The sequence below is a fragment of the Pseudorca crassidens genome, chromosome 21 (assembly GCF_039906515.1).
Source record: "Pseudorca crassidens isolate mPseCra1 chromosome 21, mPseCra1.hap1, whole genome shotgun sequence".
Classification (NCBI taxonomy): Eukaryota; Metazoa; Chordata; class Mammalia; order Artiodactyla; family Delphinidae; genus Pseudorca; species Pseudorca crassidens.
The window spans coordinates 5,868,359-6,012,537 of record NC_090316.1 but is presented as its reverse complement, the minus strand read 5'-3'; the positions used below and the strand labels follow the sequence as shown (position 1 = coordinate 6,012,537).

Genomic DNA, 144,179 nt, shown 5'->3' with positions numbered 1-144,179 from the left:
GGCCGCTGAGCCTGCGCGTCCGGAGCCTGTGCTCCGCAACGGGAGAGGCCACAACAGTGAGAGGCCCGCGTACAACAAAAAAAATAAAATAAAATAAATAAGATAGCAGGACACAGTGGCATAAAGTCACAAAGACCTGGATCTAAATTATTGTTTTACTGCTTATTTGTTTTGTAACCTTGGGCAAGTTAGCTAATCTCCCTGAACTGAAATTTCTTTTTCTATAACATGATTAGGATAATACCTACCTCACAGGGTTATTAGCAGAGCTAAGACTAGAGTGAGGTGAGCAGCACACTTGTCTCAGGCACAAAATTTAAAGGGGCACCAAAAAGCTCAATAATCAGGTAAATAATATTTTAATGCAATATTTTTATAAATCAAAATTAATGCAAAGAGATGCACAATGAAAAAATAGGGGCAGGATTACTGATGTTTCCTTTTGCTTTACATTCCAGCACAGTTCAGCACAGTCATGCGTGTAAGTAAATTCATAATAAGCTGAATGAGGTACTAGAATAAACACCTAGAATAAGGCATGTCACCTAGTAAGGACTCCAGGAATTTTTGATGCAGGAAGAAATGAATGAATGAACGATTATGTCATGTCTCTGAGCTTCAGAATTGCTACAAGAGCAAGAATGATGAACATAAAGCCCACGTTATAGAGTGAGAGATTTAATAACGTAGAGAGTTTTGTTTTATCTGTGAAACACTTCCACACACTCCCGTCTTTCCAGCCTCGTAATGAGGTACCGATGAGGTACCTCGTAATGTACCTCACGTGTGCATTTCACACATGAGGAACTGAGTAGGTTAAGTGAGGCCAGCGATGAGCCAGAACGCACATCCTCTTACTCCTAATGTCGTGCTCCTTCCACCACGCTCCACTTTGCCTGTTTAGATGTCACGGGCCCTGTAAAATTGTGGCTCTGGTTGACAAGACTAAGGATGCTGAGTTTGACCTCTGGCCATGCCCTCTGGCCTCCCATTGTCCACAGCTCAGTGTCTGGACAGGCAATTCCACAGGCCTTCTTCCTGTGTCCTCACTTGACTCCAGTTGTGGCATCCTGCCTGGGCTGAAAAAACGTATGGAGAATGGGAGATGTGGGACAAGGTTGCAGTTACTCTTTCTGGGGAAGGAGTAAGAACTGGTAGTAGGTTAAACAAACAGGGGGCTCCTGGGGAGAGGGGCTGTCACCTTGTGAGAAGATGCTGTGATTCGTGGACCCTGGAGGGAAGCTGACACTGATAGGGTAACAAGAACACCGACTACTTCGTGTGGGACTGCCAAGCTCAGGTTTACTGTGAACCGCCTATGATAAAACAGAGTGAGGACTCTTCTTCTTATCAAAATATGTGCTCATGGGTCACAGTAAATGGCACGGAAAAGCTTATGACCAGAAATCACATGGCTCCTTCCAGCCCACGCCACCCGTTGTGCCTCTTCCTGGGACAATCACTTTTAAAGTTCCTGGTTTCTTCTGTTTTTTTCTTATAAAGCTAAAGAGAATGCTTCATTAAGACCATGATATCTCACTGTATCAACTGTTAACTATTGAAGACCCATTGGACCCACGTGAATGAGGAGGCTTTCACTCTTGTACTCAATGTGGGATATGTACACTATGATTTTTATTCTTATTGGTTTCCTTTGTGTCCGTAAATAATATAAACATCTGTTTCTTATTCCATCAACTCTCACGGTATCCCTTGCCTTGATGCTTGTGACGTGAGGGCATGAGTACCCACCCTCCCCAGGCTCGTCCACGTCTCACCTTCGGTCAGATAACTCTGTCTCGAATTGACAGACAGGGCTGCCCCATCTGCCCAGAAGCCACACCCTCATCTACCATGCTTCGTTAACTCAAAAATCTGAAAACCAGCAGCATTTACGTCAATATTGCTAGGTACATAGTGTTCAATCATGGACCAATAAATATGCCACCTGCAGAGGAATATAAAGACGAAAAAGACAGTCCCTGTTCTCCAGGTGATCACAATCTGGTGATGAGGACAGAGCCTTTCTGCTACATCATAAGGTCCCCAGCTGCAAGAAAAATACATTGCAGTGTCCACCTGAGACACTCAGGAAGCTATCTTGATTTTTAGCTAAATTTGTTGCCCCTCCCTATGCACGCATGTCAGAATTTGGAATCGTATTCACGTGTGTAACAAATATCAGTTGAGTACATATCATGGGTCAGGCACTCAACCAGGTGCTGGGGCTGCAGAGCCTACAGAAGGAAAACAAAAACAAACATGGCTCTGTTCTTACTTAGTGCAGGAGACATATATAAACAAATAATTACACAACAAATCTCTAAATATAATACATAGTACATCGTACAGAATGGTATAGTGTAGTATGTGGACATCTTAAATAAAGTTATAAATCATGATAAAAGGTCATGAAGGAAAGGAACAGACCTTACAAGAAAGTCTTGCTGAATAGGAGTTTCATAAAACTAGTGGATAAATTTTTCTAAGCTCTGGGGACTACATATCATGGGAATTTTCTGTTCCTTGAAAGTTTGCAAGAACTCACCCTTCTGAAGCATTAACAGATTTATACTTCTACCAGCCTGTCTCCATGCACTGCCCCAACTCTGAATATTGTGATTTTTTTTTTTTTTTTTTTTGAAGTATGCGGGCCTCTCACTGTTGTGCCTCTCCCATTGCGGAGCACAGGCTCCGGACGCGCAGGCTCAGTGGCCATGGCTCACGGGCACAGCTGCTCCGCGGCATGTGGGATCCTCCTGGACCGGGACACGAACCCGTGTCCCCTGCATCGGCAGACGGACTCTCAACCACTGCGCCACCAGGGAAGCCCCAATATTGTGCTTTTTAATCATTACCAACTAAGGGGCAAAAATAATGGTAATCACAATTTTATTTTTTATTTTATTCGACAACATTCATTCAACAAATATAGAATGCTACAGATGCATTATGCTACATTTGGGGGGATAAAATGATCATCAAAATTGGTCTGGTACCTGCTTTTATGGATCATACCATCTGGTGGCCTTTGTATGTCTTTAAAAGTTATGACATTTTCTTCATAAGTTTCTAGGCTATTCATTGCACTTTGTTTCTTGGAGGAGCATTTCCTTTTTTTTTTTTACATACATACACATAGGAAACTCATGCATATAAGAACCATGTTCTCACTTCGATATGTTGCCATGGAAGCTTAGATGATTTTACAAAATTAGGAAAATAATACACGCCAGTTTTCCTTCACCTTTCCCTCCCCCACCTTCTCAGCATCTTGTGTCCCATTCTCTATACGCCCCAGAGAAGCCAAGTTCAAAAACTTACGGGTATTCTTCCATATTTCTCTCCATAATCAGATAATCCTACACAAACACACACACACACGCCCACAAGCACATACATACACGCAGGACTTTTATCTGGTATCATTTGTTTATATGCACTTTTCTCCATCTTGCATTACTCACTCAGAAATTTCCTCAGGGAAATCACTCCAAGTCATTTGGTGTGGCTCTCGCTCTCTTTTTTTTTAATGGTTGCACAATATTTCATGGTGTGGGTATATCATTATTTACTCAACCATTTTCCTATTGACAGGGAATTCACATTTTTTTCCAATTCTTGGCCACTACAAACAATGCTGCAATAAACATGTATGTGCTCATAAATTGTGTCCATTTGTTTTCATGCAATAAATTCCTGGAAGCATAATGCTGATTCTCAAAGGGTATAAGATATTTTAAATTTTAATAGTTGTTCCCAGTTGCTTTCCAAAAAAGATGTAAAACTTCGCATTTTATAAGCATGAGTGTCTTTCACACACACCCCTGAGAACAGGAAGTTTGAGTTCGTTTTAATTTTGCTAGTCTAATAGGTGTTAACTGATACTTTATTGTTGCTTTACTTTGCATTTCCCTGATTAGTAATGAATCAAAGCATCTTTTCATACAGACTTTTACTATTTGTTTTGTAAATTGTCTATTCAAATATACTGCCTGGTTTTCTCTTGTTTGGTATGTCTTTCATCAATTTGTCAGAGTTCTTTGTATGTTATAGAAACTAACTCTTTGACATCTGCATTACAAATATTATTAACCTATGGACTTTGTATAGGGAAGTGTGTTCTATACAAAAACTTTAAATTATTATGTAGCCAAATAAGTCTTATTTTATTACTTCTGGGTTTCCGATCTTGGTTGGTAGAATCTCCCTAAATCCTGTAGTCTATGTTTTTTTTTGCAAAATTTAAATTTGTTCTTTTACATTTGTCTTACATTTTTTTTTTATCCATCTGGAATTATTTTTGTGTTTGATACAAGAACGGGGTCCATTTTTTTCTTCCAAATGGATATCCAGTTATGCCAGCACCAACTATTAAAGAGCTCATTATTTTCCCTCTGAATTGAACCAGCACCAAACTTATCTTATGTTAAATTGTCATTTGTTCTGACGTCTAATTCTGGATTGTTAATTCTGTTCCAATGACCCACTTGTCTATCCCTATATATACACTATATTGGTTTATTACAGAGGTTTTATTGTGTATGTTACATATGAAGCAAGTTCTCATTGGTCTCCTTTCTCATAATATTCTTAATTATTCTTGAACATTCTACCATGTGAAATTTAAGATTTTTTCATCCAGTTCTAAAAAAAAAAATCAAAAATTGAAATTGCAATAATTAACATATCAATTTGGGAGGATTATCATTTTCATTATAGTATCCTCATATCCAAGAACATAATGTGTTTATTCAGATCTAATGTCTTTTAGTAAGAAATTTTTACATAGACTCTGGTCTTACTGTTACATAAATTTGTCACTATTTTAAAGTATATAATCTTTCTACTTTCATTACTGTGTGCTTATTGTTAAGTAATGAAAAATCTAGTTCTTCATAAAGTTATTTTTCACCCAAATTCACTTACTAAATCCAGTAGGTTTTTACCCAATATTCCTTGGATTTTCACAGTGTAAAATTTTATTAGTAGCAAGAAGAGATGGTTTTATCTATTCTATTCTAATACTTGTGCCTGTTATTTAATTTTCTTGCCTTATTACATTTGCTAAAATCTCCAAAATAACATTAAATAATAATACTGATTGAAGGCATCCTTCTCTCTAGTTTTTTATTGTTCTTGAAATTGTCTCAGTGTCTTCACTTTAGGGTAATATTTGCTGTTGGATTTTAGTAGTCTTAAGATTTAAGAGTTTCCTCTTAAATAGGAATACTATTTTTATTAATAATGATGATAAATTTAATCCAATACCTTTTTGGCATTTACTGATATATTCAGATGGTTTTTGTCTTTTAATTTGATATGAGTTAATTTGCTGTTCTGCCTTTTTTGTTGTTAGTTTTCTGTTTTAGTAATTCTCCTTTTCTTTGTTTCTAGATAGTAATTTCTTTTTAAATTTTCTCTTTGATCCTGGTGTTATCTAGGACTGTTTCTTGTTTCCAAATAGTTAACATTTGTTAGTCTCCTTTAACTTGTTTGTTTCTAATTTTATTGGCTTGTGACTAGAAAATAAAAGTGTCCTATAAGGGAGCACCATTCTGCTATCTAGATGGGATGCTATCCTACTCATGAATTGTTAATAAAGCCAATTAGATCTTCAAAGAAAAAAGGGTCCTATAAAAGTTCTACTGTTTTTATTTTGGTCAATTTTTATGTAGGTTTTATGACATGTAAAAAGTAATGTATGGGAAACAACATGTGTCCATTGATGGATGAATGGATAAAGAATAAATATATATGTATAATAGAATATTATTCAGTCATAGAAATGGAAATCCTGCCATGTGCCACAACATGAATGGACCTTGAAGGCATTATGGTAAGTGGAATAAGGCAGATAGATAAAAATAAATACTATATGATCTCACTTATATAATCTAAAAAAGAAAAATCAAACTCATAAAGAACAGATTGGTGGTTGCCAGGTATGGGTGGTGAGGAATGTGCAAAATGGGTGAAGGAGGTCAAAAGATACAAACATCCAGTTATGAAAGAAATAAGTCCTGGGGATATAGCGTACAGCATACTTACTATAGTTAATACTGTATTGTATATTTGAAACTTACTAAGAGAGTAAATCTTAAAGTTCTCACCACAGGAAAAAAATTGTAACTATGTGTGTTGATGGATACTAACTAGACTTACTGTAGTGATCACTTCACGGTATATATGTATATCAAATCATTACGTGTACACCTGAAACTGTTGTATGTCATTATATCTGAGTAAAAAATATTGCAGCAACATAATGGACCAAGAGATTATTATATTAAGTGAAGTAAGTCATACAGAGAAAGATAAATATCATATAATATCACTTATATGTGGAATCTAAAAAAAAAATGATATAAATGAACTTAGTTACAGAATAGAAACAGACTCACAGACATAGAAAACAAACTTAGGTTACCAAAGCGAAAAAGAGGGGGGAGGGATAAATCAGGAGTTAAGATTAACAGATACACACTACTATGTATAAAATAGGTAAGCAACAAGGACCTACTGTATAGCACAGGGAACTATATTCAATATCTTGTAATAACCTATAATGGAAAAGAATCCGAAAAAGAATAAACATATATATATATATATATATGAATTACTTTTCTGTACACCTGAAACTAACACATTGTAAATCTACTATACTTCAATTTAATATATATATAATGTATGTTCTTTATTTAAAAAATTCAAGGTTCTGTGTTGATCGTATCAAGGTGATTAATGTTATTATTCAGTTCCTCTATGTTCTTTTAAAATCTACTACTTAGATTTGAATTCATGAGAGACAAATATGGATGCCCTGCAGGCTCATTTTCTTCTCCCTCAAAAGGGCTGCCTCAACTGGGCTGAGCTAGTCTGCTGAGAGACAGGTGACTGTCATTATTCCTGGCAGGAGAGATTGTGCCCAGAGCCCTCCCTGTGTAGACCCCTAACACTGATCTCCGTCCCAGAAGATCCCTAGATGCAGTTCTAGTTACTTGGAAAAACCAGGTTCCCTAGCCTCTCTTCGGCTAACCCATAAATATATAATGTGGTATGAAGGTGTGCTTGTTCTTTCCTGGAGTGCTCTGGGATGGCCCACTGATGATGCTGCACCAGCTATCTGGACCCAGCCTATGCTGTGGAATAATGAGAATTCAGGGCAGCCCTCTCTCTGCTACTTTCCAACTTGTAAGTTTTTTCCCAGTTAACCCTACGTCATCTGCAGCATATGGCACTGGTGATGTGGGCTCACGTCTTGAGCTGGTCCAGCTGCACTGTTGCAATGGCTCTCTAAAGCATAGACTGGACTATGGTCAAGGGGGCAGAGGTGCTGGGACTACCTTGGCAGAATATTGAGGATAGAGCCAGAAGGCCCGTGGAGATGGGCATGTCAGGATGGATTTCTTACGTGACACCAAAGAACTTACCTCTTGACTGCATTCCCTGGGAAGACCCAGAGGATACTCTCTTTCTACGAAAACGTTCAATTAAATAACATTTCTTCAGTTAAAAAAAAAAAAATCACTGGTGAGGTCTTCCCTGGTGGCGCAGTGGTTAAGAATCCGCCTGCTGGGCTTCCCTGGTGGCACAGGGGTTGAGAGTCCGCCGGCCGATGCAGGGGACACGGGTTCGTGCCCCGGTCCGGGAGGATTCCACATGCTGTGGAGCGGTTGGGCCCGTGAGCCACGGCCGCTGGGCCTGCGCGTCCGGAGCCTGTGCTCCGCAACGGGAGACACCACAACAGTGAGAGGCCCACGTACCGCTAAAAAAAAAAAAAAAAAAAAAAAAGAATCCGCCTGCCAGTGCAGGGGACAGGGGTTCAAGCCCTGGTCCAGGAAGATCCCACATGCTGCGGAGCAACTAAGCCCCTGCGCCACAACTACAGAGCATGTGCTCTAGAGCCCACAAGGCACAACTACTGAGCCCACGTACCACATCACTGAAGCCCCTGTGCTCTAGAGCCTGTGTCCCGGGGCAAGAGAAGCCACCACAGTGAGAAGCCCACGCACCGCAATGAAGACCCAACACAGCTAAAAATAATGAATAAATAAAAATTAAATTAATTTTTAAAAAAATCACTGGTGAAAAGAACAATGGCCTCTTTTGTAGACCTAGATCCACAGTAGATAATGCCTCCATGGAACTAGGGTCCCTGGTAAAAATAGAGATGGTGGGATCCTGAAATGACAGAGGCCAGATGGTGGACATGATGGTCAACAAGGCTGGAGTGGCAACAAGGTGGCTTGACCCAAAGGAATCTATGGCAAAAGCAAAGAGACCATGGTGTTCCTGGGGCAAGAAATATGAGTAGTCAACTTGAGTGTTACTTGACTTGTATAAGCAAGCAAACAAACAGACAGACAGACAAAAACCCAGGAGTTGACACCAGCTGCCACAGTGTAAAACTTCAATCCCATACCAGTTCTCATATCCAAGCCAGTTAATTGACACAGAGACCAGCGAGTCAAGGAAGTACCTGCCGTGGCATCCCAATGCATTTCCCCAATCTCTACTCCCAAGGACCTGTGGCCACTTATGAGAGTATCTGGATATTGAGGAAAGGATAACCAAATCTTTAGCGGGCAAGGAAACACAGCATCTGAGCCAACTCTGACACCAGGGACCCGAAATACCGTCACGGCCTCCCATTTAGAATGTGAGCTTCTGCAGGTCAGATGACAAAGGGAACCCCAACCCGGGGTCATATCACAGGGACTCATGGTTATTTCCTCAGCCGCTGAGTGCATAAATGGGAAGAGTTTATTCAAAGCTGGCAAGGCCCTCACGCTCCTTATGTCTCCAGTGGTGTAAGAGCCATTTTGGTAAGAAGGACCAATGAGAAGTTCCTGAAACTGCTCCCATTCCCACCAGGAATGTAAATCAGAGGCAAAAGTTCATGTCAGGAGGAACTGCAGAGATTGGCATCACCACCAAAGACTTCTGCAGAAAGGTGGTTGCCTTCCTGCTCTGTTTCAGTTATTCATATGGCCTCTAAGGAAATCAGATGGGGCTTCCCTGGTAGCACAGTGGTTAAGAATCCACCTGCCAATGCAGGAGACGCAGGTTCGATCCCTGGTCCGGGAAGATCCCACATGCTGCAGAGCAACTAAGCCCGCGAGCCACAACTACTGAACCCGTGTGCCACAACTACTGAGCTCTTGTGCCACAACTACTGAAGCCCACGCTCCTACAGCCCATGCTCTGCAACAAGAGAAGCCACCAAAATGAGAAGCCCGCACACCGCAACGAAGAGTACCCCCTGCTCGATGCAACTAGAGAAAGCCGGTGTGCAGCAACGAAGACACAATGTAGCCAAATAAAGAAAGAAAGAGAGAAATCAGATGGATTAAGGCAGGTGACAAAGCACTGCTGTAAACTTAATCAAGTAATAGACTCAACTAAACCTTCTGGTGTGATATCTTTATTGGAACAGATTAATACAACCTCTGGCACTTGACTTAGCAAATGCAATCTTTTAAACCCTAGCCGTAAAACAGATCAAAAGTGATTTGCTTTCACATCGGGACGATGGCAACATACATGCGCTATCATTGCCCAAAGGATCATTAACTCTGTGGCTTTCTGTCATAGTAATGTTGCAGAGCAAGCCAGAATGAGCTTCCATAGGAGGCAACATTTTGTCCTAAAGCATCCCTCAGGAAATAGGAGGTTGCCTTACATTCAGCTCCTTACAAATTCCCAAATATTACCTGGTGTGTCTCAGTGACTTTATTTTGAATAACAAAATACTGCTTAGGGACAGCACGTGAGCCAGAAGAGACCCATTAATGCTGGGTTTGGATGTCTAGAGGTCAATTGATAGGATCAGTTAGAAAGAAAGAAACAAACAAAAAATTAGCACCCTTTTAGTAATTATAATTACATTATAATAATTACATACATGTGTGTGTTTGTTCTGTCATTCTTCACTAAAATATAAGCTCCAAGAAGACAGGACATTTGATCACCTGCATATCCCTGCCCTTAGAACAGTGCCTGGCACATAGAAAATTAAAAATATTTGTGGAATAAATAAATAAATTTCTGGGACATGAACTCACAGTTGTAAATTTTGGAAGTTGATAAGCTTCTAAAGATCAGTTTTAAAGCGAGAGAAATAGAACCTTTTTTTAGACAAAAACTGTTCGTGGAAGTTCATAGGAGATTTATTTATAAAAGCTAAAAATGAGAAACCCAGATGTCCTACAATGCGTGAATGGCTAAATGAACTGTGATTAATCCATACTACAGAATACAGCTCAACAGTAAAAAGGAATAAACTACGGATACAGATAATAATTTGGATGAATCGCAAAGGAATTATGCTGAGTGAACAAAATGTCAATCCCAAAAGCTTACATACTGTATGGTTCCATTTGTATAACATTCTTGGAATGACCAAATTATAGAAATCGAGACCAGGTGAATGGTTGCCAAAGTTAGGGACAGGCGAGGGTGGGATGTGTGGTGGATGTGGCTCTGAAAGAGCGACAGAAGAGACACGTATGTGATGCAACTGTTCTGTAGCTTGACTGTGATGATGGACACACAAACCGACATATGAAATAAAATTGCACAGAGCTAAACACACACATACACGTAAGAGTACGTGCAAAACTGTGGAGGTCAGAATAATATTAGTAGATGTGTCAGTGTCAATTTTCTGACTGTAATACTGTTGTAGTTTTGCAAAATGCTACCCTTGGAGGAAACTGGGTAAAGGGACATAGGACCCCTATCACTTCTTAAAACTTCATGTGACTGTACAATTATCTCAAATATTAAAAATTTAATACAAAAAAATATAACGAATAGTTAGGCGGTGGTGATCACAAATATATGTGTCAAGGACGTCTGCTATACAATTTTATTTTAACATCTTTATTGGGGTATAATTGCTTTACAATGGTGTGTTAGTTTCTTCTCTATAACAAAGTGAATCAGCTATACATATACATATATCCCCATATCTCGTCCCTCTTGCGTCTCCCTCCCACCCTCCCTATCCTACCCCTCTAGGTGGTCACAAAGCACTGAGCTGATCTCCCTGTGTTATGCGACTGCTCCCCACTAACTATCTATTTTACGTTTGGTAGTGTATATATGTCCATGCCACTCTCTCACTTCGTCCCAGCTTACCCTTCCCCCTCCCTTTGTTCCTCAAGTCCATTTTCTACATCTGCATCTTTATTCCCGTCCTGCCCCTAGGTTCTTCAGAACCATTTATTTTTTTTTAGATTCCATATATATGTGTTAGCGTATGGTATTTGTTTTTCTCTTTCTGACTTACTTCACTCTGTATGACAGTCTCTAGGTCCATCCACCTCACTATAAATAACTCAATTTCGTTTCTTTTTATGACTGAGTAACATTCCATTGTATATATGTGCCACATCTTCTTTATCCATTCATCTGTCAGTGGACACTTAGGTTGCTTCCATGTCCTGGCTATTGTAAACAGAGCTTCAGTGAACATTGTGGCACACATCTGCTATACTATTATGTGGATGGGAAACTGTAGCCTGGATAAAATTTCCAGGAACAGCTTCAAACAAAGGTACAATATTTCAAACAACATAATGAAAGTAAGGTGATGTGCTCCTATAAACTGTGTTATATAATCACTCTGGTTGATGACAATGCCATTAAATTAAATATACTTGTAAAACTTTATAAAATTATTTCTTACAATGTGAAAATTGAATAAGGTACTACTTTTGAATTAATGTGTTAGCTAATATGTAAGATTGCAAATGTGTAAAACTAAATAAACTGTTACAGGTAGACATGTGACTATTTCATTTACTCCTAGAGTATTCAAGTGTTTCGAGATCTTTTTATTGATCAAATGAGAATATTGCCTTCTGTTCCAGATGACCTATATACTTAAATATATAGAATCTTGTTGCTGTGAAAAATTAGGTTCAGAGGAATTGTGTTTTATACCACAAGGTATTATAGTGGCAAAGCCAGGACTGGAACCCAGATCAGCTTGACTCTAGACATGGAAGGATTCTTATGGGTCTTTAAGTTCTAAACCTCCAAAACCTGATCATGACACTCCTTCAGTGACATCATCCCTCAGTGACATCATCCCTCAGTGACATCATCCTTCAGTGACATCATCCCTCAATGACATCATCCCTCAGACCTCATCCCTCAGTGACAACCCAGACTTGCTCCCTCCTCTTCATTTATCAACCAACAATACAGTCAGATTTCAATTTTCTTAGTGTACTATGTGGGGTTGTGAGCTGCTTTTCCATAGTGTCAAACGTAACTCTTTCATGTTTCCCATGCATACTTCATAGTAGGCTACAGGACCTTTGAATACAGGTAGAAGTTTTGAAATATATGTGAATTGTATATATATATATCAATCACACATAAGAACCTGAACAGAGTCATTAGTGTCTGGCTGGACTCAAAGCCAAACCAAACCCTAACTGAAGGCCCTCCCCAGAGTCTTCCCCCTAGAGTCACAATAAAGAATATGAAGTTTTGGCTTCTCTGAGCAAAGATAACGTGTGACATAGGAAAAGAGTCCACAACTTCTCTGTACCTGGTCAGATAATAAATATCTTAGGATCTTTGGGCCATACGATTCTGTCATGATTACTCAGCTGTGCCACGGCAGCACAAAAGCAGCCGTAGACAACACGTAAGCGAACGAGTGTAGCTGTGAGACTTTATTTATGGATGCTGAAATTTAACTTCCATATACTTTTGACATGTCATGAAATATTATTCTGATTCTGATTTTTTTCTGATCACTTAAAAATGTGAAAACCATTTTTAGCTCACAGGCCATACAAAGACAAGTGGCAAAGCAAATTGGCCTCTGGCCATAGTTTATTGACGCTTAATATAGGAAAGAGAACACTGGGTTTAGAGTCAGAAGCCCTGAGCTGGGGAACTGCTGCTTTCACTTGCATGGTGTGAGACATCAGGCAAATAAAATGAGTTCAAACAAACTCTCAGAAGCTTGACTGACTAATCTATACAGTAAAAGCACTGGATTAGATTAAACTCAATAGTCTTTTCAACTCTAAAAACCCTATGGTGCCTTCTGTTTCTGCTGTATGGTAGACTAGATGGACTAAAAATGCCTCCCAATGCAAAAATACATAAAAATACTGGATAAAATATTTTTTAAAATTATGGTTGGGCTAGCAAGAGCATAACAGAATTCCTTAGAGGTCAAAAATGACCCAAAAGAGCAAAAATCCAAAGAGACTTCAAAAAATGCTCAAACTCAATGTTTTCCTAGGTACACCTGTCAATCTCTGTGTCCCTAGAAGTCCAAATGTAACAGGCCTTACATGGAGGCAGGAATCAGGGTCTGTACCAAATGGCAAGTTAAACATGAGACCTTCATACAAAGCAAGAAGCCTAAAGTTCAGCTTTGAGCACCAATGAGCAGGGAAAAGAACCCAACCATTAGAAAACTGGGTGGGAAAGGAAGGGAACTTCCTCAAACCTATAAAGGACACCCATGAAAAACCTACAGCTAACATTACGCCTAATGAGAGAACATTAAATGTTTTGTCCCTAAGATCAGATATGAGACGAGGACACTTATTCTTGCCACCTTTATTTGACATTGTACCTGAGGCCCTGGCCAGTGCGGTAAGCCAAGAAAAAGGAGGTGGTGACATTAGCAAGACGGTGGAGGAATAGGAAGTTCCAGCCCTTGTCCCCCCAACAGAAACACTGATATAACAACACACAAGAAATAAAAAGACCTTTATAAGAAGTCCAGAATCCAGTTAAGAAGTTGAGGCACCCAGATGTGCAAAAATCGAAATTAGCCATGCTGACACTGGTAAGCAGAGCACTTTCACCCCAGGTTAGCCCCTCTCCCAAGCCAGTACAGCTTGGCACCAAGAGAGAACACACGCCTCCCCTGGAAGGGCTAAGAGAGAGTAGGGTGAACGTCCAAGGCCCCTAGCCTTCCAATGTACTCCCTGACTTTCAGTGCACTCCCCAAGAGCCAGTTTCTGTCTCACCTCACATGAGAGCTGAAAGAACTGTCATAGTGCAGACACCTGGGGCTGCTAGGACCAGATGGCTTCAGTGGTGAATTCTATCAAACACTTAAAGAAGGGTTAATGCTAATATTTCTTCAACTCTTCCAAAATTTAAAGAGGAAACACTTCCAAAATTAATTTTACAAGGTCAGCATCACCCTGACATGAAAGTCAGACAGACGCTCCAAGAAAAGAAAACTATAGGCCAATATCTCTGATAAATATAGATGCAAAACTCTTCAACAAAATACTAGCAGACCAAAATCAGCCACATATTAAAAGGATCGTACACCATGACCAAGTTAGATTTATCTCTGGCCTGCAAGAATGGTTGAACATACAAAACTCAGTTACATTTCTATATACTAACAATGAACTATCTAAAAAGGAAATTAAGGAAACAATGCCATTTTCAGTAGTATCAAAAAGAATAAAATATTTAGGAATAAACTTAACCAAGGAAGTGAAAGACTTGTACACTAAAATTACAAGATGTTAATGAAAGGAATTAAAGAGACACAAATGAAAAGACATCTCATGTTTGTGATTTCAAAGACTTTATACTGAAGGTGATCTACAGATTTAATACTATCCCCATCAAAATTCCAGTGCTATTTTTTACAGAAATAGGAAAAACAATCCTAAAGTTCATATGGATGTACAAATGGTAGAGAATAGCCAAAGTGATCTTGAGAAAGAAGAACAAATCTGGAGACTTCCTGATCTCAAAATATATTACAAAGCTACAGTATTTAAAATAGTATGGTACTCATATAAAGATGGACACATAGACTGATGGAACAGAACAGAGAGCCCAGATAAACCCACACATATACAGTTGACTGATCTTCAACAAGGGTGCTAAGAATACTCAATGGGGAAAAGATAGTCCTTTCAACAAATGGTTTTGGGAAAACTGAATATCTACAGGCAAAGAAAATGAAATTGGACCCCTATCTTATAGTATACACAAAAAAAAGTTAAAATGGATTAAAGGCTTAAATGTAAAAGCCTATACTGTAAAACTCCTAGAAGAAAACAGGGAAAAGTCTTCTTGACATTGTTCTTGGCAGTGATTTATTGGATATGACACCAAAAACATAAAAATAGACAAAAGCAAAAATAAACAAGTAGGACTACATCAAATGCAAAGGAAGCAGTCAACAGAATGAAAAGGCAAACTATGGAACAGGAGAAGATATTTTCAAACCATATATCTGATAAAGGGTTAAAATCCAAAATATATAAGGAACTCCTACAACTCAATAGCAAAAAAACAAATAACCTGATTTTAAAATACACAAAGGATTTGAATAGGCATTTCTCCAAAGATGGCGTACATACAGCCAACCTTACATGAAAAGATGCTCACCAGCACTAATCATCAGGGAAATTCAAATCAAAACTGGTGCAAGATATCACCTCACACCAGTTAGGAAGGCTACTATCAAAAAACCAAAAGAGGGGGCTTCCCTGGTGGCGCAGTGGTTAAGAGTCCGCCTGCCGATGCAGGGGACATGGGTTTGTGCCCCAGTCTGGGAGGATCCCACATGCCGCGGAGCGGCTGGGCCTGTGAGCCATGGCTGCTGAGCCTGTGCATCCAGAGCCTGTGCTCTGCAATGGGAGAGGCCACAACAGTGAGAGGCCTGCGTACCGCAAAACAAACAAACAAACAAACAAAAAACCCGAAAGATAACAAATGTTAGCCAGGATGTGGAGAAATTGGAACACTTCTAACTGTTGGTGAGAATGTAAAACTATGCAGCCACTCTGGAAAACAGCATGGAGGTTCCTCAAGAAATTAAAAATGGAGCTACCATATAATCCAGCAAGTTCACTTCTGGGTATGTACATACACACACATGTATACACCGGACCCAAGGAAACCTTTGGAGGTGATGGCGCTCTATTACCTTGATTATGGTGATGGGTGTACGCATATGTCCAAACTCACCCAACTGTATACGTTAAATATGTACAGTTTTTTGTACATCAATTCTACCTCAATAAAGCTGTTTAACAAAAACATACAGATTGGAAAGGAAGAAGTAAAATTGTCTTTATTTGCAGATGAAGTGATTGTTTATGTAGAAAATCCTAAGGAATCTATAAAAGAAAAACTACTAGAACTAATAAGTGAATTTAATAATATCATAGTGTGCCTATTATCAATTTATTGCCTCTGAGCTCCAAATGTATCCTTTTAGCCTGCTCAGTGAAAATAGATCTGGGCCTGTTGAAATATTTTTTCCTGCAACAATTGGTACTGAAGTTTTGTCAGTAGAGGGCGCTAGAGAGACATTACAAGAGAAGCTTTTGCTTCCTGCTTCCAGCATGCTTGCTCCTCAGGCTCTTGGCTGGAGGGCAGCTTCTCCAGAGCCAGGCTTCTGATGCACTCACACCTGGTCTCGTGCCTTCCCCCCGCAGTGCACAGCAGCCAGCAGCTTCCTCTGCAACTCCATTCCCACCCCCTTCTGACAGTTTGTAACAAAATGCCTCTAGCTCCTGAAGTGCTCACAGCTTCTCCAGAGCCCCTGGGGGCTTCTGGTGTTTCACATGGTTTCTGGTGTTTTGCGGACAGCTTTCCTGGCTCCCTAGACAGTGGATATCCAGCAAGTCTTTCCAGCACTACACCTCAGCAACTTCTCTGCCCTCCAGTGAGCTGCAGCTGTGCCCTATCCCGCAAGTTCTGTACCTCTGCCTGGAGTGGGAGGGTCTCTTCTATGGGCACTTTGTATCCAACTGAGGATTAGTGACTGCATCTTATAACTTCTTTTTTAAAATAAATTTATTTATTTAATTAGTTAGTTTTGGCTGCATTGGGTCTTCTTTGCTGCATGTGGGCTTTCTCTAGTTGTGGCGAGCGGGGGCTACTCTACTCTTCATGGTGGTACGCGGGCTTCTCATTGCAGTGGCTTCTCTTGTTGCGGAGCACGGGCTCTAGGCGCACAGGCTCAGTAGCTGTGGCTCGCAGGCTCTAGAGTGCAGGCTCAGTAGCTGTGGCGCATGGGCTTAGTTGCTCCGCGGCACGTGGGATCTTCCTGGACCAGGGCTCGAACCCGTGTCCCCTGCATTGGCAGGCGGATTCCCAACCACTGAGCCACCAGGGAAACTCCATCTTATAACTCTTATTTCTATATTCTTCAGAATTCTTTTCACTTCTTACTAGCCAATCCCTCATCATTCAAACCCCTTGTTAATAATTCTTAATATTAAACTTTCCTTATTCAAATTAGTGTGTAGTTACTTTCTCCTGTTTGGACCCAGCCTATATACTCTGGATATACTTTTATATTATGCTGACTAACCATTATATTATTTTACTAGCATCAGTCAGTGGGAAGCTTTTTAAATTTTAAATTCCATTTACACCCACACCAAGAAACATAAAATATTCAGGAATAAATTTAACAAAAGATGGGCAAGCCCTCTTCATTGAAAACTATACATTGCTAGAGAAATTAAAGAAGACTTAAACAAATGAAGAAAAATGCTGCATTTATAGATTAAAAATTCCAATACTTTGAGATGTCAATTTTCCCCAATTGTATCCATGTATTTAATGCAAGTCTAATCATAATTCCAGCAGGATTTTTTTTTTAGAAATTAACAAGATAATACATAAATTTATATGGAAATACAGATGTCTAGGATAGCCAGAGCAATCTTTAAAAAAAAAAGGTCTTACACAACCTGACTTCAAGACTTTAATTATAGAGTTACAATAATCAAGACAGGGTAGGGACTTCCCTGGTGGCACAGTGGTTAAGAATCCACCTGCCAATGCGGGTTCAGCCTGTTCCGCCCCTGCCACGTGCCGGAGAAGCCACCTCTTTCCCCCCTGCCCCGAGGTCTGCCCAGCGAGCTCCTGTCTGTCCACCCCAGCAAGGTAGCATTCCCTTCCCCGGGAGCACTATTTTCATGAGAACCTGGAGGGACCCAGCAGTCTCTGCAACCCAGGAAATCTCCAGGGACTCTCTCTCCCCGATCCAGGCATCTCTCTGAGTTCTCTCCTCTGTGACAGGAGCCAGCCAGTCCCTGCTTTCTCTGCTGCACGGCCTCTGCCACTCACACCATCGCTGGACGCTGCCTCCCCACCACTGCTTCTGGGTGGGACACAGTCTCTCCCCTTCCTCGCTATCTGTGAATGTGAGCACTTAAGGACCATATGCTGGTCATTCCTGGGGAACAGAGAATAGCAAAAGTAACGATGGGGAGATGGGGTCCTAAACATTTCAGAGCTGTACCGTTCTTCTCACACCTGCAGCCCCTGATCTTCTTCATTTTTCCATCACAAAGTGAAGACAGATGAGCTCTTCCTGGCCTGAAGCTTGATTCGTTTTGTTTCACTCATCTATAGTAAGTTTCTTTAAGTAGTTGCCAGGATCTAGAAAGTGAGAGATTGCACATTAAAAAAATCTGGATTTCAAGCTTCTCTTGAAAAACTGTAAACTCTGGCCAGGCTAGGCCCGCATTTCCACGCAGCAGCGATTAGCAGGGGAAGCAGCTCTCCCCTTTAGAAGTGGAAGTGTCACTCTGAGACAGGTTGAGATCTGGGACCTGGGACCCTTTGCTGCAGGGCTTGCACCTGGACAAACATCTCCTTGAGCAACAAAATACAAAGAAACTATAAGGGACTAAAAATAACTGTGTACATGCAGCTGGGGCAAATTATGGACAACAAGATACAAAAAGACCAAAAACCCAGCTGCCACTTCTGAGGAGGCAGGAGCAGAAGCAGGGTCCTGCGCATGCCCCCTGCTCTCAACACCACCTAAGGGGTGGGCAGACCACCTAAGCCCCCCTTCTGGCCTGACCCCTGGACCCGTCCCTACCCTCACCCCATGTAAAGAACAAGCTCTCCCCAGCTTGGGGAGTGAGCAAGGGAAACTGTTATTTGTTCTCGCTCCCCTTTGCTGCATCAGGGGCCCCAATAAAGCCTTGCCTGAATTTCTTGTCTGGCCTCTGATCAATTCCTATTGATTAAGGAGGCCAAGAACCCTGGTTGGTGACTGAGTGACAGATTAACTGAGGTTCTCCAGCCGTCAGGGCAGAGCCCAGAGCCTGGGAGCAGGACAGACCTCAACCCAACCTGAGAAAGAGGATTTTGATGATCACAGAGGCCTGCAGGAAAGTGAATTCTTTTCTCAGCAGAGATTTCCAGGCTCAGGGCGGGTGTTACTAAGTCCCTTCTGACTTTGAAGTGTCCATTGCCATCAGACAAATGCTCCAGGAGATAGAGACAACACCGAGGGCTGGAAGACCCCACAGAGTGGGGAGAACCCCTTCCAGGTCTACAATAGCCGGTGATAGTTTCTATTTGATTGTGGAATCGACTAAGGAAGGGTTTGGTTTAACTGAATTCTCACAGCCAGCGTGCTCCCCTAACTCACTCTGCTGATGCCAAGTCAGCGCTGCCCAGGGAGGGGGGACCCAACCCTCTCAGTACCCCCAACACCCCCCATCCTCCTCGGAGCAGTAAACCTAGAGTTAACTCCCTTCCTGCCCCCTACTACAACTGAAGAGCTGGAGGTGCCCTTTGCAAACAGCAGAATCAAAGTGGAAAAAATTACAAGGCAACTTTCCTGGTTTCAACTTGTCCCCTACAGAAAGGAAATAGATTTTAATATAAGATCTGAGAGGCAACATGTTTAATAAACGGCAAAAAAAATGTACTCGGCTGGATGCTAGCATGATGAGCTTTGGGATAAAAGGAGATTTTTTTTCTTTAAAAAAAAAAGTTAGACATGGATCCAAAAGGGGGCTGCAATCCACCTCCCACTGTCCCACCAAAATGCTCTCTCAGCGGTTGGGAGCAGTGACCCCAGCCCCATCCCAGATACCATGTAAAAGGCAAGATTAAAGGCTTTTCCTGCTCCCTTTTCACCCAAATGGAAAAGTTTATTGCAAAAACCCTTTGTGCAAGCCAAGCTGTCTCTAGTCTTCTTGTGATGGGCCATCACTGAGACACTGACAAATCCCATTTCCCCATGTTGTGGGACCTCTAGCCGACTGTGAGGGAGCCGGCCCCAGAGGTCAGGAACAGGGATACTTCATCATGCCCACCCCACCCCCAAGTGAAGAAATATTTCATTCTCATTTGCCTCAGCCCAGTTGGAATCTACAGGCTAGACAGTTTTCAGATAACAACCATTAGAGACAGCAGAGGGGAGTGCCTATGATAAGGGATTCTGGGCTTCTCCCGTAAGTTTTCTGGAAAGCTCTGATGAGCAAGTTAGGGACGAGCGTCTGGTAATACATCCTCAGATGCTGGGACACATTTTACTCATCCCTGGAACCCTCACCCGGTTCCCAGAGACATGGCAGAAAAGGTCATCCTCTCCCCAGAGCTTGTTCAGAAGTGACTGCAAAGGCACGGGAGTGTCCACCTGTGTCCACCTCAGTCTCTCTCCAATCCCTTCACGGAGCAAATGTTTATCACGCGTCTGCCGCTCCTCAGGCATTTCACTGGACACAAAAGACATACCTGCGAATAAGCCCAATAGAGACCTTCATCTCCTGAAATTGAAATTCCTGCTAGAAAGTCTGGCAAACCTTCGTTCAGAGATGGGACCATATCTAGGGTGTGCCAACTTAGAATAAAACTTAGAATATTGTGGATCTCACTTTACTGCTTGTGTTACCGTACACAAGTCATGTGCCCAACTCACAGCAAGGCCAAACAAACCGAAACATCAGAGTTGGAGCGGAGAAAGGTTTATTACAGGGCCATGCAAGCAGATGGGTGGCTTGTGCCCCAGACCTCAAACTCCCTGAAGGGCTTCAGCAAAGCATTTTTAAAGGCAAAGTGAGGGAGGAGTGTGGTTAGTTGTTACAAACTTCTTGGTGTCCGAATCCTTTGTTCTCAGCTGCCCTCCACCTAGGTCAGGTCACAGTGTTCCTGTAAACCTCCAACAAGACAAATATTTTTCTCTGTTCTGCAACTTTTTATCTTTATATGAATGGAAAAGTGTTACACCCTTAGAGGTCAGAGCCTTGGGAATGGGCTATTCTGTATATTTCAGGCTATAGGCAACATTCTTAACTTGTAGCAAAAGCATTAGAATACAAAGGTTAAAATAAAAGGAACATATCTACTATGGAGTCAGATTTGTTCTTCCCTTATTACACTGGTACCCTCAAGCAATCAAATCCCCTCCCTTCTTTCCCACATCCACAGTGGTCTGGGGTTCACAGTCTCTCAGTGTCTCCTTCCAGACAGCAGAGACGTTCCGTTCCACTAAACCATGGGACCTCTGACAGCAGAGGCCACATCCCGCATCATTCTCCAGTCTTCCTTAGTACCAAGCATGGTCCCAGGCACAAAATGGGTGCCCAGTAACTGCGTGTACAGTTATTGATTAAGCAAAGGTGCTTACACACGATGAAAGGGGTACCCGTGCCTGTCAAGAGCTGTTGTAATGCAGACTGTATCTCTCTGCCTTTGGGGAGAGGGCCATTCATGCTGGTCTAGCTCTGTTCCCTTTACCATGGGCCACTTTGGGCTGAGGCACTCACCATCTTTGTGTCACATCAACTCCTGGAAAAGCCACAGCAGGGCCCCCAGTCTAAGTCAGACTCTGAGGCAGCTTTTTTTGGGCGTTTTTTTTTTTTTTTTTAATTGAAGTGTAGTTGATTTACAATATTGTGTTAGTTTCAGGGGTACAGCAAGTGATTCAATTATACGTACATATATATTCTTTTTTTATTCTTTTCCATTGTAGTTTATTACAAAAGATTGAATACAGTTCTCTGTGCAGTAAATCCTTGTTAGTTACCTGTTTTATGTATGGTAGTGTGCATCTGTTAATTCCATACTCCCAATTTATCCCTCCCCCCCTTCCCCTTTGGTCACCACAAATTTGTTTTCTATGTCTGGGAGTCTGTTTCTGTTTTATAAATAAGTTCACTTGGACTATTTTTTAGATTCCACATATGAGCCATATCATATGGTATTTGTCTGACTTCACTTAGTAGGATCATTTTTAGGTCCATCCGTGTTGCTCTCCCACAGCTTTTAAGATGGCTGCATCGATGCCACTTTTCTCACAGGAGGAGCTGGAAGCTCTATCAAGCCTCTGATCTGATACCAGAGTCTAGTTCTGCGGCTTCCCTGGGCCAGCAGCCAGGGCGCACAGGAGCCCTGGGAAAAGGAAAGAACAGCTATTGTGGCCGCCTCATTCTTCCCCGAAGCTGGAAAGAATTATGTGCCTTATATGCCTTGACCCCAGGGCTTCTGTGCCTCTGATGAAAAGACTCGACCCCAAGTCCCAGAGCACAAGCTCCAGTAGGATTTCACCTCTCCTCATGCCAAGGTGTGGCTTCTAGAGCCTGGGCTGCTGACAAAATGTCAATGTTGACATGAAGAGGGGAAGTCTCGCTCCACCCGCCCAGAGCCTCGGCATTCTGATACAACATTGGTGGTCACTGGGCAGAGAAAGGACACTCTTCCCTTCCCCGACCTAGAGGTCCGGTGCGGTGACTAAGTGTGCCTGCTCTGAGGGCTGCCTGAGGAGTGGAAGTGGAGGCTGGTGTGCCCTCCGCCTCCTCCAGGGGTCCTTACAGGGGCAGCTGGTCTCCATCCCATGTTCCAAAAGCTGGTCTCTGTTCCATGTTCCAAGTCTCTCCTGCAGCAACGGACACTTGGGATCCAGGTTTGGAAACTGACCCCCTTCTAAGATCTCCACAAGCACTTGCAAATTGAACTTGGTTCCAAAGGGCAACAACTGGACCAATCCCAGATGCCAAAGATCCAAATGATGGCAGAATTCACTAGAGGGAGGTTCACGTCCCCGTGGGTCTAGCTCACTCTAAGCCCAAGACTCACACATTAAAATATGAAAGAATGATTTGGAGCTAAAGGACCTGGTTGCCAGGTCTTGATTAAGAATGAGCTCACGGGACTGGGTTACGGAAGGTGATGGAATAGCCGAGGGAGGACGGGACTTGTTTGTCTCAACTAAGGTGTCCACTTTCTTATAAACGTTGCTACCAAAGGAGGAAAAAAAGTGTTAAGAAGTGTCAGTGATGCAATAGCTGGCTTTGCGGTGACTCTGAAAAAGGAGCAGACGTTTGTCACAGACTTAGCTGTTCTTCCACAGGATTGTAGAATTCTCCAGTTGACGGGTTTCCAAACCATTGTGAGGAGGAGAAAGAGTTCCTGAGAACTCTCCAGCTCCACCTACCAGCCCTGCTTTACTGACGTAGCCCCTCATGAATACCATTCAGTTCTGAGTAAGATTTTGTTTGACGAAGTGGTTTTGCTGTTTCTATTGATATGACTCTTTTAATTGAAAAGATAGAGACCCTGATTTATAGAAAAATAGGTATAGGCCAGAATGGTGATGCACGTAACCAAAAAGTTAAGGGCTACGGGTTTCAGGCACAGCGATACAGTGGTTTAGACAGTGTCAGCAGGACACTGCATTCTGTTTCTTACCCTGCTTTCTTCTATGTTGGCTTCACTCAGGCAACCCTTCCCATGCAGTGGCAAGTTTCTATCATCTTGCAAGTCCAGTGTTCTTTTCCCTGATAGCTCTCTGTCAGTTAGGATCAGGTTAGTCTGCCAAGTAAAAGACAATTCAAAATGACAATGGTTTGAACAAGAAGTTCATTCTCTCTTTTATAAAGAAGAGTTATTCCACAATCATCAGGAATCCAGGCTTCTTTTTTGTTGCTTTCCTGTCACAGGTGGCTTCCAATTCATAGTCCAATATGGCTGCATGGGTTCCGGCCATCTTGTCTGTATTCCAACCAGCATGAAAGAGGAAGGGAAGAAAAAGGGTTTGCCCCCCTTCCCTTAAGGAAACTTGGGGAAAGTAATATATAATACTTCCTCTTATATCCCATCAGCCAAATTTAATCATATGCCCACAACTGACTCTAAGAAAGGCTGGAAATGTCATCTTTATTCCTTGCACTTATAAGCACAGCTAAAAATTAGGAATTCTACCACTAAAGAAGATGGAAAAAATGAACATTGGATGAAAACTAACAATATCTGCCTGGTTGGGACTAATAGTTCCAACAAAATGAGTCTTACAGGTTGGGCTTTAGTCCTGTGTCCATACCTGAACCAATGTCTTTGGCTGGATAGAGGGAATGCACTGATGGACCAGGAGTGATTCTCATGGCCATGCCTGATCCTAGAGACAAAGGAAGCAGGAGAAGATGCTGGGCCGACAGAGATGACAGTACACGTCACGCTGCCAAAATAAATGCTGACAACAGCAGAACCCCAGCACTCTAGCACAATCTCTCAATCTTTTTATTCCTCAGGTGCAGAAACTGAGGTCCTGAGTGGTGAGATGACTTGCAACGGTGTATAGGTATTATTACTTAAGTGCAGGTGAAGACTCTCTGTCCAGTGCTCTTCCTACTTCTGTTTGATTGCTCTCTGCTATCAGTCAGATATATTTCAGAGAAATGTGAAGTTTGAAATGAAGGGTCCATATTTGTCTGAACACAATGAGTTTCAATAAATTACCCCTCAATTTTCTCAACCTTTGTGACCAAGATTGGAGGATTAGTGGCCCCATGGACATAATGACATAAATTCAGAAGAACTTTTTTTTTTTCTTGTGGTATGCGGGCCTCTCACTGTTGTAGCCTCTCCCGCTGTGGAACACAGGCTCCGGATGCGCAGGCTCAGCGGCCATGGCTCACGGGCCCAGCCGCTCCGCGGCATGTGGGATCTTCCCGGACCGGGGCACGAACCCGCGTCCCCTGCATCAGCAGGCGGACTCTCAACCACTGCGCCACCAGGGAAGCCCCAGAAGAACTTTTTTTTGGCTTTCCCCTCTGATGCCTTCTAGGAGCAAATACTTAGTGGTTTTCCACCACCATGAGCAATCTGTCTTCTCATCACCTGAGAATGCTGTCTCTCATCTATCTATACATCCATCCATCCATCCATCCTCTCCTGAAGCTGCTTGCCAAGCACAAGTCAGCAAAGATGTAAAACGGTCCTTTCCCCCAAGTCTTACGGGGAAAACAAACAGGTAGATGGATAAATGAGATAAAATGGGAGAAATAGGTTTGTATGCTTAGGGTGTCAAGGGAAACAGAAAGAGAAGGGCCTTGTTGTCCAACTTCACAGGGAGAAGCCAGCCAGGCAGGAAAGTGCTCAGGTGCACAGAGCAGGATGTGCAAATAGACATTTGCCTAAGAGGACACGTCACAGATTTCCACAGGGCTGGAGCCCCATTGTGAAGGGCCTGGAGGAAGACAAGGCAAGACAGGTGACAGTGTCAGATCTCATCTCAAAGGTCCTCCTTTGCCTTGTAAGTAGGCAGCTGGATGGCATCATCGCTTACCTAGACCCGAGGCCAGAGAATGGTTTAAATCATTCATCAATTCAAAATTATAATTAAACTTGAGGCAGGGACTTCCCTGGTGGCACAGTGGTCAAGAATCTGCCTGCCAATGCAGGAGACACGGGTTCGATCCCTGGTGCTAGAAGATCCCACCTGCTGCAGAGCAACTGAGCCTGTGCACCACAACCACTGAGCCCGTGCGCCTACAGCCCATGCTCCGCAACAAGAGAAGCCACCGCAGTGAGAAGCCCACAAGCTGCAACGAAGAGTAGCCCCCGCTTGCCGCAACTAGAAGAAGCCCACGCACAGCAACGAAGACCCAACGCAGCCAAAAATTAATTAATTAATTAAAAAAAAAAACTTGAGGCAAATCAGTGCTAAGTCACCAACCAATTTCCAAAGTGAAAGAATCCTAGTTAGTTATTATCTTTCATAAGACCCGGGCTCTGCGAGAAGCATTGGGAGGTGTCCAGAAGAGGTAAGGTGGAAGGAAAGTACAGTTGATCCTCATGATTCAGATTCCACGTTTGCAAGTTTGCTTACTCACTAAAATTTATTCATAACTCCCAAATCAGTAGCGCCGTGCTTCCACGATCATTCGAGGACACATCACAGGGGTGAAAAATCTGAGCACCAGCGCCCAGATGATGTTGAACAAGACAACGCCCTGCCTTCTTGCTACAGATCGTAAACAAATGTCCTTTGTGTGGTCTTTCTGGTGCCACGTTTTTGTGCCTTTTGTTGGTGATTTCACCATGGCCCCCAACCATAGTGCCATCCCATGTTCCTAAGTGCAGGACGGCTGCAATGTGACTTATGCAAGAAAGGACTTGTGTGAGATATGCTTCTTTCAAGTGTGAGTTACAGCTCTGTGGATTGTGAGTTCAGTGCCACTGAATCAACAATATAGAATAAGTAAGGTGTTTTTGAACAGAAACACACAGAAACATTTAAAATAGATACCCAACAAGGACCCACTGTGTAGCACAGGGAACTCTGTTCAGTATCCTGTAATAACCGAAATGGGAAAAGAATTTGAAAAAGAATAGACGTATGTATATGTATAACTGAATGACTTTGCTGTACACCTGAAACTAACACAACATTGTCAATCAACTATAGTCCAATATAAAATAAAAATGAAAAAAAAGAAAATTCATTGGATGCACTGAGAAAAGCTTATCTAATCTTTAATGTAGATAAAAGACAAAAGCTTATTTTAAGAAATCTTTTCTTAAAATAAATCTCCTTTGTTTCGTTATAAAAAAAAAAGAAGAAGCGCACATACTACAAGGTGCTATAATGATTGGTTGATGAAAATGAGTTTATCAGAGGCTTAAATGAACCTAGCCCTGTATTTCCCCACCACCATCACATTGACCTCCTTCATGCCACCCGACCCGACCCGGGCAATGTGGATCCCACTCACAGAGAGACACGCTGAGTACCTGCCACTTCCCTGTTCTCAGCTGGAGTGATGCCGGCTTGTCTGAAGAGCCCCCCTCCGGGTCCCTACGTCATAGGACACTACAGGCATCCCTTCATTGTGCTTCAGAGCAACACACAGCAGCAGAGATTATGCTGTCACCTGAGCCCCCCTGGTCCTCCATCACAGCCTCTGCAACTCCCTCGCCCAGAGGCTCACGTCTGGCCCTGTAGACAAGAGAAACATGCAGAAATTCTGTCTTGGCAGCCTTGCCAATGGTCACCCCCATTTCAGGGACAGCCACCAGGCAGTACTGAACTGCAGGAGCAGACAGCAGGCAGGAAGGAGACATGAAGCAGGATGGAAGAACAGGCTTTGCGCGATGCCAGGGCCCTCAGTGTATCAGATGTCATGTAATCCCTACCTGGGGATGATCCCTGCCGTACAGGGCAGGACATTGAGTTGTAGAAGAGTTAACAACTTACCCAAGGTCACAGCTATTCAATCTAGAAGGAAGACTCAAACCCATGCCCGTTTCATGCCAATCCCTGGGCTATTTCTGCCTCTTCGTGTTGCCTCTGCTTTGTTCCCACGGAAAAGTCAAGGGATAAGGACTGTGAAAGCGCTCTGTGAATTAAGTTCTGCACAAACATAGCAGGACATTACTGTGAGAAACCCCAAGGGATGGTCCATATTTTCCCAGCGCTCTGGCATCTGGTTGTAGCAAATGCTGCTGCCTGCTGGCTTGACCTTGTTCTTGGTGCTCCAAGGATCCAGCTCCCAGATGTCACTTCATTTGGAGGCAGAATGTGTGAAAAGCCCCGGAGACCAGCACCTTCCTTTCCATCTGTGCTTAGTACAGGTTCACAGGACTTGCAGAAAGGAGGCCCAAGCCCCAGTCACCAACGGCATTCTAACCAAGACCTCAGTAGGCTCCCAGCCACCAGGGACCAGGCCTGGTGCCTGGTCCTGGCGTGAGTGCCGGGCACCTGTGCCTCCTCTGGAAGAAGGGCCTTTTCCTAACCTCCGGTGTGCATCCAGAGACTGCAACGGAGTTTTAGCCTGGCTTTCCTGCTTTGACTCCCGATTCCCCTCACCCAGACAAGATTCCTGCTTTAATTCCTTCAGTCAGGAAGCTTAGAATTGAGCCCGGTACAGAACAGATTCATGGATCCACAGATCCCCGCAAGAGCAACTTTCCCAAAGCCAAAAGGAGGAGCCTTGTTTGGAATGAAATGTAATCATCAGAGTGACCGCAGGCTGTCTGAAAACCAGGACCACAGTCCTCAAGATTTAGAAGGCAATCCTGGGTTAGGATTCCCAGCTTCACTGTTCAATAGCTGTGTGACCCTGTAGCACTTTGTCAGTTCCTCATTTCCATCCTTTATCGCGTCCTGGTCTGTATTTGTGTTATCTGTATAATTACTTAATAATGAAGCGATCACTCGTTGTACCCCTATATCATATACACATACATTACTTCTTATTTCCTAATATCTAGTTGAAGACACAGATCAGAGAAGTTAAGGGGTAAGTTAATTTGCCCTAAGACACAAGGTCATAAGTGGGCGCTTGACTGAGACTCAAGTATTCTGACTCCAAAGCTTGTGGTTTTTCCATTAGCTGTGCTGTGGTGTCTTTTCTTTGCTTTTATTTATTTACTTACTTACTTATTTCCTTATTTATTTATTTATTAAACATCTTTATTGGAGTATAATTGCTTTAAAATGGAGTGTTAGTTTCTGCTTTATAACAAAGTGAATCAGTTATACATATACATATGTCCCCATACCTCTTCCCTCTTGCGTCTTCCTCCCTCCCACCCTCCCTATCCCACCCCTCTAGGTGGTCACAAAGCACCGAGCTGATCTCCCTGTGCTATGCGGCTGCTTTTAGAACACGAGTTCCTTAAGGACAGGGTACTTGTTCTTTGTTTTGCACCCAAAGCCAGTGTAAGCTTCTGAGGGAGGAGACAAAGGAGGGAGGGAAGGCTTACTAGGAAGACCGCACTTCCTGGGTGCACCATGGCTTCACTGGCCCTTCTTACTAAGGGCCCCCAAGCAGAAGATTCACCCAGACGAGGTCTGGCAGTTGGGAGACGTGGGAAAGGAACCGCAGGTTCCCTCCTTCCAGCAACCTCCACCGGCCTCCTTCTATTCCTCCCTGCATCCTTCCTTCATCCCCCAACGCCTGGCATCTTTGTTGTATATATTTAATGAGCTTGATGCAAACTTTGATGTTCAGAGCTGTGGGGACAGCTCTAGGGCTAAAGCAGGTTTTCTATAAGAGTTTTGACTGATTTGCCAGGGGGTCTTAGACCCCTTCACTCCTTCTCTGCTGCTGCCTACCTACCCAGGTCTTCCCTTAGAGACTAGCACCCAGCTGACTCTTACCAGGTGGCACTGTGGAAACAGGGCTCCAATCAGTCTGGGTCTTTGCGGGTAAGATGAGATGAATCTCCTCACTCAGATGTCAGGGCTAGGAAAAGCACCCCTGAAGGAGATGGGTGACCCCACCAAGGAATGTGTCCAGAGCTCTGGATGCAGTCCAGGTACTTGGGGAGATTAGCCATTAGTCCCACTGTCTGATCTCTGTCTCTCTGCCTGGCCCTGGTGTCGGCAGAGATTGATTGAGCCCATGCCCTGAGGATGGGGCAGGGGCATGGGAGTAGGGAGGGAAGGGTGAGTCAGACAGATGGGGCGTCTTGGGACTGGCAGACTGGCCTTCACCGAGAGGGAATATGGAGGGGGAGGGAGCCACGGAGAAGGAAGCTGCTCTGCTGACTGCTCCCACCGCAATCACCAGAGGCGGCATGATGCCTCTGACCCCCATGCAGTTAAACAGATGCTACTGTGGCCGGCGCACTGGACCACTCTCTTCTGCCAGTGATCTCATGCGCCCTAATGGGATCCCAGCTTTTCAGCTGCCAAAGGGAGGCATCCGCCAGTATCTCAGGCTGTCCCAAGACAAAGAGAGGAGAATGAAAAATGGGGATATTTTGGAGCGATCTCCACGTTTCTGAAGCAAACCAGAGAGAAAAAGGCAAAGTTCATAACCAAAAAGCTGTCAAAGAAAGCTTTGGAGGCACATTCGGTGCAAAAGAATATAAGCACACAGGCTCAACATGCCGGCAGCAGTTAATCAACAGCCCGCCTGCTGAGCGCTTCCTCTGGGCCCCGAGAAGAGCCAGATTCATAGTTCTCAGCCAGGAGAGGGATTTTTTTTTTTTTTTTTTTTTAAATTCTAGAAAGTAGGAGGTAGCTTGAAAACATTCCTGCTCATCATCCCATACTCAACTGCAATCGAAAACTACTGTTAGGGACTTCCCTGGTGGTCCAGTGTTTAAGACTCCCCGCTTCCACTGCAGGCGTCCCGGGTTTGATCTCTGGTCCAGGAACTAAGATCCCGCAAGCCGCGTGACTAAGCCAAAAAAAAAAAAGAAAGAAAAGAAAACTACTGTTAGATTTTGTAGAAGGGGAGATTCTTAACAAATAATTTAGTATCCCTAACCTTGAAGGAGCTCACACTCTTAGAGACCAGACTGTCTCATCCTAAATCACAACCATGGAGGGCAGAAAAAAACCCAGAGGTCTCCACTCCCTTGTTTTAAAGGCAAGAAACTTGAAGTCCAGAGAAGGGAAGAGACTTGCTGGTGAACCTAGGTCCGTCTTTGCTTATGAGAAAAAATACAGGTTTATTATAAAACGGAAGAGAACCTAGCCCCGAACTGGTGGCCTCTAGAGGGTGTGCAGACGTGTGTGTGCTCCGTGCAGCACAGTGGTTCCAGGTCAGTAGTCTATGACATGGTGGTGTGTGGCCAACTTTCGGGCCATTTTGGTTCAACATGGAAATGTATTTTTGCAGCACTGCTCCCCACTGGATGGGACGTGGAGCTGAGAAGGTGGTGAAACATGGCCTGGAGCCAGGGACAGCCTGCTGTTGAGAAAGTCTGCTGACTGGACCTTCCCAGAGCTTCATCTCATCCAAGGGCACAATCCAGGCAGGAAACAGTTCTGTTCAAAGAGCAACATGGTACCAAAGGCTGTCCAAAAGGATATGGCAATAAGAGTGAATGCAATTTAATCCCTCCAAGAGGGCTGCAAAAATTCTAGAATTCACAAGTGAGCCAAAAACATGAAAAACTTACTGGCCAACAAGGGACACTCAAGACAGACTGAGGCACTGGACTTCATTCCAAAGGGCATGAGACCTGGCCAGAGCAGAGGCTGAGAGTGGAAATTACCCTGACGGCCGCCCCTAGCTGAGTTGCGGGGCCTGCCTGGCCTCCTTCCACCCAGCTCCCTGGCATACCCCCGGCTGTCATCTGCCCTGGCAGGCTCCCTCCCAGCTGTCTTCTCCTTCCCTGTCCAAACACATGCTTCCCAGCTGTCAATCAGAAAGAGCTCACGTTTGGATTTACACTAAGATGTTTATTAGACTACTTACACTTCATGTTTACAATCTAAAGAAAAAACTCCTGATACTGGCATGTAATAACGGAATTTCAGACCTAAGTTCTAGGTCTTCCCAAGTGCCCCTCAAATCATCACTTTGGAGGTCACTTTCTCCGACCCGTGTGTGGACACGGATCCCCAGCTGTAGAACAGTTGTGATGTCATGTGATTTTGTAACCACTCCCACCCTCCCGACATCATTCACTTAATTTGTGGACTGAGTTTATGCCCTTAGTGTCTGCCTAAATTGGAACCATATTCCAAGATCTGGCTTTCTGTCCTCCTTTTTAAAAAATAACAGCTTGGGGAGGAATAAATTAGGAGTATGAGATTAACAGATACACACTACTATGCATATAACAGATAAGCAACAAGGATTTACTGTAGAACACAGGGAAAAATATTCAATATCTTGTAATAACCTATCATAGAAAATAATCCAAAAATATATATGTATATATATATTTATATAACTGAATCACTTTGCTGTACAGCTGAAACTAACACAATATTCTAAATCAACTATACTTAAATTAAAAATATTAAAATAACAACTTTACTGAGATATAATTCACATACTATAAAGATCACTCATTTAAAGTAGAAAATTCAATAGATTTTAGTGTATTCACAGAGCTGTGCAACCAGCACCACAATCACTTTTAGAACATTTTCTTTACCGTGAAAAAAAATCCTATAACCGTTAGCAGACATCACCCATTTCTCTCCAACATCCTCAACCATCAATTTATTCTCTGTCTCCAAGAATTTGCCTATTCTGGACATTTCATTGAATGAAATCATATGATACATGATCCTTCACGACTGGCTCCTTTCACTTAGCCCAGTGTCTGCAAGGCTCATGCACGTTGCAGCGCGTGTCAGTATTTAATTTCTTTTTACTGTCCAGTAATGTTTCATTGTATGGCTGTGACACATTTTATTTGCTCATTCATCAGTTAATGGGCATTTGGATTATTTCTACTTCTTGGCTATCATGAACAATGCTGCTATGAACATTCTCATACAAGGTTTTGTGTGGACATCTGTTTTCATTTCTCTTGGGTTTATACCCAGGAGTGGAATCGCTGGGTCATGTGGTAACCCTATGGTTAACTTTTAAAGGAACTGCCAGGTTGTTTTCCAAAGTAACGGCACCATTTTACACTCCCGCCAGCAGTGTGTAAGTATTCCAAGTTCACTACATCCTCTCCAACACAACACTTGTTATTACCTGTCTTTTTGACTCCTACCTGTCCTAATGGATGTGAATTGGTATCTCACTGTGGATTTGATGTGCATTTCCCTGATGGCTAGTGATGGTGAGCAGCTTCCCATGTTCTTATTGGTCATTTGTGAATCTCCTTTGGATAAATGTCTTTTCAGATCCTTTGCGTCTGACTTACTTTTTAGAAAATATTTAGAAGTAGCAGGAAATATGTTTCTGGATTGAATCCATTTCACATGGCATAAAAATCAAGAGATTCCTCTGGAGTTGGATGACAAACTTACTGGCTTATTTAGCTCCGTTCCACAAACCCTTATTGAACTTCCACGCTGTATGGTCTTTTCAACCCTGTGGTGAAAAAGAAGGAACAGTCACAGATTCTGCAAAGAAGAAGCCTAGGCTTTCATGAGACAGACATTGGTTTTCCTGGTTTGAAGTAAAGTTTAACTGCTTTCAGTATCTACACATCAGACTTTTCATTAGTTCAGATGCGCTATCTCTGAATTAATGCAGGTAGTGGGGCGGGTTCCTACTGAATATTGTTTTAATTTCTTCAAAGCCCTTCTCTTTCCCCTACACTCAGTGTTTTAATTTTCTTTCCTAAATTATAATTTAGGTAGCTGCTGACTCATGTAAAAAAAATACATTTCTCATAGATACTTCTCTAACATAGTAAAGAATATCTATATCAAGCCAAGACTGATGACATAACAGCGAAACACTAGAAACATTCTAATTTAATTAGAATCAAACCTCACTCCCTTCAGTACAGGCTGGACTTAGTGACTTGCTTCCCAAGAAAAAGCAACGAAAGGGAATAAAAGTAACTTTGCAAGATAGAAATCCAGCAAACACAACCTTGGCCGGGGGTCACGTTTCTCATTGCCAGGGATGTCCTGTTGATAACACCCCCACCCCCAGCATGATGTGATGAGAAGGAAATGCACCCTCTCTAGTCTTCTTCCCCACAAACAATCATCACAGTCTAATATGAGAAAACATCAGACAGATCCAAACCGAGGAGCATTCAAGACAACACTTGATTAATACACCATCAAGAACAGGAAAGACTAAGAAATTGTCACAGATCACGCGAGACTAATGAGACATGACAACTAAATGCAACGTGCTATCCTGGACTGGATGCTGAAATAGAAAAGGGATATTAGTGGAAAACAGAGTGAAATTCAAATAAAGTCTAGACTTTAGTTAATGTTCATGTGCCAGTGTTGGTTTCTCGGTTTTGGCGGTTGTGTGAGACGTTAACAACAGAGGAGACTGGGTGTAGGATATACAGGAACTCTCTGTACTATCTTTGCCGCTTCTGTAAATCGAACATTATTCCAAACTAAAAAGTTCTTTTTTTTTCCAGAAAATGCAGCTTTATGGAACAATCCAGTGTTTTTCATGTCCCCAACTGGGAAAAGAAATAGAATCAAAACAAATATGCCCATTTAGCCACTATTATTTCAGATTGTTCCAGAGTTTTAATCTTTGTAATAAGAAAAGGAAAAGAAATAAAACCTTGTTATTTCTGTGTAGGAGGTACATTACTATTCGTTATAACTTGTATTTTCCACACAAAAATAATATCAATATAGCTATCAGAAAGAAAAACAATAATTTATACAGATCATATGATTCTATAAAACACAAGAGAAATAGCTAAAATTTTTATAAGTACAAATAGAATTGAGTAATGTGGCTAATCATGAAATAAATAGACAAGAAAGTAGTGGTTTACCTATTTGCCAAAGATAACTAGTTAGAAAATATAACAGGAAATAATATCATTCTAAAATCTAATAAAAGATGAAATAAAACCCCAAGGAATAAATTTAACAAACTTGTGAAAGCTCTATTTGAAAAGACTTATAAAATTTTACTGAGGTACATAAAAAATATTCACCTAAATGGAAGGATGTGGTTTGTTCTTGGATGGACAGATTCAAAAATAATACAGATGGCAATCCTATAAATTATTTTATAAAGTTAATGCAATTCCAATTTTTTAAATAGGAAAAATGATCTAAAGTTCAGCAGGAAATAAATGAACAATTATTTGTGCTAATAAAACACTGAAAGTGATCTAAACAGTCTTCAAACAAGGACTAGCCAAACTCATTATATTATATCCACTCTATGGATTGTCATAAAGCAGGTAAAATGAATGATTTAGAGCTTTGTGTACTGATATGGAAAGATGTTCAGATGTATATTTCAGTGAAAAAGCTCTGCATAACATGAGTCGACATATGTAAATATCCAAATACACATGTAATTTTTAATACATACTTTCAAAAGACACAATAAACTATTAACAGTTTTTGCCTGTTGGGAGTGGAACTGGAGAGCTGAAAAGAAAGGGAAAGAGGGCTTTTACTTTTCATTTTATACACTTTATTATTGAAGCTATTGAACACAAGCATGTATGGCTTTTTTAAAATTATGAAATATTTATATATTGGCTTTTAGATTAAAAACTACTTAAGATATACAAAATTAAGAAAAATTAAAACAATATTGGCATATCAGTTATTAAAATATGTCATGAAATTAAAATCATCAAAAAGTTATAATAATTAGCACATTAATGTGAGGCACTATGTATACACTATATATAACAGATCAATGTTACAGACTAGAGAGACCCAAACAAATCCAAATACATGTTAAGTGTTTGGTATAAGATAAAGGTAGCATCTGGGAAAGTAATAGATGACCAATAAAATCAGGATGTCTGAATAAATCATGATGGAAAAAAATCAAGTTAGAGCTCTGCCCCATAACTTACCCAAAATTCCAAGTATATTAAAAAGTTAAATGTAAAAGTGACTGAAAGAAAATAGACTTAGGTAATCTATTATAAGATAGATTTACATGATCTTAAGATAAAGGGAGATTTTCTAAGCTTAACACCAAAAGCAAAAAGCACAAAGAAGACCCATAGATTTGACTAAATAAACTGTTCACACTTCTGTTTTTAAAAAGCCAAGAAATAAAATTGAAAGGTAAACAAATAAATGCAAATAACATTTGCAACATGTATAACAATAAAGAGCACTTAGAAATCAACATCAAAATATTAACGCTCCAGGGCTTCTCTGGTGGCGCAGTGGTTGAGAGTCCGCCTGCCGATGCAGCGGACGCGGGTTCGTGCCCCGGTCCCGGAAGATCCCACATGCTGCGGGGCGGCTGGGCCCGTGAGCCATGGCCGCTGAGCCTGCGCGTCCGGAGCCTGTGCTCCGCAACGGGAGAAGCCACAACAGTGAGAGGCCCGCGTACCGCAAAAATAAAATAAAATAAAATAACGTTTCAACACAAAAATGAGCAAAGGAGGTAAGCTGTCAATTCACAAAATACTTTCAAGGGTCCACAAATATATGATTAGATTTTCAACTTCCTTAGTAATTAATAATATGCAAATGAGAACTACAATAGAGTAATATTTTATATCTATCCTACTGTAGAAAAAATTTTAAAGATAGCAAACACCCAGTGTTGGCAAGAACACAAGAAAGAGGCACTCATACATTTCAGGTGGCCAGTGTGACAACTTGTAGGAAAATCCTTTAAAATATGCTTAGTCTGGGGAGGGGGAAGGGTGAGCTGTGACAGGGCGAGAGAGAGGCATGGACATATATACACTACCAAACGTAAGGTAGATAGCTAGTGGGAAGCAGCCGCATGGCACAGGGAGATCAGCTCCGTGCTTTGTGACAGCCTGGAGGGGTGGGATAGGGAGGGTGGGAGGGAGGGAGACGCAAGAGGGAAGAGATATGGGAACATATGTATATGTATAACTGATTCACTTTGTTATAAAGCAGAAACTGACACACCATTGTAAAGCAATTATACCCCAATAAAGATGTTTAAAAATATATATATGCTTAGTCATTTTTTTAAATTTTTAAATTTTATATTTAAATTTTGGTAGCATTTTAAGCATAAAACAATTTGAAATCTTCAATTAAAACATCAGTGACTATAACACCAAAACAACTCAAGTTTTAAAGTTTTAGAAAATTACAATCAAGCTTGAAAACAAAGCTTGTAAACAGAAACTTTGAAAGTTATCCCTATAAATGCTGGAGGATCTTTAAAAATCAATTGAGAGTTTTAACTGATATTTTCTAATTGTGAGAAGAATTTCTTTTTAATCGTGGTAAAATACATGTAACATAATATTTACCATCTTAACCGTTTTAAAATATACAGTTCGGTAATGTTAAGTATATTCACATTGTTTTGAAAAGAATCCTCAGAAATTTTTATCTTGCAAAACTGAAACTCTATATCCATAAACAACTACCCACTTTCTCCCTACGCCTAACCCCTGGAAAATATGCTTAATCAGGGACTCAGCAAACCATTTCTTAGCATTTTATACTAAGAAAGAAAATAAGAATGTGCCTAAATATTTATGCACAAAATATTATCAAAGCATGACTCACAATAGTGAAATATTGAGGGAAATGTCCAAAAACGGAGGTTAGTTTTACAAGTCATAGGACAACTTTATTCTATAATTTATATGAAAATGAAAGTGCCTAGAATAGTCAAGACAGTCAAGAACAGCAGTCATACTTAGAACTCTTTATTTCTCTTTTTAAAGAGATTTCTAGAACAAATAGAACACTAACATTTGGTAAATACACATGGTAGGACATGGGTGTCACATTATTTTCTGCATTTTAGTACGTTTGAAATAGTTCACAATTTTTCAAATCTCTGAGGAAAGCGGACTTTTGCTCTCAGAGTAACCACTTGGAGGACCAAAAATGGTACCAGCCACTGCACCAGGTGATGGACATCCAGCCATTCGACCATCACCAGCTGGTTGCTGCAGAAGGAATGAGGGCCTGATGACAACCAAAGTCCCTTTCAACACTAACAATCCTGATTTCTGTGCCTGTAAAACTGGAATTCCTGAAGTTGGAAAAAGATTTAAGGTAACAAATCTAAGGGACTCCCATCCAAGTGCTAAGCAGGCCTCACACTGGGTAGCTTCCAAGATCAGACAACATCAGATGTGTTCAGGGTGGTATGACCATAGACAATAGTGAACCTCTGTTCGTGGTCTTACAAACACTTCAAGTGATACTCGAGCTCCATCTAGAAGGACAAGAAGGATTGAGGAGGGGGAGGGCAAAGGGGAGACTAGAGCCAGAAGAACATGAGCAAAGCCACCCTGGACTCTCCGGACCCAGAGCAGATACGGGGAAGAAGTGAGCATTAACCACGGGATAGGTCCAGGCTATGAGAAGCTCCACTGTAAAGCATGCTGTTTCCCTTGTTGTTTTGCTTTGGCCGAAATATTCTCAGCAACCAAAGTTCTACAGATCAACTGGCCTTGCTTAACTGAAGTGTCCCCAAGGCCACCTCACACACTGCTGATGGGAAGTTAAATCTGTTCCATCCGTCTGGAAGGCAATGTAGCAATATGTGTAAGAAACTTCTAAATTGTACACAGCCTTTGACCCAGTTATTCCGTCCACAAATTTTCTTCCTGAAGAAATGATCAAAAATGTCCTCAAAGATTTATACATCAGGATGTTCATTGCCGAGAACAATGGCCATTTAGAAAAATCAGAGAAAACAAATACCCAGTAATAGATTGACTGATTGGATTAGGATATATCCAAATAACAGACTACTAAGCAGTCATTTTAAAAAATCACCTTTTTTTTTTTTTTTTTTTGCGGTACGCGGGCCTCTCACTGCTGTGGTCTCTCCCGTTGCGGAGCACAGGCTCCGGACGTGCAGGCTCAGCGGCCATGGCTCACGGGCCCAGCCGCTCCGCGGCATGTGGGATCTTCCCGGACCGGGGCACAAACCGGTGTCCCCTGCATCGGCAGGCGGAGTCTCAACCACTGCACCACCAGAGAAGCCCTAAAAAAATCACCTTCTTGAAGAATATTTAAGAATGTGAATAAAACAATGAGACATTGTGTCACATGAATAAGGCAGGTTATTAAACAGTACACACACTCATATTCAATTTTGTAAAAAAGAAAGACAAGCAAGAGAAAGGAAGTAAGAAAAGAAAGAAGGGAGGGAGGGAGAAAAAGAGTCCCCACTCACCCCATAACCTTGGGCAAGTGGATTCACTTCTCTAAATCTAACAAAAATTAAATGAAGAATGTGTAGGTGAGGGCCCCTAGTAAATTTCAGTGATAGGATAAAGGTGGCCCGCGATGGTAAAGAAAGAAAAACGGTTAGAAACAATTAGAAGGTACATGTCCTCTGCCTGGAGGAGTCTTCTTGGGAAAGAGTGAATGTAAACACTTTCAAAGACATCGAGGCAATTACAAACGAGCGGACACCAAATACCCCACGTGGCCCCGGCCCCTCGCCGCTCCTCTCGTCCTCATGCTCCTCCCTTTTCCAGACTCCGGCACACGCTGCTCCCTCGACCTGGGACATTCTCCCCCAGCTTCTTGTCCTAGACAATTTCAACTTCCAGAACTCTGTTCAGATATCACTGCGTCAAGGATGCCCTCTTCGACTGGGTTGGTTCCCATAATATGTAGCATCCTGCATTTCACCTTTATAGCTCTAGATCACAAGGGAAACTTATAAATCCATAACTTGTTGTTTTCCACCTGCCCTTCCAGCTAGAACAGAAGCCTCTTGCTCTCTGTCAAATGCCCTGCGTTGAGCAAAGGGCCTCACGTATGGTAAGGACTATAAACACGTGTCTAGTAAGTTAGATAGCCTTCTACCACCCAGGTATCCAGAAAACCTATGAAGCACCCCTAGGACACACTGAAATCATCTGAACAGATTCAAAACATACCCCTGCCCAAGACTCACCCCAGAAAGACTGTTCTTAACGGGCCCGGGGAGTGTCTGGGTGTGAGTACTGTCTGACTCCCCAGGCGATTGTAACACAGTGCCGCTGTAGGGGAGAATGACTGCTGAGAATCCAGGACACATCCCAGAGCAGGTGAGCACCTGGCAGGTGTGACCGTGGACTCAGGGCAGAGCAGAAAGCCTTGGACCTTGCATGCATCTCTCCTTCCGTCCCCACCTGCTCTGTGTGACCTGTGTAAATGCCTAGTGACAAATCTAACACAGCCCGGGCCCCAGGGGGTAGTTGTGACAGTACCAGCACTTGACAGATTAAAATCTGACTTCCCTGGTGGCGCAGTGGTTAAGAATCCACCTGCAAATGCAGGGCACACGGGTTCGAGCCCCGGTCCGGGAAGATCCCACATGCCGCGGAGCGGCTGGGCCCGTGAGCCATGGCCACTGAGCCTGCGCGTCCGGAGCCTGTGCTACACAACAGGAGAAGCCCACGTACGCAAAAAAAAAAAAAAAAAAAAAAAAAAGAAGAGGAGAAGACAGAGACATAGTCCATGTGGAGATGGAGGCCGACATGGAGTAATACGTCTACAAGCCAAGGAACGCCTAGGATGGCCGGCGCCCACCAGCAGCTCCGGAGAGAGGCGTGGGGCGGTTTCTCCCTCAGTGCCTCCAGCGGGTACCAATCTTGACACAGCTTGATTTCAGGGTCCTGGCCTCCTGAACTGTGAGAATAAAGCTCTATCGCTTTAAAGCCACTCTGTTTATGGTGATTTTTTCCAACAGCCCCCCTAAAGCTTGCCAACACACCTGCTACCAATCTGGGCGCTCCAAAACATTGTGTCTGCATCCATCCCCCAACCAAACAGCTCTAGACGAGCATGGCAACCCGAGAAGCCCCACTGCTCAAAAACATCCCAGGGCCCCATGCACAGCGAGGCGAAGGAAGGCTGAGCTTCCCGGCCTGTCACTGGCACAGACGCCTGCAAGGAGCCCCAGCAAGTCTGTTTTCATAACTGTGGATTCTTTGCCTTCGACTGAGAACTCCAAATTTCATACACTTCGAAACACGCAAAACCTGACTCTGCCCCTGCCTTTAGGGTAAAATGGAACGTTCTTAGCCGGCGATCAAAGCATTCTGCTCCGTCCCCGCTCCGCCTCCGCCTCAAGCCCTCTCTCCAGACTCATCGCCCACCAGTCACCCACCCAAGTCCTCCCCTCAGCTCCGCCAGACTGTCTCTGTGATGCTTGCCTTCCATCACCAATTGGCAGCTCAGACTAGCCCTCTGCTTCTCGGCTTATCTAAATTAGATACGTGTGCTTTCCACAAGACCTGGTTCAGCCCAGGTCTGCTTGGCAAGCATTTCCTGACTCCCTAGCTGATGGAAATTGGCTTTCTCCTGCAAAACTCTCTGCTCTGTATTGCTCTTACCTTCTTCGGTATTCATCTCCCCGCAGATTGGCCAGTTTGCTTCTCTGAATCTCCAAGCATCTGGGGAAAAAAGGGCCTCGTAAGCCCACCCGTCCCCACACCTCCCTCCGCTGCTCTTTTCTGCCTTTGCCCAACTCTGTGTGATTCCAAAATCCCATCCGAAACACAATCCCCAGCCCCCGCCGCAAGTCAGGCCAGTCAATTTCTTATTCTTTCCACCATTGCTTTCTCGGTAAAGTTTCCATTCTGGGCTGCGGGGAAACCTCCCTATCCATCTGCATATCCCAGGGCTACCTAGAACCTCCCCAAAGCATGGGGTCTAGGCGTCCGAAATGGGAGCTTACATGGAGACTGAGCCTCTCCCTCCTATGAGGCAAGAGATTGGGCTCCACCACGGCCAGCTCTGTGTCTCCAAACCAGACGGGGGACATCTGGACCCTGTAAAGGACATGCCATCTCTGCATACGTTCAAAAGGAAAGTTAGCCTGGATAGCTTCCCAAAAGACATTTGCTTAAGTAGCACGTTTGTTCTGTAGGAACCTAAGAAGTTCTTGTTGGCCACGTCACTTTATTTGGATAGAAAGGAAAAGATGACCCTAGGATGACCTAGGCAGAGATTCGTTTGTGGTCGCCTGTGAGCTAGAGTATAAAGGCAGAGAAAATAGGATAGAGATAGCTGGCTTACATTTTGTATTTCTTGTGGCTATTCCCTTAACGATTTGGATTACAAGGGCTTCTTTAGCCCATACTTAGCAAGATGGCGGTTCGCTTTTTTCCCCCCGTCAAACTCTTCACAGATATTCATATCAGGTTTTTGCTAATTCTCCTCTCCTCTGTTGGAGTGATCTTGAAATGTTACAGTTCTCCTCAGTGGATAAGTATGAATGCCCCCTCAGGGATAGGTGTGAGGGATTACCATCATTCATTCGTGCCCCCAGACGGTGACAGCAGAAGGAGGCATTGGGAGAGAACACAGGCCAAAAAAGAGGATATGAATTGAAACAGTGTTGGACTGTAATTCCTGTGTGCCGTCCAAGCCCAAAGACAATTTTAACTAGAAGTACGAAGTACTAGGCTACAAATGATTGTGCTGAACAGTGTGAGTCTTATGCAGAGTTTAACATTAAAAATTCTTTGTTCAGTTATGATGTTCACTAATAACTATCCCAAATCCTCTCTCGCATATTCCGTAGTACATTTTGCTTTCATGTTGACACACAAACCACTTGAAGAGGAAACAAACAGATACTAGCTAAAGAGTGGCAAAAGGCTTGAAGAAGGGAAGTTGAGGCTCCTGGGAATCTACCCTGAAGAGACAGCTCAGTCAACACCTGTATGACTTACGCACACACTCACTCATGAAGTTATTCGCACCGGCCAAAGACTAGAAAAATACAAATGTCCATCAAGCAGAGGCTGGTTAAATAAACCGTGGTACACCTACCTGGTGTAGTTTTATGCAACCTTAGATAAATGAAGTTCTCTAGTGAATGGATATGGAATTATTTCCAAGATCTTCATTACGGAAAAAGTCAAGAATAATGTAAATGTTACCTAACGTATACTTCTTTGTGTGAAGAAAAAAGTGGGAGGAAGTAAAACATACTTTTTTGTGTGAAATAAAGAAAGAGGAAAAATATGCCTTGTTGATGTTATTGTTGCTTCAACAAGAAACATAGGAAATGTAAACCATCAACAAATGAAACTGGCGGTCTCTGAGGTCAGCAGGTGGGATGCAGAATGAGCAGGTAGAGATGGGACCAAGAATTTTCCAAGTAGGATAATTTTTATATTATTTTGACCTTTAAACTTTATAAATATTTAACATATTCAAAACCTAAAATTAAATCAAAAAGAGAAAAATCAACTAAAACCTTAAACAGATCAGAAACAGAAACAAATCAGCCTAACTGGCTATCAAAATAACAATACATTATTATTTCGAGTGACTTTTGAATACCACACTCTGTATGTCCCCAACGGCTCTGTTCTCTCTGTACGACTGTATTCTAAGGACAAAAAGTCCTGCAAGGAAATATTAAACTTCATTTGGTAAATGTATTGTTAATAGCAAAATTGTGATTATAAACATGAAATTATTTTATGTATACGACAAGATAAAGAAAATAAGTTAAATAAATTATTCTGTAAACCAAGATTTCAGAATGAGAGCAGAGATACCTGTATAAAATAAAAGAAGGGAAGAAAAAAACCCTCCAATTTTAGATTAGATTTGGAAATATCAACATAGACTCCTTTTTTAAAGTATTCTTTCCTAGCTCTGTCCACTGAAAGGACCTGGAAACTGACAGCAGCAATGATCTTGGTTGTTGCTTTTTTAAAAAAGTTGTGATAAAATACACATACGTTGATCATCTTAACCATTTTTAAGTGGACAGTTTCGTATTGTTAAGCCAGATCTTGGTTTTTCATGCACTTCCCGTTAAAAGAAATCAGGGCTTTGTGACGGATGGTTGATTTCAGGTCTGGGGAGAGAGAAGAAGAGACACAGAGACACCATGGGCCAGAAAGCAAGGACAGCACGTGAGGAGCATCGGGGTCAGACCAGAAGGACACAGGGTCCAACTCGAAGGCACAGCCGCTGTCTAAGTTTGGGGAAATTGAAGCATCACAAGTGACTGTAACTTATTGTAACATATTAAATACATAAAATGCATGAGTCCACACTGATCCTTAAAGAAGGAGAGAGAAGGCGGTTGGCGGTGGCCGCAGAGGAAAGCTCTTCTTCACAGAAGGCCAGGTAATGTGAAAAAGATGATGCACTGAGAAAAATAGCACTTTGCAACCCACAGAGCAGTCAGTGAATCAGCTAAGCGTCCTCCAAAGATGCTAAAACCATTTGGTGAGATGTTGTTGGAAGCAGGAGGGTTACCGGGTGTCAAAGTGTCACCCTTCAGATGGCCAGTGTGCAAGTGTGCCTTACGACTGCAAGACGCATCGGTCGCCACTGTACCCAGCAATCACACACAACATCAGGGTCTCCTGATGAGGCGCCAGGTGAGGGGAGCGGCATCACCTGTGATTTATTCTCGCAAAAACGTTTCACCGAAATCTAAGCAGGCCTTGGTCCTAATTTTCATTTTCCAGAAAAGCAGGGGAGAGGGGAGCAGGTTCCAAACACCATGAAAGGACAGACAAATCCAGAAGGTAGGATGTTCTATAAAACTCCTGACGTGGACTCTGAAAACATCAATGTTGTGGGAAAAAGAGTAAGTGATAGGACTCTTCTAGATTAACCGGGACTGAAGAGACATAAAAACCAAAAGCAATGTGTATGTCTCAATCAAACCCCAGTTCAAAATGATCAACAAAAGACATTGTTGGGGAAAACATGTGTTTGTATAAAATTTGCATTTATGTATGTATGTGTGCATATCTACACACACACACATACACGAAGAAAAGACAGAAGGAAAGAATAAACTAAAACAGAAAAACCGACTACTTCAACCTATCTCTCTGACTGATTTCCAGCCACCTGAGAGATGAGTAAGGGACTCTCTGATATGCCAGGGAGTCATGAGTTTGTGCAGTCTGAGCTGAAAGAATCAGTTTTCTAGAATCCGGCCTCCCTACTAACAAGAGCCTGGAGGAAGTCCCATCATTTCTCAATTGCTCTGTTCGTAAAATTGAAATTAGAATACCAGCCTCACAGAGGGACTCGCTGGGGCTTTACTAGTTAACATCTGTAAACTGTGAGGCTGAAAATCAGATGTGCAGATATCCACACATCTCCCACAAATCAGGGCGTGGGTAGTAAAGAGACTTGATAAAAGATGGCTATGGTGGCCTTGTGAGGTCCTCTTGGGAACTTGCCCTTCCAAGGGTGGGACTGGGGAGTGAGACCCCTGCCAGGAGCACGACATTTATACTCAGAGAATCACGATGGGACAGGGAAGGAGCATCTAATCCTGGGGTCAGAAGGCCCGGATGTACATATATTCTAACCCTGTCAATGTGGAGCCTTGGAACCAGTATCTGGCATAGTAACCCATTTTCCCTGTGTTGGATTCAGAGTCATTTCATCGTATGACAAGTCGTGGCTCGGCACTAACCAAAGCTGCACAGCTCAATTAGACACATGTCAGAAATGTGGTTAAAGCTAAGGGGCTCATCATTCTAGTTTCGAAGGACCTGTGCTTGAGTCCCGTCAACCCTAGCTCATTACTATCACCATATCCTAACGATAGAACCTGAGATCAGTGGAAAGGATTTCTATTTTTCAAGGCACTTTGATAAGCATCATCTCAGTGGATTGTCCCATGAGACAGGCAGAGCAGAAAATAAATGAATTTTGCAAGTGAGTAAACTGAAGTTCCGACTAAGCTGTCCAAGGCCACAGAACTAGAACCTTACAAAGCTGGGAACAGAATTCAGTCCAGCAATCTACGTGCCATCACAGCCCGGAGCCGCCCTTCCAGCATCGGGCCCAGTCTCTGATCCCTTTACTTAAACCTCAAACCGGCCCCATGCTGTGCACCAACAACAGCCTGCCACCAGGGCACAGCCTGTCTCCCATCAGGCCCCCTCGTGAACCAGACTGTCCTGTGCTGCTTCAGAACATCTGGAGATGGGCAGGGAAATGTGCAAGCCATAAAATGGGGCCATAATTAGTGTGTGATGGAGACAACAAGATCCCATCAACCATTTGCTTCCAGCTTCCCACCCCTTTGGTGGAGGTCGGGAATCAAAATCTTTTGCACAGAAGCACAGAGTGCTGGCTCAGGCACAAAGCTTGCAGATGACCCAATCCAGCGGTTCCCAGCACTGCCTTCCCAATGGAATCTGCTGGGAAGTATGTTAAAAAATAGAGATTCCCGTGCATCACTTGCAAGGATTTTTGGATCAGAATATCTGCAGGTGGGACTGGGAATCTGTATGTTTACCTGGCTCCCTGGGGGCCCAGCTGGAGGGGGTGCACTGAGCAGCAGTGTGGAGCCACCATCAGAATGTCGAGGGACCCCCAGGACAGGAGGCTGATGAGAAGAGTCGAAGGACACTTGCCCAAGGTCGCATGGCCAGACAGTGATTCACGGTTTCTAATCAAATTCACACGCGTTATCACACTGCAGCCTCTCACCAGCCCTGTAAGGGAAGCGAGGAGCCGCCTGTCCCACTATTTCTGGGAGAGAAAGAAGGGACTTTCTCTCCAAGAACCCCCTTCCTGTTAGTTTGCTAGTGTTGCCATACCACAGACAGGGCGGCTTATACAGAGAAATGTATTTTCTCACCATCCTGGAGGCTAGAAGTCTCAGATCAAGGTGTTGGCAGGGCTGGTTTCTCCTGAGGCCTCCCTGCTGGGCTTGTAGATGGTGATCTTCCCCCCATGTCCTCACATCGTCCTTCCTCTGTGTGCGACCTTGTCCTATTCTCTTCTTATAAGAACACACCAGTCACATTGGATTAGGGCCCACCCATATGACCCATTTTAACTTAATTACCTTTAAAGGTCCTATCGCCAAAGACAGTCACATCTAAGGTACTGGCAGTTAAGACTTCAACATATGAATTTGGGGTGGAACACAATTCCACCCATAATGTAATGGGGAAGAACAAATCTGACTCCATATTAGATCTGTTCCTTTTTCTTTAACCTTTGTGCCCTGTGGCCTGTGCTTAGTCATGTTGGCTCTGCACCTTTTGTAGAAGAATGTTGCCTGTAGCCTGAAATATACAGGATAGCCAGTTCTCAAGGCTCTGACCTTTAAGGGTGTAACACTTTTCCATTCATATAGAGATAAAAAGTTGCAGAACAGAGAATAACATTTGCCTTGTTGGAGGTTTACAGGAACATGCTGACCTGCCCTGTGTGGACAGCTGCAAGAACAAAGGATTCTGACACCAAGAAGTTTGTAACAACCAGCCACACCTCCTCCCCTTTTAGCACAAAAGGAGCCTGAATTACACCTTGGGTAAGATGGTTCTTTGGGACACTAGTCCGCCATCTTCTCGGTCTGCTGGCTTTCTGAATAAAGTCACATTCCCTGCCCCAACACCTCATCTCCCGATTTATTGGCCTGTCATGTAGCTAGCACGAGGAGCTTGGACTTGGTAACAATAACATTCTCCCTACTCTGAAGTGCTGAAATTGCCACTTGATTTAGACTAAAATCAAGGTAATTGGGAAATAAAAACTAAGCTTTGAAGTTTAATACCAATTAAGCATTTTTAATGCTTTTTAAAGTTGAAAATATCTTTGGTGTTATTAATGCAGAGAAGTTTCTAAGAAATGTTATTTTTAAGCCTAAGGCCTTAAAATGTGTTCAAATTTATTATCACAGAATGCTAGAATTCACAAATAATTAATATTGCCTCTCTATAAAAATCTGAAGTGTTTTGATTTTAAAAAGGAAACCTCTGAAAATAGATATAAGAAGAGGAATAAAACCTCACATTTTGGAGCAGCTGAGTTGGTGGAATAACAACCATCCTAATGTTTCATTGAACAAAAGAACCTTTGACCTTGCTTGTGTCGAGAAGGCAGGATTCTGGAGGTCAAAAGTTAATTGGTCTGGAAATGATAATATGTTTATCAGCAAAATAAACTGAGAAATAATGTGTGAGTAAAGGCCAATCTGTTCCCACTCTCTCAAATTCCTAGGAAAGCACAAATGAAATTAACAGTCCTTGTGGTTCTTTGCACCAAAAAGAGGACATTTTTCCTTTTTTGTGGACTGAAGGAGACTGTGCAGTACAAACTTCTGCTTTTCATCTTCTGAGAAGTTCAGGGCAACTGTGGTATCTCTGATCCAGGGACATGTTTTTAGAAGTATTGGATCCCCTTCACACGAAATTAATTAATGGTGCATTTTCAGATCCTTCCTAAGGGGCCCCCTCAGTGATGCTCCCAGCCCTACGTCACCCGCAGCTTGCTAAACAAAGCTGTTCTGCAGATCAGGCTGTGTTAGGAGGCTGTGGTGGGCACTTTCCACTAGAAGTCTGCAGAGTGGACTTCTAATCTCAGATTTACCATTTCTCTGTGGTGGAACAACTTAACTCAAGTTAATTCAACCCTCTGGGCCTCAGTTTTCTCATCTGTGAAGTGACAGGGCAAGACTTAGAGACCTCCGGAGTCTTTGCAATAATCTTTTTTTTTTAAGTGTAGTTGATTTACAGTGTTTTGTTAGTTTCAGGTGTACAGAAAAGTGATTCCGTTTTACATATACATGTATATGTGCATATATATTATATACATGCTTTTTCAGATTCTTTTCCATTTTAGGTTATTACAAGATATTGAATATAGTTCCCTGTGTCATACAGTAGTTCCTTGTTGTTTATCTATTTTATATACAGTAATGTCTATCTGTTAATCTCAAACTCCTAATTTATCCCTCTCCCCATCTTTTCCCCTTTGGTAACCATAACTTTGTTTTCTATGTCTGTGAGTCTGTTTCTGTCTCGTAAGTAAGTTCATTTGTATCATGAATCATCTTTTTATTTTTTTCTTTTTTTTAAGGAAAAGGTGTGAGATCGTGAAAAATGTATTTCCGTTTTATCTGACAGAAGAAGGAGGAAGAGGTGAAGGAGGAGGAAGAAAGAAGAGAAAGCCAGCAGAAATGAATGAACTTTCCTCCATGCAGTGGCTGGAGCATTTGACCATGGGGACCCCGCAAACACACATCACCAGTGGGGAGCAGTCTAAGCTGAATGAAACTCAGCTGGACTAGAACTCAAGTCTTCCAACTCAAAGCACAGTGTTGTCACTCCCTAGCTGTGTGACCTTTGGAAAGTCACATCTCTGGCCCCCAGTTTCTTCATCTATGAAAGGAAAGAGTTAGATTAGATGGTTTCTCTCTTCTCCAGGGTTGCATTAGTGAGACAGCTGGTATTGTTAATTGATAAGGAAGCGGTTCAAAGAGGATCCATCTGTTTTTAATTAAATTCCATTTGCGACATCTTTATAAATGCTCCGGATCTAGGAGATAACATATTAAGAGATACTGAAAGCATACATATTGAAGCCATATGGCGATGTATAAAGGACAGATCCAATTAAGTAGAATTAAACCAGTGACTGGTGAGACCTGGGAAGCCTGTGCTTTGAGAGATTTGGGGAGGGAGGTAAAATTTATTGGGCATCAGAAAAATAAGAGAGTATTTTTGATGGAAATTGGATGTTAGTGGAAACATCGTTATAGGAAACTGACATTCTGTGGACTCTGACAGAGTAAAAGGAAGGAAGAAAAATAGGAAAACAGGAGCCAGAGGTGAAATCGGAGAAATGGTTGGGAATGTCACCCACGGGGAAGTGGAGTGGGAGAAAGAGGCACAGAACTGGAGAGATGACAACTCCTACCCACAACTCTAATTGACCCATGAGTTTCGGTTTCTGGTTTTTAAATGCAATAAACTTTATTTTTAGAGCAATTTTAGGTCCACAGCAAAACTGAGTGGAAAATACAGAGTTCCCATATGCCCTCTGTCCCCACACATGTACCCTCCCCTTTACCAACAATCCCGCAACCACAGTTGTGCATTTGTGCATTTCAATGGCTACACTGACACATCATCATCACCCAGAGTCCAGAGTGTACATTACGGCTCACTCTTGGTGCTGTACGTTCTATGCATTTTTGACAAACGTGTAGTGACATGTATCCACCATTGTAGTATCACACAGAACAGTTTCACTGCCCTAAAAATCCTCTGTGCTCTGTCAGTTCATCCCTCCCTACCTCCTCACCCCTGGCAATCACTGGTCTTTTTATTGTCACCATATTTTGTCTTTTCCAGAATGTCATATAGTTGGAATCATACAGTATGTAGCATTTACAGATGCGCTTCTTTCACTTAGTAACATGCATTTAAGTTTCTTCCATGTCTTTTCATGGCTCAATAGCTCATTTCTTTTTAGTGCTAATATTCCATTGTCCGGATGTAGCACAGTTTATTATCCATTCACCTACTGAAGGACATCTTCGCTGCTTCCAAATTTTGGCAGTTTTGCTATAAATACCCATAGGCAGGTTTTTATATGGACACAGGGTCTGAACTCACTTGGGTAAATATCAAGAAGTATGGTTGCTGGATCATATGATAAACGTTTTTAATTTTGTAAGAAACTTCCAAACTGTCTTCCAAAGTGGCTGCACCGTTTTGCATTCCCACCGGCAGTGTTGAGAGTTCATGCTGACCCACATCTTCATCAGCATTTGGTGTTGTCAGCGCTCTGGATTTTGGTCACTCTAATGAGGTGAATAGCAGAACTCATTGTTTTCATTTGCATGCCCTTGATGACACGTGACATGCTTACTTTTAAGAAGCTTATTGCTATCTTCTTTGGCAAAGTGTCTGTTCAGGTCTTTTGCTCGTTTCTAAATCAAGTTGTTCATTTTCTTATGATTGATTTTTAAAAGTTCTTGCTATAATTTGGATAACATTCCTTTAATCAGACATGTCTTTTGCATATATTTTCTCCCAGTCTGTAGCTTGTCTTCTCATTCTCTTTACCATGTTTTAAAAATAGTCTGTATCTGGTTAAAATGAATAAGGTCAAGTTTGAAGGGGAAAAGAAACCACAAAGCATATCCCTGCAGGGAACATAATGGAAGGGTGGCCAGCAGGGGGAGAAGGGGAGGATAGTTTGTCTCCACAAGAGCACAGGTTCCATGAGGCAGGAGCCACCTGCCTTATTTCCAGCTCTATCCCAAGAGCTAGCACAGGCCCTGGAAATGATCAGCTCTCAGCAAATATTGGCTGCGTGAATAAATGAAGTAAACCCTGGAAGCTGAGACAGACTCTCATTCTATTAGTTTGCTTGGGGTGCCATCACAAAGCATCACAAGCTGGGTGGCTCAAACAACAGGAAGGTGTTGTCTCAGATTCTGGAGGCTGGAAGTTCAAGATCAAGGTGGCAGTAGGACCGTGCTTCCTCTGAAGGTACTAGGGGAGGATTCATCCCAAGGCCAATCTCCTAGCTGTTGCTTGTTCCTTGGTTCATGGCAGCATTCACATGACATTCTCCCTCTGTGCCTGTCTGTCTCTGTATCCGATTTCCCCTTTTATAAGGACACCAGCCATAGTGGATTAGGACCTACCCTAATGACCTCATTTTAACTTGATCCCCCATTAAGGGGACCCTATCTCCAAATAATGTCACGATCTGAGTTACTAGAGGTTAGAACTCCAACATACCTTTTTGGGGGTGGGATGCAGTTTAACCCATCTAGGGACTTTGAAATTTATCATGTAGGCAGATGGGACCTCTAAACAGGGGTATGACACAGTCAAATTTTCATTTTGGAGAGACCTTCCTGGTAGAGGTGTGAAAGGTGGTATAGAAGAATGCAAGACTGATCAGGAACGAGCCCCAGACAAAGGCAAGAGCAGTGGGGATGGAGAGAGAACAGTTTCAGAGATATTTGCGTGTAGACAGGCAAAGATGCAATGACGAATTGATGGTGACTAATTAGGGAGGGGACGCCAGTTACTCATTAAGACAGTTACCGAAAGGGGAGCAGGTAAAAAAGAGAATTGGCTCAATTTTGGAATTGCAGAGTTTGAGGGGTCTTTCACCGCAAAATCTGTCTCCCTGAATCTCTACCCAGTCAATGAATCCCAGGATAATTTACAATGCTCTCATCAAGCCTCACCTAATGACAAAGAGATAAATACATATGGATTGCTACTTAACAGAGAGACCCAATACTTCTTACAATTTTTAAACTTTTTGTTTTGAAATAATTACATAAAAAGTTGTGTAAAAAAAGTCTTACATATCTTTCACCTAGCTTCCACAAATGCTACCCTCTTATAAAACCATAGTCTAATAACCCATCATACTATTAATTGTATGATGGTCAATCATACTAATTAATATGATTAGTAATTGTATTATTAGTTGGCTGTATGATTAACATTGACATGTAACATTAACTAATCTACAGGCAAGGCAGTACTTTAGTTCTTTTCAAAGCAATCATTATTTTACAAAATTCAAAACAGTACCTGACACATAGGAGACATTCAATAAGTACTTATGGAAGAATGAATAAATGAATGAAGGAAAAGTAATCTTAGAAGGGAACGAAAACCAACATCCAGGGAGTTACCAGAAGCTGAGTTAGGAACTTAACTGAGTTATCTCATTTCATCTTTGTTACAACTTGTGGGACCAGCAATCAATTACCTCTGATTTCATACAAAGAAATCAAGAGTATAGAGTTTTTGCCCATTAAAATACACTGGATGGATTGAAAAATAAAAGAAAGACAAATGTCAAGGAATAAGTATGGCCCAGAGACAGACCACAGGAAGGACCTTCCCCATCCTCAGAAGCATGAGATGAAGGGCACGTTTTCCACAGGGACACACCTCACCTGGCAGGATATACAACTTACCAGAGGACATCTGGTTTGGACACCTGTTCTTAACACCTGCAAACCTGGTCATCCCTCCTCAACCGCACTAAGTCCTGAAGCAGCCGGTTCTAAAGGTTAGCTCATTTTTGAAATGGTCTTATCGGTCGAAGCAGGGCCATGCCAGTACAGCTGCTAAGTAGGAGAAATTCGTCTTCCCCTATTTTCCCCTCCCAATCCTTCCCCCACCTGCCCATTAGAGATCGTCACACTAGAGCCTGCCCTGCTTCAGACCTCATGCTTCTTCCTCTGCCTGGTCCAGGCTCACCCGGCCTTTGACCTGTTCTCTGTGGCCCTGTGGAAAAAGGAAACTTCTCTGCAGATTGGACATAATAGAGGGCTAACGTCTTGTCCTGGACCAGCTCTTAGCAAAATTGTAAATGTCGATGACATCCGAGATAAACACCTGTTACCATCTAGCTATGCCCTTTCCCAGGCACCCTATGCCTTTGGGCAGCCCCCAGACCCTCGAGGAACCCTCTGGGGGCTGGCTCACTTGGGCTATTCCCTGTGCCCCAACTACTTCTTTCCACACTTCTCCATGGAAATAAAACTCCTTTACATCCTCCAAGGCCCTCCAGGCTTCTAGGAAAAAGAGAAATCTGTCTAGGCTAACACATTCGTGAATATCAACATGCCTCCAGTAAGAAATTGCCACTCCGGTGCCTGTAGCCAGGAGCTAGGAAAGGTTCCCACCACAGCCTGATCTCTCGCGCCTGAGGCCACCAGCCTTCCTGCGTGCCGCGTCACTGACAGGGCCAGATCTCTAGCTGCCGCCAAATGCCCAGCACACCTGTCATCACCAGGGCTCCCGAGACCCCGGCAGCTGCGCCACCTCCATGCCCTGTCCTCACTGGGGCAGACCCAATGCTCCAGGGAAGCCTCGAGAGCAGACCCCTGTGGGTGGCCCACACACAGAGGTGGGCTGAAACCACAGCTGAGCACCAGGGGCTGTGCAACTAAGGAAGAAAAGTAGAAATCTCCCCTTGCAGCTGAGCAAACTGAGAATTGACACCTCCACAAGTGGCTTGGTAAGAACTCAGCGCCTACAGAACAACTGAACAGACAAGCGCTCCCACAGCCAAGACAGGTCCAGCTTTAGCAGCTGTAGCCTCTGTGGACACATACACATGGGGGTTGGGCCAGGCTAGAGTCTGAGGGGCCCTCATAACACCCACAGCAGGTCCAGATCCATGATTACTGCAGTCCTGGGGCCTGACTTCAGTGGATCTACTCTGGTGGCCTGGTGAAAACAACGTCCGAGAGACACCAGGGCCAACTGCCGGCACACCCACAGTTAAGGTGGGGCTGAGAGCAGTACCAACAACAGTGTAACTCGTGAGCTCACACAACGGGTGAAAGGTGACACAACAGATCACACCCACAGGTGAACAGCTCCAGAGGAGGAATACTCAATGGCTGACCTCCCAGCGGGAGTGCTCCAAACGCGCCTACCTCACACTGCAGATCAGAAACACAGCTAAGAAGCAGATCTGGGGGCTCTACTCCAACAGCTAGGGATCAGACCCTGCCCCTGACAGGGCAGTGACAACCACAGAGCAACGGGGAGGCCCTGCGCAATATCCACGGCAAGCTCTGGTCACCACAACGCTAGTCACACCCCCTATCACAGGTCTGGCTTTAGTAGCTGGGGCTCTGTGAGCACGTACACGTTGGGGTAGGGCCAGACCAGAGTTCAAGCTGCCTACATAGCTCCCATGGTGGGTCCAGGTGCACGACTACTGCAGTACTGGCACCTAACCTCAGTGGATCTGTGCTGGTGGCCAGGTGAAAAAAACACCTGAGAGTCACCAGGGCCAGGTGCCAGCATACTCACAGATAAGGTGGGACCGAGACAGTTCCAACAACAGTATACTTTGTGAGCCCACACAATGGGAGAAAGGGGACAAAATGGAGCACAATTACAGGTGAACAACTCCAGAGGAGGAAAACTCAGTGGCTGCTCTCCCACTGGGAGCACTCTAATCCCACCTACCTCACACTGCAGATCAGAATCACAGCTAAGGAACAGATCTGAGGACCTCTACTCCAACACACAGGGAGCAGAGCCCAACCCTGACAGGGCAGTGACAACCACAGAGCAAAGGGGAGGTCCCGCGCTCAATGTCTAGGGCAGGCTCTGATCAACATAACACCAATCAAACCCCCTATCAGGGGGAGAACAGCACAATCCTCTGGACCAACTTCACCCACCAGGGGGCAGAAGCAAGAGGAACTACGATGCTGCAGCCTGTGGAAAGGAGACCACAAACACAGCAAGTATGACAAAATGAGATGACAAAGAAATATGTTGCAGACAAAGGAGCAACAAAAAAACCTACAAGAACAACTAAATGAAGAGGAGATAAGCAATGTATCTGAAAAAGAATTCAGAGTAATAATAGTAAAGATGATCCAAGATCTCGGAAAAAAATGGAGGCACAGATTGAGAAGATAAAAGAAAAGTTTAACAAAGACCTAGAAGAACTAAAGAACAAACAAACAGAGATGAACAAGACAATAACTGAAATGAAAAATACACTAGAAGGAATCAATAGTAGAATAACTGAGGCAGAAGAACAGATAAATGACTCGGAAGACAGAATGGTGGAAATACCTGCTGCAGAACAGAATAAAGAAAAAAGAATGAAAAAAAAATGAGGACAGTCTCAGAGACCTCTGGGACAATGTTAAATGCACAAATATTCAAATTATAAGGCTCCCAGAAGAAGAAGAAAAAGGGAAAGGGCCTGAGAAAATATTTGAAGAAAGCATAGTCAAAAACTTCCCTAACATTGAAAGGGAAATAGTCACCCAAATCCAGGAAGAACAGAGAGTTCCATACCAGATAAACCCAAGGAGGAACAGGCCGAGACACATATTCGTCAAACTAACGAAAATTAAATACAAAGAAAAAAATATTAAAAGCAATAAGGGAAAAGCAACAAATAACATACAAAGAAAACCCCATAAGGTTATCAGCTGTTTTTTCAGCAGAAACTCTGCAGGCCAGAAGGGAGTGGCATGATATATTTAAAGTGATGAAAGGGAAAAACCTACAACCAAGATTACTCTACCCAGCAAGGCTCTCATTCAAATTCGATGGAGAAATCAAAAGCTTTACAGTCAAGTAAAAGCTAAGAGAATTCAGCACCACCAAACCAGCTCACAACAATTGCTAAAGGAACTTCTCTAGGCAAAAGACACAAGAGAAGAGAACAAAAGAGGAAGGGAAGAAAAAAATGATAAACCCAAAACAATTAAGAAAATGGCAATAGGAACATATATATCAATAATTACCTTAAAATGTAAATGGACTAAATGCTCCAACCAAAAGACACAGACTGGCTGAATGGATACAAAAACAAGACCCATATATATGCTGCCTACAAGAGACCCACTTCAGACCTAGGGACACATACAGACTGAAAATGAGGGGATGGAAACAGGTATTCCATGCAAATGGAAATCAAAAGAAAGCTGGAGTAGCAATTCTCATATCAGACAAAATAGACTTTAAAATAAAGATTGTTATAAGATACAAAGAAGGACACTACATAATGATTAAGGGATCAATCCAAGAAGATATAACAATAGTAAATATTTATGCACCAACATAGGAGGACCTCAATACATAAGGCAAATGTTAACAGCTATAAAAGGGGAAATTGACAGTAACACAATAATAGTGAGGGACTTTAACACCCCACTTACACCAATGGGCAGATCTTCCAGACAGAAAATTAATAAGTAAATACAAGCCTTAAGTGACACATTAGACAGCAGAATACACTTTCTTCTGAAGTGCACATGGAACATTCACCAGGATAGATCACATTTTGAGTCACCAATCAAACCTTGGTAAATTTAAGAAAATTGAAATCATATCAAGCACCTTTTCCAACCACAAGGTTATGAGATTAGAAATCAATTACAGGAAAAAAACCCACAAACACATGGAGGCTAAACAATATGCTAATAAATAACCAATGGATCACTGAAGAAATCAAAGAGAAAATCAAAAACTACCTAGAAACAGATGACAACAAAAACACAATGACCCAAAACCTATGGATGTAGCAAAAGCAGTTCTAAGAGGGAAATTTATAGCAATACAATCTCACCTCAAGACACAAGAAAAATCTCAAATAAACAACCTAGCCTTACATCTAAAGCAACTAGAGAAAGGAGAACAAACAAAACCCACAGTTAGTAGAAGAGAAGAAATCATAAAGATCAGAGCAGAAATAAATGAAATAGAAATGAAGAAAACAATAGCAGAGATCAATGAAACTAAAGGCTGGTTCTTTGAGCAGATAAACAAAATTGATAAACCACTAGCCAGACTCATCAAGAAAAAAGGCGGAGGACTCAAATCAATAAAATTAGGAATGAAAAAGGAGAAGTTACAACTGACACCTCAGAAATACAAAGGATCATAAGAAACTACTACAAGCAACTATATGCCAATAAAATGGACAACCTGAAAGAAATGGAAAAATTCTTAGAAAGGTACAACCTTTCAAGACTGAACCACGAAGAAATAGAAAATATGAACAGACCAATCACAAGTAATGCAATTGAAACTGTGATTAAAAATCTTCCAACAAACAAAAGCCCAGGACCAGATGGCTTCACGGGTGAATTTTATCAAGCATTTAGAGAAGAGCTAACACTTATCCTTCTCAAACTCTTCCAAAAAATTGCAGAGGGAGGAACACTCCCAAACTCGTTCTACAAGGCCACCATCACCCTGATACCAAAACCAGACAAGGGTATCACAAAAAAAGAAAATAACAGGCCAATATCACTGATGTACATAGATGCAAAAATCCTCAACAAAATACTAGCAAACAGAATCCAACAACATATTAAAAGGGTCATACACTATGATCAAGTGGAATTTATCCCAGGGATGCAAGGATTCTTCATGATACACAAATCAATCAATGTGATACACCATATAACAAACTGAAGAATAAAAACCATATGATCAACTCAACAGATGCAGAAAAGGTTTCTGACTAAATTCAACACCAATTTACAACAAAAACTCTCTCAAAAGTGGGCATAGGGCTTCCCTGGTGGCACAGTGGTTGAGAGTCCGCCTGCTGATGCAGGGGACATGGGTTCGTGCCCCGGTCCAGGAAGATCCCACATGCCACGGAGCGGCTGGGCCCGTGAGCCACGGCCGCTGAGCCTGCGCGTCCGGAGCCTGTGCTCCGCGACGGGAGAGGCCACAACAGTGAGAGGCCAGCGTACCACAAAAAAAAAAAAAAAAAAGTGGGCATAAAGGGAACCTACCTCAACATACTACAGGCTGTATATGACAAATCCACAGCAAACATCACTCCCAATGGTGAAAGACTGAAAGTATTTCCTCTAAGATCAGGAACAAGAAAAGGATGTCCACTCTTGCCACTATTATTCAACATAGTTTTGGAAGTTCTATCCATGGCAATCAGAGGAGAAAAAGAAATAAAAGGAATCCAAACTGGAAAAGAAGAAGTAAAACTCTCACTCTTTGCAGATGACATGATACTACACAAAGAAAATCCTAAAGAAGCCACCAGGAAATTACTAGAGCTAATCAATGAATTTGGTAAAGTTGCAGGATACAAAATTAATACACAGAAATCTCTTGTATGTCTATACACTAACAATGAAAAATCAGAAAGAGAAATTAAGGAAACAATCCCATTTACCACTGCAACAAAAAGAAGAAAATACCTAGGAATAAACCTACCTAAGAAGACAAAAGATCTGTACTCAGAAAACTATAAAACGCTGATGAAAGAAATCAAAGGTGACACAAACGGATGGAGAGATATACCATGTTCTTGGATTGAAAGAATCAATATTGTGAAAATGACTAACTACCCAAAGCAATCTACAGATACAGTGCAATCCCTATCAAATTACCAATGGCATTTTTCACAGAATTAGAACAAAAATTTTTACAATTTGTATGGAATCACAGAAGACCATGAATAGCCAAAGCAATCTTGAGAAAGAAAAACGGAGCTGGTTAAATGCAGGAGATTCACTAAAGCAGGAAGGGCATGAATAGGACTGATTTTCAAGGGCAAGATGGAGTTTACTAGGGACATTGTACAAGTCTTACATGAAAGAACTAAAAACATACCCAAGCAATATGGAGACCACATGGTTCAGCATCACCCAGCAGGACAGGTGTGAGGGGTTTAGGGATGCACAGAGTGTGCCACGCTTTATACAGGGCAGGGTTTAATAACATGTATGGATGCATGGTTTAGAAAGTGGAGAGGATTCTAGAACATACCGAATCAATGGCCAGTAATGTAGCCATCCCAAACAATATCCTCCCCAAGGCCTCCATCTTCTCTCCCTTTTGCCGGTGGCGGGGTGGTCCTTCCTTCATTCATTCCTCTCGATTATCTTCTAGCCCTGAATGCTCCAACTCCTCCCCTCTGTAAAGGAGTCTCCATGGTCAAATGTCAAGAGGGGAGTAATTTTACTAACCCCCTTCCAAAGCAAAGATCTAAGTATGCATCCTTCTTCAACAATGCTAGCTCTCAGGGGGAAAAAATTCTTAAATTTACTGACAGCCTCAATTCTCATTTTTCCAATGCCCTGGAATGCATATTACTATGAAGATACTATAGGCATTAATCCTTCATGTCTGACGGGTATTTGTCCTTTATGAGAAAACTGGGTATAGCCTGCAGTGGACTTGAAAGGACCTCTTGGGGAGATGTGAAGTCTTCATCCCTACAAGTCACAAAGATGGTTTAACAGTGCTCCACTCTAAGAAGGATACCTGAAGCAGAACTTACCAGGCCCTTCTAACTCTAGGAAGATTCAATTCTAAGAGAGATTCTTTTTCTTTTCCACTTTTATCAAAATTCACGTTGAATCAGGTTCCATGGAGAGACGGCAGGTTAATCATCTGTGGACAAAAAAAAAATCACCTGCCATTCCGATAAACAACGCCATCAAGCCACCAGCCACGGTAGCCACCCCTGACGTTGCGCCCTGAGGGGAATTCAGGGTGGAGAAAAGCAGGATACTGGCCCTAGATAGTTAAGGAATAGTTTCAATGAGTTCAGGCTCTTGCATCTTCCCATACATATAAAAACACTAAAATCATTAACTTCCGGCGTCTGTTTTTGTGATTAGCGATAATGTTTTGATGTTCTACTACGTGGGTTTTTTGAACAAAAACTCCTATGTAGGGGCTTCCCTGGTGTTGCAGTGGTTGAGAGTCCGTCTGCCGATGCAGGGGACGCGGGTTCGTGCCCCGGTCCGGGAGGATCCCACATGCCGCGGAGCAGCTGGGCCCATGAACCATGGCGGCTGAGCCTACGTGTCCGGAGCCTGTGCTCCGCAATGGGAGAGGCCACAACAGTGAGAGGCCCGCGTACCGCAAAACTCCTACATATCCTGGCTCCTCCCTTTCTTCTTCAGAACAATTGCTCAGCGCTGTCTGAGAGGCTGTCTCCTGGGCTATAGTCCTCAGTAAGTTCCTCGAATAAAACATAACTTGCAACTTGTAGGTTATGCGTTTTTCTCCAGTTGACACGTCTACCCAAGATAGTGATGGTGTGATGCTCTCTTATTCTTCCCAGCCATGACTAGATGAAAATTTGGATCCCCCCACCATGTTCAAAAATGAAGGATGTCAAGATGCAACAGCATCCTGGGGTCCACGCAAGCACTGAGCCAGGTGCAACCACACAGGCCGTACGTCCACGAAGCCACATTGCTTCCAGCTCTATGAATCTATGCTGTGCTGGTGAAGAGAGTCTGAAATCTCCAAACCTGCGCCCACCACCCACTTCAGAGATGAGAGGTCTGCATGATTAGCCCAAACAATAAAGGCAAAGGACCCCTGTTAATGACATAGTTGAATCCACTCTTCCCCTTCACAGTGAAAGAAACAAAAGTGCAGGCGAGAACAGCTCTTTCGTGGGGAAAGTGTTCAGGACGACTGTTAGGCATCTGTTCAACCTGCTTTCTGAAACTGGGGAACGTGTGGCTTTGGATGGTGGGATTTAATTGGGAAGGAACAGATGCTGTCAACTCAGATATGCTAATAATGCAATCTCAAAATGCAATAAGGACATGCAAGCTTCTGAAACAGAAGCTAACTTGAAAATGCAATAAAGACAGGCAAGCTTCTGAAACAGGAGCTAACTTGTGTCCAAATGCATGAACACAAAGAGACAATGATCCTTGCAGTTCTGTCCATCATATGAGTGCGCTCTGGAAACAAGAATGTAAACTAAGAAAATGGGTCTGGGGACTTCCCTGGTGGGACAGTGGTTAAGAATCCGCCTGCCAATGCAGGGAACACGGGTTTGAGCCCTGGTCCAGGAAGATCCCACATGCCGCGGAGCACCTAAGCCCGTGCGCCACAACTACTTAGCCTGCGCTCTAGAGCCCGCAAGCCGCAACTACTGAGCCTGTGCGCCACAACTACTGAAACCCGTGCGCCTAGAGCCCAGGCTCCACAGCAAGAGAAGCCACCAAATGTAAAGCCCGTGCACCGCAACGAAGAGTAGCCCCCGTTCACCGCAACTGGAGAAAGCCCGTGTGCGGCAACAAAGACCCAATACAGCCAAAAATAAATTAATTAATTAATTTTAAAAAATGGGTGTGATCTTCCCGTCTAGTTCTGCCTCAACGCTTTAGGAGGAAACAACTAAAAAACAATGCTGGATGAAATGGCGGGCTTGGTTAGCAACACGAGCATGGCCAGGGAGCACAGTCTCAAATTTCTTTAGTATAAGTACATCTTTCAATTCAAATCTTGGTGAAGGACCTCAGAGAAAGTGGTCAGGCACAAACAGAACAAAACCTGAGAGGGATGGTAGCTGAAGAGGGAAATAAACTGCAGCACAGAAAGCTGTTTGTAAGCAGGGCTGAAAATGATCTCTGGGTCAAAAGTTGAACATGAGTCAGTGATACAGAATAGGGTCCCATATTGAAAAGCTTGCTTTGTTCTGATCAGAAAGAAATAGAGTTTACAATGAAAGGACTAAAGGCCATTCTCTGATCATCTTCAGCACAGATGAATGCTCTTACTGGAGTCCTGCCTCTAGTTCTAAACACCAAAAGGGTCCGAGAGTCGTACAAAAAGACTGAAGCTTTGGAAAAGAGATCCTACCTTACAAGACAAAGGGAACTGGTTCATTTATCTTGAAGAAGAATAGACAATAGAGGGGCATGTAAAAGGATGTAAGATTTTTACCACTATCTCTCTTCTCTGTTGAAGGTCTTTTACCCTGACGCCCACCTTGCCCTCACCCAGGCAGACATCAAAGTCTATCATTCCAGGTGTATTAGCCAGGGTTCTCCAGAGAAGCGAAGCATGCATACATATATATATATAGAGACAGAGACAGACACAGAGAGAGAGAGACAGAGAGAGAAGGAGAGAGACAGAAAGACAGACAGACTGACCGGTTTATGTATAAAGAGACTCATGCAACTATGGAGGCTGAGAAGTTCCACAATCTGCTCTCTGCACACTGGAGACCCAGGAAAACTGCTGATGCAGTTGGAAGACCCAAGAGCTGGGAAGCTGGTGTTGTAGATTCCAGTCTGGGTCTGAGCTCCTGAGAACAACCAGTGCTGAGAGCAGGACAAGATCAACGTCCCAGCTCAAGTCAGTCAGGTGGAGAGCAAATTCAACCTTCCTCCACCTTTTTGTTCCATTCAGGCCCTTGGTGGATTGGGTGACGCCCACCCACACTGAGGAGGGCCACCTGCTCTGCTCTGTCTACCAGTTCAAATGCTAGTCTTTTCTGCAAACACCGTCACAGACACACCTAGCTATCTGGGCGGCCCTTGGCCAAGTCAAGGTGAGATGTAAAATTTACCACGCCCCCAGGTACACTCATCATTCCCTGGACACAGGGCTGGAATATCCTATTACCTCTCCATCTGTTAAACCCCATCTCCTCCTTCAAGCTTATCTACCTGCTATAATCTCCCCACTCCCACCCTCTGGCTCCCGCTTGCTAGGACTTACTCCATGCTTTGCTCACCCCTTCATCTTCATATGAGTAAGTGCTCAATAAATATTTGTTGGATGAATTCGCTGTCAAATCATTTCTTGAGAATTTATCATGGACAGAGTAATAAAATAAACATGTAGGTTTCAAAGAAACTAGACACAGACAGTGGACTCAAGCTTCAAAAGAGAAAAGAATAAAGTTTCAAGGCTAGAGACCAATAGTTTGACTTCAGCCAGTTAAAATATTAAAGGAGTTTTGAAAACATATAAAAGATCATTTGGAGCTAGCATAGGGTCATGGATCATAGACTGTGTCTGATTAATATTATAGTATTATAGTAGCCCCCCTTATCTGTAGGGGATACGTTCCAAGACCCCCAGTGGATGCCTAAAACCTCAGATAGTACTGAACTCTATACAGACTATATGTTTTCCTGTATACACCTATAATAAAGTTTAATTTATAAATTAGTCACAGTAAGAGATTAGCTACAATAACTAAACATAAAACAATTATAACAATATACTGTAATAAAAGTTCTGTGGATGTGGTCTCTCTCTCCTCTCAAAATATCTTACTGTACAAATTTAATACCTTTTCCATCTTAACTAAACACTGTGCACTGTACACACTGTGACTGTAACTTTTGTCGTTTGAAGTGTGACAACAAAACCAGCACAAATTTCTTTTTCCTTCACAATTTCACGGACAGAAGATTGGCTCTTACCATAGATCTCCACAGCCACGGCATACGATTTTTTTTCCTTAGGAAGTGGAGAACTTTTACCTTTTCACTTAAAGGAAGCCTTTCACAGGTTCTCTTTGGCATATCCGAATTTCTAGCATCACTACCCTTGGCCAGTATTAAATAACATAAGGGTCACTTGAGGGCTTCCCTAGTGGCGCCGTGGTTGAGAGTCCGCCTGCCAATGCAGGGGACGCGGGTTCGTGCCCCTGTCCGGGAAGATCCCACTTGCCGCGGAGTGGCTGGGTCTGTGAGCCATGGCCGCTGAGCCTGCGCGTCCGGAGCCTGTGCTCCACAACGGGAGAGGCCACAACAGTGAGAGGCCCACATACCGCAAAATAAATAAATAAAAAATAAGGGTCACTTGAACACAAGCCCTGCAATACCGCAACAGTCAACCTGATAACCGAAAGGGCTACTAAGGGACTAATGGGTGGAACCCATGGGACAAAGGATGATTCAGGTCCAGGGAGGGACAACACTTTATCACACTACTCAGAATGGTGTGCAATTTAAAACTTACGAATTGTTTATTTCTAGAATTTTCCATTTAATTTTTTCACACCATGGTTGACTGGAGGTAACTGAAACCATGGAAAGCAAAACTGTGGATAAGGGGGAACTACTGTATTATCGTGTTTGGCTAGGGTTCCTAGATTATAGATGTAGTAGGGATTATACGAGATGATATATAGACTAGCCAGCCTAGTCCTGACACGAACCGCTCAGTACATGATAGCTGTTGATCTCAGCAAAGCATTTGACCATCTCTAATGAGATAACAGTAATAATAATAAAAACAATGATTACCTCAAAAAATGGGCAGAAGACCTAAATAGACTTTTTTCCCAAAGACATACAGATGGCCAACAGGCACTTGAAAAGATGCTCAACATCACTAATTAACCAGAGAAATGCAAATCAAAACCACAATGAGGTATCATCTCACACCGGTCAGAATGGCCATCATTAAAAAAGTCTACAAACAATAAATGCTGGAAAGGGAGTGGAGAAAATGGAACCCCCCTACACTCTTGGTGGGAATGTAAGTTGGTGCATCCACTATGGAGAACAGCATGGAGGTGCCTTAAAAAACTAAAAATAGAGTTCCCATATGATCCAGCAATACCACTCCTGGATATATATCTGGAGAAAACTTGAATTCGAAAAGATACATACTCCCCAGTGTTCATAGCAGCACTATTGACAATAGCCAAGACATGGAAATAACCCAAGTGCCCATCAACAGACAATTGGCTTAAGAAGACATGACATATATCATGGAATATTACTCAGCCATAAAAAAGAATGAAATATTGCCATTTACAGCAACATGGATGGACCTAGTGAATATCATACCTAGCGAAGTAAGTCAGACAGAAAAAGAAATATTAGATGGTATCACATATATGTGGAATCTAAAAAATACTACAAATAAATAGACTCTCAGACATAGAAAACAAATTTATGGTTACCAAAGGGGAGAGGGAGGGAAGGAAGGATAAATTAGGAGTATGGGATTAACAGACACAAACTACATAAAATAGATAAGCAATAAGGATTTCCTATATGTCACAGGGATTTATATTCAATATCTTGCAATAACCTATAATGGAAAATAATTTTTAATCTATTTATTTATTCATTTATTGTTTTTTTGGTTTTTTGTTGTTTTTTTTTGCGGTACGCGGGCCTCTCACTGTTGTGGCCTCTCCTGTTGCAGAGCACAGGCTCTGGACACGCAGGCTCAGCGGCCATGGCTCACAGGCCCAGTCACTCGACGGCATGTGGGATCCTCCCGGACCGGGGCATGAACCCATGTCCCCTGCATCGGCAGGTGGACTCTCAACCACTGCGCCACCAGGGAAGCCCTATTCATTTATTTTTGGCCGTAATGGGTCTTCGTTGCTGCTCATGGCTTTCTCTAGTTGCCGTGAGTGGGCTTCTCATTGTGGTGGCTTTTCTTGTGGAGCACAGGCTCTAGGCACACAGGCTTCAGTAGTTGTGGCTCGTGGGCTCTAGAGCACAGGCTTAGTTGCTCCGCGGCATGTGGGATCTTCCCGGACCAGGGCTCGAACCCATGTCCCCTGCACTGGCAGGTGAATTCTTAACCACTGTGCCACCAGGGAAGTCCTGGAAAAATAATTTGAAAAAAAAATATATATATATGAATCATTTTGCCATACACGTGAAATTAACACAATGTTGTAAGTCAACTATACTTTGATTAAAAAAAGAAGAGAAAGAAAATGATGACTATGTTTTGAATATTTAATGTGCCAAACACATACTCAGCGCTTTGCATACAATATCACACTGAAACCCACAAAGCAGGTGCACTGGGTTGAATGGTGCTCCTAAAAAACCGTGTCCACCAGGAAGCTCAGAATGTGGCCATCTCTGCAGATGTAATCAAGTTAGAGGAGGCCATACTAGGTTAAGGTGGGCCCTAAATCCAATGACTGGTGTCCGATAAGGAGAGAGAGATTTGAAGACATGGGGGAGACACAGGGAAGAAGGCTGTGTGAGCATGGAGACTGGAGTTTTGCTGTCACACAAGGAATGCCAAGGATTGCCAGCAATCACTGAATCTGGGACATGCAAGGAATCTCCCCTGGAGACTTCAGAGGAAGCAGGGCCCTGCCAACACCTTGATTTTGGACTTCTAGCCTCCAGAACTATGAGAGAATCAAGTTTTGTTGTTTGCGGTCATTTGTTATGCTAACCCTAGGAAACTAACACAGTAGGTATTTCACATTCACTGACAATGAGAAAACGGAGCTATAGAGAGGTGACCCATCTCGTCCAAGGACACAAAGCTAGGAAATGGATGAACCCAGATTCCAGCTCACGTCTGTCTGACTCTAGCCCCCATGCTCTTAACATGTAAACTGGTCCACAGATTTACAGCTGGCTTATCTTCTGCCATCCAAGAATCCTAATCAATATATTGACGTCAACCTCAAGAATTCTCTAATGATAGTCACTCATTCATTCATTCATTTTTATAGAAGTGAGGACGTTCCAGATCCTGTTCACCTGTTAGTGAATATTATCAATAACAGCTAATATTTATGGAGCACTTCCTATGTGCCAGGTACCATTTAAGCACCTTATGTATATTAACACATTTACTTCTCGAACAATCGCATATGAGGCAATGTGAAGACTGAATTAAAAAATGGCCCAGTTCTCCATCTCTCCCTATACCCACACTCCTGCAGTGACCTTGCAGCTCCTCCCAAGAAGATGTGACGGAGCATCCTTCCCGCCCGCCCCCCGTTGAGTCTGGGCCAGCCCTGTGACTTGCCTTGGCCCAGAGAGCAGTGAAAGGGACAGTGTGCCAGATGTGAGCCTTGGCCTCAAAGGGGCCCTACCTGCTCTCCCTCTCCACACCAGGAAAATGAGCCCAGGGTAGCCACCTGAAGAGTGAGCTGAGGCATTTCAGCTAAAGGCCAGCCGCCTTTCAGAAGCAGAGCTGCTACTTACCTGCAGCTGACCACAGACAAATGAAGGAACCTACCTGGGACCAGAAAAACTGACAAGCAGAGCCCGGCTCAAACTGCCAACCTGAAAACTATAAACTAAATAAATGATAGTTGTCTTAAGCCGTTAAGTTTCGAGATGTTTTGTTAGCTAAAGGACACAGGGAGTACCATAATAATAGTGTATTTTTATCAGTTTCTCATTTTACATGTGATGAGATGAAGGCACAGAGGGGTTAGTGAGACATCAAGGTTAGAGAGCTAAAAAGTGTCAAGGCCGGATATGTCCGGACAAAACTCTAATTCAAAAAGTTACACACACCCCTATGTTCATAACAGCACTATTCACAATAGCCAAGACATGGAAACAACCTAAATGTCCATGGACAGATGAATGGATAAAGATGTGGTACATATATACAATGGAATACTACTCAACCATAAAAAAGAACAAAATAATGTCATTTGCAGCAACATGGATACAACTAGAGATTATCATACTAAGTGAAGTAATTCGGAAAGAGAAAGACAAATACTATATGATATCACTTATATGTGGAATCTAATGAACATATACAAACTTATCTACGAAATAGAAATCTACTTGTCATAAATGAACTTATCTACGAAATAGAAACAGACTCACAGGCATAGAAAACAGACTTGCGGTTGCCAAGGGGGAGGGAAGGTGGGGGAGGGATGGACTGGGAGTTTGGTATTAGAAGATGCAAACTATCATATATAGGATGGATAAACAACAAGGTCCTACTGCATAGCACAGGGAACTATATTCAATATCCTGTGATAAACCATAATGGAAAAGAAAATAAAAAAGAATGTATATATATGTATAACTGAATCACTTTGCTGTACAGCAGAAATTAACACAACATTGTAAATAAACTATACTTCAATTTAAAAAAAAGTGTCAAGGCCTGAACTTCAGCTTATGACCTCCACAGCACCCTGCCTGCAGGCATTTCCATGAAGTCATAGAAGCCTTGCTTATAAGACTGGTCAATGGCACCAAGCAAGGAAGGAGGATGATGACCATAGATTCAGAATACTCTCAACAGGCATGACCCCAAATCCACTGATCTGTAAAATAAAACGTCACAGGAAAAAAACGTATAAAGTCCTGCAACCGACTTTTAAAAAAATACACAAATGTAAAATAGGGGTGGCTTGACTTAAAAGCAGCTCGTGTGAAAACTTAAGAGGGGTTTTACAGAAATGAAACGGAATAAGAATCAACCATGTGATGCCCGGCATTAGTGAGCATCTGGTGTCCAGGTCCCAGGAAGCAATAGCGCTGGTGCACGTAGTATATTTAGAGAGATGTTGATAAACTAGAGTATAGCAATGTCAAACAAAAATTCTATTACCTGAGAAGGTAAGGATATTTAAGGTGACTGGGGTGGGGAGTGGCACGTGCCCATGAGCTCTTAAAATAGCTGAAGATTTGTCAAAATGTTGGAGAGGAAGTAGACTGACCCTGTGATACTTTAGAGAGAAGATGGAGCTTGGTGGTTGGAAGGGTAACAGTTTTATTGGGTACCAGCTGGGATACTTTTATTCTCTCCCCCACTGCGCCTCCCAGTCTGCTCCCTGGACTAGCTCTTTCCCATCCTTGGATGAAATCCCCAGCAGATCCCACAGCTTTTCTGGGCCCTTTGAATCAGCTGGACAATTTCATTTCAGTAAGTAAAATATCTCTCTAGTGTAACATCAACACTCCAAACTCATTTAAACTTGAGGCTTCCCTCTTCTCCCAGCTTGGAGGCCAATAGAGGGGAGGTTTGGGGAAGGAGGCTTGGTTGACTCAGTCTCTCTTCCTATCTCCACCTCCTTCCCCAGACTGTCAGCCACCTCGATTGATGCCTTTAGGGTCAAACCCTAAAGGGGAGGGGAGATTAGGGGAAAAGGGCAAAGAGGTAGGTATGGTTGTAATTTGATGGTTTCACCCTCTTGGGGGCAGAAGGAAAAGTATGTTCCTTTTGTAAGCACTTGGGGATTCCTCCAGAGTCAGGCTGTGTTCCCCTGACTGAGGCAATGCCTCTCCTCCCAAGAGCAGCCTACAGCTTTCCCCCAGCCACTTACCCATCTATTGGGATCCCTTTGCCTCTCCAGAAGTTCCTTGGAGCCCTTCTGAGAAGACCCAGACCGGCTCCCTTCTGCATGATCATCTGATCCCTGGAAAACATGCACCTTCGCTGCACCATCAGAGAAGGTGCAGCTCCCTTCCCAGGCAGCCTCTTTGCTACAACCCTGGATGGGAGCAGCTACAGGCACAGCCTCCAGCCTTTAAACATTTCAGGCATGAGTTCTTCAGACTCTGTGGGACATACTGGAAACTCTCAGAACAGTCTTTCTTGAATCCCTTCTAACTTGGTTTGACGGGAAATGCCAAGGACTCCAATAATCCTTCAAAAAAAGAAGTTTCTCAAGGCCAGCAGAGATGGGTGGTGCCCTGATGCTGATAGGACAAGGGTTACAATCTCCCTAATCTGTCCACGTAGGTAGTCAAGCACCAGCTTCACCTACGATTCTCAGCATGTAGAGCCTTTGTGGAGTTCTGAGACATAGTGAGATCCATCCTAAGACAGCATTATAGAAGTTACAGGGAGGCAGACTTCCAGCCAGGAAAAGGTTACCTGTCTAACAAAGAAAATGGATCCAGACGATAAAGTTATAGTCTACCGACCTCTAAAATTAGTGTTCAAGGAAGGTTGTAGAAAGGAATTTCTGCAGAGTGGGAGGTGGGCAGGTAACATGTAACATCTTTCTCACTCTAGAATTCTAGATTCTGTGTTATTTCTATAACAGTGTCAATCCCTACACTTGAGAAATGTATATATTTTAAGAGAAAGTACAGACATGGACAGTCCCTGACTTAACAATAATTCGATTTACGATTTTTCGACTTTAGGATGGTGCCAAAGCTCTATGCATTCATTCATCCTTAGAAATGTACTTAGGATTTTGAATTTTGATCTTTTCCCAAGATAGCAATATGTGGTCCAACACTCTCTTGTGATGCTGGGCAGGGCAGCCACAGCTCCCAGTCAGCCATGCGATCGTGAGGGTAAAAAACCAATACACTTATAACGATTCTGCACCCAGACAACCATTCTGTTTTTCACTTTCAGAAGAGTATTCAATAAATGACATGAGATATTCCACACTTTATTATCAAATAGACTTTGTGTTAGATGATTTTTCCCAACCGTAGGCTAATGTATTAGATGACTTTTCCCAACTGTAGGCTAATGTATTAGATGACTTTTCCCAACTGTAGGCTAACGTACATGTTCTGAGCACATTTAATATATAAGCTATATTTGATGTTAAGTGTACTAAGGGCATTTTCAACTTAAAATATTGTCAACTGACGTTGGGTTTATCAGGACGTAACCCCATCATAAGTTGAGGAAGATCTGTCATCCCAAGGGGTCATGAAAGTGAGTGCATGATTACGTAGCACACATGGCATTCAGAAGAGCTCAGGGGGATTCACAGGAAGGGAAGCTCTTGATACGGTAGGAGCATTTCTCTGTTATTGTATTGCTTATCCCATACTTTAAAAGAAATTTGTTTCTGGTGTCCGCTGCTAGGCTGCAAGCAGCTCAAGAGCGTGTCTTATCCATAACGTTACCCCAAGGCTTGACGCAGTACCCAATATGGCATAGGTGTCAAAAAGATCTGGTGAGTGAGGCTGGCTGAAACCTTACAGTGAAGGCTGCGATTGTCCAGTCCTGCCCCGGAACTAGCAACCAAGGGCACAGGTGGTGACAGCCAGGACATGAGATGGTGACTGCAAGATACTGTGGAGGATAAGATGTACTGCAGTTCCAGAGATGACACAACAATTTCCAGCTGAAGACGATCTTAGACTAGAAAGGAGACTTTAATAAATCCTTATTCCCTCCACAGCTCCATTTTTCTGACCAGAGGGCACATTCCATCAGAACACGATTGCTTGGCAGGAATTCCCTGGCGGTCCAATGGTTAGGACTCCAAGCTTTCACTGCCGGGGGCCGGGGTTCGATCCCTGGTCAGGGAACTAAGATCCCGCAAGCCTCGCAGTGCTGCCAAAAACAAACAAAAAAGCGATTGCTTCTCATTTGAAGTATCGCCAAGCCTTCAGTCTTACAGAAGCGTTTGGGTGGCTCTAGGCATGCGCTCTGGTTGCCCGGGAGGATGGTGCTGTAGACACTCATCTAACTAGAGCCCAGCTCTCAGGAAGTGCACAGACCTACTGTAACATTTTACGTTTAAAGACTACAGGGCCCAGGCAATAACCACAGCTGGGTCTTAAATGGCTTCACAGGCTGAATTTTGAGTCGCTCTAAAATACCTACGGGAGAGAAGTGATGTCAGAAAAATAGAGGAATAAGAGTTTCTACCAGATATCTTTCCTATGAAGAACACCAGTTTTTTTGTTTGTTTGATTTGTTCTGTTTTGTTTTTTTTGCGGTACGCAGGCCTCTCACTGTTGTGGCCTCTCCCGTTACGGAGCACAGGCTCCGGATGCGCAGGCTCAGCAGCCATGGTTCACGGGCCCAGCCGCTCCGCAGCATGTGGGATCTTCCCGGACTGGGGCACGAACCCGCGTCCCCTGCATCGGCAGGCGGACTCTCAACCACTCTGCCACCAGGGAAGCCCAGAACACCAGTTTTGACAATTTCCCATGGACAAGAGGGTTTGGGGGAAGTCCAGGAGTTCAGCAGAGAAGTTCCAGCACACTGCTGGAGTGAAAACATCCAATATTGGATGTATTGAAAAGGACAGGAGAACATCTTCCTTCATCCACGTCACCCCTCCCCCAAGGTGGCTCAGAAAAGTGCCAAGAGAAACCTTCTTGGCCTGTGATTTCTCCCACAGGAAAAAGTGAAACCGAGTAAGCGCCTGGCTTCCCCAGCTGTGTGGAAGGAACCCCAAACGGAAGACTGACCTGTGCCACACGATGGGAGGATGGGGGCAGCCAGGGCCCTCAGAGGGCATTAGAAGGGTGCAGACTCCACCAGGAAGCCTGTTTATGAGCCACTGTGGGTTTCCCCAACTGGCCACGGGCACCCCCAGTGCTCCACACAGCTCACCCACTCAAGTCCCTCACGTTGCTCCGCGTGTACCTCGGAGGGCACAGCGTGCCAGCCTTTTCACATGGCTGTTGAGAAGGCACAGAAAGCCAGCCTGAATTAGCAGGATTCGACGTTGAAAGGCGACTATGTGAAGGTGTGTGAAATACTTCCTAGAGTCCTTAGTGGTCTACCACTGGGCTTTGTGCTACAAGGCAAGGACATTGTTTAGATAAATTTTTTCTTTTCTTTCTTTCTTTCTTTACTGCCAGCACCACGCAGCTTGCGGGATCTTAGTTCCCAGACCAGGGATGGAACCCGGGCCCGTGGCAGTGAAAGCGCTGAGTCCTAACCCCTGGACCGCCAGGGAAGACCCTAGATAATTTTTCAAGGGCATTTCCATGCCATGCTGATGGTTTCTCTGATAACTAAAACTGAATATGTATTAATAGTACAGAATTCCAAAATATGCTGAATGCATAGACTAGGGTGGGCTCATTCTAAACCACTCATTACCAAGAACAGTAAAACTACCGAAGAAGGAGGAAGAGAGGGAGGGAAAGGAGGAGGAGGAGAGGGCTTTCCTGGTGGCGCAGTGGTTGGGCATCCGCCTGCCGATGCAGGGGACACGGGTTCGTGCCCCGGTCCAGGAAGATCCCACCTGCCGCGGAGCGGCTGGGCCCGTGAGCCATGGCCGCTGAGCCTGCGTGTCTGGAGCCTGTGCTCTGCAACGGGAGGGGCCACCAAAAAAAAAGAGGAGGAAAAGTAGGGGAAGGAGGAGGAGAATGAAGACTGATGCAAATGGAAATGTTTTCTCTGGACCATAGTCCCGGATTTAGGCACGTCTATGGAAGTGTTTCATCAATGCAATCGTCGTCCATCTGGTGTATCAAGGCAGAAAAACAGCTTGGGAGCCACTAAGGTAAAAGTATATCTCTGATTCTTAATCAGTCTCGCTGGGAGAAAAGTAATTCCATAGTCACACTTTTATCTCCCTCAATAGAGTGGGCCCTCTGTATCCTCGGAATCAACAAACCTGCGGTACCCGTGGACGTGGAGGGCCAACTGTGCTACACCATTTTATATAGGGGGCTTGAGCATCCACAGATTTTGGTATCCATGAGGGTCCCAGGACCAATCCCCCATGGATACCAAGGAACAGATGTAATTAGGTAGAAGCTCAACCCTAATCACTGGCACCAAAACAAACTCAAGTGCAGGAGAGAGCCCACCTCTCCCATTTAACTCCTTCCTATTCATAGGGACGATCAGATTTCACATCTTTGGGGAAAACTTTCCAGGTGCTGGCTTCGAGAGGTGAAATTTAGAGTCTGTGATAGTTGGGTTAAAGAAATATAACTTGATTTTCTCTTTATTGCTACTGTAGCAGGGGAGGGGGGCACTTAAAGTTGTCTCTTCAAAAAAACTTCCCTTCCAAGTATTTTTTTTTTAACCTGGGTTAGGTTTTAAGTGCAGTCAACTCTGAGTCCCTCCTCCTGGAGGAAATCAAAGCTGTAGAGGAGCTTGCGTAGCATTCTGATTTGCAGGAAGGGGAGCTGGGCTCTTGCTCTGGCATCCTCCCGGGTCTAGCTTGCCCTGCTTAGCCTCTGGGCATCTGGTGCTGCTCTTCACAGAGGTGCAGTAGGGCACACATGATTCTTTCGAGCATCACGTTGGCAGCAGTGTAGAAGAATGCATGCCCAGCCGAAGGCCCTTGCGTTCTGCAGCCTATTCATCCCCGCCCCAGGCTTCTTCCGTGTCCCCGGATCTCTGGGCATTTCCACAGAGGGGTTTCTGGTTCCCCCAGTCACAGGCACAGACCTTGGAGCACCAACTCTGGCCCACCGGTCTTGGCCTCTCTCACCTGCCACCTGTGTGGCACCTGGGCTCCTCTGATTGCCGGTTCGATGCTGGAAGAGGGACTTTCTGTTCTAAACCTTGAGAAGCAGTGAGCAAGATGTCCTGGCATCCTGGACTTCCCCCTTTGTCCTCCTTCCCTCCCCCGGCAGTTTCCTCCCGAAAGAATACAGACATATGATTGTGTGAAGGGGGTAGGCAAGGACATTTACTCTGACTTACTGTCCCTTAATCCCTCTTTCAACCAGGTCCCTCTTCCCAAGCATCAAGAGTTGGGTTGTACTTTCCCTAGGGTAAGTACACTGAGAAATATTTCCAAAAATATTACCCTTGTACACATTGTATGAAAACTGTTTTCTTTGTTTACTCCACTAAACTGATAGTTTGAGGGTGGAAACTGTTTTACCTACCTGTTTCAGGGTGTTCCCAACTGCAAATATTAAGTGTGTAGGAAAACAACTCCCAAGAGATCTTACTGAGGCAGTAAGGAAGCATCAATTTCATAGACAAACACTAGTAGACATTTAATGCAAAACAAGATCAGACGATGGAACAGAACAGAAAATCCAGTAACACACACACACACGCACAAACACACAAACTGATTTTCAACACAGGTACAAAGGCAATGCAGGGGAGAAAGGAGAGTCTTTCCAACAAATGGTGCTAGAACAATTGGATAATCATATGGAGGGGAAAAATGAACTCCATACCTGTGGTAGGCAGAATAATGCCTTCCTCAAGATGTCCACACCCTAATCCCCCCAAACCCAGGAATGTGTTAAGAGACTAAAAAGACAAGCCACAGAATAGGGAAAAATGATTGCAAACTATATGTCTGATATAGAACTTTGCTCTAGACTATACAAATAACTCTCAAAACTCAAAATAGGAAAATAACCACAAATTAAAAATGGCAAAAGATTTGAACAGATACTTCATCAAAGAAGATATATGGATGGCAAATAAATACATGAAAAGATGTTCAGAATCATTAGGCGTAGAAAAACTAAAGTTATAACCACAAGGGGATACCACAATACAAGTATTGGCAAAGATGTGGAGCAACTGGAACTCTCATTTGCTGCTGGTGGGAACGTAAAATGGTACAACCACTTTGGAAAATAGTTTGGCAGCTTCCTAAAAAGTTAAACATATACTTATCCTATGATCCAGACATTCTACTCCTAGGTATTTACCCAAGAGAAAGGAAAACATTTATCTATACAAAGACTTGCAGATGAATGTGCAATAGCAGCTTTACTTGTAATAGCCAAAAACTGGAAGCAACTCCAATGTCTATCAACACATGAATGAATAAACAAACTGTGGGGTCCCTACAATGGAATACTATCCAGCAACAAAAAGGAATGAATTCTTGACAGCACAACAGATGAATCTCAAAATAATTAGTCTATGTGAAAGAAGCCAGACAAGAAGAATACATACTGTGTGATTCATTTCATATAAAATTCAGGGAAATGCAAACTAATGTATAGGGACAGAAAGTAGATGAGTGCCTGGGGAAAGGGACTGAAGAAAGGAAGGAGGGATTATCTTGATTGAGGTCATGGTTTCATGGTTGTATACATGTTAGAACTTAACAATTTGTCTGCTTTAAATACATTCAGTTTATTGTATGCTATTTATACATCCATAAAGCTCTTTTCAAAATACAATAAGAGAAAATTTTTAAAATATATAGTAGGCAGTATCAGAGAGTGGTGCTAACAGGTTATACATTGGTCTCCCTTACCCAAGGCGGGGGGTACATTCTAAGACCCCCAGTGGATGCCTGAAACTAGTACCAAAGTACTAGTTTGATACTTGAAGATAGTACCAAACCCTATATATACTGTTTTTCCTACATATACATACCTATGATAAATTTTAGTTTATAAATTAGGCTCAGTAAGAGACTAACAACAATGACTAATAACAAAATAGAACAATTATAACAATATATTGTAATGAAAGTTATGTGAATGTGGTCTCTTTCAGAATCTTATTGTACTGTACTCACCCTTCATCTTGTGATAATGTGAGATGATAAAACGCCTACGCGATGAGATGATGTGAGGTGAATGACAGCGTTAGGCTGCTATTGACCTGATAATAGGTCAGAGAGGAGCATCTGCTTTGGGAGATCCTGGATCATGATGATGTCAATGATGGGACGTCAGGAGTGGACATGGATGATTGGTGATACCAAAGGGTTGGAGCCAAAAGCGAGACATTCCATCACGCTACTCACAATAGGCACAAAACTTAAAACATGAATTGTTTATTTCTGGAATTTTCCATTTAATATTTTCAGACTGAGGTTGACTGGGGGTGGGGGCGGAGGTAACTGAAACCTGGGAAAGCAAAACAAAGGTGGAATAGTGTATCAGCCAGGCACACCAGATAAAGAAGGGCTTCCGTGGCTGCCTTGCAAAGGTACGCCGAGCTGGGGGTGGGGGTGGGGGGGTTAGGGCCCTTGGCAAGCCTCTCAGGAGGGGTGGAGGCTGGACTGCTGGATGAAAATCTTTGGGGTAGAAGGAAAGACAACACCTCCAGGAAAGTTGAAGGAGGGATGCTTGACAATGAAGCCCATGCAGCTTCTCCCTCCTCCCTTCCTCCCCCCGCCCCTTGCCAAACCGATCGTCCCCCGCCAAGCCTGCTTTCCATTTGTAAATCTGTGTGAGCAGTTGTTTTGTAGAGTTGGGTGGTGTCCCACGTGTAAACTGAGATTTCCAATCAAGAGTGAAAATAAACCCTTACAATCGGTGACCAGAAACTATGTCGCCATGATTAACGAGGAAATGACACACCAGGGAAATGACACACCGGGGAAATCCCGAGTCTCGAACCCTTTGCACCCTCAGATGAACTCGTTCTCCACCATTCTCCCCGTCGCCCCGCCCCGCAACCCCGCCCCCCCGGGGCCTGCAGCCCCGCCCTCCGGCCCCGCCCTGCGGCCCCGCCCGGCCTTTTCCTTCCGGATGGACTCCTCCGAGCTAGGTGGGGGACGGAGTCGGCCCTGGCCCCGCCCACGGTGCCCGCCCCCGCACCTCAGCGCGCAGCCTCGGCAGGATCGCTTTACGGCCGGAGGAGTGGGTGGGTCCTAGACTCGAGATAGGAGGCCGAGTTGAGGGGCGAGGAAAGAGGCCTTTTGCGGCAGGACGTAAGTGACGGCGTAGGCGGTGCGACAGCCGCTGGAGGGCAGCGGAGGCGGGTTCGTGTTTCCCGGGCCGAACCGGGCTCTGGGGGGCGCGGGGCCTGGCCCGGAAGGTAGCTGAAGACCCGCGGTGAAAGCATGGGTGAAGGGGAGTGGGGCGGGGAGGCCTTGGGCTGCTTTGGGCGGTGGGTGGGTCTGCGGGGCTGGCGGGCTGGAGTCCTGGGTCCAGGCCGGAGATCTGACCGTGGTTGGTGTCCCCCGAACCCGCAGCGCGGCCCGTCCTGTCCTCGCCATGAGGCCGCAGCAGGCGCCAGTGTCCGGGAAGGTTTTCATTCAGCGAGACTACAGCAGTGGCACCCGCTGCCAGTTCCAGACCAAGTTCCCCCAGGAGCTGGAGAACCGGGTATGCAGCCGGGCTCCCCGCACCTGCTCTGGGGCGAGGCCGGGAGCCTCCCCTAGGGCGGCAGGGAGTGCGGGTCTGGGAGGAGCAGGCACAGAAGGAACCTGGGCTGGGGATGTGCGAAGAGGGCCGCTAAGCCAGACCTGGTGTTTGGAGGACAAGAAATAAGGCCAAGCCCCCGGTCTGACGACCTGGTGGAGCTCCGTGGTGCCCAGGGCACTGATGTGTGCGCCGCCGTCTTCCCTGGCCGTCCCCACCCCACCCCGGGTAATTGACCACAGTGATGAGAAACTAATTCCTGGCGCTCCAGGCCACCTACCTCAGCGGGTTGTAAGCTGCATCCTCCAACCTCACCACGCCAGGGAAACAAATATCATTTTCGTGACTGGCGTCCGTGGCCACAGTGCTGGCCACACTGCTTGGCCGGAAGGGTTTATTATTAAGGGCTGTGCTAGGCAGTGCAGACAGGCCTTGAACCTGGAAAACGCAGAGCATTGGATGGGCCTGGGCAGGGAAATATCTCAGAACGAGGCCCTCAACTTGTCCCTCGCAGTTCTGATAGCTGGGAGACACCTGTACTGTGTTGTCATCAGGATGTGGGTCTTTTGGGCAGCCTTGCATACAAAAAGGGATGTGCTTCCCTTTTTTTCAGACTTAGGAAAAATAATGGTAATGATTATTGTATCTTACTTTAAAGGTACAACGACGTGAGCATATGTGAGCATGTGTGTTTTCTTGTGCCCACATGTGTTCACACACCCAGAGACAGACTGTTTGGTCTTGAGCTTTGTAAGATAAACCTGACTGTGTGTTTCCTGTTCAGAGGTCAATTTCTGGTTAGATGGGAGCAGGTTTTGTGGCTCTTTCCTCTTTGACAAGGGGTGGGTGCGGGACTGAGAGGTCATTGGGCATGGGTGTGGAGCTGAGAAGTGCTGGCTGTGGAGAAAGTAGGTGTTGATGAGTCTACTGGAGCACTGTGTAGCAGTCATTTAAAATTGGCTTGTGAGGAGGTGGGTTGTCCTACCTGATTGCCATTGAGTGTGTTGCCTCTTGGTTAGAGCTACTGAATGTTGTTTTTTTAAAATAATTTAACATCACAGTTAACATGGTTTACATTTTAGGACTTACATGAAATGGATCAAATGTTTTACTTTTAAGCCTCTTACACTGAAACTCTGACAATACTATTTATGTACTTTCAAATCAGAGTGTAAACAGTTCTTTTGCACCACACTTATTTGGATGTCACATGATGCCTTTGTTTAAAAGTTTTAAAAGTCAAACGTCCAACTCATAATTGACCCAAGTATATGTATGTAGAATCAGACATGAGCCTTCCACTCTGTGGTGGAGCCTTTATTTTATAGTCTGAATACAGAAACAATGTAGTCATGGAACTTCACTGTTACAGGAAATTGCTGTCTCTAAATTCTGGAGTCCTTTTACTTCTTTGACTTCATGTAGCCCAGAACTGCTTGTGATTCTGAGTACTATATGGAATGATATTTGGTGTTGTTCAATTGTGCCCTTGAATTTTCTTTTTTTTTAAATGTTTGGATTAAAACACTAGCTTATACTTTAAACTGCTTGGGAAAGCTTTGGGTTTTTTTTTTTAAATGTGTTGAGATTAATTATAAATTACAGATTTAAATTTTCCTTGCTTTGTTTGATGGAAAATTGAAAGTTTCTTTCTTTGTTTTTTTACTACTTACCCTAGAAATTGTACTGATTGCTCTGCCTCTGGGGCTGATTTTCCCTTTGTGAGAACATTGCACTTGGCAACTTAATAGAGGAAGAAATAAACATGCAAATGTTTTGTATGACTTTAAAGCATTAAACACACATATTTGTACCCTTTAATTTGTGAGTGAGGACAAGTTCTGTCTGTTAACAAGTTTACTTGCTCACTGCCTGTGAGAACTTAATACTTTGATGTATAAGTGCTTTGTTGCCAGGACAGTTATTTAAAGAAAGCTCGATTCTCACTTTAGTGAAAATACAGACATCTTAGGCACCCTTGGCCTGGGCAGCAGAGAAGTGAGTGAACTATAATTGAGGCATTTGTTCCCCTGCATCCCTTTAAAAATATGCCTCTACATCCGGTCAGTAGAAATTACGTTTGACTTGCAGTCTCTTTAAGCTTCAGCCCCATTCTTTGACAGGTAGTTCAACAAGAAACAGAAATTTTGGGAAGACGAGCCTGATTCCTATTTCTCTTCTGGCTGCCGGTGTTTATTGGTCCAAATTTGCATTTAGCTCCAGCTTCACATATCTCCAGATGTCAGTGTAGCTGCTATATTAGTGTGCAGGTACCGAGGGGTGAACATTGACAGCCATGCTTCATGGTGCCTGAAGGGTATGAGAACAAGGCCCACACCTCTGTAGAGCCCTTCGTAAGTGTATCCTTGCCCTTACTGCTGCCCATCGTGCTTTTTCCTTTTTTATTCTTTTTTTTTTTTTTTTTTTTTTGGCCAAGGTGTGAGGCTTGCAGGATCTTCAGGGACTGAACCTGCGCCCTGGGCAGTGAAAACATGGAGTCCTAACCGCTGGACCACCAGAGAATTCCCCCCCCCTTTTTTTTTAATTAAACTTTTTTTTAAAAAATTCTTCACCTTGGATTTTTTTTTTTTTTTAATGATCTATGATTTGCCTCCAACCTATAAAGCATTGCAATCTTGGAATAACTTTTAAGAATTAGTGTTTCTGGTAGGATCAGTAATTCTGATCTGAAAGAAATAAAATGTTTCTGGGTTGATTCCCTAGTTTTGAATCATTCTGTCCAAAGAAACATAAATAATTCAAAGAATTTTCTTTCTCAGATCATAACATCGTAGTAAATCAAATGCGAGTGTTTGAAATTATTTGGACCTTTGTGCTTTTACTGATGGACAAACTGAAGGCATTAACTTAGGCAAAACGAGGTGGAGATAACAATTTACCATTAATACTTGTTCACTGAGTTGTTCTCCTAAGTCTGTTTTCTGGGAATGGTGACAGGTTGCCTGGGTGACCGTTCGTAACACAGCACATCTTCAAGTGGAGGCTCAGTGAAGGGACGCTGCCCTGGCTCTCAGCACCATCTCCACCCACCCAGCCCCGGTCAGAAACACTCATGTTCTGGAAACAGGTCAAGCCACCACCACTTTCAAGTTTTCATGCCTTTGGCTCATTGAGTCCTCACGGTTTTCCACATGAAGGACAAAACAACTGCCTCTCACCTAAAGGGTTTCAATAGCTTAAGGGTGATGGTCATAAATCATCAGATGTATTCTGTATGTTAACAGAGAATTATGTTCTTGGGAACATTTTGTCTCACACTGTATACTGAGGTTCTTTGAGTTTCTTTCTGAGTCTATTTCTATGTAAAGTCTTCATGAAAGAGAGAATTCATATGTAAGTAGTTACTAGTTTTAGGAATAAGGGAGATATTGTGTGAGAGAAAGCGGAGAATAAGGACAGATAAATTGTGCTTTGTTACCTACCAAGAATGCTACAATTGGGTGAAATACTCAACTAATGGGACTTGAAATTCCTAGGGCAAAGTATTGAGATTTGAAATCCACGAACTGTTAAAAGAAGAAAGTAATGTGCTATTGGAAGAAGAAAGTGAAAGCAGATGATGAGAGTGAAAAGAGTATACAATAGTAGTATTAGTGTACATGGTGTCACTAACTAGAAAAGGGTAATAGGAACCCGTGGTATGAAGAGTTGTGTAGTAGTTTGAGATTTTGCCTGGTTCCGTGTCAGCTTTTAGTAACCAAATAGTTACTTTAAAAGAGATGGGAAATGAGGAAATAATACAGTTTGCACCTTTTGATCTGCTGAAAATGTCCTTACTTCCCTTTCTTGCCTAAGTAGATTCCAGCATTTAGGGACTTGATTTAAGATTACCTGCTCTTTCCAGATAAAGAGAATGCACCCCTCCGTTTGTTTCCCCACCATACTTTATACATGCCTCAGTTACAGTATTCTGTTGACTTACTGTGTTTTTATTGTTGCATATCTGTTATGCTTATGACTGTAAATGCCTTGAGGACTAGAAAGTATCTTAGTCATCTTTCTTTAAGGCCTGTCATGATATCTGATGGTAGGTGCTCCGTAAATGTGAATATGAGAGAATGGAAAGATGGAAAGATTGTATAATTTAATTAAGCTACCTGTGACTCAGTATAGAGGATAAAGAGACACCATTTTGAGCCTTGATGATATCCAGTGTCCATAAGAAGGATAAAATGAAACAAACATACCAGTTTCAGTAACTTACGTCCAGGTTTAATCACCTAAAAATTTGTTTTCGGACAGTTAGATAAGAATGTTGACAAAACAACAACCTAAATTAGTGATAGCAAGCAGGAGTGAGGTGCTCGTCTTTTTTTCCAAAACTTGTTTTTAAATTCTTTTTTCCTTACAGATTGATAGGCAACAATTTGAAGAAACAGTTCGAACTCTAAATAACCTTTATGCTGAAGCAGAGAAGCTCGGGGGCCAGTCCTATCTTGAAGGCTGCCTGGCTTGTCTAACAGCGTACACCATCTTCTTGTGCATGGAAACTCACTACGAGAAGGTAAGCCTGTGTCTGTTTTCGCACAATCTCTTAAAATTATAAAGAAGGTGGGTTTATTACAGGTTTATGTTTACAGGGTGACAGTTGCAGTAAAACTTAAAGGGGCATTCATAATAATAATAGTTCAGATTTTATTGTTGCTTCTATGACCAGTCACATAGAAAAGAATCCTGAGTCTTTCAGAAACAGGTTGCCCTGTTAATATTCAAATCGGCTTACACTTAAGGAGAATGTAGAAAATCCATGTTCTCATCCTGCCTAGCCTTCTGAGAAGCCCTTTCTTCATTTCCCCAAATTTCTATCCTCCATCTTTCCTCCCCTCTGAGTTCTTGTCTTCTCTTTCAACTGTCTGCTGGGCCCAGGGTTGCCGGCTTCTCAACCTAGATGTCCAGAAGTCACCTCCCCATTTCGTTCAGTAGCATCCTGTCTTTTTCAGGACCATCTTTAGGTGGAGGGCTAGAGGGGGGAGAATTTATCAGTTGTCAGACTGAAATAGCTTCCATTTTCCCATTCATTAACTTTATGACTTCTGCCACCACCCTGATTCATGCCCTTATGACCTTTCTCCTAGACCAGTGCCACAGTCTCCGGAGCCTCACTCCTTCCCTTCTTTTCCATTTCCAAACAGCTGCTGTGTCATAAAACACAGCCGTGCCTCCCCTGCCACTCCTGCAAAGTGAGAGGCCTTCCCGGGTTCCATTTCAGTCCCTTCTCGAGCCCACCTCCAGCTCACCTTTCCAGCTCTGTCCTGCGCCCCTTCCTCACTTTGTCTTCCAGCCAACCACGCAAAAACTCCGAGGTTTTCCTCCACCTGAAGTGCCGTTCTTCCCGTGTCCGAATCTCACCAGTCCCTCAGTCCCACTTTCAGCTAACTTTTTTTTTTTTTTTTGCGGTACGCGGGCCTCTCACTGTTGTGGCCTCTCCCATTGCGGAGCACAGGCTCCGGACGCGCAGGCTCCGAGGCCATGGCTCACGGGCCCAGCCGCTCCGCAGCATGTGGGATCCTTCTGGACCAGGGCACGAACCTGTGTCCCCTGCATCGGCAGGTGGACTGTCAACCACTGCACCACCAGGGAAGCCCTCAGCTAACTTTTTATCTACCCCTGTAATCGGAATTCGTTCTCTCCTCTGTATCCCCACAATGCTTTACTTGTATCTATTTTCTGGCACTTGGCACTCTCTACTTAGGAACGTAGCCGTTTATATTCTTGTCTTACTTGCCCTTCAAGTATGTCTTTTTCTTGAGGTCAAGGACAGTGTATCCCTCTTCAAGCCTAGCACCATACCTTGGGTAGATGAGGCACTCATCTACTGTGTGTTAAGTGAATGAATTTACGTTAATCACAGTAAACCCCAAATAGATAATTAAATTCTGACCATGATTAGAAAACGAAAGGCTGTAAGGAGATCTATATTATACCCACCTGATAGAAGTTCCCCTGTGACTGTCTTGCACTCCATGTGGTGGAGAGCAGATACAGTTGCAGCTAAAATATTTTGAGCTGTCGGCTGACAATGATGCTGCATTCTTCCTTAGCATCCTGACACGAATTCTCCTGGTGTTACTAAAAGGGAGCACTGAAGAAGAGTAGTTTATATCCCTCTCCATGTCGCACACTCTCATTCCTGCTGAATATTCCACATCAGGAGTTACAGAGGATCAGTATCAGCTTTCAGTCTGTCTGTCTTACCAGCTTCTCTGTAATAATACATTTGGTGAGTGAAGGGACAGGGGATTCATTCATTCGATAAATATTTATTGAACACCTACCATGTGCTATGGTTGCTGACATCATGGAGTTTATAACTCAGTGGTAAAAACTGATAATAAGGAAACAAAACCCACAGAATTGTAAGTCGTGATAAATGCCTTGAAAAAAACGAACTTCCCTAGGATAGAAAATACAGGAAAGACCTAATCTAGATCGTGTGGTCAGAAAGGGCCTCTGAGATGGTAACATTAAGCTGCCGCGTGAAGGATGGGAAGCCCAGGGCCCTTCAGGCGGAGGGATGAGTGTATGCAGAGCATCTGGCGTCCCCCGTGTGGAGCGGGGCGTGGGGAGAGGAGGGCGGAGGCGACTCGAGAGGTGAGGGGACCTGCATCCTCCGGGAGTGTGTGCTCCATGGAAAGAGGCTTAGATTTTATTTCTCTGCAGGGAGGAACCACTCAAAGGTTTTAAGCAGGAGTAATAATAGGACTAGATTTTCATTTTAAAGAGATTCCTTGGCTCTGGGGGGAAAAGGAATAAAAGTGGAAGTAAGACGCTCCGTTGAAGTCCAAGCAAGAGAGGGTGATAGCTTGGATGGAGAGCAGAGCAGCAGGGATGGAAGGAGGTGAACAAATTCAGGGGACGCGCTGGTGGTGGAGCCTGGACACCCTGAGGAGCCACTGACCACGGTGGGTAAAAGCAGTCATCCCGGGTGGCCATTAAAGACATGGGTAATATTGTCAGTCTAAGATGGAAGTAGATCCTCCAGAGCATTTTATTCATGCTTAGTGGAGTATTAGGTGCTTGAATTCTCATTTCACTCTAGCTTTTAAATTTGTTGATGAGATTTTAATTAACTTTTATTTATTTGTGTGCAGTTGCTAAAATAGATACAGATACCTGCTTCTGACCTCAGTTATAAAAAGAAATTGGTAATTGGGTGCCAGCCAAGTCATTTACTAATGATGAGATCATGGGCAAGTTAATCTCTCCAAGTCTGAGTTCTCTCAACCATAAAATGGGTCTTAGACTGGTGGTTGGCAAGGGGGAGGGATGGAGTGGGAGGCTGGGATTAGCAGATGCAAACTATTACATAGAGAATGGATAAACAACAAGGTCCTACTGTACAGCACAGGGAACTATACTCAATATCCTGTGATAAACCATAGTGGAAAAGAATATGAAAAAGAATGTATATACATGTGTAACTGAATCAATTTGCTGTACAGCAGTAATTAACACAACATTGTAAATCAGCTATACTTCAATTTTAGAAAAAGCTAAATCTAAAAAAAAATAAATAAAATGGGTCTTAGAATTAATAAATTGCTTTATATGTGGTAGATGCTTAATAAAGTTTTCTTAAGATAGATTTAAAAATTAAGTTAGTGTATATATATATGTTTTAATCAGATATTTGTGAACTTACATGTACAGTTTTTTTATTTCAAGTGTATAAGTAATCTTTTTTAGCAGCTGCTAGTTTATTTATCTACTAAAACATTTAGCAACCCTTAGTTAAAATCTTTTTGATTATTAATCTTGGAAGGAAGTTCTCAGTGTCAGAAATGTAATGGACTTGAGTTCATAGGTAACATACAAGGTACTACTGTATAAGTCTAGTTAAGGTCTCTTTGTTTTTACAGAGTGAGTATTAATAAACACAAGTAAAAACCAAGTAAAATTAGTCAAGAAACCAAAATTTAAGGCATGGTCACTTTTTATAAATACATGATTTTATTTTAGAAACTGGACATGAATAACTAGATCATGCAAAGTAAATAACTGGAATGGTCATAATTAAGATATAATGTACCTGTACTTTTAAAAAACATTTTAAACGTGTATTTGTATTTTTGATACCCAACCACTCCCACTCTCCAGTTTGTCCCTCAGGAATTTCTGTGCTATTATTTTCTACTTTATGAAAGGACAGGATTGAGTCATTTAGTAGTCTTTATTGTTTTAAACACTAAAACTTCTAGTCTACAAACAGTAAGCCAAATATAATTGTGCTTACACTAGTCACGTGGGTTAAACTTTTGAAAATTGTAAATAGGCCTTTTAAAACCCACTAGAACAATCATGCATTTTTTTTCCTATAATGTGCTATTTATTGATTTAAAATGAAGATAAAGGCTTCAGTGTTATTCCTCTCTGTTGCTGCCCATTATAATCAGGGAACAAATGGGCTTGTAGAAGGTTCTCCTCTCAGGAGCTGTCTGCTGTGTTCATCAACCAGAAGACATCCCTCCTGCCCGTGGGCTGTGATCTGAAAGGAGCACAATCAGAGGAGCTTAGATCTTTCTGAAAATACTAAAATCCTGGTGCTCTCATGCAGCCTCACTTAGGATATCTTTCCTTGAGGGTCTGGTAGGCTTTCTCCGGTTTAATATTCTCAAGGAGGATAATAGTCTTTCCTGAGGTTTGAGTGTTTAGCTTGGTAAATATTATATAAATTGAGGTTTTATTGAGTGAAGATAACAGATAATTTTGTTCAATATCATAGTTTGTTTTAACATTGATTTACCAAAAATAATAAAGTATGAGTAATATGTCAACATAAGGTTTCTTGGGGGTGAGAACGGTGCTTTGTCCTGTCTGGGATGAGGTATGAGTTGACTCATGTTAATGCTTTCCTATTGCTAATGACACTAAGAGTTTAAAAGCATCTTGGTTAGGACAAAGCTGGCTTCACCATAATACCGTAAGAGGATTTGGAACTTACACAAAAAGAAAACTAATTGTTTTCTTTCTGAACTGATACCCAAGTGCCCATGAATGTTATTAAAGTTTAAATAAAAACCTTGCATGACAAAGTTCTGCATGAATCGCATAAAGGAATGCTGTTTCTTTGCTAGTAACCTGTACCCACGGAGACAGGGAGGAAAGCTGTTCTGAAGGAATTCTTTCTTTGAAACCAGCCATGCAGGCATTTTTCTGAGTGTCCCCCCGAGTATAAATGGACTGGGGTGAGGGGAGACTGGCTCTCCAGTTTCTAGCTCTGGCAGTGAGCTGAGAAGGAAATTGGAGAGAGGATGGAGGGTCCTGAGTTGGGCACCTTCATGGGCTACTTCCTTCCCCATGTCATTTCAGCATGATTAACAAACGCTGATAGAAAGACAGCGCCCATAAAGACCAAGCACCGCTCACATTCTTTGAGAGTTGAGAATAGGAGAATGACATATGTACTAAAGATAATTTGGTGAAAAGCTCTTTTCTTTAGAAATAGTATTCTTAAATTGCTCATAACCCTGCAGATTGCTCTTTTAATAATATCATGCTCTTTTTAAAAAAGCGTAAAATGTTAGATTGTATTATTCCCCAAAGATGTAACCTGAATAAACTATTTATCTTCCTTTAATGAGAAAATTCATTATACAAACCACATAGAGTTTTAAATTCTAAATCAACTTATACCAAAGCACATAAATTTTAACATCCTAATTTGTTAGTTTAGCCTGGTACATTATAGACCCACACATAAATCATTTCTTAATTTCCAACTTCATTTTCATACAGTTCTTTTCCCTTTATGTTGTGATCACATTTATCTGTGATTTTATCATATTCTGGTAGTGTGAATTTAAGAAAGCATATAGTAATTAAAGAATTGGATCAAAGCCTCTTTGAAGATTAGAGCCAGAAAAGGATTATAATGACTTTGAATCTGAAATAAAACATGTAACTCTTTGATTTTGTATATAGCTATTAAAATTTATTTTCTTCTAGGTTATCTGTTTCAGAATTGCCCTTATTAAAGCTGGAGATTTGGCAATTTCCACAAGTTCCTTTGTATCCTGTCTGGCTTTTGTCTACATTTGCTTTGACTTTTACAAGCTTAATACTAAACTTATAAGGTTTAGCGAGGTTCCCACCTAGGACACAAGAGCGAACTACAGAGCAACGCTCCATGCAAGCCTGGAAATGATATAAGACACTTGTCATCAGAACCATGGCAGCCAGCACGTGCATGCTTGATGAAGGGAATAAACTTTTCAGTTTAAAACTCACTGGGCTCCTTTGTTGTAGGCCTACCTTGTATCATTACTTAAAATTGATGAAAATGTACAAAGGAGAGAAGTGCTTTGTTTTTTCTTTTTTCTCTCTCTCTTTTTGTTTTTTTTTTTTGTTGCGCCGCACAGCTTGCGGGATTTTAGCTCCCCAACCGGGCGTTGAGGCTGGGCCCTCAGCAGTGAAAGCGCCGAGTCCTAACCACTGGACCACTAGGGAAGTCTCGAGAAGCAGTTCTTAAGTATTAAGGAGAAGGCCAAGAGCTGCCCTTGATATCAGAAGAGGTCACATGATGTGCACTTCATGAGTAGGGAAGGGGAAAGCATGCTAACCCTCGTGTATATAGTCACCTTGTATTTCTCCGCAACCAGGATGAAGGTGACCGGGAGGGGAGGGCGTGGCTCTCGTGCCACCGTGAGGCACATCTGCTGTGGCACTTGAACTGTGTGGACGGTGCTCGGGACTGGGGGGAGGCGGTGTCGGGAGCCCCGTGGCCTTAGCCACCTAGTCAGGGCCGTCCCTCCACGTGAACACCCATTCTTGCTTTGAAAACTAATTCCACTGCCTGAATATTTTGAGGTCCAGCTGATGCTTCACAGGGAAATCTGATGACATTTATAAAAAGCTGTGGTGTTTCTTTTTGTCAGGTTCTGAAGAAAGTCTCCAAATACATTCAAGAGCAGAATGAGAAGATCTATGCTCCCCAAGGCCTCCTCCTGACAGATCCCATCGAGAGAGGACTTCGAGTTGTATCTTTTCAGCCTAGATCACAAGGTCTCAATATCTGTAAACAGAACCTTTTGATTGGTCCTGTCGAGCAGCGGCCGGAGAGAATTTAAACTCCCTTCTGCCGTACTTGCCCTAGGACTCTTCTGTGAGGAGGCACACCCGCCACGAGCCCCCCAGCTCCAGCACCCTCCCTTGACGCACGCCTCTCCTTCCTCTGTATCATGCTGGTCTCTGTGCATTGTGCAGTGCTCGGGTTGCCGTCATCTTGGTGGCTCTGTGGCATCTTGTAGTAATAATGGGAGTGGTGTGAGTCATGCATTTCAGCTGCAGAGGCTGGACCCAAAGCCCCTTTGAAATGCATGAACTCCTAACGTGCAGCAAGGTTGTCCAGATGAATCACAGATCCGTGGGTTCATCTGGCTCATTGAAATCAGCCGCAGCTGCCAGATGTATCATTTCATTACCTTTGACATACTGCACGTATTTTTAGAGGCAGCAAGCTTTGAAAATCACAAAGTGAATTTCATAAATAAGATTGCAAAAAAACCAATTTAGCTTGATAATGGGAGTAAAATAAATAACTGGGTAAAATAAATTTTTTTTAAAACCTAGGTCAGATAACCCCAGGCCTTCCGGCTGATAATAATTTCAACAGTTTTATTATACTCAGCAGCAATGGTTCTTAAACTTTTAGACGTTGTGAGCCGTCTCCCAAGAAAAAGTTTGCATATAATTCAGGGCATTCTGAACCCCTGACTTCATTACCTCCATGGATGCTCAGTTAAGAGCCCCCCCTTAGTTCTACAATAAGGCATCCTTTTTCAGATTTTTTTTTTTTTTTTCAAAAAACGAATAATCAGTGTTTGGGGAGGAGCTACATGTGGTATACTACAAGCAATTACAGTTCTTAAATTTTTAGCAAGGTGTAGAAAACATCGTGTTTAACTCAAGCAGGAGAAAACTTTAATAATTCAAAATAAGTAGAGCAAATAATTTTTAATTATTTAAATAAGAATTTAATTATTTAAATAAGAATTTAAATTAAGTAATAATTTAAAATAAATAAAGACAAGTCTGCACAGATCATACCTATCATCTTGCCGCGGTCCCTTTTTCTATGTTCTGTTCTTTAGTGTGTTTTCTTAACAGCCATGCTGTTTAGATTGAAATTACTATTTATGAAGACAGAGGCATGAGCAGTGGAAGATAAACCATAGGATTAAAGGTAAATATGAAATGATATGATTTATGTGCAATTTTTGCAATTTTGTAGGATGCATGAATTTTCTTCCCTGCATCGTAAGTAGTGGCTCATTCTCTGTACTGGCTTGATGTTTAAAATGTGTACTTAAACCAAATTCTATAACCCAAGTGATAGAGAATTTAATCCTGATTTTTTTTCTTCCCCCTGTATTGTTTTCAGACTGGTTTAGTTGTTACTTTGTTTTGGGGGTTTTGAGAGGTTTTTTTGCGGGGGAGGCATCTTATTTTAATATTTTAAAACTATCCTAGACATTTTAATAGATGGATCTTGCATATAAGAATCAGTTCAGAGATTTCCCTGCCTAAATGACAAATGGCTTTAATAACCAAAGAAACGTTTCAGAGTGGGGTAGGGAGATTCTAAATATTTCATTTATTTAAGTGGCTTTATAGCCCTTTAGAAGAACACTTACCTCTAGTGGGTAGAACCATAAATTTTCATTCTTTTTAGAATGTTTATGTTCTTATATATCCATATAATGACCTTGAACAAGTGAGAAACAAATGGGTGAATACTGATGGGAATCTATGGGGAGAATCACGTGGAAGCCACAGCACCTTAGCCCAGCCTTCCAAGTGACAAAAACATTGTACTTCACTGTTGCTGCCAAGTCAGTCATGTGTTCTGCTGCTGTGCTTGCCTGATTGACTTTGTCTGCAGACATCCATCACTAATTCACAGGCCGCACAGAAACAGATTGTACCAGAGCAGACCAGTTCCTTCCCAGGGCAACAGTCATAATAGTAGCTACCGTTTTGAGGGTACCTGCTATGTGCCCGCTATTATTCAAACGGTGTTTTCCAATTCTCACAAGATTCTGCAGAGGATTTCCCCCACTTTACAGATAAGCAAACCAAGGTACAAATATATTAAATGATGTTCTCCAAGTCACACAGCTAATGGGTATTGAGATATGAACCCAAATCTGATGGACCATAAAACCCCTATTTTTTACACCGTACTTCCTGTAAGTACATGCAGCAGCAGAGACGTGGACAAAGGAAAGAGTTGATCAGATTATTCTAAGTATTTATCCCCTTCTTTTCTTTTTCACTACCTTTTAAAAATACATTTTGTCTGCTCCTGTGCCATTTGTTGAATCCTACAAAGCTGCCTTCTTTTAGCTCTAGGGAATGTGTCACACAGATTCTTACAAGCCACAGACCTAAGTAATGGTGCCCTCTGCTCGGCTTTTTATTCTTTACTGAGGCTTTGTTTTGGAACACTTAGTGTTACCTATTCATGCACTTTCTCACATGCAGTTTCCAAACTGGTAATTCTCAAACGAGCAACCAGGAGCCCTACATGTGGTATTTGTGACGTGCCGTTGGGATAAGTTTGTTTGATCAGCTGTAGCTGCACTGACTCGGCCCAATCCATTTGTCATCATGGCTCACTTTGCAGCTATTATTGCTCAATACACTGGTTTTCTGAGGTGGTGCGGGGTTTGGAGCATTTACACACCAGAGACCAATCTATCAACATTCAACAACAGTGAAATTTTGAAATGAGATTTACAGTAGGAACTTGTGGTAATTTCGTGAATGCAGATATTTTTGTTCAGTGCAGTTTAGTTTTCCGAGTTATGTGTTCCTCAGACCCAGGATCCTGTGTGGGCTGAGGTCTTGGAGGAGGGGGAAAACTATAAGAATAATGAATTCAGTTCTATAATTTTTCTTAAGTCTACATGGTGTCTGCAGGTTGAAGTATTATATGGGAATTAAATTAATGATTTAACAGAAGAGTACACAAATCCTAGAGGTGGCCTTTAAATAGACTGTTGGTGGGCTTCCCTGGTGGCGCAATGGTTGAGAGTCCGCCTGCCGATGCAGGGGACACGGGTTCGTGCCCCGGTCCGGGAAGATCCCACATGCCGCGGACCGGCTAGGCCCATGAGTCATGGCCTCTGGGCCTGCGCATCCGGAGCCTGTGCTCCGCAACGGGAGAGGCCACAGCAGTGAGAGCCCCGCGTACCGCAAAGCAAAAAAAAAAATACGGACTGATGGTGTTTTCTCTCTTTGGATTAAGATTGTCTTCTTTACTCAAAAAACAGAATATGTCATTATTCTGTCACAATAAATAAGTGATAATAAAAATAACCATTTGTTGGCACTTCATATGTGCCTGTACTTTTCTAAATGCTTCATTTTAATTATCACAACATCCCTGTGAGGTAGATAATGTTATCCCTGTTTTTCAGATGAGGAAACTCAAGCACAGAGAACCTAAGTTACTTGTGCAAGGCCAAAAATGGGCAGGCAGTCATGGAGGTAGCCAGGCCCCGGATTGGCCACCTGCCCCGTGCTGTGCTACCTGTCCTGACAGGATTGGTCAGAGATGGAAATACACAGCCTTGGATCTCTAGACCGTCGAGCTGTGTACTCACTCCGGCAGGTAGTACAGATCCAGGGATTTTATTAGCTAGCACTGGCTTCATAGAGTGTAGGAGCTCCCATCAGTCGATGTTTGGAGGTTAGTTAGCATCCCTTTCTAAAACCTTTTCTTCTCCCCTCTAACTCTAGGCCCACCTCCAGCTGGGACCCTCATCTGTCCACCGGCCGACCGCAGAGTGTCCCCCACCTCCTCTCCAGAGCATCATTCCTTCGTATCTGCTGCCAGAGCCACGGTGCCATTCACTCCAAGGACTGACTTTGTAAAATTCCACACCTGGAGTGACCTCTAGTCGCTCAGCATCCACTTTGTGTCTCCAAATTGTGTAGGACTCTGTAATCTTTTGATTAGTTTTTGAGAAAACGCAATGAAGCATTTCACTTTTTTTATTCAAAGCCATTAATAAAATATGCAGTTGGTCAGCCCAACACAGTTTATTTCTTACCTGCCAGCAGTGCCAGTGGCTCTCGTCATTCCTTGGGCCTCAGCAAGTCGTGAACTAGCCAGTGCTCAGTCTTACTCCCCCAAATTCATAAAACGCTTTTCACCAGGATTTTGGTGAAGGGTGGGCTGCGTCTGGTTTTGCTATTGCATCTCCCAGATTTCAGAGAATTACCAGTTTTGCCATGACTCAAAGCTTAAAGATCAAGTTCTGCTGTTCAGTTTCTCAAACTGAAGCTCATTGGAAAAATAATGTATAATGTTACTTGTTTTATTATAGCAGTTCCTGATTAAAGCAGTATTTAATGCAATTTCCAGGTTTTTGTTTTTTTGAGAATTCTGTTATTACTGCATTACCTTGAACATTGGGAAGATGTGGTATGTGTTGCTTGTTCCTTATAAAAATAAGTAAGCACAATAAAGTGGATGCTAAACCATCAAACACAAATGTCCCTGCTGTGTCCCTGAATGAGCAAGTGTTAATAAATATTTTAATTATAGTTTTGTTATAAATATAACTTAAGAGAAAAAAATTTGATAGGAATAATACTATATATTGCTAATTTTTAACTATCCCTACTGGCAAACCTTATGATTCCTAGACTTTCCTCATATACAGTATTCAGTGCACAGAAATATTATGATTGGTTCAAGTTCAGTAAGTTAAGTGATTTCCAACTAAAACTCTCAAGTCTGTGTCACTGTTTCTAGTTCTTTTTGGCTGTGTGTTCTTAGTATTGGGACTTCCTGTGCCCTTCATCTTTGGGGTTTGAGAGCACTGTATTTGGGAGAAAGTTAGGACATATACTAGGAGAGAATGAAATGGTTAAAAGTTTTACTTTCAGAGATATTGTAGGTGCTAATACTGGATTTAACCTTTCAGATTTAATTTCTTTTATGGGTCTGTTAGTTATTCAGTAAATCCCATAGGTCTATGTAATATTTTAATTGTATGAAACTTGTTACTTTATAGCCTATAATAGTGTGTCTGTCTGCCTTTTAAACCCATTGCAATAACTTTGCTGAAATATTAACACATTAGTAAAACTTTTCTTAAACAAATTGTCTCTGTGTCATATTTGGTGTGATTTGGTAAAGTGATAAATGATATGGTATTAAATTTGGCAGATAGACAATACTACAAGAATTCCTGGTTCAGTGTAGCTTAGTATTTTTAAACAAACGTCTGACATACAGTTTGTCACACTTTGCAATTTTTTACATGCTTTATCTCAAGCGCAGACATGTTAGCTAAACAGGTAAAAACCAAGAAATAGCTCCTAATGGTCAAAATGTATTCAGTTACAGAAATAAGAGATTGGAATGTCTCATTAGGAAAAAAGTATCCCAGTGCTGTGACAATCTTGGATCATCTGATGACTCCAGTTTTTTTTAAATGAAATGCCTTTGCAGAGTAACTGCTTATAAAATAGAGACTATATTCCGACTTAAATTCCTTCCATATTCCACTTGGCCCTAGTTCCTGGATCCGCGTCATTGCTTCTCAAGAGTGACAGGCTTTGTTCCTTGTTTTGTTTGTTTCAGTCTCATAAAGGAAGTCAGGGTATTCATGCCACCTTTAATTTCCAAACTTCCCTCCCCTCCCCCTTGCCGCCCCACCTAGCCCGTCGAATGCCCTGAGAGCAGGGGTGATTCCTCTTTCTCCCTGCATCCATCCCCAACTCCCAGCATCCCGCACAGTGCTACATACACTTGGCACTCAGCTATTTATAAAGTGTGTAAATGCACGAGATATAAGTTGACAGGTCATTAACAGAGTTACTTTACTACATCTTCATTAGTAAGATGTTTGTCTGGCTTGATAAGATAGTGGCTGGTAAACTCCCCTTATAAAGTCTTGTTCTAAGAGGCAGTATCTGTGGCTTAAAGTCCATTAGAGTGGACTTGCCTAGAGGTAACTATTCTTGAGGATTTCAGTGACCTTCTTCCTCTGGATCAGGAATTCCCAGGGAAAGGAAAGGAATTGCATTCAAAACTCCTGAAGTAGTTAAGTAATAAAAAAAAAGAATAAGCCTCCTACGCATACTTTGTCCTTTTGTTATTCTGTATGTCATTGGCCTTGCCAGTGTGTTAAGTTAAATCTAGCTCTGGTTAAAACTAGAAAACATTTTAAAGTATTTTTCTCCTGAATTCTTTAAACTTCTTGAACCTTCTGATAAACGTTCACTTTGAGAAAGTTTCCACTTATCAAAGTTTTCTAGGACCTCATAAAGCGTGAATGACACTTTGTATTCATGTAAGACCTTACTAACTAGACTTCTCTGTACAAAGTTACAAGAGACTATGAAGGATGTGCTTGTCACTCATTTAGCAGCTAGAATGAATCAAACAGGCTCGCAAATATCGCCACTCAATGGTATAAATACTAATTGAAATAGGTCAAAGTGTTCCTCATCGTTTGTGCCTGGCTGGAGGATAAACATCAATAAATATAACCATTACACAATGACCAACTTTAATCTGCAGATGTGTAAAATGTGAAGGATTTTATTCCTCCCACAAGAGCTGAAGTAAATGGCTATATAGTAGCACTCTGCAGTACTGGAAACATGGAAAGGTGTAGAGGATAGCAAATGTCTGATTAACATCGTATTTGCCATGAATGGTGAGTGCCAAAACGTAGGTTCTAGACCACCCAAGTTCTAGGATAGGACATTTTGCTCCAAAATGAGTAAACAGAATTAGTGATCAAATAAAGGTCATGGCCCTTCTGTATTGTATCCTAAGTTCTTCCCATAAACCTTAAATGGTGCAGATGTGAAGTTCTGAGAAATTCTGCCTCAAACTAGGAAACTAGGAACTTAATGCCTACTTTAAAGTTTTTTAAGCCTCCAACTTGCAAAAAGAAATAATTTTATAAATTGGACAAAACCAAAGATCTTCAGTTAAGTATCATTGTCAAGTTAAAACAAATTGATGCCAGCAGAATTTTCAGATTTTTTAAATAGTATCTGAGTAATAAGTATTTATGGACCTTGTTAAGAATTTATTTAACTTTGTGCTATCACTTTTTACCTTGATAGTGAAATCTTTAATCTTAAGATTAATAAATCACTTTGAAGAATTTCTTTTTGTTTCTCATACAAAGAGTTTTTTTTTAAAAGGCAGTTGGGGCAGGGATGGCAGGTAAAAATCAGTCCATTGGCTGCTAAATCTGTTGTTCTTTTTTTTAAATTTTATTTTTATTTAATTTATTTTTTTGGCTGTGTTGGGTCTTCGTTGCTGTGCGCCGGCTTTCTCTAGTTGTGGTGAGCGGGGGCTACTCTTCCTTGCGGTGCACAGGCTTCTCATTGCAGTGGACTCCCCTGTGTGGAGCATGGGCTCTAGGCACGTGGGCTCAGTAGTTGTGGCTCACGAGCTGTAGAGCACAGGCTCAGTCGTGGCGCACGGGCTTAGCTGCTCCACAGCATGTGGGATCTTCCCGGATCAGGGCTCGAACCCAAGTCCCCTGCACTGGCAGGCGGATTCTTAACCACTGTGCCACCAGGGAAGTCCAGATCTGTTGTTCTTAATGTTTCTGTTCTGTTACTTCATGTTTTCACAGACCACTTTATTGCCAGGAAATGAACATCATAACTTGTATTCACAATGTTTTAGCAATTAGTCTTCTTTGAACAACCAAATAAATGCCAAACAGCATAACTGTAGGAGTTCAGATTCTGTGATACACAAGGGCTCAGAAACCTAGGTGTATTGTGGCCTTTTCTTTCCAATTAAAGGATTGGTGTGCACAACTCTTGCACATCTTTGTGCATCTCATACAATTTACAAATGTTTTATTTAGTCCAATTCCTAATTTCTTAGATATTTGAAGGATTATGAAAAAGCAACATTATTGTAGAAGTTACTGTGTAATTTTAAAATGAGGAGTGCTTCAGTGAAACAGGAAAGGCCTAACAGGATGTTTGGGGCACTTTTAATACTGCAGAGAAAAATCCTCACTTCATATCTCATGATACGGAGGGGCTACTTGAGGACAGGAAAAATCATCTTTTTAAATAACCAGAATTATCAACAGCAATCATATTGACGATAGAAACTTTACCAACCCCTGCCAGCCAGAGCTATACATTAAAAATAATCAGATCCCTGATAGAAACTGAGAAAATTCTGAGGAAAAGAAAAAGTTGCTTGTGTGCATTGTTTTCTGCTCCCAAGTTCTACGTGGATTTTGAAGTGAATACAATTCTTTTATTTATCAAGGAAATGTGTGGTGTCAATAAAACGCAGCTGCAGAGGCAGAAAATAAAAATGCCTCTGAAACTGGGGACATTTAAAAGGCTCACAGGGTAAAACTTAATCTAGTCAGTTCACTTAACAGACAAGCTGACTAGGAACTGAAGAACTTACTGGCCTGACAAAGTGTCAATAAGGGTTTTTTGGGTTTTGTCTTAATGGAACTTGACATGCTGATTCTAGGGAAAGTGAAGGGACATGCCCTGCAACTAGTAAGGCATGCCGAGTCCTAGAGCTGATATGCGTGGCTTTGGAGCAAGAATAGACTCGCATTAGATGGGACAGAATGCAGAGCTGGACGCAGGCTCACGTGCGGTGGGCGGGACAGTCTCTTTGCCCCTCGGATCCTTTCTCCTTCGGTGTCTTCGCTACATTCTGGAAAACTGACCTGTGCACAGCTTCAACCCGGCTCCCTGGTCCAAGCTTCCTGGAGCTTCGGCCGGTGGGAGGGATGCGCAGGGCCTGATCTGAGTGTGCGCACTGATCCAGGGCGTGGCCAGCGGGTCAGCCCGCAGCCCCGGAGGAGCAGAGGAACCTGGTGAGGACCTCTCGGAGCAGGTTCAGAGTGTGAGGACATCCACGCCACATGAGTGCCCATTGGAGAGCATCCTCCGCAAAGGTTCTTTCTCACTGCGGAAGTGGAAAACCCTTCTCTGTTTGCCAGCTTCTTCCCACCTCCCTGGTGCTTGCTCTGTGGGGCCGCCTGAAATGGTCCTTGCAGCGGGGTGGGGGGAGCATGTGGCTCAACCACGTGGACTTCTCCACCGCCGATCTGTCCACGGCCACGGCTGAGTGCCCAGGCGGCCATGGGAGGCCCATGTGAAGCCCCAGTATGGCACGCTTCTCCAGGGGCGTTCTGATGATAACAAAACATTTTAATTACTGAATTGGGACAGTGATCATGGGATTCTATTTTCCAACAAACACTGACAAGAGCAATCATGGACCTTCCTCGGTTTTCATCCATGGACAGGGAAGAACTATACCCAGCAAATAAATGTAAAGGGACAAAAACAAAGTTGCTTTATGGCTACACTCCATGAGTTATCCTAACTGATACACATACACACACACCACACAATTTTTATATTATCATATTATTTTTGATAAACTATGTAAACATGCCTGGGAGTGAGGAATACCACTTGTTACCTCTGGAGGGGGAGACGGGATGGGGTCAGAAAAAGGAGTGCAGGGCCTAGATTGAACTTGTGATGTTAAATGGCTTACTGTTTTCCATACTTCATCAAATGCCTAAAAAATGTTTATTACTAAAACAGTTACGTGCTGTATATCAACTATACTGCAATCAAAAAGAGTAATACTCAGGGCTTCCCTGGTGGCGCAGTGGTTGAGAGTCCGCCTGCCGATGCAGGGGACACGGGTTCGTGCCCCGGTCCAGGAGGATCCCACATGCCGCGGAGTGGCTGGGTCCGTGAGCCATGGCCGCTGAGCCTGCGCGTCCGGAGCCTGTGCTCCGCAACGGGAGAGGCCACAACAGTGAGAGGCCCGCGTACCGCAAAAAAAAAAAAAAAAAAAGTAATACTCAATACTCTGTAATAACCTATGTGGGAAAGGAATCTGAAAAAGAATAGATATATGTACGTGTATAACTGAATCACTTTGCAGTACACCTGAAATTCACACAACATTGTAAATCAACTAGACTCCAATATAAAATAAAAAATAATTTAAAAAAAGAAATTAAAAAGAGAAAAAAGTCAAAAAATTTGAAAAAACTACATATATTTGTCAACATAAATGACCATATCCTAAATATTATGCATACCAGTTAACATCTCCAGTATCAGGTTGGGCTTTGATCATTTTACACAATACCTCTCACACTCACACATACAACCCCACTCCCCAGGACTTCACTCAGGTCTCTGTAATTCCTCCACGTGTTCAGGTCTGTTAGTCTCATTGGTCTCATTGTCAAGAGACACTAGCCTCTGAGTCCTGCTAGTTCTACTTATACCAAAAAAAAAAAGTGAAAAATATGGACAACTAGCTTATTCCTGTTCATAGGTATGTGAGTAGGCCTCTAAAAGAAATGAGTTAAACTTGTAGCCTAGAAGCAGCCTCTAGCTAAGGGTAAAGTTCAGGGTCAAGCTGAATTTCTCTCTTAAAGTAAACATGTCTAAGACGAAACAAAGAGGGTGACTGGGAAATGTATGATCTCACTTCCCCACCAACAGGGAAAAGTCCAAAGTAATTTCATCCCTCACAGAGCTCCATGGGTCACATCCAAATCTTATTGATTCTACTGAGTTAGCAGCTCACAGGATGACAGCTGCTCACAGCAAGAGCAGCTCTGACAGATCAACTGACCCAAGGTTTCTGGTTCTTGTTTCCAAAGATACCAACAAGTAACACAATTTCATGACCAAATTTCAGTATTTTCAGCTGAAAATATTTTTATAACTGACTGAACATAGCATAAACTGAAAATATAATTTTTAAAATTACTTTTGGATACCCTAAAGGTGGAATTATTATCAATACATTAACTGTTCTAGCTAATTTAATAGTAAAATTATGGAACATAATTAATCATGCCATTCTTTAGCCATCTGATAGAGGGTGAATACGGAACTCAATTAAAATGTTTAGTTTTACCAGTGAGAAACCTGTAACCTGTAAGTGTTTAAATGAAGAAATTTAGATACAATGCCAAAAGTTTTTAAGATGTCACAAATTTTTAAATTTCACATTTTTATATTAACCCAAGCCTCTTATTCCTTATTATTTCACGTACTGACACCTCAAGAGATGTATCATTTATAGATCCTCCGTGTAGAAATGAAAACAAAATGGTAACAATTATAATACAATTTCATCTCTGTAACTCTAATTAGAAAGTTTGGAACTTAAGAAAATTTTTAAATAAATCTTACTGTATATTGTCAGCTCAGGGAAACCACTATCTATATGCAGACAAACTTGATTGTATTCTAACAGTTGCCTCTATACAGAAAAAATTATTTTAATAAACTTTAGTCTGAAGTGGAATGACCCATTTCATTCGTTAGGTGAAGTTCTCAAAATGGTGCCATGCCTACAATCCATTAACACAAAGAAAGGTGTGGCATGAAAATGAAGAACAATGAATGGAATTTTGATACAGGGTACATTCTTTTTTTCAATTTATTTTATTGGAGTATAGTTGATTTATAACGTGTTAATTTCTGCTGTACAGCAAAGTGATTCAGTTATACATTCTTTTTCATATTCTTTTCCACTACGGTTTATCCCAGGATATTGAATATAGTTCCTTGTGCTATAGAAGTAGGACCTTATTATCTATCCATTCTATATATAATAGTTTGCATCTGCTAACCCCAAACTCCCACTTCATCCTCCCACCCCCCACGCCCTTGGCAACCACAGGTCTGTTCTCTATGTCTGTGAATGTTTCTGCTTCATAGATAGGTTCATTTGTGTCATATTTCAGATTCCACATATAAGTGATATCATATGGTACTTGTCTTTCTCTGTCTGACTTACTTCACTTAGTATGAGAATCTCTAGTTGCATCCACGTTGCTGCAAATGGCATTATTTCATTCTTTTTTATGGCTGAGTAGTATTCCTTTGTACATATGCACCACATCTTCTTTATCCATTCATCTGGACCCTTAGGTTGCTTCCATGTCTAGGCTATCGTGAATAGTGCTGCTATGAACATAGGGGTGCATGTATCTTTTTGAATTTGAGTTTTGTCCAGATATATGCCCAGGAGTGGGATTGCTAGATCATACGGCAACTCTATTTTTAGTTTTTTGAGGAACCTCCATACTGTTTTCCATAGTGGCTGCACCAGTTTACATTCCCACCAACAGTGTAGGAGGGTTCCCTTTTCTCCACACCATCTCCAGCATTTGTTATTTGTAGACTTGTTGATGATGGCCATTCTGACCAGTGTGAGGTGGTATCTCATTGTAGTTTTGATTTGCATTTCTCTAGTAATTAGCAATGTTGAGCATCTTTTCATGTGCCAATACAGGGTACATTCTTGAGTAATGCTACCCTTTAGCTTTTTCCTATGGCTATATATTTAAAAACAAAGAAAAAGAGCATTGCCCTAAGCTGTAAGCATTTAGAAATACTGAGTTTGCCTGGTTTTCATTTAGACCTAGAGACAATTCCCTAGAGTAATTATGTGGACCCTAAATAAACATGAGGACCTGCCCAGCACGTAGACATAGAAGCTTTTCATCAGAGGTTCATGACACAAAGGCACACATATTTCTTGATGGAAAGGTCACATTTCTCTTTGCTTGACTCTTATCCAGAAAATCATTAAGAAAATCATTCTACTTGGCCTGATAAATGCTATGTGGCCATAGTTTTTCAGAAGATATATTTAATTTTTTTTTAAAAAAGGAAAATTCATGGTCATTTTATATTCTGCAGTGAGCAAGTAACTGCACAGCCTTTGGATCTCCTCACAGTGCTGCACATTCGTCTCCTTGGAAGTGACTCATTCTTCCTGCAAGCTGTGCTCACATGTCACTTCCTTAGGGAGTCTGCTATAGGCTGAATGTTTGTGTTCCCCCAAAATTCACATGTTGAGACCCTAACCCCCAAGGTGATGGTACTAGAAGGTGGGACCTTTGGGAGGTGATTAAGTCATGAGGGTGGGGCTCTCATGAATGACATTAGTGCCCATACAAAAGCAGCCCAGAAAGCTCCACTGTCCCTCCTACCATGTAAGGTCACAGTGAAAAGACAGCCATTTGGAAGCCCTCACCAGACACTGACTTTGTTGGCACCATGACCTTGGACATCCCAGCCTCCAGACTGTGAGAAACAAATTTCTGTTCTTTATAAGACACCTACTCTATGGCATTTTGTTAGAGCAGCCTGAATGGACAACCATCTAAAATGTCCTTCCTCTTAATGTCCTATATGTGTTACCCAGCTTTATTTTATCACCTCCTGACAAACAATTGATATTTGTTTATTGCCTGTCTCCCATGATATGGTTTGTGTTTCCTATTCACTGCTTTATCTCTAGCACCTACACAGGGCCTGGCAGTAGATACTCAAGTATCACTAGATGCTCAGAAATATTTGTTGAATGAAGAAATGAATGCACGTGGGAATGAGGGGTGCTGTGCTAGATTTGGGGATACCTTCAGGGAATTCACAACCTAATAGGAGAAATGGACATGTTAACACTGCCATATAGTGTGATAAATGCTATATCAGAATAGTGTAAGGTATAGTGTAAGGCATATACACTGACCTAATTGCTAGGGATGGTTTCACAGAGGAAGAGGTACTTCGGCTGAGTCCTGAAGGATGCGTACGAGTTCGTTAGGTGGTTACAGGGAAAGAGAGAAGCCTAGAAGGAGGGAACAGGAGGTGCAAAGAGAGGACACAAAATCCCTCATGTCCCTGAGCAGTTCCACATGAAGGGAGCAAAGAGGGTGTAAGGGGGAAACACCGAATAACAAGAAAATCAACACTGCTGCTTTCAGAGCATGACTAAAATCACATAACCTCCCGACTCCTCTCAGGGGATTCCCTCCAGCCTCCAACAACCCGCTTCCTTGCAGTGGTCTAAGCCTGAGGTGTTCTGTCCACGCCCCTCCAAGGAAAGCTTCGAGACTGGACGAGAGAACATAATCTTACACTCTGCCCGAGGAGGTGCCAGCCTTGGCTGGTGTCAGCCTCTGCTTCCTCGTTAACAAAGCTCAGGCAAAGTGAGGAGACAGCATCTACAGCTTTGCCCAGGGCTGGGGAGCCTTCATAAGAGCTGAAGTCAAAGCCAGATGCTCTATTTCCTGAGTCAGCTTTCTTTTCAGAAGATGGGTTCCCCTCCACAGCAAACTGACTCTTTTTGTTATTCCCAAGGCTCATTCTGGGCTTGGGAGGAAAAAAGGCATCCTCCCATCAACCATAAGGCAACAAGACACAAAGGTGAAGGTCGCGTCTGTGCTAGAAACTAGAAACACATTAAGACCGAACTAAGGAAAGAGGGTCTCACCATGCTCCTACAAGGGAGCGGGAGGAGAATAAGAGCATTAAAGGTTTGTACCTGCCTTTTTTTTTTTGGTTAAACAATAGTACAAAGCCACATTATTCTTGAAACTGTGATCTCAAAGCTTAGAAGACATTTGAAAAGTTTATATCTTTATTGGAAACATATATAGGTTAATTCAATGTGCTTCTTTTTTGGTACGCGGGCCTCTCACTGTTGTGGCCTCTCCCGTTGCGGAGCACAGGCTCCGGACGCGCAGGCTCAGCGGCCATGGCTCACGGGCCCAGCCGCTCCGCGGCATGTGGGATCCTCCTGGACCAGGACACGAACCTGCGTCCCCTTCATCGGCAGGCAGACTCTCAACCACTGCGCCACAAGGGAAGCCCTCAATGTGCTTTAAAGATGGATTTTGAGTAAGGGATGAGGAGCTATAAAGTCTGAGGGGAAAAAGGAATTAGAAATATCATGCACTGCCCAGATTTTACATTTTTCAGGGCTCTGACCTCCTGAGTTTTCCAGCATCCCAGCCATACAACTGTGTATGGGGTTTTACCATCGGCCAGAAAAATACTTATAATTCACCAGTCGACAGCTTTCCTTGTGAGGCTAAAAGGAAATATTCTAAGAGTACTTTTCTGCTTTCCTTAAAAATGCAAGTTGCTCTCTTCCTTTCCTATCCTTAGGCCAAGTCTTCATTCATTCAGAACAACTGGGGCTTAAACTCTGCTTAACGAATACACTCCCCAAGACTTAGTGCTTTGCTTGTGAGGGTATCAAGACCAAGAATGTGATGGAATTTAGAGGAAGGAAACATTGAGAAACAGCTGTTGACCAAATGAGCAAGGGCAGTGATGATACATGAACAGTGATGATGGTATTACTTTGTATTTAGAAAGCATCATCTTCAAAAAGGCTCACGGTACTGTATAGATATGTATATGTTGTCTTTTATCCTTAGTGATTGAAAAAAATTAGGTCCATTCTTATTAATGATACTTCCATACCTATCCACATATATTTTGGCTGTTTCCATTTGCCTTGTCTTTAAGTGCAATCAACTCCTTCATTGAGCAGTATCTGGAAATTGCATTGACTTTCTTCAATTGTACAGGGTCCTATTTTCTGTATCCTCTTCACCGTTGGGCACTAGCTTCTTCCTTCTTTTGCTATGTTGGTAGCTTCATGTTTTACTCATCTGAATCCATGCTGGCATGTTCACTTGCTTTTTTCATCATCAGAACTTGCCTGTAAATTCTGTCCTGCAATTCCATACATCACCATCAAACTTTACCCTCCTGCTATCATAACTTATGTAATTCTCTTTTTCACGTGATCATTTTCATGAAAGGCGTTCCATTTGCACGGCTATGTAATTATTTTTTAAAACTTCTTGACAATGGGGCTACGTCCACCAGATGTTCCTGGTTTTTCTCTCCATTTAACGTAATGTAACTTAAGCCGGGTCTTTTCTCCCACCTTCCTGAACTTCACAGGCCACCCGTCCCACCAGAAGTTTGTGCTGCTTGCCCACAGGTAGCTCTGTCGATCCTCTTTGGAACGTCTCCTTCAATGCTCCTTCTTTACATAGCAGAAATCGTTGTCTGCCAACTCATTTTACTCTAGAGTGATTTTATCTGATGAATATTAGTTGGAACCAAAGATCTTAGAAGCGAAAGGGGGGGCCCAATTTTGTATCTATCCCTCTGCCTTCAGGAAGGCACATCTTGTTCTCACTGGACAGGAAGTACAACTGATCGAAGCCCAAAGAAGTGATGTGTCCCAGGTAACGGCCCTGTTTAGTAAGGAAGCAGGCGCTGGACGCCAGCTCCCCAGCTGGGGCACAGCGGGAGACTGGGGTGGCAGTTGGCACCATGGAAGCGAAGACTCTGAGTGAGCAAACTTAGCAATGGGTACTCATACAGGGAAGTCATCCGTGAGTGGACTCCAATCTAGAACACTTAAGGAATATTTGGAAAGACCATTGCAAAGCTATGTAGGAATGAGAATTATGGAAGAATGGGATTGTGCTCAGAGACTAATGTTCACGTCCTCTAATGCTGATTAAAAACCACCCAAAATGGACTTCCCTGGTGGCGCAGTGGTTAAGAATCCGCCTGCCAATGTAGGGACACGGGTTCGATCCCTGGTCCGGGAAGATCCTACATGCCATGGAGCAACTAAGCCTGCAAGCCACAACTACTGAGCCTGCGCTCTAGAGCCCGTGCACCACAACTACTGAGCCTGCACTCTAGAGCCCGTGCGTCACAACTACCGAACCTGCATGCCACAGCTACTGAAGCCTGAGCACCTAGAGCCCATGTTCCGCAACAAGAGAACACTGCAATGAGAAGCCCACGTGCCGCAACTAGAGAAAGCCTGTGCATAGCAACAAACACCCAATGCAGCCAAAAACAATTTAAAAATAAATTTAAAAAAAACACCCAAAACTTAGGGCCTTAAAACACCTATATTTTGCTCACAAATCTGCAATCTGGGCAGTGCTCTGCAGGGATGGCTTGTCTCTGCTCCTTTAGGGTCAGCTGGGGTCACTCAAAGTCTAAGAGCTAGAACCATCTGAAGGCTCCTTCGACTCAGACATCTGAAGGACAGAACAGTTGGGGTTCCTTGGACATGGCTCTCCACCTCTAAGTGATCTTTCCACGTGGACCTTCCATGGCAGCTGCAGGACAGCCAGACATCTTACCTGTCAGCTCACGGCTCCCAAGGGATGCAGCTCAAGAAAGACAGTGGGTGGAAGCTGCACCACCTTTCATGACTCAGCTCCGGAAGCCGTTCAGCATCACTTCTGCCACGTTCTCTTGGTCCAGGCAGTTACAAAGATCTTCCCAGATTGAAGAGGAGAGATCACAACCAGCAATCCCATTCCTGGGCATATATCCAGACAAAACTCTAATTCAAAAAGATACATATACCCTTGTGTTCATAGCAGCACTATTTACAATAGCCAGGACATGGAAACAACCCAAGTGCCCACCGACAAACGAATGGATAAAGAAGATGTGGTATATATATATACAATGGAATACTACTCAGCCATAAAAAAGAATGAAATAATGCCATTTGAAGCAACATGGATGGACCTAGAGATGATCATACTGAGTGAAGTGAGTCAGACAGAGAAAAACAAAACCATATGATATCACTTATGTGGAATCTAAAATATGACACAAATGAACTTCTCTATGAAACAGAAACAGACTCAGGATTCAGAGTTTGGGATTAGCAGATACAAACTATTACAGAGAGAATGGATAAACAACAGGTCCTACCAGATAGCACAGGAAACTATATTCAGTATCCTGGGATAAATCATAATGGAAAAGAATATGAAAAAGCATGTGTATGTTTATATGTATATATATATATATATATATATATAACTTAATCACTTTGCTGTACAGCAGAAATGAACACAATTGTAAATCAACTATACTTCAACAAAATAAGATTTTTTAAAAAAGGGGAGATCACAAACTCCACCTCTTGATGGAGAGGTGTGAGCAGAAGAGTTCAGGATAAGGCTGATGTCAGAGCAGCTCTCTTGGGAAAACACAACTTGCCACAACTAAAAACCACTGGGCCACCAACCACTGCAACACAGAATTGAAATGGACCTGGAAAAGGCCATCATCTGTCATTAACAAAACTCGTTCTGCAAGCACAGCTCAAAGGGCCCTTCCCTTGGAATACCTCTTTGCTGTCCCCCAGTTTCCTCAGCCCTTTGTAAATATGCCCACTCTCTCACTCAGTATATTCTATTGTAATTATTTTTATAACACTATTGTAATCAGGCAGGTACTACCCAGTCGGTCAATTAGCCGGACTTCTTTTTTCTAATCACATCACAAAGAATCTTCAGATTGGTGGGGAAGAGACACTTCTAGGGGAGCCAGAAGCGACACTTTGCACAGAAAACAAAGGAGAGCAGAAAGAAAAGCATCAGCAATTCAGAGATGAAAAACTATAATCACACAAAGAAAAAATATGTATATATATATATATATATCTTTGCCCTACAGTAAAGGCAGAAGGCATAAACTGTAAATGTCAATATAACCTAGAGAGCAGCTGGGATGGAAGCACTGCCTAAAGCAATGGTTCTCCAAGCTCACCTGCCTCAGAATCACCTGATGAACCTGTTGACCGTCTCCCCCCCTCCTCCCCCGGCCCCCGCTAGTTCCCGATTCCGCAGTTCTCGGACTGGTCTGAGAACTTGCATTTTTCTCGGGTCCCAGCCGATTTGTTGCTGGTGGTCTGGAACCGCGTTTTAAGAACCACTCGCCTAAAGGCTTTTAGAGCTGGGAGTAGTGGCCACAGGTGCAGCCCCTGCAGATATGCGGTAACCAGAAGGGCCACAAGGGAAGTGGGTGAAGACGACCCAAGAGGTGGAAGCGGCCTGATTTAACACAGCCCACCTCTCTGTCGGCCAGAGCACACGCGGACGGCTGCAACCGGTGGCGGGAAAGCCCACGCCGCCGGAGCCCCCAGCCTCGGTGACCAGGCGCCTCCTGCCGACGGTCCTTGGGAGGTGTCATCCGGCACCGCACACCCCAGCCGGGACGAGGTGGGCGGGGCCCAACTCGGGCCCGCCTCCACTCAGGAAGTGGCCCGGAGAGCGAGCCACTGGGACGCAATTCCCGCCCCAGGGTGGGCGGGGCCGTCTGGCCATGATTGGTCAGCCCCGTCCGTGCGCAGTGACGTTGAGTCCGGACGGGAAGTGTCCAAGAGGAGCGCGGGAGCTGAGAAGTGGAGGGTCAGGTGCGTCCCGGAAAGGCCTCGCGCGGACCGTTCTGTGGCCGGTGCTCCTCAGGCTGCTTCCCGCGAGGGTCCGGCCCTCGCCACCCGCCAACCCGGGGTGCCTTCGCAGCCTGCCCAGGACCGGGTGAGCGTCCGAGTGGGACCGCTGGGAGTGCGCGCGCGCCTCGTGGGAGGAGGTGACCCTGTGCTCGTGGCCCCGGGAGGCGAGCGGGAGGAATGTGTTCTCGGTGTCCCTAAGGCTCCGGGGACGCGCCCTCGTCCCCACCACCCGCCTTCCTAAGCCCTTTGGGTCACTGACCGGACAGATGTTGCTGGGCCTTGTGGCTCCAGGAAACGGGCATGGATTGGTTCTCCCAGCAATTTTATTTGCCTGCTCTTAGTGAAGAGCCGTGCTGAGCGCAGGGGCTGCACAGGTCACTGTGTCCCCAGTCCTTAGAGGTTCCAGGATTCATATTAGAGCTGAAGTGAACGCAGCCCCCGAGGAGAGGACCTCCTTCTGGAAGGCAAACAGATAATTACTGCAGGGTGTGGTAGGTGCTCAATTCAGGGTGCACGTGGAAGCCCTTGTAAGGAGTGATCGCTTTGAGAAATTGGTCCCTGACCTAAGATTTGAACGAAGAGGTGAAGAATTACAAAACCAAAACCTATGAATTCCCTAGCCACTGCCAGTGAGCCTCTACAACCGCAGTAAACCTTTCCCTTTTCCAGGTACGTAGTTGCATATTCTTGAAAAGAAATGGAACACACAGCACTGTATGGGTTCTTTTATTTATTAGGTTCCTGGTTTCAGAGAAGATGACAGAGGAACTGGATCTCCCGGGACAGGACTCTGATGCGGGGAGTGAGGAGGTGGTCCTGACCCCTGCAGAGCTCATTGACAGGCTGGAACAGGTAAGCAGTCCAAACAGAATCCCCCTGCTCCAAGCTCAGCCTTTTTATTTAGTCCAGCTGTGCAAATGTCAGGAATCAGGAAATGTGATGGAACTCTAGGCTTATTTCAAGAGAAGAGAGACCGCCATCTTACCATCTACACAGAAATAGGAAGTAGGGGGACAGCCGGATAGAAACCTCATAATGGCAGACACAAAATTCTCAAGTGGGGCCAGAGAGGGTCAGCTTTGGGGACATTTACGAGAACAGCTCACAGAGCAAAGGATCTGCTTGGTATTTGTGGGGACCGCAGAAGTGCTTGGTAGAGACTTGTAAGGTCTAGAAAGTGCTGAAACACCTTCTTTAGGAGAAAACTGGTCTTTTTTATTTTTTTAAGTTTATTTATTTTTATTTTGGGCTGCATTGGGTCTTTGTTGCTGCGCGCGGGCTTCCTCTAGTTGCGGCACGAGGGCTTCTCATTACAGTGGCTTCTCTTGTTGTGGAGCACGGGCTCTAAGCGCGTGGGCTTCAGTAGTTGTGGCATGTGGGCTCTAGAGCGCAGGCTCAGTAGTTGTGGTACATAGGCATAGTTGCTCCGCGACATGTGGGATCCTCCCGGAGCAGGGCTTGAACCCGTATCCCCTGCATTGGCAGGCAGGTTCTTAACCACTGTGCCACCGGGGAAGCCCGAGAAAACTGGTCTTATTCTTCCTTTTCCTCCAAATACTTCCTTTTGTCCACCGTTCTGTATGTTTCCACTGCTTACCTCAAACCACTTCTGGGCTGTTTCTCCTTTTAGTCATAATCACTGTGGCTTATTGAGTGTTTCTTGTGTGCCAGGGCTCTTCACAATTGTTGTCTGAGGAGACCTTGGTAGTTTTGGAGTTCAGACTACCTGTGTTTAAATCCCTGCATGTCACTCGTTTTTTTTTTTTTTTAATTTTTTAATTAAAAAAAAATTTTTTTGGCTGCGGTGGGTCTTCATTGCTGCACGTGGGCTTTCTCTAGTTGCGGCGAGTGGGGGCTACTCTTTGTTTTGGTGTGCGGGCTTCTCATTGCTGTGGCTTCTCTTATTGTGGAGCACAGGCTCTAGGCGCACGGGCTTCAGTAGTTGCAGCGTGCAGGCTCATTAGCTGTGGCACGTGGGCTTCGGTAGTTGTGGCACACGGGCTTAGTTGCTCCATGGTATGTGGGATCTTCCCGGACCAGGGCTCGAACCCGTGTCCCCTGCATTGGCAGGCGGATTCTTAACCACTGCGCCACCAGGGAAGTCCCCACTCGTCTGTTTTACAACTTAGGCAGGTTGTATAGCTTGTCTCTAGCACTTCCTTGACTGTCAGTGGAGGTAATAATAGTGGCTGCTTCACAGAGCTCTTGTGAGGATGAAATGGGGTATTATGTGTGAAGAGCTCAGAGTGTTGTCTGACGTGTGCTGAGCGCTCACTGAATGTTAGGTGCAAGTGGTCATAATCAGTACAACAATGCCCTGAGGCAAGCACTTTTGTCATCTCCATTTTACAGATGAGGAAACTGAAGCTTAGAGGTTAGAGGTGTAAAGTAACTTGCCAAGGTCACACAAGGACAGCAGAGCCAGGATGTGAACCAGGTCTCTTTGATTTACTACACCTGCTGCCTTATTCTTCTCCCTCTCACCGCCCCTTTCCAGAGCTCTCTCGTGTTTGTTACTTTAGGATTCTTCATTCTTTCCTACCGTTACATGCCATCGTGAGTGATAAAACCCAAGGAAGTTCATTTAAAATTTATGTCTCAGACCTTTTTAAGAATCTGGTGAAAACTCTGGCCCTCCCTCCCAGAATAATGCACATATACACCCATGCAGAACTTTGCATGTAATTTCAGGAGATTCACAGACACCCTGAAAATTTAAAACCCAATGAGATATCACTTATACCCATCAGAGTGGTAGAAATGAAAAAGGTGAACAGTATAGTGTTGGCAAGGATGTAGAGGATTTAGCACACGTATACCACGGTGTGTGTGTAACCTGGTACAGTCACTTTAAAAAATGAACGTTATTTTCTGGTCAGGTTAAAGAAGGCACACGTGTCTTGTGGCCGAATTATTCTACTCCTGGGTGCATACCTAGAGTACGGCATATACACATAACGAGGGAGAAAAACAGCAGTAAAATGAGTGAAAGCTCCTGCCACAGCATGGACACCTGTCAGGAGCATCACACAGAAGAACAAAAGATAAGTTGCTGAAGAAACCGTCTGTGTACCGTTCAAACCCTTGCAAAGCTGTCGTCCAGGGCCGAGCTTGCCAACTTGGTGGTGCTGCACATGCTGAGGCTCTGCAAAGGCTCAGATGCTGACCCTCACCCTCCAGGTCAGCCGGGCCCAGACTGCTGGCATCTTCTGGGTGTCCTCAGGGCTCCCTGGGAGGGAGCCCAAGGAGGGTGGGGTCTGGCGGCCTTGGCAGGGGGTGAGCAGGAGTCACGCCTGCGGCCTGATGCTCTCCTGCCCGGAGGGCAGCCACCGCCTGGACAGCTGCCGTGTAGCATGGCCTCGGGGCCGGCCTGACAGGCCACTGATGAGCACAGCTCTGGGAGCATACGTAGGATACTCTTGAATGCTGGTAAAAATACGATTTAAAACTTGATACCTAAAATGCAAAGTTTCTCATTTTAATGGTCGTATTAGTTTGCTAAGGCTGCCTAACAAAGTGCCACAGGCTGGGTGGCTTTGCTGACAGAAATTTATCTTCTCAGTTCTGGAGGCTCTTCTATCTGAGAGGAGATCAAGGTGCTGACACGGTCTCCTCTGAGGCCTCTCTCCTGGACCTGGAGACGGCCGTCTTCTGTGTCCTCATGTGCTCTGTCCTCTCTGTAGATAATTTCCCATAGAGAGTGAATGTACATAAAGGAAAGAAGGTACCAGCAACTGAGCCTTGGGAAACTCCGTGTCTGTGTCCTCTTCTTCTCCTGCAAGGACACCAGCCGTATTGGATTAAGGCCCACCTAATGACCACCTTTCAACCTAACTACCTCGTTAAAAGACTGCATCTCCAAATCCAGTCACATTCTGAGGTGCTAGGAGTTAGGGCTCTAACATACAAATCGGCAGGTGGAGGCGGCACAGTTTCACCCGTAACAGTGATAAACAGGCTGTTGTTAAACTTTTTTTGATGCAGTCATTTCAAACAGAGAACTTGATTATTTTTAAAAAGACTGTGAACTTAAATACAAGTTTCTCACTAAAAATTTTGAAAAGATTTTATTTGAGCATTTTGTACTAATATAAACTTTGCCCTACTGTTACATGTTTTATTACCATGATTTCATACTGTAAATGAGAACTCTCCCCCAAATCTACTCCATTTTACCCAGTATGCCATACAAGTGCTGTCATTTCTTGGAGTGCCCTGTCATGGAAAGGTTGGTAAGCACCACGGAGAGATAAAAACAGAAGTAATGAAACTACAGAAAATTAATCACTAAATTCAGGCTAATGATCACCTCTGAGGAGGGAGGGGACACAAGGGGACTTGTAAAATGATGATGATACTCTTTAATGAAGCTATGTGCACATAGGTGTTTATCAGTATTCTTCATGTTATTATGTATTTCATAAATATTTTTGTACCTATTCAGTATTTAATAAAGTCAGGTAAAAAGAAAACCTGGACTTCCCTGGTGGCACAGTGGTTAAGAATCTGCCTGCCAATGCAGGGGACACGGGTTCGAGCCCTGGTCTGGGAACTAAGATCCCACATGCCGCAGAGCAACTAAGCCTGTGTGCCACAACTACTGAGCTTGCGCTCTAGAGCCCATGAGCCACAACTACTGAAGCCTGCGCGCCCAGAGCCCGTGCTCCGCAACAACAGAAGCCACCGCAATGAGAAGCCCACGCACTGCAACAAAGAGTAGCCCTGCTTGCCGCAACTAGAGGAAGCCCGTGTGCAGCAACAAAGACCCAATGCAGCCAAAAATAAATAAAATAAATAAATTTATATATAAAAAAAGAAAATCTCCTGCTTTATAAGTTCTCTATGACAGTTTGATCTTTTCTCATTCATTATGCTACTTGAAAAGACAGATTGTCTTTCTGATTAATTTTATATGTCTGCAACACTTCAGAAGCTTGAGCACCTGAAAAAAAATTTTATGATAGTAGCAATACTGGTATTTAATAATGCGTCTGAATGGTGGTAATTGAAGAAGCAGACACTTAAGTGTGTCAAAATGAATAACTGGAGCGTGCTTGGCCTGTAACTCTGAGCTATTCTAGAACTCAATTTCCTGTGATTGAAAGATACGTACAGCTTCCTCAGTCCCCAGTGGATACTTCAGTTCCCTAAGCCTTGGTAATTTCTGAAACATACCAAGCATCTGGGCCTAAGTCATAAATTAGGGATTTAACGTCTTATTCCAAAAACTGCTTAATAGATAAATCTCCATTTCCTTTGTGATCCTTTGTACTCTTGGGAAGTTAGTAAATAACGTAATCTGTGTTTTCTCATCAGCAAGGTAAGGATAACTGTATCCATTTCATCTCAGTTATGATAGTGATGAATGAAAAAAATTATAAAGTGCTCTGAGCTGAATGGGAGGGCGCTGGTGCCCCCTGGTGGGCAATAGCAGATACAGACACTGGTGCCCGGTGACAGGTACCGAGTGGACACCAGGTAGGGTTCCTCTCAGCCATAGGTGTACTGACAACACAGCCTTTCCACTAAAGGAAATAAAAAAGCCATCATTAAACATAGCTTGTCTTCAAAGCATTTCCAGTATTTCCAACCGGTAGACAGTTTCTTTGCTGAGGCAGCTGTGATTTTAGGGGTGAGTACTGACTCCTAGGGTTATTTTGCTCCATTGTGAGTAATGCCCCTTTGTGCGTTTTTCGGGCATTGTTTTTTTAGGCCTGGATGAATGAAAAGTTTGCCCCTGAGCTGCTGGAAAACAAGTCGGAAATCGTAGAATGTGTCATGGAGCAGCTGCAGCACATGGTAAGAGGTGCCCCCTCAGCGTTCAGAGGAGGGCAGCTTAGAAGGTGTGTCGGCACAGTGAGAGGCCGTAGGCTGAAAGCAAATCTGTTCCGTTGGGCCCAGCCTAGTTTGGGTTTTTTTTTTATTTTTTAATGTTGAATTAATTACCTACATTTACAAAGCCTGGGAGCTCCTATGAACATCTGGATGTCAGCTTCTAAAAACCTGTCCTCAGCATTCCTGCATTTGTACGCGAGAACAGCTGACCAGAGCAGGGTAGGGACCGCCCCTTCCAGTGTGCTCCCCAGGCCCCCAGCTCCTGGCTGCCCACCTTTCTCAGGTACCTTACCTGCCTGGCCCCGAAGCCTCTGAGTGTGTGGCCCTTGCCTTAGATGAGCCAGGCTTTAGTCACTGTCAGCCTCAGGGTGGCTTTGAAACGTTGGTATTTTACAGTTTCTCAGCTGGTGTTTTAACTACTTCCAAGACCCTTTAGACATTTCTTCTGTCTGCTGCTTCCTTCACACTCGGGCTGGGGTTCTTCTGGGGCCTTCTGACCAGCCAGATTCAGATTCTATTCAAGTGGTCATTTTCTAAAAGTAAACGAGTGCTGTCTGCACTTTATGTCGTGAGACTATGGTCATGTATTGTTTGTGTAGTTAAGAAATTAGAAGGAAATGAGAGCCCTTAAACGATGAGTTTTTTGTTCTCCTCTGACCTAAATGTAGCCTGTGTGACTCCTTAATGTGGCCAGCGATGATGGGCTGTGCGCTGATTGAACAAATAAGGTCCTTAGTCTTTGACTCTCATGTTTTTTACAAACTTCGTTTTCTCTGTTAACAGGAAGAAAATCTCAGGAGGGCCAAGAAGGGGGACCTGAAGGTCAGCATCCATCAGATGGAGATGGAGAGGATCCGCTTCGTCCTGAGCAGCTACCTGCGGTGTCGGCTCATGAAGGTCGGGGGGCAGGGGGCAGCTGTCGTGTGGACTGAGGGTCCTGGGAGGAGCGGGAGGGTCCAGGGCCTGCAGGTGGTGCTGAGGCCCCACGTCAGGGGAGCCAGAGTCGGGAGGGCGGGACTGTTCTGGAGAAGCATCGACGGCACGGTTGTCTCCCACCTCCAGGGACACTGTTAGTCTGTCTGCTGCGCGAACGGCCCCCCCCCCCCCCCAGAGTGACCGTCGGGCGGTGCTGAGCGTGGAGGTATTGGCAGTGGATGAACAGGGAATACTGACCAGAGGGGACCTGGTTTTAAGAACTGTTTTGCATCTGTCGTTAAGTCAATGTCAAATGGACCATGCTAGTGACATTCAGCTATATCTCTATGGCCGTCTAACTTATAAAAATGAAACGGCAACACATGCTTATTTTCAATGACGTCTGTTTTAACCCTGGAAGTTCTTACCTCCTTGAAGTTTCTTCTCATTTGGTTCCACTTGTCCTCTTAGTTGTTACAAAGCAAATATGCTTGATTCTTGAACACCATGGGTGTGAACTGCGTGGGTCCATTGATACGTGGAATTTTTTCATTATTTGCTGTAAAGTGATCCGAGGTTGGTTGAATCCAGGTGCAGAACCAGGAATGCGGAGGGCCGACTGTAAGGCAGGGGGAGGGGAGGGCTGCTGGCACACTCAAGCCCCGAGTTGTTCAAGGGCCAGCCGTACCCTCTACCATGTGGACGCGCCTCAGATACTGAAGACAGCTCAGAAGGCTCTCGAGAGTCCTCTCAGCTAAACATTTCAGCCGTTTATTTCCATTTACTCTCCTGGTCTCTTCCCTTAAAAGGTTTATCAGTATCCTTCTTAAATTATCCCACCTACAATGGAACAGAGTTCCCGTTGTAGTTTGGTCACTTTTGTGAAAAGCAGGATGATCACTTCCCTTGTGGGTATCAGACTGGTAGTAACGCCACCCAGTGTCATGTAGCGTCTGACGGACACGTCACCCTGGGTTCATTCCGCACTCGCCATGAGCACCAACCTCTTTGGAAGTTTTTAAGCTGTTGTTATTATTATTACGCCATCCCGTCACTCCTGTATTTCCATGGCTTGATTTTTGACCCCTCAGTGTAGGGCTCAGTACTTGTCCCTTTTCAGCTTCTTTTTTTGGGCCATTTCCCTGGTCTCTGGATCCCAGTCTTGTCACCTAGCCTATTAGTTATTTCAGCAAGTTTGATGAGTGTGTCATCAGAGATCTTATCTGGTTCTTTAGTAGGACTGGGCCAGTGATCGATGTCCCGCCAGAGCCTTCCCCGCCGATGGGCGTCTGTCAGTTGAATCTGTGTTCTTCTTTCACTCATTTATGCGTCTCCTAGTCTGTGCTGTCACCCAGCACCCCTGCTACAGCTTGTCCCCAAGGACGTTAAAGACATCATCACGCATTTTGAAAAGTTTGAGACGCGCTACGCCTCTCCCCACCCTCAGCTGCCAGGCCGCTCAGTTTTTTGAGGCGTGTGGTGAGGTGAATGCTCTTCACGCGCACCGCTACTTTCCTTTGAGTTCACAGACCGTCTATCTGTAAGGCCATGTACAACATGAAGGACACTGATGTGTGTTGGAAGAGTCTCCTCCTTTGTATTTTTGAAAATCAGGAAATGTGTCTGCCTCTAATCTTTCCCACCTCTTCTGAACTCAGTGACTCTGAGATTCTGAAATGGCATGTATTTTTAGTGCACGAAGTGACACAGTAGCAGCGGTGATCCACATAGGACAGGAGAAGGTGCCTCACACACTCAAACTCCGTACAGACGAGAATTTAGTTCATCCTGGAACACAGTGCGTCCGAGCCGGGAGACCTCACCGCTTTAAGGATAAGTGCTGCCTTCTCTGGGCCTTCAGCTCCTCCTTGCCATCATCGTGGTCCTGCTCGCAGAGAGCGTTTCCCTGGCGGAGGTGATCGTGAGAGCTTTGACTGCAAATGAGACTGCCTTTCCTGGTTCCTGACCACACACCTTTCTGTAGCTTTTAGCTTTGTTGTTGTTTTCTGGTAGTTCTTAGCACGCTTCCCAAGCCTCACCTCATTGTGGGTTTTATCCTTGCTGGTTATATTGTTTCTTTTGTTGTTGTTGTTAATTTATAAATTTATTTATTTTTGGCTGTGTTGGGTCTTCGTTGCTGCGCACGGGCTTTCTCTAGTTGCAGCGAGTGGGGGCTACTCTTCATTGCAGTGCACAGGCTTCTTGTTGCAGTGGCACAGGCTCTAGGCGCGTGGGCTCAGTAGTTGTGGTGCGGAGCACAGGCTCTTAAGTGCGTGGGCTCAGTAGTTGTGGCACGTAGGCCCAGTAGTTGTGGCTCGCAGGCTCAGTAGTTGTGGCGCATGGGCTCAGTAGTTGTGGCTCGCGGGCTCTAGAGCGCAGGCTCAGTAGTTGTGGTGCACGGGCTTAGTTGCTCCATGGCATGTGAGATCTTCCTGGACCAGGGCTCAAACCCGTGTCCCCTGCATTGGCAGGCGGATTCTTAACCACTGCACCACCAGGGAAGTCCCTGGTTACAGTCTTATAATCGAGCATCACTCTCTGTCTGCTTAAATGTTCTGTGTGTGTCTCTCCAGCCTCTGTATCTGTTTTACTTCACAGGTTGTACAGTTGTGTCTGTACAGTGACATAGAAGTGCTGGGTAACAGCCCCTTCCTTTCTCTTAACTTCCATTTCCAGTTGTCTCACCAGAGTTTCTTTCATGAAAGCCTCTCATCCTTTTTAAACTGTCTTCCTTTTTTGAGCCCTGGCCTTTGCTCCAAATACTCTGAAACCTGCCTTCGTGAAGTCCAGTGTGTAAGTCTTATGATTAGAAAGAGTCTCAACCATGAAAACGTGTCATTTTAAGAGTCACTTTCTAGATTAACCTCGACCTGTTTCAGAAAACGAGCATGTGTGCCACTGGAATCAGACCAGACCTTCGATGACACACTTGATTGAACTTGCTGATGGCAAAAAGCGTTGACAGGTGTTTCCTGTCCCCACAGATAGAGAGGTTTTTCCCTCACGTCCTTGAAAAGGAGAGAACACGCCGTGAGGGGGAGCCTTCCAGCCTTTCTCCGGAAGAGTTTGCCTTCGCCAGAGAGTGAGTAAGCAGCGAGCGTGGGACCCGCCTTTATTTCCCTGGCTTCCCAGTGTGAGTTTGGTGGTTGTGTCCCTGAGGCCAACCGCAGGGCCACTGCTGTTGGTCTTATAGCCCTGGTGGCTCCGGGGCGTGTCGTCACTGCGATGTGGGTTTGTGTGTTTCAGGTACATGGCTAACACAGAGACCTACCTAAAGAACGTTGCCTTAAAGCACATGCCTCCTAATTTACAGAAGGTGGACCTCTTGAGGGCAGGTGAGCAGAACATTCTCCTTTCGGACATCCCGAGGGGCCGTAGTTTACACCCCACGTATCTGCAGGTGTCTTAGAATAGCATCTTCATCTCCACTCTCTTCTCTCGAACATGGGCAAATAGGTGCATAGATAGATCAGCAGAAAAGAGACAGAGGGGAAGGGTTCTGGGTTAAAAACCAAAAATCGTGAAAAGCAGGCGCCGGGCTAACGAGTTCAGCATCACTTTTGTGTTCTTCCGGTTCAGAGGAAATTCTCGTAGCTGCCACTGTAAGTGCAGACTCACCCTCGTGCGCAGTCACCTCCCGAGGGTCCATGCTGTGCTCGGCTCCTCTGGGCGAGGAAGATGCCGGGGTCTCTGGTCTCCGGGGGCAGCAGCGTTCCCCTCACAGGTTCCAGGCCATGCAGGGCCTGTCTCCTCGGGGGGGACGTTAGCTGGGAGGCTGGGATGCCTACGGGGGTCCCTCAGTGCTCCTGATCTTCGGTTGTGAGCAGCCTCCCGGCTGTGGGAAGGGGAGCAGGACAGACGGCAGGGAGGCGCCGGGGGGGGGAAGTACGGCCATCTCCTCTGCCTCTCGCCCCCTTGCTCGGTCCCCTGAAAGTCTGCCGAGCCACGGCGGGGGGAGCCCTGGTGGTAACCCCTAACCTTGGGTCAGCCAGCAGGCCCCCTGGCCTGTGGCCTCCAGTCCTCCTCCCCGGCCTTTCCCAGCTCGCCGTGTCCACGCAGGACCTCACGGGGGCCTGGAGTCCACAGGTTCCCAAGCTGAGTTCACGACAGCCGAGCCCTGAGCGTCCCTCGCCGACCCAGCCTGGGGGTTGCGCCCTGAGCCCTGCCGCTGGCGGGGGACTTAGCCCCGGCTGTCACAGCTAAGTACCACTGACAGGACGGGGGCGCCTGACCAGCCGGCATGGATCTTCTCACAGATGTGGAGGCCAGAGTCCATGGTCAGGTGCTGACAGTGTTGGTTTCCCCGAGTCTCTCTCCTTGGCTTGCAGGCGGCCGCCCCCTGCACACGCACCCTGCTGTCTGTCCCTCTTCTCAGCAGGTTGCATCAGGACCCCACCCTGACGGCTTCATTTTGCCTCTTTAGAGGTCTGGCCTCCAAATCCATTCCCGTCCTGAAGTACTGGGGTTCGGGGCTTCAGCGTGTCATCGTGGAGGGGACACGAGGAGCAAGCCCACCGCGTGCCGGGCTTGTGGAACTCTGAACTGGTCGTTTTGGTGAACTGCCTGAGGGACACAGGAGGCCCAGTCCGTGTCCAGTTTAGCCTCTTTTGTCTGCACTTACGAGTGGGGCAAGGACCATGTCCCTAATCACTGCCCAGCACCACCTGTCATATCCAGTTGAGCCGGGTCCAGGCCGTTGCCCCAGAGCTGCTTCTACTTGATGCTGGCCAACACCTCCTGACGCTCATGTGTCGCTTGTCCTGGGTCCCTTCCAAGGACCAGAGCTGGGCGCCTAGGGCTGGAGCTGTTTGGGAGCCAGCCTGCCCTCGTGAGATCAGAGCCTTGCTCACGTAGCCCAGATGCCCCCTGGAGCACGGAGACCACAGTGGCAGGGTCGTGGAAGGGCGTTGTAGCCGAGCATCCTTCGAGGGTTTCCTCACATCAGCAGCAGCCCAGTGGGCCCAGCTGACCCTGCTGAAGTTGGTGTCTCTGGCAGGCCCAGAACCCCCGAGCAGCCCAGGGGACCCTCCCTGGACCTTTGTGGTCAGTTATCCTGACCCCCCTCCCGTAGACAGGGAACCGAGGGCAGCCCCACACCTGAGCTGGGCTCTGAACACTGAGTTGTCCGGTGGGTTCTCCGGACCCCGCAGGTGATGGGGTCCTCTTGGCACAAACGGAGCCGGAGGCAGGGAAGGGCTGGAGAGCTGCCAGCGCGGGGCACTTCGTGGTGAAGTGCTGGCTGGTGGTAGAGAGGGAGGGATGCTTACAGCGCGCAGCCCGTATTCACCTCCCTGACGTTCAAGGCCATCGCCGTGTGACCCAGCCTCCCTAACATCCAGTCCTCCCACCCTTTATACAGACATACTTTCTGGCCCGATTCACACACTCTGTCCTCCTAAGACGTCACGCGTGTTTCTCCCATGGCCCTCGCTCTTCCTCCCAGGCACCCTGCAGATCTTAGGGCCTCATCACTTGTCAAATGAGCGGGTGCCGTGTGAAACCTTGAGGGAAGCGTGCTGTTTCTAGAAGGAGCCAGATCCCTCCTCAGGTCCCTGCCCCCGAGAGGCTTTTACATCAGGGCTCCCTTTGTGCCTGAGGCAGTTAATCCCAGCAGCTTCTCCATCCCGATCTTGTCAGCTGAGCATTTTCTGATCACACTATCGTCCTCCTGGCAGTTCCCAAACCAGATCTGGATTCATATGTGTTTCTGAGGGTGAAAGAGCGACAAGAAAACATACTGGTAGAACCGGAAACAGATGAGCAGAGGTGAGTGGCGTTTGCGTTGTGCATGGTGGGAAGCGTTCCTCCCCATGGGGCTGCAGCCGAGCTCCGCGGGTACATTGTTTTCTCTTCCAGGGACTATGTGATCGACCTGGAGGAGGGCTCACAGCACTTGATCCGATACAAAACCATCGCACCCCTGGTCGCTTCTGGAGCCGTACAGCTAATTTAAAACCGGAAGCAACTAACCAAGAGTGAGGACATGGCACGTTGGAGAACGTATTTGGAAACCCCACGTGTCAGCCGGTGCCCGAGGATGGGAACTTTTCCCGGCAGTGCCATGGGTCACTGGGGCATTGAGATCCGCTCGGGGCAGATCCCTCCCTGGCTGCTCCAGCCAGGATCAGCAGGTGGGGTCATCGCTCTGCCGACCCCGCGGCTGGGTAGGGACACGGAAGCGCCCTTCGTGGTGGTGTTTGAACTGAGGAAAGTGAGGCCGAGGGGGTGCATAGAAAGGCCTCGCTGCCTGTGATGAGGGGACTGGTGGGCCCCAACCTGACAGCTGCAGGAGCGCTCCCTCAACCCTCCTGGTAGGAAGAGTGTAAATAGATTAAACCGTGTGGCCGCCCTGTATGGTATGTCACTGACTCGTGTAAACTCAGCTTCTGGAGCCTCTGCTCTCGCACTTAAAGCCAACTTCTGTCGTGCCTAACTGAGCATCACAACCAATAAACTAGTAACTAGGTCTCGGTTTCATGGCAGAAGGAGCCCGTGGGCATTTCCCAGCGTGTAGTCTAGTGAGGTGCATCCTCCCCGTGGCGAACTGCAGCGTCGGGCGGTCTCCCGGGCCAGCCTGCAGGACATGTGCCAGCCTTGACCAGGGCCCCGGGGGCAGAGCAGCAGCAGCTCCCCTACACCGCCACCTCAGCGGCAGGTGCTCCTTTTTAGGCTCTTCACTTTCTCAAGGGGAATAGATGAAATTAACCTCGGTGAGTGGACAGTGTCTCGGTGACACCCGAAGAGGGATGTACACACGTGAATTGTCTTCCCTTGAAACGTGATACAGAGCAACTGCCTTCCAGTCTTTCTTGCTCGATGCAAAGGCAGGTTTTCATCTACATGATGTTGGCTCTTGGAGTAATCAGTGTAATATTGCTGTCATTTCCAAGAGAAATCACTAAGTGAAAGCAAGGAAGGTTTTATTCGTTAATAAAAACGTTTTATATCTCACGCAGTGCTTTGTTTTCTCCAGAGCGTTTTCACCTTCTTCAGCCATTCATTAAATAAATGTGCAGTGAGCACACAGTATGCCGGGCACAGTCCGCCACACTGGGGCTCCAAGCCAGAAGGAGATGGTCACTGACCCTGCTCAGGTGGGAGAAGTGCCTTGAAGAGACTTAGAACGGGGGGCTCACGGGGACTCACCAGCATGACTGGGTGCTCTGAGAGGCTCTCACTGATTTCAGTGAATCTCACTGAATTAGGCTGAGGTCTGAATAACAAGAAGGGGCCAGACACAGAACTCGAAAGGCTTTCCAGGCAGAAAAGGCAGCTTGTGCAAAGGCCCTGAGGCAGAAACGAATTCTACCTGCAGTCGGTGTGGCTAGAAGGCAGTGGGCACAATGCAGAAGGGTGCAGGATTAAGGTCCGAGAGGCAGGCTGGCCCCAGATCACTTAACGGCTTTGTTAGCAAGGACCCCATGGGTCCTCACAGCATCCTGAGAAGCAGGCAGGGCTGGTAATAGGTAAATAGGTGGGAAACAAGGTGGGCAATAAGTCTGAACCCAAGTCTCCTTCCTCAGGGCCACCTTGTGGTCCCATGTCACCGTTGCCTCTGCTGTGGAAAGGAGAGGACCGGGCTGCATCATGTCACCCGCTCCCGCCCTGTTCATGCCGGGTAGCACGGAGGAGTAAGGTCGTCACTGAAGCCACAGAGCTCATTGCTTCATTTCCTAGGTCACCTCTGCAAAGGAAGACTGGTTTAGATAAGCCATTTCGAAATAAAGGGGAAGTTGAATTTCAAAATAAGTGAAGGGAAATGATGTGGTTTAGTGTGACGTCTTTAACATTTTCAATTTGTGGGGAGTATTTTGCTTTATGGTTAAAAACTCATCACTGGAAGCAGGATGGGACATTTACTTCAAACAGTAGCATCATACCTTATCATAAGCTTGTTGCCAGTGAGATTCCTGAGAAATGCTTGCATGTCCATATCTGCAGGTGCAGCAAAAACATGTACCAGCTGTGACCTTGGAGCAAGACCCGCTGTGTTTACTCTGTGCCCAAACATTGAGGCTTCAGTGCCCCCAACCCCATGCACATCCACCTTCCTTCTGTGATGGACTTGAGCTAACCATGAAACTCTCAGAGGGATTGTGAAGTGAGCACATCATACACCAGTACTTCAGATAAATGTTATATGATATCGTTTCTATGTGGAATAAAAAAAATACAAATGAACTTATTTCCAAAACAAATAAATCCACAGACATAGAAAACAAACATGGTTACCAAAGGGGAAAGGGGGAGAGAGGGATAAATTAGGAGTTTGGGATTATTTATTACTATACTATATATTAAATAGATAATCAACAAGGACCTGTGTAGCACAGGGAGCTCTACTCGATATTTTGTAATAACCTGTAAGGGAAGAGAATCTGAAGAGAGTGTACATATATATATGACTGAATCGCTGTGCTGTATACCTGGAACTAACACGATATTGTAAATCAACTACTGTATACTTCAGTTTAAAAAATACTTCACATAGGTCTTCCCTGGTGGCGCAGTGGTTGAGAGTCCGCCTGCCGATGCAGGGGACACGGGTTCGTGCCCCGGTCCGGGAAGATCCCACATGCCGCGGAGTGGCTGGGCCCTTGAGCCATGGCCGCTGAGCCTGTGCGTCCGGAGCCTGTGCTCCGCAGCGGGAGAGGCCACAACAGTGAGAGGCCCGCGTACCGCAAAAAAAAAAAAAAAAAACACCTTCATATAATGTTAAGTAATTTATCATGGGAGGCTAAACATTCCAAATATTTGGAATTGTTCAAAATTGATTTTTTTCTTTTTTGTATTATAGTAAAATACACATAACGTAATTGCCATCTTAACCATTTGTAAGTTCACATTCAGTGGTATTAAATATATTCACCTTGTTGTGCATCCTTCACCACCACCCGTCCCCACGACGCTTCATCTTGTGAAACTGAAACTCTATACCCGCTAAACAATAACTCCCTCCCACCGTCCCTGAAAACCACCATTCTACTTTGTCTTTACGGTTTTGGCAACTCTAAGTACCTCATTAAGTGGAATCATAGTTTGTCTTTTTGTGGCTGGCTTATTTCCCTTAGCATAAGGGAAACCTTGGGAAACCATGGGTTTATCCATGTTGTAGCATATGTCGGAAATTCTTTTTAAGGCTAAATAATATTCCCTTGTACGTATAGACCACCTTTTGCTTATCCATAAATCTGTCAGTGGACACTTGGGTTGCTTCCACATTTCAGCTGTTGTGAATAATGCTGCTGTGAACATGCGTGTGCAGATATCTTCGAGATCCTGCTTTTAAATTTTTTGGCTATGCACCCATAAGTGGCACTCCTGGATCATAATGTAATTCTGTTTTTAATTTTTTGAGGAAACACCACACTCTTCCACAGCAGCTGTACCATTTTACAAGGGCTTCAATTTCTCTACATCCTTGCCTATACCTGTTTGCTATTTTTTTATAGTAACCGTACTAATGAGTGTGAGGTTATATGTCATTATAGTTTTGATTTGCATTTCCCTAATGATTCGGCATCTTTTCCTGTGCTTATTGGCTATTCCTACGTCTTCTTTGGAGAAATGTATATTCAAGTGCTTTGTGCTTTTCTAATCAGGTTGTTTTTATTGTTGATGAGTTTTAGGAGTTCTCTATACATTCTGGATATTAATCCCTTATCAGATATATGATTTGCCAATGCTTTCTCTCATTCTGTGGGTTGCCTTTTTACTCTGTGGATAGTATCTTTTATGCATAAATGTAAAAATTTTTTTCATAAAGTCCAATTTGTTGATGTTTTCTTTTGTCACCTGCACCTTTGGTGTCAAATCCAAGAAATCATTACGAAATCCAATGTCATGAAGTTTTTATCATATGCTTTCTTCCGAGAGTTTTATTTGCTTAGGTCTTAAATAAATTTAAAGACCTAAAGGTCCTTGATTCATTTTGAGTTAATTTTTGTATGTAGTGTTAAGTAAGGGTTCAACTTCATTTTTTTGCATGTGGATATCCAGTTTTCCCAGCACCATTTGTTCAAAAGACTGTCCTTCCCCCACTGAATGGTCTTGGTACCCTTGTCAAAAATAATGTTACCATACATGTGAGGGTTTATTTCTGGGCTTTCTATTCTGTTCCATTGGTCTGTATGTCTGTCTTTATGCCAATACCACACTTTTGATTACTGTAGCTTTGTAGTAAGTTTTGAAATCAGGAAGTGTGTGTGCTCCAGTTTCGTTCCTCTTTTTTTCAAGATTGTTTTGGTTATTGGGGGTCTTTTGAGATTCCATATGAATTTTAGGATGGGTTTTTTCTGTTTTTGCAAAAAAAAGTCACTGGGATTTTTATAGAGATTGCATTGAATCTGTAGGTCTCTTTGGGTAGTACTGACATTTTAGCAATATTAAGTCTTCTGGCCCATGAACATGCAATGTGTTTTCGTTGATTTATGTGTTATTTAATTTCTTTCAGCAGTGTCCTTCAGTTTTCATTGTATAAGTGTTTTACCTCCTCGGTTAAGTTACTTCCTAAGTATTTTGTCTTTTCTGATGCTATTTTAAATGGAACTGTTTTTGTAATTTCATTTTCAGATTGTTCACATATAGAAATGCAATTGGATTTTGTGTGTTGACCTTCTATCCTGCTCCTTTGCTGAATTCATTTATTAGTTCTAACAACTTTTTTGTGGAGTCTTTAGGGTTTTCTACATATAAGATAAACATCATCTGCAAACAGATAATTTTACTTAGTCCTTTCCAATTTGGATACTTTTTATTTATTTTTCTTGCCTAAGTGCTCTGGCTAGAACTTCCAGTACTATGTTGAATAGAAGTGGTAAAGCCGGGCATTCTGATCTTAGAGGAAGAGCTTTCAGTCTTTCACCATCAAATGTGGTGTTTGCTGTGGGTTTTTAAATATGGCTTTTATCATGTAGAGGTAGTTTCCTCTTCCCATTTTGTTGAGTGGTTTTATCATGAAAGTGTTGAATTTTGACAAATGCTTTTTCTGCATCAGTTGAAAAGATTTTGTGTTTTTTCCTTCATTTGCTGATATGACCTATTACATTGATAATTTTCATATGTTGGGCCGTCCTTGCATTCTAAGAATAAATCTCAGTCATGTGTATAATCCTTTTAATATGCTGCTGAAGTCTATTTGCTAGTATTTTTTTGATGATTTTTACATCACTGTTTATAAGGGATATTAGTCTGTAGTTTTTTTTATTGAAGTATAGTTGATTTACAATGTTGTGTTAATTTCTGCTGTACAGCAAAGTGACTCAGTTATATGCATATATACATTCTTTTTAATATATTTTTCCATTATGGCTTATCCCAGTGTATTGAATATAGTCCCCTGTGCTGTAGTTTTCTTTTCTTGTAGTGTCTTTGTCTGGCTTTAGCATAAGGTTATGCTGGCCTCATAGAATGAGTTAAGAAGTATTCTCTCCTCTTCGGTTTTTTGGAAAAGTTTGAGAATGTTTGGTATTAGTTCTTTAACTGTTTGGTAGAATTCACAGTGAAGCCATCAAGTCCAGGGCTTTTTTTTTGCCCCCGGTTTGGAGATTCTTGATTGCTCATTCAATCTGCTTACTAGGTATAAAATCTGTTTATATTTTCTGTTTCTTTGTGATTTAGTCTTGGTGGGTTTTGTGTTTCTAGGAGTGTGTCCATTTCATCTAGGTTATCCAATTTTTAGCATACAATTGTTCATAGAACTCTTTTATAATCCTTTTTATTTTTGTGGAATCTGTAATAATGTCCCCACTTTCATTTCTGATTTTAGTAATTTGAGTCTTCTCTCTTTTTTTCTCAATCCATCAAGGTAAAGGTTTGTCGATTTCATTGATCTTTTTGAAGAACCAACTTTTGGTTTCATTGATTTTCTCTGTTGTTTTTCTATTCTTTATTTCATTTTTCTCTGCTCTACTCCTAATCATTTCCTTCTTTCTGCTAGCTTTGGGTTTATTTTGTTCTTCTTTTTTCTAGTTCCTTAAGTTATAAAGTTAGTTTGCTGATTCTCTCTTTCTTGTTTTTTAGTGTAAGCATTTATAGCTATAAATTGCCCCCTTAGCACTGCTTTCTCTATGTCACATAAGATTTGGTGTGCTGTGTTTTTCTTTTCATTTGTATCTAAGTAGTTTCTAATTTTCCTTGTGATTTCTTCTTTGAGCTATTGGTTGTTTAAAAGTGTATTATTTAACTTCCATAATTTTGTGAACTTTTCAGTTTTACTTTTGTTATTGATTTCCAGGTTTATCCTCTTGTGGCCAGAGAGGATACTTTGTATGATATTTATCTTTTCAAATCTATTGAGACTTAATCTGTGGCCTAATGTATGGTCTGTTCTAGAAGATGCCCCATACGCACCTAAGAAGAATGTGTATACTATTGCTGTTGGGTGGGGTCTCTGTATCATATATGTCTGTTAGATCTAGCTTATTTTAAGTCCTCCATTTTTTTTTCCGTGTGTTCTGTCCATTATTGTGAGTGGGTATTGGTGTCTTTATTTTTGTGGAACTGTCTGTTTCTCTCTTCAACTCTGTCAGTTTTTGCTTCATGTATTTTGATGGTCTGTCACTAGGTGTGTAAATGTTTATAGTTGTTATATCATCTTGCTGTATTAAACCTTTTATTAATATATAATGTCCTTTGTCTCTTGTAACCTTTTGTGGTTTAAAGTCTATTTTGTCAGATATTAGTATAGTCACCCCTGCTCTCTTTTGGTTACTAGTTACATGGAATGTCTTTTTCCCTTTCATCTTCTTTGTGTCTTTGGATCTCAAGGGAGTCTCTTGTAGATGGCATATAGTTGGGTCATGTGTTTTTATTCATTCTGCCAATCTCTGTCTTTTGATCGGAGAGTTTAATTCATTTACGTTTAAGGTAATTACAGATAAGAAGGGACATATTTCAGTCATTGTGCTGTTTGTTTTCTATGTGCCCTGTAGCCATTTTGTCCCTCATTGCCTGCATTCCTGTCTTCTTTTGTGTTTTGTTGATTTTTTTGTAGTGAAATGTTTAAATTCCTTTCTCATTTTTTATACTCTATAGCCCTTTTCTTTGTGGTTATCATGGGGATAACATGGTAAAGCTTTAACACTCTAATTTGAATTTATATCAGCTTAACTTCAATAAGTTTTTATAAAACTGCTCCTTTACGGCTCTGTCCCCACCCTTTTCATTTGCAGATGTCACAGAATTGCGTCTTTATCCATTGTATGCCCAAAAACATAAATTAAAAATTCATTGAAATGCATTAGTCTAGATTTAGAGTTCCACACCAAAGTTACAGTAATACTAGCTTTTACACTAGTAATTGTTGGGAGTTTTTTTTCTTAAAATGTGTTAATCTCTTACTTCATGTAGAAAACAAAAAGTACAGTTACAAACCATTGTTAAAATGATGGTAGCTTACATAATTGCCCATGTGTTTGCCTTTTTTGAGATCTTTATTTCTCCATATAGCTTCAAGTCACTGTCTAGTGTCCTTTCATTTTACCCCACAGGACTCCCTTGAGTATTTCTGCCATTGCAGTTGTTGTCTGGGTGGAGAGACAGATTCCTGGCACTTCCTGCTCTGCCACCTTCCAGAATCCTCTGAGAATTGATTTTTTTTTAATGTATCTAATCAACTAGCTCTGAAAGTACTCTCACCTTGTCCAAAATAACCCTTCATTTCTTTAAAAAGCAAAATCAGTATTCTTAATATTTAACAGACTTGATTTCAAATAACTTAGTCGTTTCAAAAAAATTGAATATCCTTTCCGCAGCAGAAAAACAACTACTGGGGGTATTCAAAGGCAGTACAGATTATCAATATAGAATATCAGAGGCACTGTAGATTCTGAAGGCAATAGTAATATCTAATGTTTATGATTTATTTACTATGAATCAGACGCTCATATGCTTTAAGTAGATAAACCTGTAAATCTTTACAACCACACTACGCAAGGAAAAACTTAAGATTTTTGGAATGAACAAAAGAGATTACTAGATATCCTTTCAATGGGATGCTTGAGCCTTGTAGGGTGTGTGACCACGTCTTTGAATAGGCTATTTTACGACTCTCTAGAGGTAGAAGTTAATTCATAGAAAACTGATAGTAATGTGAATATTCCCTAACTGTTGCTATGCAAGTGATTCCCATTCATGGCAATGCAAATGAATTTTGTCCTGTAGAGAATAAAGCTAAATCCTCATTTGAACTGGTTTTAACATTTTCCTGATTCTGTCATTAAAAAAAATAAGTTAATTCACTTCACCATACAGTAGAAACTAACAAGACATTGTAAAACAACTATACCCCAATAAAAAAAATTTTTTTAATAAGTTAAATAAAATCATTGGCACATGTTCATTTTACATCTGTCCGAGAGTCAACAGTTCCTACTGTTAAATACATTTTTTAAATGTTTCATGTATTGGTAAGGTAGGTAATACTGATATCCCCATTTTATAGATGGAAAAAACAGACAGATCCACTGAAGGCCACACCCAGCTACTAGGTAGAGAAGGTGGGTTCAGACCCCGGTGAGCTCAGAGTTCCAGATTCCATCCTCTTCATTACCTTGTAATACTCTCTCCACAAAAGGAAAGAAGATCCAGAAGTATTTTGAGCCATGAGAGCTTCACTGGAGTAAATTCAAGTCTTCCATAAAGACTCCTTGGGGGAATAACCACTACCATTCACATGACTTCAGAGGAGATGGCATTTTTCTTAACATGGGAGTATTTTCTGCTTTAAGTAGGTCATGTTCTATATACCAAGATGCTCACAAATTCTCCTGGCTAAGACAAGGAAAAACAATATCAATTCAGAGCACAGTTACCTAAGCCTGGCTTCTTGTCCAATTCTGTTAGGTTCTATGAGAATGAGGACAAAAGTAAATGACTACTTCTGCCCCAAGGAATTTACAAGGAATCCTAAGAAGACTTCCTAAGTAAATCTGAAAATATGAGATTGTTTGACTCAGAAGAAAAATTGTCCTAACAGCCGGGACTAAAAGGTTTGAAAGGAAATGATTTTCTTGGGTTCAGAGCTTTGTATATGACAGAATGTTTTCAGTGAATGTTTAAGTGGGGTACTGCTTGGGACCCAAAGTTGTTCCCAGCTCAAATGTAAATTTTTTAAAACTTCTACTAACTGCTTCTGTCATCTCTGAACCTGCAATTTTCCTCAAGTATAATTCTAACCATGTCATTGCTTCTCTTAAAAAGCTTCCGTGGTTACTTATTGCCTACAGGAAAGGAAGGGGGTGAAGGAGATGAATATTTTTTGAGCATCTGTGTCCTGGACAGTGGACTGATTGCCCTCCACAAATTACCTTGTTTAATCCTCATAACAACCCTGTAAGATAAGCACTAGTCTCACCATCGTATCCAAGCTTCCTGGTTAAATTGTATTTTCTCTTCCCCTAAATGGTTTCTAATCTCCTTTTCATACTTACATTTTTATCTTTCTTAAAATCCCACCAAGATTCTTTGGGAAATTAAGTAAGGTATAAATAATTTCACATTAGTAACACTGGGGCCAACAAGATGATTTGGGCATGGCTGCAATCTAATTTCCAGAACAGGTCATGAAAATAACCTAAATGAAAAATGGCATATGCTTCATCTGACTTCATCGTTAACAAACGGCAGTAGCTTAGCTCTGTTCGCAGGCATGGCTGCCCTCAACCTCTGGGCAAGTCGGTTGCTCTTCAGTCTGAATGAGACTGTAGCCCGCCTCCTTCATTTTTATGAAAGATCATCAACTTTGCCATCTTCTGGTACCTAAAGCTTCCTGATCTCCAATCAACAACATCGCATGTCTGCACTCTGTGGGCTCAGTGATGAGCAGGCTGCTAATCAAGGCATGGCCACCGTTTAATAAGGGAAACGAGAGAGAGAGTAAGGACAGTATCATCTGTCTGTTTCTCTTGGTTCCCCCAAGTTTTATTTCCATATCACACTTGATGCCGGAAAGCAATACCCCTGGGCTAAGGTATAAGTTCCTTGCTTTTAGCAAAGAAATAGCCCTGTGAGCAACATCTTCTGTCTTCCAAAAATTATAATTGAAGACATGGTCAATTACATGACCTATTCTTTTCTTTATAAGGATCCATGTGATAGATTTTTCTTAGAATTTAGTGCAAGTAAAAGTTTGCCTCTTCAAATGTCTATGATTTATTTATTTATTTATTTATATTTATTTATTTTTGCGGTACGCGGGCCTTTCACTGTTGTGGCCTCTCCCATTGCGGAGCACAGGCTCCGGACGCGCAGGCCCAGCGGCCATGGCTCACGGGCCTAGCCGCTCCGCGGCATGTGGGATCTTCCCAGACTGGGGCACGAACCCGTGTCCCCTGCATCGGCAGGCGGACTCCCAACTACTGCGCCACCAGGGAAGCCCTATGATTTATTTTTATCAGACAGATGAGTCCTATCACTTCCCCTTGTTAGCCTTCCTAGCAAGGGGCACAGAGGCAATTCCTGTTTCACAGTCTCACTGCAGCTGCCTGTAATATTGCCCTGGATCTTTCCTTAAACACTCTCTGATCTCCTTTTTATACCTCCAATTTTTCTATTTTATTTTGTCTTAATTTAAAAAGAGAGCCCAATTTGGGGAAGAATCAAGTAAAAGATAAATAAGTATGGAGTAGTCACTTGGGCATATATGAGTAACTTTGCGTCCCCAATTTTTAAAAATATGTATGAGGGGACTTCCCTGGTGGTCCAGTGGTTAAGATTCCATGCTGCCAATGCAGGGGGCCCAGGTTTGATTCCTGGTCAGGGAACTAGATCCCACGTGCCACAAGTAAAGATCCCGCATGCTGCAACTAAAGATCCCAAACGCCGCAACTAAGACCCAGTGCAGCCAAATAAATAAATAAATACATTTTTAAAATAAAATAAAATATATATGAGAATGAGCCATTTCACAAAACACAAATTCCTAAGTGAGGCACATCAGCAAAAGTGGTGATAAAGGCAAGAGTCGTAGAGTCCTGTCACTCTAGAACTCTAAAAAGAGGGAATAGGTCACGTCAATGATGTGATAAAAATAGTAGTTGCCGGGCTTCCCTGGTGGCGCAGTGGTTGGGAGTCCGCCTGCCAGTGCAGGGGACGCAGGTTTGTGCCCCGGTCCGGGAGGATCCCACATGCCGCGGAGCGGCTGGGGCCGTGAGCCATGGTCGCTGGGCCTGTGCGTCCGGAGCCTGTGCTCCACAACGGGAGGGGCCACAGCAGTGAGAGGCCCGTGTACCAAAAAAAAAAAAAAATAGTAGTTGCTAACTGTAACTCCATTCAATTGGTACCTGAACACATAGGGTCAGACACTGTGTCTGTAACCTGCTTGTACCCTGTGCGTTCAGAGGAAGAAGCCTCCTGACCTGAAACAGCATGTGGTCTAGTGAGAGAGACCAACCAGAGCACAAATCCCAGAAGAACATGCTTTTATCACAGTAGGAATGGGCGTGGAGCATTAAGAGAGAGCATGGGAAGGCCTCCAAAGATGAAGAAATCGCCAAAGCTTCCCAGAAGGGGTGACGCCGAGCCAGGACTTGGGCACTCAAGGAGTTAGCCCGGCCAAGGAGGGAAGAGGCGATGGCTGTTCTGGGTGGAAATGCCATGCTGAAAGGCACAGAAGCCATGGGCACATAGAGCATCCTGGGCCCTCGGAGGAGCTGGCTTGGAGCTTGCAAGAGCATAGGCTGAGAGGCAGGGTGTAGCCAGAGAGCAGCTTCCCATTTCACAGGGTCTCATAGGAGGCTTATAAGACATGCATGATGTGTCAGTTTTACAGGAGTCTGATTTTCCATGCTAAAAAGTTTGGATTTTTGCACTAAAACATTTGGAAGCCTCTGAAGGACTTTGATTTGATCAGGTTTGCATTGTAGAAATCTGATTTGCATTTAGAAAAACCCCTCTGCTGACTGTGGAGAATGGAGGAGTTAGAAACAGGTGGCTGCGCTGGCAATCCAGGCGAGGAGAAATGAGGACCCGGCAGCACGTAAAGGTGGAGACACAAGGCGATGGGCCAGCATCTCCGTGGGCAACTCTCACGCTGAAGACAATTTATACACTGGATAAAATAGAAAAAGCGTTTTTCTAAAAACATCAGATGGCTAATGAGCTGGTGAGAAATTGTTGCACAAGGTCTAGAGGAAAACAAGTCAGGACAGGTGAGTGAGTCTAGCGTTGCCCAGGCGACATGGTAGCCGTGAAACAGCAGTGCTTCCTACAGCAAACGCAGTGACCCTAAATCTGGGGTTCACAGACAGGTCAACTCAGGGGTCTGTGAACTTGGTTAAGAAAAAAATTACATTTTCTTTTCACTAACCTCTAAATGAAGCTTAGATTTTCCTTCTATTATGAGTCTAGGCCACAAGCCTCAGTGATGTGTGCATGCCTGTGACTTTGTCACCAACAGAAATCAGCTATTTTCCCACCACATTTACAGCTGTATGTATCTCAAAATGTTTAGGGACTTCCCTGGAGGTCCAGTGGTTAAGACTCTGCGCTCCCACTGCAGGAGGCACAGATTTGATCCCTGCTTGGGGAACTAAGATCCTGCATGTCGCATGGTGCGGCCAAAAACAAAATGTCATTTACATTCATCACTATTTCTAAATAGCAGTCACCTGCTGCTTGAACTCGCTATTTAATGCTCTAATAAGGAAGCACACATATGACTCTATCACAAGGTTTTTATAAATGTTTTGATAACTGTATTTCAATTTAACAGGCTTCCTCTGTAACTCTGTATATTTTTTCCCCTTTAATTTTTTTCTATTTTCTTCTTTTATTTTTTGTTGTCTACATATTTTATGTTTTTAAAACCATCGTTCTGAGAAGGCGTCCACAGCTTCATCAGATTGCCAAAGGGACAGAAGAGGCTAAGCACCCCTGGCCTGGTGGAACTGAAACTGAGCAGTTTGGTCCTTCCCTGCCCCCCACCCCATGTCCTCAGCCTACCTTTTGTCTGTGGAAAAACTTTAGCTGAAGCATAAGTTTAATCAGAGAAGTGAGAAAATGCAGAAACAGAGGAAAACAGTCAAAGGAGACCAAATAGTAACAGTTTAGTCATTAAGCATAGTTAAGGATCTTTAGTTCCTCCTTAAGGGCTATAGATAATATTCTGAGCCATGTCCTGTGAGCTGTCTTGTAGATACTGAAACCCCCACCAGATGGAAGAAGTTAACTCCATGATGACCAGGCTGTAGCCATGACATAAGCTGCCACAATTCCAAGAATTGGCCTCAAAGAAACGGAAACAAACCGACCCTGGAACTGAAGATTAACTGTACCTAAAACAATCGAGATGACACTGGTCAGGCCACCACATGACCAATTTCATGATGACTGTCAGAGCTGACTGTGCTGTTTCTGCATGTAGCCCCCTCCCTCTGTCTATAAAAGCTCTGGCCCCCTGGGCTTCCCTGGTGGCACAGCAGTTGACAATCTGCCTGCTAATGCAGGGGACATGGGTTCAAGCCCTGGTCTGGGAGGATCCCACATGCCACGGAGCAACTAGGCCTGTGAGCCACAACTACTGAGCCTGCGCGTCTGGAGCCTGTGCTCCGCAACAAGAGAGGCCGCGATAATGAGAGGCTCGCGCACCATGGTGAAGAGTGGCCCCCGCTTGCCACAACTAGAGAAAGCCCTCGCACAGAAACGAAGACCCAACACAGCAAAAATAAATTAATTAATTAATAAACTCCAACCCTCAACATCTTGTAAAAAAAAGCTCTGGCTCCCTGATTGTTGGGGGGTGGGGAGTCGGCCTTTGGACAGGTGTCCACCCTCCCCCCTGGTTGCTCGCCTCTGAAATAAAGCAACCTTTCCTTTCCTACCAACACTTGTCTCTCTCGAGAACTGGCTTTCGAGCGGCAAGCAGCTGGACATGGGTTCGGTAACAGAAAAAGTTAGAGTCCAGGGCCTGTGAAGGTTGAGAGTTCTGGTAAACCACCCTTCATTCAGCATCAGGACTCTACAAGTGCAGGTGAATTAGAAGCACACCAACCCCTCACACAGAGATTTTAGGCCAGCTTTGAATCCAGTGGATGGTCCTGAAAATTTCAAACTCGTAAATTGGATTAAAGCAATCCAGGCATCTGATAGGACTAAAATCATCCCTGAGGAAAGAGAACATCCTAGGCCTTAAATGATTTCTATACATAATTTTTCAAATACAATATCTAACATAGAGATAACTGGCCATAAAAGGAAAAAAAACAAAGGGGGAACAGATAACAGAGACGCAGGTCCTCCAGATGGTGGAACTAATAGACACAGGCTGGAAACCGACCATCCTCATGGAGATAAAACACGAATGCAAACATTTCAGGGAGGAACTAGAAGGAATACAGAGTAACGCTGCAGATTTGAAAAAGAATGTTAGCAAAGAGCAAGCCTTAGAGAAGGGGATGAGCACTTAGATTGGAGGTGGGCGAGAATTTGAGTAAAAGAGAGAGGAAGCTGGGACTTCCCTGGTGGCCCAGTGGCTAGCTCCCAATGCAGGGGGCCTGGGTTCAATCCCTGGTCAGGGAACTAGGTCCCACGTGCATGCCGCAACTAAGACCCAGCACAGCTAAAAGAAATAAGAAAGTAAATATTTTTTTAAAAAAGAGAGAGAGAGGAGGCTGGCTACCCATCTGATCTGGGTAACTGTGAAAACAACAATGCCATTCATTGGTACAGGATAATGTAGAACAATTTTGTAAGGTGGAAGTGGAGTAAAGAAAGTGATGGGGGCTTCCCTGGTGGCGCAGTGGTTAAGAATCCACCTGCCAATGCAGGGCACATGGGTTTCAGCCCTGGTCCAGGAAGATCCCACATTCCATGGAGCAACTAAGCCTGTGCACCACAACTACTGAGCCTGTGCTCTAGAGCCCGCGAGCCACAACTACTGAGCCCATGTGCCACAACTAGTGAAGCCCGCGTGCCTAGAGCCTGTGCTCTGCAACAAGAGAAGCCACCGCAATGCGAAGCCTGCACACTGGAAAGAAGAGTAGCCCCTGCTCACCATAACTAGAGAAAGCCTGCGTGCAGCAACAAAAACCAATGCAGCCAAAAATAAATAAATTTTTAAATTAAAAAAAAAAGTTACTCAATCCCTCTGTTAAAAAAAATATAAAGAAGAATTTTTAGAGTAATGCTAAATAGTTCATTCTTTAAAAGGACTAAACAGTAATATAATTACTTACACAGCAAAAGAAGTGTTCTCTGAACATGAGGAAGTCTCTAGACTACAAGGAAGATAAAATTGTAGACTGGGCAATGTTACAGACTGAATGTTTGTGTCCCCACCACTGCACCAACAAAATTCATGTGTTGAAGCTCCAGTACCTCCAGGTGTTGGTATTTGGAGGTGGAGTCTTTGGGAGGTCATTAGGTGTAGATGAGGTCATGAGGGTGGGGCCCCTATGATGGGATTAGTGCCCTTACAAGAAGATGAAGAGCCCAAAGTCCTCTTTCTCTCCACCATGTGAGGACACAGCAAGAAGGCAGCCATATACAAGCCAGGAAGAGGGCTCTCATCAGAACCCATCTGCACTGACACTGTGACCCAAGTCTTCCAGCCTCCAGAACTATGAGAAATAAATGTTGTTTAAGCCACTCAGTCTATGGTATTTTGTTTTACCACCCCAAGCTGACAGCAAACAAGAGACCCATGGAATTTCCATCCCTGGGAGCCTCTAAGAAATGTATAGCCCTGTCCTCTCTCAGATGGGAACCTGGGCTTTCCTCACTGCTTGTGATTCACAGCCAACCACTGATGGCTTAGACTTCAGTGACCTTTAAAATGAACCTGCTCCATTTAATGAATTAACCAGAACAGCTGGGGGTCTGGACATGGTGATGAATGAGACCATCAATTTGCATGTGATAATTCAAGGCATATACTAGATCTGATGACCCAATTTGATCCTGATTTTTAAGGGGCAAATTAGTTTAGTGGGATTAAAAAATCCAGGAGGAAATGGTTGTGGAATTACTCAGCTGAAAAGAAAAAGGAAGGAATTAAGCAAGTTTTTTTGTTTTATTTATTTACTTATTTTTGGCTGCGTTTGGTCTTTGTTGCTGCCCGCGGGCTTTCTGTAGTTGCAGCGAGCTGGGACTACTCTTTTTTTTTTTTTTTTGGTACGCGGGCCTCTCACTGCTGCGGCCTCTCCCGTTGCGGAGCTCAGGCTCCGGACGCGCAGGCTCAGCGGCCATGGCTCACGGGCCCAGCCGCTCCACGGCACGCGGGATCCTCCCAGACCGGGGCACGAACTCGTGTCCCCCGCACCGGCAGGCGGACTCTCAACCACTGCGCCACCAGGGAAGCCCTGGGGCTACTCTTTCTTGCGGTGCATGGGCTTCTCATTTGGTGGCTTCTCTTGTTGCAGAGCTCGGGCTCTAGGCGCATGGGCTACAGTAGTTGTGGCACGTGGGCTCAGTAGTTGTGACTCACGGGCTTAGTTGCTCTGTGGCATGTGCGATCTTCCCAGACCAGGGCTCGGACCGTGTCCCCTGCATTGGCAGGTGGATGCTTAACCACTGCGGCACCAGGGAAGCCTGCAAGTTTTTTTTAGTGAATGTTAGAAGACCAAAAATTTATAATATTATGACTAGTGGGGGGAAAGCAATGGAGTCTTGTAAAAGTCAAGCTGCTTTGGGGCTTCCCTGGTGGCACAGTGGTTAAGAATCCGCCTGCCAATGCAGGGGACATGGGTTCGAGCCCTGGTCCGGGAAGATCCCACATGCCGCGGAACAACTAAGCACGTGCGCTGCAACTACTGAGCCAGTGCTCTAGAGCCCACGTGCCACAACTACTGAAGCCCCTGTGCCTAGAGCCCATGCTCTGCAACAAGAGAAGCCACCGCAATGAGAAGCCCACGCACCGCATCGAAGAGTAGCCCCAGCTCGCTGCAACTAGAGAAAGCCCATGCTCAGCAACAAAGACCCAACTCAGCCAAAAATAAATAAATTAATTAATTTTTAAAAATTGCCTGTGAAACTGCTCTTGCCATCTACATAAGCTTTGATAGCAGTGCCAGGATCATGCTGAGCTTGGCATCACCCAATACAAACAGAGGAAAACAAACTTACACAACGTAGGTCATGAAAACACTTACTGAAAGTACAAGAAAAAAAGAAGCCAAATCTAGAAAAGCACAGTCCAGCTACATTCTGTTCCCCTACAGTAACTTGACACTTAAAATAGTGGAAAAGTGGATAACAGGGAAATAAGCAAAGCTGTAACAGACTGATACTGACAAAGCAAAATAGAGGTATCTATAGAATTATCAACATAGACTCCAAGGCGAAAAAGACTAGATAGGATAAAGAGTTTTATCATCCATTGATATGGGATGAAATCACTTAGAAGATATAATAGTGATGAGTCTTCACACACCGAATAAGACAGTGTTACAATAATATGAACCCTAAACTGTTGGAGAATATACGGATTTGAGAAAAACGCAAACCTCATAGGAGACTTGAACTCTCCTTTCTCAGAATCTGAAGATCAAATTGGGGAACCTCATTTGAACAAACTGAGAAAACACTTGCTTTTTTTAAGAAAATTTGTTCACATACTAGCCAACAAAGAAAAGCTCAATAAATTCCACATTTTCTGAATGCTAGGAATTAAACCCCAAGATGATCAGCAACCTTGCCAGTTTTGTTCACCTTTGTACCTGAGCACCTGACACAATGTTTAGCACACAGTAGGGATCCAAAAGTATTAGTTTCTTAAGGAAGGAAGGATGACCCACAATACAACACAAAAGCAGCTTGAAGAATACATCCTCCCCCCAATTAGAAATTTCCATTACACTCTTCAAAATAATTCTTGTGTCAAAGAGAAAACTGAAATGGAAATTAGAACCGATTTAAAAGTAAATGACAATAAGAGTACTGTGTATAAAAATGTACAGTTTAGGGCTTCCCTGGTGGCGCAGTGGTTGAGAGTCCGCCTGCCTATGCAGGGGACATGGGTTCGTGCCCCGGTCCGGGAGGATCCCACATGCCGCGGAGCGGCTGGGCCCGTGAGCCATGGCCGCTGAGCCTGCGCGTCCGGAGCCTGTGCTCTGCAGTGGGAGAGGCCACGGCAGTGAGAGGCCCGCGTACCACCAAAAAAAAAAAAAAAAAAAGTACAGTTTAAAAAAAATATACAGGTTGTCTTTGTGGACAATTTACACTTTTAAATGCATTTCTTGGAAAACATAAAAGATTGCAAATAAATGAAATAAAGTATTCTGCTGAAGAAAGTAGAAACAAAGTATTATAGAAAAAGAAAAAGGGAAATCATAAAATGAAGACAAAAGATAACGAGCTAGACAAAAAGAAAATCACTGCCTAAAAAATTAAAGGAAACCTAGTCTGATCATGAAAAAAATAGAAAACACAAATAAAGTATATTAAGTATAATAAAAAGACTGCAGATAACACAGAGATTTTAAAAAATTAATAAAACACTATGCCCAACTTCACATCATTAAATTTAAAGTTTAGAAGAATGGCTGATTTTCTAAGAAAATACAAAGGATCAAAACTGACTCAAGAAGAAGTAACATCACCTTGGTTGGTCAAATATTTCCAAATACACTTTCCTAGTCTTTTGTTTGTTGATTTTTTTATGGTGTCATTAGCCATACAGAATTTCTCCCACCCCAAAACTATACAAATATTCTCCGATAATCCTTTCTTATGACTGATATTTTTTTAATTAAATTCTTCAGTTATTTTTGGTGTGAGGTAGCGGTCTACCTTTATTTTCTTCCAGCTAGATCGCCCACTTGCCAATGTCATTTATTAACCTAAGAGCTACGACGACTTAATTTAAAAATATACAAACGGCTTACTATAAAAATTGGCCAAAGGTTGGAATATGCATTTGATTGAGAAGGAAATGGAAATGACCAATAAATACATGAAAAAATAATACATACCATTTTTGTTTAAAAATATAATCAAAACAATCATGAGATACTGTTTTTCACCTATCATATTGGCAAATATTTAAAGTTTGATCATTTTTAGTGATGGTGAAGGTATGGAAAAAGGGTAATTCTTCAAGGTTATTGGTGAAATTATAAATGTATTCAGCCTCTCTGGAGGCAGTTTGGCCATACTTAACAGAATTTTTAATGTGTACATTTGAACTAACAGTACTCATTCTAAATATCTGTCAAGGAGAAATTCTCACACATGTACCAAAATGTATGTATACAAGAATGTTGGTTGGACTATTTTATTAGCCAAAAACATTGAGAATCCCTTAAATGTCAATAGTAGAGTATGGTGGACCCATATGATGGACTCCCATGCGCCAGGGTGGAAAATAGGCTACATCTATAATATACTAATATGAAAAATGCACATTGCCTATATGTACTCTGAGGCCATTTTTGTAAGGATAAAATCTCCAAACCACTTTATAACCAACAACTTTACTTTCTTGCTGTTTTTTTTGAAATAAACTTTTGATTGATTGAAGTAGAACATACACACAGCAAGTTACACAAAGAACATACCTGACTTACCCCACCCAGATCAAGAAGTGCATTATTATCTAGGAGTCTGGAGCACAAGAGAAAGGTGCAGGCTAAAGACAGAGACTTGGGAGTTAGCATAGGAAAATAATTGACTCTTGTCAAAATCGGATAAAGACATCCGAGAAAAAGGTATAAAGTGGAAAATGTGAGGGCTGAGGACTTGGGGTACATTAAAACCTAAGGGGTAGGGAGAGTATACTGGGTCTGCAAAGGAGACTGAGAAGGATGCCCAAGGTAAGAACCCCAGGAAAGAGACAAGATGTTGGAGTAGAAGGACGTGAGCTCCTATTCTTACAAAAACACCAAAATCACAACTAACTGCTGAACAACCATCGACAAAGAAAAAACACACACACTGGAACCTACCAAAAAAAGATAACCTACATCCAAAGACAAATAAGAAGCCACAACAAGATGGTAGGAGGGGTGCAATCGAGATAAAATCAAATCCCATACCCTCGGGATGGGTGACCCACGAACTAGAACCCCAGGAAACTGGTCCGCCACCTGAGACCATCTGATCCAGCAGAGGCTCAAAGCCCGCGAGTGCCATCCAGGTACACAGGTGGGATGCGTTATGGATGTACTTTGTATACTATGACCCTGTAACTCCAGCCACAACTGACTGAACCAGAAATCATTGCCCAGGGCTCTGTGCCAGCTCTCAGTATTGGTCAATGAGTGCCACACCCAACGACCCCCCAGTCTCTTTGGATCACACCTGTATCGAGTAGTACATCAACACAGAATCCAAAATGGAGAGAGAAGGCAGTAACAGAAGTGTGATTGGGAGGAAACCATGGTGGAGAAAAGCGGCCAGAAAGTGGGTAGCTTGGAGTAACGTAAGGAAAAGCAGCAAGGCTGACTCTCACAGAAGGAGAGGAGAGAGAGTGTCGTGGGAACCCTGGGGAAACTTCTCACTCCTGGAACTGGAAGCCTGTCTTTCACAGCTGAAAGGGGTTCAGTCTCATCACCGTCCTTCCTCTCCCTATCACAGGTGACCCTAAGCCTGCCTGGTCAGGGACGGAGTGCCACCGCCTGCGCAGAGTGTCTGAGTCACGCTTCTTGTCACCTTTTCATTTCCCCAACCAAGTGTTTAAGACATGAAAGGCCTGATTGGCTGCGTCCCGGGCCGCTGCCTCAGTGCGGCTGGCCCTTGGGGGGTCAGGAGCATATAAATAGTTCTTGCTGGGGAACCTGGTCTCAGACAAGAGGAGAGACATCTCTGCCACCGCTGCTGCCCAGACCCGAGTGGGGTAAGCGCTCCTGCGTCCAGGAATTGGGAGCTCCCTGGGCGCGCAACGCTCTGCCCCTTCCTGCCTGCGCTTCTTTGTATCCACTTTCATCCGACACGTGTGGGCCGGCGACCCAGGGGAGGAGAAGTGCAGTGATGGGGCGAGGGGAAGGGGGTAGGCGGGCTGCAGTTGAGAATGCCTGGCCCTTCTGCCCTGTCATCAGAAGGCCCTTCCTTCTCTGTTCAAAGGTCCCGGTGCTGCCGGGTCACCCGCGCGCCGCCCCATGCCCCTGTGCCTCCGCCGCAGCGCATCCCCGCAGCAGTCCCCCGCGGACCGTCCCAGAGGAGCTGCGTCCCCGGTCATCCTTCCGCTCCTGCCTGGCATCGCCTCCTGAAGCCCGGAGACCCAGAAAGCGGGTGGTGTTCGCAGACACCAAGGGGCCCTCGCTGACGTCGGTGCACAGATTTGAAGATGCTGTGGGCGGAGACTCAGAGGAGGACTCCTGCCGCGGGTCCAGCTGCGCGCGCCCTGCACAGCCCAGCTCGCCAGAGCCAAGCCTCTAGGCTCCGGGCTGCCCCGCCACGGGCAGGACTCCGGGATCCCGGGAGGCGTCTTCAGACCCCTCGGGCGCCGGGAGCAGTGTGCGGGGCCGGGGTCCTCCTGCGAGGCGCGGTGCGGGCGCGCGGGCTGGGATTCCAGAAGGTGTTGCAGATGCGCATAGCCTTGGATGCCTGGGGTCTGTCCTTGAAGCGCCGCGTGTCACGCGCCCGGTGCTGGCGGAAAGGACAACACGTTCGCGCGGTGTTGCCGCGAGGCCCCCCGAGGCGGGGGCACCATCCAGTCCTACTCCTCTTTAGAGTGTGTTCAGAGCTTTCGAGGGACGATGATCAAGGTCAGAATTATTGCTTGGCGCCTACTTCACAGTCCTGCTCATCGGAATGAAACTGAACTCGGCGAGGGCCCACAGACAGAGCCCTCGGGGATACTTTTTATGTGCAAAGCTTGAATCTCTTGCCCAGGACGTGCGCCTTTCCTCTCTCCCCTGGAGCCCATCTCAGACCCTTACAGCTCCTGCATCACAGTGGGCAGACAGGAATGACGCAACTCCCAGTCGTCCAATAAGCCTTGAATGCCTTGCATTCTTGTCTCACAAGGTCAGGAAGTAGACCAAAGAGATGAGATTTCCTTTAGGAAGATGCCACCGATGGCGCCCTTCACCCTCTGCAGGAAAGCTTTTGGAGTGTGGAAACAGAAGAAATGCAAACAAAGCTTTTCTATATAATTTGTTCAAAGGCCTGGCAGAGAGTGTCCGTGAGGATGGTGTGGAGGGTAGGAGGGGTGAGGGAGGGGTTCTTTGCATTAAGGCAGGAGGATGCAGCGCAGAAACAGGCTCTTTTACTTCCCTCCCTGTTTGGAAAGGTCTCGTTTTCTGGTAACTCGGAATCGTCTTGCTGCTTCAACTTTGGCCAAGAGAAATATTTGTTAAAGTATTTTCAAGTTGTAAACACTTGACCTTTCCCCTCTTCAGCAGATAAGAGGCAGGGACAAGTTTGTCTACCTTAAAGTAGGTAGACTTTAAAAAATTAATGGTTTAGTACCGTTTTTTTCAAGCCGTAATTTACTGAGGCCCAGAAGGCTGACCTTTGCTCCCATGGCCACCCACACTTTCCCTGTTGTATTTACTACCCCGTATTGAAACTGCTGACTGAACTGTGCCTCCCGTAAGGTAAAGAATGTTGCCCACCAGCCAGCTCTACAAGAATCAAGTCATTAGCCAGTGCAGTCGCTGGCCTACAACACACTCTGAAAGGAATTCAGGGCGAAGACCAGGTTGGGGCACTTCGTGCTCTGCGAAAACAGGCCAAATGAGCCCTTAGATAGTTAGAAATATTGCAGGAGACATTTTTTATGAACCTGGATTCATGCATCTTCCTCTCCTTAGAAAAGCACTAAAATCATTAACTGAGACACCTGCTCTTTGTAACTAGCAGTAACCTTCTGCTGAGATGTAGGCTTGAGTGCACATACCCTTTTGCCAAAATCACACGTATACTGATCTTATCTCTTCGGAGCAGGTGCCTCAGAGCTATCTGAGAGGCTGTCTCCCAGGCTATAGTCCTTAATAAGTTCCCCAATAAAGCTGAAACAGCTCTCACGTCGTGGGGTTTTATTTCAGTCAACAACTCCCTCAGGTCTGGGGAGGCTGGGACAGGCCTGCCATGTACACTGCAGTCCCTGAGCCTGGCCACCACTGAGACGCCCAGAATGTATGGGTTGGTATAATACATGAGTATTTGTGCCAAGTATGCCAAGTATGCTTCTAGCTTCAGTTTACAATATTCTGAGATCTTTAGGCTTTGGAAGATTTTAATCTCTTTTCAGAGTTTGTTCATTTCCTCAGTTAATTGTTCATGGATGACAAATTTTAAATAACCATGCTTTTCAAAAAATCTTTATCTGCTCTGATCCTTGACTTGTTGGGCTACAATTGTTTGTGCCAGTGGCTGGCTATATAAGTGCAGTCATAGTGGTCGAGCAAGCAACCTTCTCTTTATTTTTCTCCCTAAAGGGCCTGCCCTGGCCAATTCACTCTGTAAAACAACCAGGTGGTTAACATCGTAAAGAGAGAGGCAGCCAAACACACAGCCTTCCAGGGACAGTGTGAACACAGCCGCAACTTCCTCATCTGAAAAGGGATGCTATTGTGACCGCCCCCGTTTCGTCCCCATCCCTATATCCTGCCTCTAGTCCTGACTCCATTAAGGGATGATCGGGTATAGGGTAGGTGGTCCCCACAGGGTATGTTGTCAGGATTGGGGAATGAATCCTCTCTGAAATTAAAGCTGGTAAGACTTGTCCATGAAAAAGTTAATCAACAGTCAACCTGGGGCTTCCCTGGGGGCGCAATGGTTGGGAGTCCGCCTGCTGAGGCAGGGGACATGGGTTCATGACCCGGTCCAGGAAGATCCCACATGCCGTGGAGCAGCTGGGCCCGTGAGCCATGGCTGCTGAGCCTGCGCGTCCGGAGCCTGTGCTCCGCAGCGGGAGAAGTCGCAGTGGTGAGAGGCCCGCGTACCGCAAAAAACAAAACAAAACAAAAAAAAGTCGATCTAAGAAAGAAATGGAAAATTTTATTCACGCCAACCTGAGGATTATAACCCAGGAGACAGTCTTTTAGAAGGCTCTGAGGACTCTTTCGAAGAGGTAAAGGGGAAAGCCAGTATATGTGTAATTTTGGCAAATGGTTTATGCAACCACGCAATCATCTTGGTAGAAGGTTACTGCTGTTCACGATGAACAGATATCTTAGTTAATGGTTTTAGTGCTTTTCTAAGTATGGGAAGATGCAAGAAACTGGATTCATAAAATTTTCTCCTGAAAATATCTAACTGCCTCAGGGCCAGTTTGGCCAGTTTTCCCAGAGCACAAAGTGCCTCATACTGATCTTCCCCCAGAATTCCTTTCAGGGTGTCCTGTAGGTCAGCGACTGCAGTGGCTAATGACCTGATTCTTGTAGAACTGGATGGTGGGCAGCATTCTTTATCTTACAGTCCCCTCCCTTGCGGTCTTAATTTCGACCAAGGTTTGGGAAGCATTTCATGACGAGTTTGTCTCACGTCGCTAGGAATGCTCATTGCCAGGCCAGGCGAGGATTTTCTTGATGGGCCTCTCAATGTGCTATTACTGCATCTGGTCC

The 144,179-nt window shown here is 43.7% G+C and overlaps 2 protein-coding genes and 1 long non-coding RNA gene across 6 annotated transcripts; 2 read left to right on the top strand and 1 right to left on the bottom strand.

Annotated features, from left to right (window-relative positions):
* Nucleotides 1-76,277: 76,277 nt before the first annotated feature.
* On the top strand, nt 76,278-92,979 carry GOLGA7 (golgin A7). Of its 3 annotated transcripts, none has more exons than XM_067722086.1 (6): nt 76,278-76,411; nt 76,676-76,808; nt 81,217-81,369; nt 87,740-87,841; nt 88,984-89,046; nt 91,608-92,979. In XM_067722086.1, exons 2-5 carry the CDS (start codon nt 76,698-76,700, stop codon nt 89,029-89,031), a joined length of 414 nt encoding a protein of 137 aa, XP_067578187.1. In that variant the 5' UTR covers nt 76,278-76,411; nt 76,676-76,697; the 3' UTR covers nt 89,032-89,046; nt 91,608-92,979. The 3 variants fall into 3 exon arrangements, with proteins under 3 accessions (XP_067578187.1, XP_067578185.1, XP_067578188.1); XM_067722084.1 differs by having other exon boundaries at nt 76,366-76,518; XM_067722087.1 differs by having other exon boundaries at nt 76,366-76,518; nt 88,979-89,046.
* Nucleotides 92,980-94,454: 1,475 nt separating this feature from the next.
* LOC137215891 (uncharacterized) lies at nt 94,455-106,737 on the bottom strand. Its single transcript, XR_010939475.1, has 3 exons — nt 106,602-106,737; nt 104,870-105,051; nt 94,455-97,030 (listed from the first exon to the last, which is right to left on the bottom strand). It is a non-coding gene; the product is annotated as an uncharacterized lncRNA (long non-coding RNA).
* Nucleotides 106,738-106,896: 159 nt separating this feature from the next.
* Nucleotides 106,897-120,684, top strand: GINS4 (GINS complex subunit 4). 2 transcript variants are annotated; one of them, XM_067721442.1, is made up of 8 exons: nt 106,897-107,068; nt 107,721-107,835; nt 112,696-112,782; nt 113,602-113,715; nt 116,718-116,815; nt 116,980-117,068; nt 119,409-119,499; nt 119,590-120,684. In XM_067721442.1, exons 2-8 carry the CDS (start codon nt 107,740-107,742, stop codon nt 119,684-119,686), a joined length of 672 nt encoding a protein of 223 aa, XP_067577543.1. In that variant the 5' UTR covers nt 106,897-107,068; nt 107,721-107,739; the 3' UTR covers nt 119,687-120,684. The 2 variants fall into 2 exon arrangements, with proteins under 2 accessions (XP_067577543.1, XP_067577544.1); XM_067721443.1 differs by having other exon boundaries at nt 106,918-106,944.
* Nucleotides 120,685-144,179: the final 23,495 nt, after the last annotated feature.

Bases quoted from the DNA above. Each gene is read 5' to 3' on its own strand.
- GOLGA7 (XM_067722086.1), top strand. From the start codon at position 76,698: ATGAGGCCGCAGCAGGCGCCAGTGTCCGGGAAGGTTTTCATTCAGCGA. The intron at 81,370-87,739 runs GTAAGCCTGTGT...TCTTTTTGTCAG, and splicing joins TGGAAACTCACTACGAGAAG to GTTCTGAAGAAAGTCTCCAA. The intron at 87,842-88,983 runs GTATCTTTTCAG...CATGCTGTTTAG, and splicing joins TCGAGAGAGGACTTCGAGTT to ATTGAAATTACTATTTATGA.
- GINS4 (XM_067721442.1), top strand. From the start codon at position 107,740: ATGACAGAGGAACTGGATCTCCCGGGACAGGACTCTGATGCGGGGAGT. The intron at 112,783-113,601 runs GTAAGAGGTGCC...CTCTGTTAACAG, and splicing joins TGGAGCAGCTGCAGCACATG to GAAGAAAATCTCAGGAGGGC. The intron at 116,816-116,979 runs GTGAGTAAGCAG...TGTGTGTTTCAG, and splicing joins GAGTTTGCCTTCGCCAGAGA to GTACATGGCTAACACAGAGA.